Genomic DNA, 121,068 nt, shown 5'->3' with positions numbered 1-121,068 from the left:
ATTAGATTTCTATTTTAATTTGTGGATACGTTATTGATAATTAACATTATATATTACGGTCTTGTTAAAGATCTAATAAAATGTTTACAATTTACATCTTTTAAATATTGGATTAAAAAATATTTTACAAATTGAATACAGTTGTCAGAAGTCGTACCGGTTATAATTGGCTCTACCATTTGTTTATAACTCTTTTACTTAATTACGCTATATTTTTACTTACAATATGAACGTATTTATTTAGATGAGTGTATTTCTAAACGGTACTAAATAAAATTTGTCAGGTACTTTGATGGGACCTTAAAGATTTTAGGGTCAAAAGGGTTGAGGGATTATGAGTAGTGGAGTACGATATCGGCACAACACGATTTCTGATAAAGGCGAATACATTGGATTATTCGTTCAGAGATGTGATTTTACTTTAGTTTTTTTTTAAATAAACCAACTTACCGGCTCTTCGTACGGTCAATTTAGACATGCAAGGTACCATAATTTGCATAGACCTAAAAGTTGGTATGAATGTTCGGAAATCCATTATAAATGAATACTGAAAATTCCCCATCCCCATCGACATCTACCTGTATTTATTTTTTTTCAAGGCCAAATGTCTAAAAATGGGTATTTCGCGTTTTTCGGCAAAATGGCAAGTAAAAATGTCGATCGATCAATGGGGACTATTCAGCATTCATTTATAATGGCGTTTCGAACATTTATACCAATTTTTAAGTCGATGCGAATTATTCTATCTTCTCTACTATTTTATGGGTTAATTTTGCCGGCCTATTTTCTTTATAGCATTTTTAAAAGGGATGTTTTGTGCTTGAGTGCGACTTAAATCTGCGACGATTTAGCAGCAACGAGAGAGGCGTTATTTTTTATATTTCCCGCCTATTTTCTTCCGTGTTGTAAGTTGTGTATTTGTGTTTTGGCTGGAACGTACACGTTCTAGCTTTGTGTCGAATGTGATAAGGTAGCTGTTGCATTTATTTTTGCAATTACGCAATTCCTATATTTAATAAATAATTAAGGCGCATCACTACAATCGACAGAACTTGTAACCATAAAGTTGTCGCCGAAAAATACTATGTAGCAATCGTTTTGTCGAATTGTACTACCCTCATTATTTTCTACGTCAATAATCTAAGGAACATTACTAATTTTATATGTATCATAAAATAACAGGTTATATAAACTAAAGCTGTAAAAAATATTTTTAATATTGTAGAATATAGTTCAGTCAGTGGCGAGACGTGATTCGCAATCTTGAATAGATGGTGCTAAAAAGTTTTCACTGAATAACTGTTGGTACTTTTAGTTATTGGATAAAAATGTATTTCTTTTTAAAGGCTTTCAAAATCATTGATCATCCCACCTGTTGTAAATCAAATTCTTCCACTGACTGGACAAATAGCACTTTTAGCAGACATTAGACATAAATCAAGCATTGTGATACTTTATAATCAGTTTTAAGTCGGATTGCTTTCTTTGGAAATGTGATAATGTTCGTTGTAAACGTACATACAGATATCAATTTTAAAACTGAATGTGCTACACTAAGCGTGTTCAGTATGAACGATGTTTTTAAATCTATGAATAATTCATTATTATTTTTGCATTAATGATCACTTGCAGATATTGTATCATATTAAATAATTAAAGTTAATGGAAATCATGTGAATCAAGCAATAATCAAATTATATTATATAATTAATACAAAGTAAACCTCGGAAGTTTTTTACAAGATGGTGTGAATGACTGTAATGTTTTTTTTGCTGGATTGAGCGTGGTAAAATATAAGTTAATTTCTGTGCGGCCACTTTATTTACTTTGGCAAGATCATCACGAACACTTAATTTTAACGTTGGGTTAAACTGTTATGCGAAAAACATTGGCAACAATTCTTGTGATACTATTCTAAGGGTGTGTGCGGTTTGCTTGGTGTTTAACTATATTTATGTATCATTGATTTCGACTTCTGTTTTTTTCTTATATGGTCTATGTATAGAATGCACTTTCCAATGTACCTATTTTGTGAAAAGTAAAGACAAAAATACGTTTCGAAGCACTGACTATTATGTTTGCGTGAGTACCGTTTCGTCAAGAAATATTCGTATTGCATCTCAAAAGCACGCAGCGCATAATTCGTGATACAATTTACCAACTCCCAATCCATTAATTCGCATTACCTTAAAACTAACTATATTCTCCTGGTACAATTCACAAAGTCAGGGTATCCGTGGTTTATGAGTCTAATCGCGGGAATTCAAACATTACCTACTTTTCGTGTTTCACTACTCCTGGTCTTATCACTTTGATACCTCCCCTGTCTATTGCTGGACCTTAACAGTAATTTGCCTGCAGTGGTGAGAGCGATCTGAGAAGTATAAAGCGTGCTCAGCTCAATCTCATGACTTAGGAAGAATTAAAACTAGACAAAGTATGGTCCTTGACATGAGTCTGTCTTGTTTTAACAGTAATTCTTTGTAAATCGTGATCTCGGCGGATATACTTTGAGAAACTGTTCGCTTATTACGGATACTTTACGAAGCCTGAGGTCTACTCCTAGAGAGTACTTTGATTATAATAAAGTAAAGTTAGAAACGAGACAGATTTATGTCAGCTACGTAAATTTGTCTCATTTTTATTCTTCCTATTTTTCTATCGACATATATATACATACACGTGCAAATTTTATGGATCTCAACCTGATTAGAGTCGATTGTTACTTCTCGCACGAAGGCATGCCGCTCGACCCTCTTCTACAAAAATAAATGTGTAAATAATGTAACAACTATCAACTGATAGAATTATTAAGAGCCGGAACTGCTTTATCTCGGTTTCTGTACTCTCTTAAAATTATATATAATTAATAAATATATTATATATATTCTTTTCAATTGATGTATACTGAAATGTATGGACGATCATTTAGCAAAAAAATACTGCTAAACGAAATGATATAAAAAGTCCCTTTTTAATATTAAATTAGTTCTTGTAACAACTCTCATTCCGTACGCAATGTCTGCAATAAATAAATAAAAAAATACAACGTTAGCCTATGAAAACGCCCAGATTGTTAACTATCCAGTTTTGAATCCCCATTTGCTTTTAAGTTGTCATCTGAAATGATTTTATTTTCCGCATAGTTACATAATATTTGTGAATATGAAGTTACTGCATATCTTGGAAGGACGACGATGCTCTGGTGGACATACCGAGATAGCACAAAAGTGCTCTCGCATGAGTTTTTAAATGTTTCCAAACAATAAAAACTAGAGTGCAGCACCATTAACAGTTATAACAATAGTTATAGTTCTTATTCTATTTTTCTATATATATCTGAAAGTTCCGGCTCTTATAATTGTATAATTAGGGTGAAAATCAAATTGCCTTTTTAGTGACTTATACAAGTACCCATTTTAGATATATCCAGTGTTTTATCGAATGTCCTGGTAATAAATATTTACATAATAAAAAATACAACATGTTTTTAATTAAAATTTATTTTCATTTATTTACACAATCACAATATTCTGGACGGATTTGTTCCGATAGCAATAGTTAAGCTATCTATTACTTAACTAACATATCTCGAATCGATCGAAGAAAGTTCGTTGAGACGCGACTATTACGCGCGCTAAGGCAAACGTATGATTTGTGAATTTCTCTTGTCTTCCACCGTAGAGTGCGATGGGAGTAGGGACAAATGCAAGTCAGTCGCTCTGATTTTACCCATAAAAATTTGACGAGATTGACTTTTCGTATTTCCGTGTATTCTCATCCAAAATTTGTTGAAAGATTACGGCTAGGTTTCTTTTACTTTCTTTCAAGTTTTTTCTTTTCATAATTGTCTTTGAGTCCTCTCGACAGAAAAGATGAATATTGCTCTAGAAGCATTATCCACGGAGAAAACGGGGGAAATACATTTGCATGGAGAATCCCGTTATTTGCTATTAAATTGAGCGAAATATCCAAAGAAAGTTTTTAATGACGTAAATCGTTCGTTAAAAGGGTTACATACTTTTAATTATTTCCAACAAACAGTTCGCCGCAAAGCAGAGGAACCTGCAAATCCTAAAATCGGTAGTGCGGGTGGAAAATCCTTTCGCAGGACATTTTAAGGACTCACGCTGTCCCCACTTTAGGCCCCCGAACCTTTCGCTTAGATCTAGTAGACCAAATTAATCTAGGTCACCAATAAATCTCTTTATTTGTTGACAAGTCCTGGAGTATTTGACTGGTTAATAACCTGTAACGAAAATTGAAATGTTTAATACGTTTGAAATGTGTACTAGAAATTAAGCGAACAAAACACATGGAGCGCCTTCGCTCACTAAGCTAGGTACTCTAACAGTTAAACTCTTAACTTTCTATTTAACAACGTTGCGAACTAATCGCTCGCGCGGCATCCATGGACAACTAATCGCTCGCACGGCATCCACGAACAACGTGTCGTTAACCAGCACGGTTGTCATAAACAGGAGATAAAAACTGCATCCTCGATTATATCCACTTACAAGGGATAACATTTACTTGTTCAATTGCGCCGTTAGACATAGTGTATAACTTGGATGTTATTTCTTCCCGGGCGCCTATGTTCTGAGAGTGGATAAAACTTTGAGAGGTGATAAACATTTAATCTTTTCCCCGTGTAGAAAAAAATAAAAGATAAAAGACATTGCAAAAAATGCAACTGATGCGTAAATTATGATAAAGTAGTGAGTTGATAGCGATAACTAAATTCATCAACTTAAAACTAAAGCTACGAGAGTTCCAAACGCGCACTTGTCTAAAAAGCCCACAACTACATAGATCTAGCCCGATATTTTTTTTTATGACCATTTCACATTGTCATTTAAAACTATTTAAGATATAGTTTTAATTGATCTCATGCGGTACCAGACCAGGCCAGAGAAAATTCTGAAATTAAATTACCGAATTTAAGATACTTCCGAACATCATAGGGCAGTTATTCAAAATTAGTCATCGTGCCTAATGTCAAATAACTTTACCTCATTGTATGCGTTGGTACGGTGGGCGCATACAGTGCACAACATAGTAGATTTCCGGCTCTCTGAGCGTGACATTTATGGTATTCCGAGCACCAGTATGTCTCACTGACAGCGGCATCTGTTTCTGCGGAAAAATCACCAATGAAACCAACCAATATCACCGAGTAACCGTTTAATGTACCTATGTTCTAGTCTGATCTGATGTTGCTTTGTCCGTGGCTGGTTACCACCATACCGACAAATTCGCGGCTAGTTTCACTACCCTGTTTAAGTGATTTTCTACGATATTGCGAAGATACCGATTAGGGGTATGTGTTTTATCAATATAGACTGCATCATCACTTACCACCGGGTGAGATTGCAGTCAAGGGCTAATTTGTGGTGATAACAGTAAACTTCAAAACAGTACAAACACGATTAAAAATAAGTAATTCATCTAGATGTTAAAAATATTTACAGCGATAACCGACAAATAATCATGCATGCTATTGATCTTGACGATTCGTTTTACTAGTTAATTCTGTTAAAATGGACTTTTCCCAAAGAGTCGTCAATATATCTCTAGCTTTTATTGAGAAAAAAGGCTTTGCAATACGTGAAGGAGGAAGGGAAATAAACTGATCCTATAATGATGACAGATTCCCTTTAAACTATTACTGGGATTCGGCACCGTAAATAATGGGTTTATCTGAATTACCTTTTTCATCCCCTTCCGCAAGTTTCAACTCCGGTGCCAAATCTTTCGCGGTGGTCACGTAGAACGTTCTAAGAATATCAATTCTGTGCACGCCGGACATGGCTCTGCTTTTCTGGTTGGAGTGGAGGTGCCGCGAAAACACGCAGCGTCTTTTACTGACATTTATCACGAGTAATCTGGGAATGTTTTATTCACGTTTAAACTCAATACAAGCTTAATAGAAACAACAAAACATAAAACAACCTCCATAATATGAGGGAAAGAGCGGAGTTTATAGTTGACCATTAAGCTGATCATTAATAATATTATTATTAACGTGGGATACTTTTTAAACCTTAGATACAGGACGATTAAAATAGTAACACAATTTTTTTATCACTTTCTGTCATTTTTGTGACAAAAAGTAAGTTTTATAGAACAACTAACCCCAATAAAGCTGTATCAAAATTTACGCTCAAGGGAAAGTTCCTTGGGTAAACCAGTTTAGCTTCCTTTATAACCTGTGCATAGCCCTCCCAGACTTGCAGAACTAACTCGTCTATCTGTGACAAAGCAGGTGTTGCTCCGCAAATCACCAAAACATAAACATCTGCCAATAACTTGCATGTTACTGCTCTGAATGCTACCTGAAAGGAAAGATACATGAAAAATTTCAATGGTAGACATTGTCTATCACAGCAAAAAAAAGTGTTATGTGTTCATTACCGTTCAACAAAAGGACATGGGTTGCCTCTCAGAATAAATAAATAAATATATTACGACAAAAATTCGTCGCCATCTAGCCCGAAATTAAGCGTAGCTTGGGTACTAAAATAACTGACGAATATATTGTTATGAATACAATATTTTCATTTATTTGCTTTCATTAATGGTCGTTTAAAGGAGATCGCTTATAGCGATAAGACTGCCTTGCGCATTTTTATTTTTGTTCTTTTACTGTCCAATATTTATTACCTTTATCCCTAAATTGTGTGCAATAAAGAATTTATCTATACACATATATAAAAATTTGTGTACTATTCGAAATCTCTAAAAGTTCTGCACCGATCAAGCTGAAATTATAGCATGATATAATATCCGTATCAAGGATTTTTTTTTTAATCTATTTTTCGCATCAGTCACATATCCGCGAGTCTTTATATCTACGCAGAAGGAAAAATAAAAAATATTGTATATCCACAAATATTGCAAAATTAAACTTATATGTAATGTATTCTTTGTTTTGTTTCTCATTTTTCAACCATTCCATAAAAATGTGCCACAGCGAAGCGTGGCAGGGTACAACTAGTATAATATATAGATAAACACCCAGACACCGAAAAACATTCATGTTCATCACTCAAACATTTTCCAGTTGCGGGAACTAAACCCACTGCTTGTGCTTCTGAGTCCAAGAAAGCATGGTCACTGCCAATCTGCCTGATTACCAGTTACAAGTTTTAGGATGAATACCATTAAGCTAACCAAGTGCAGACAGGTGCCCTTCACATGGCTTTCAGAATATCATGTAGAACTCTCAGGCGTGCAGCTTCCTTCACAATGTTCTCCTTCACTGTGTAAACACAAAACTTCTAAAACTTATGAGGGGCATGCTGGTTAAAGTCCTAACCACTAAAAAGTTACAAGATAATATGAACATTAACTACTTACATTAGGACTCATGTGCTGCAAATATACTAATGTATCCCTCAATGGGGCCCCATCTTGTGCTGCAGCAAGTAATAACAGTAACCTTGTTTCTCTTGGATCCAGTTCACAGAAATCGGAACTTGTAGCTACTAAGTGTCCATGTATTGTCAGGCATGCCCATCTTCCAGTCACACTTTGTGCATAATTGTCTAATACTTGCTGTTTGCAACAAAATACATCAAAATACTTTATTAAGCAGTGAATATTTCCAGTTATGTAAAAATGTACAAAAGTAAAACATAGTCAGTCTATGGTAATTTCAACTAACTGTCCCATTACAAATTAGTCTACTTAGTGAGTTCTATAACCTGGGAAGCACTTAGGAACATCCCTTAATTTGCTATTTACTTTTTTTTGTAATCGAGCAACCAAGCAAATTGCTTACCTATATAAACAGCAACACTTCACAGAACATGCAAGGAACACATCCAACCAAGTTCATATCACAATACATAATTTAAGAATAAGAATTTGAAGCTGCAAATTCTACAAGAATCAAAACTTTTGAACTGTGTGAGATGAAATGTCAAAGTTTGCAAAATAATGTACATAGATGTCAGCCCAAGAGTTTTCTGTGATGAAAAAACATGAATTACAAAAATACAGTACCTGTAATTGTTGTGCCTGGGGACACAAGATGCTCTGAATAAAATCCAGAACAATTGTTGATCGAGGTACCAAATTTGGATCTAAAGACTCCAATAAATAATCCAATATTGGATAACATTGTCTCAGATCCCTCTTTATTTGGTCTAAATTCTTCAAGTTTTCCAATTCTTTCTTACCAATGCAAAAAACCATGACATCGTGAATGCAAGATAGAAGGAGTTCTAAATCACACTCAAGCCCCCCAGTCGCAATTCCAATTAATGTGACACTGTGGATGTAAGATTATAATAGTTACTACTTACTCATTAAATTCAGAAGTAAGAATTAATACCTTATCAAGCAAATATTAATGTAAGAAATCGACTGAATAGATTAGAATAGAATATATTTATTGAAATAAATAACACAAAGACTTACATGGTAACTTATGATTTAATACTTGATTATCAATAGTTTAATTTTAATTTAATAGCTGAATGTTGTGCAAATAAAAAGGTTCTGACTCAGCTAATGGATACTAATATGCCCACAATTATGGTTTCTGTCAGTACAGCTTTGAGGGAAGTACAATTTTTTAAAAATTAGTGAAAAATCAAAAGAAAGGAACTCTGGAGTCATATAAAAGATTCACAGTAATGACATGAACGATTGTCACCACCATTAAGACTTAAAAATAAAGAATGAAATATACTTGTGATGTTACCTTTTACAATATTCTTTCCACAGTATTGTTCCATTATCAACTAGAGTATTGATCATTTGCAGGTTGTGACATTTTGTAAACATGTTAATCCCATGTAGGGAAGCTATTGTAGAAAACTGGATCTAATTTGAAAAATTTAAATGAAGAACTGGTAGCAATTCATCATGGTAATTTACATTTCTATTTACATGTCTACAATAAGACACTTCTGTTTACATGTCTTTATTTAGAGGTTTTGATGACTGTTAGTCATACATTTAGTATGAAGACAAGCTTTGAGAGGCTTTATCATTTTATTGGGTTTAACTAAATGGTAGAAATATTAGAAGAAGCAAGATTTTACTGCATTCAATTTCGATAGAATTGCTAATTATTTTTATTCTCTTTGATACAGACTTTGTTAATTTCTCTGTTTAAGTAAATAACTAATAAACTTTTAAATTGATATTCTTTATTATAATATCATTTAATTTTTTAGTTCCTAAGAAAATAAGATGTTTTAGTACATAACTTAGGACAAAATATATGTCATGCAATTCTTACATTTTCATTGTTGCCAGCTTTCTTAGAAAAAATAGGTACGCCACTTTCCGATGCTATTGCTATAACTATAACAGACATTTTATGTTAAACTAAATTAGAATAAAATTGATACTTTTGCGAAAGTTTCAATTTGTTTTGTAAACACCACTCCACAAATGTCAATCATAGAATATTGATATTATGATAATTATGATACAACGTTATGTCAATTACTATCAACCACAGATAATATGAAAAACAGGCGTCGCAGGTGTAATAATATTTCACTATAAATTCATAAAGTATTACAAAAAATAATTTTATTTATCAATATCCAAGAAAGCACGCAAATCAAATTCTTCTAATCAGCGATGGTGAAGACAAAGATAGATTATTTAATGAATGGTCAAATTCTGTATTAAAGTTTTTGGTTTTTTAAACTAAATATATCTAGATTGAGTTAAAAATAGTTAAAAATAAATTTACGGTAGTAATAACGATAAAATAAAAAAAATCAAAACATTATTCCTAAGTACAATATCGGAAACTCTGACTTAAAAATTGATGTGTAACGTCATTATGCACTATTACTGTCCGTTGCATTGTGAATAACATCCGCTGCATCATTTGCTGCAAAGAAATAATATTTTATTAAATATTTATCATTGCGAAGCGAATAAAAAAAACATAAACTTAAGACTCACAGTCACGACTAAGTAGTCGAGGTCCTGTTAAAGCAATTAGGATAGCTCCTAAAGGTGCTGAAATGACCACGCTTAGTACACTCACAGCGAGAATCGCTTTAGCGTACGACTCTTCTTCTGTAGGTCCGCCTGTACCAGCTGTTTGTCCGTTGTTAATCAAATCCAACGCTGCCGGTCCTAATGCGGCCTAAAATATATGTCATAAATGTAGCAAAAGTGTCCGGTTTTTGTTTAAGTTTGATCTCTTGTATAATATATAATACATACCTATTAAAAAAGGTTATAATGTTAGTTTGATTAATTTTTCAGATATATGCACGAGCCTATACGTTTTTCACTTAAAAATTGAAATTGAAAACTGTAATATCATAACATGCTCCAATACATTATTTTATGTGGTTGATTATATTTAGAAACTTAATCAAAGAAACAACACATGCATCTCAATATTTTTAAATACACACCTGAACAGTAGCTTTAGCCAACCAAGTGAGACCAATGAAGATTTTCTCTTTACTATTAAGACCACATTTAAAGCTGACTAAAAAGGTTGCTATGGCGCGTAACAATAAACATGAAACAAGGCACGTTGCCCCCATGGCTATAACGTGCGGATCCAAGGCACTTAGCTAAAAAAAAAAAAAAAATCGAACTTAAAGTATATCAAACCCTCATGGTACAATAAGTAGGTATTTAAAATACTAAATTTAAGTAGCAGTTGAGAGGTCACCTTAGGCCAGGCCATCATAGAATAAATATATCTTTATAAATTGCATACATAGTTTATTAACCAAATTTGGTTTTGAAATAAATAGAAAATAAATTAACAAATAGAAAATCTTTTAAAGCTATGGCCAAACCAATGCGTGCGACCCACGTCCGCAATTGCGTTCAAACTTACGACCAATGACAAGACGCAATGATTTGTGTAAATGGTCGCAAGTAAGACGCCACTGAGGGTGCGGGTATTGCCTAAATATCTTAACGTACCGTGATTTGAGCTCCGGTAAAAGCAAATAGAATTGGTTCGAAGAATATCCATAGTATCCTGAAAAGATTGCTGACTGGATTTTTGTTTACAGGCCAACCCTCTTTTTCCCAATAAAAGGCTGCGATAAAACCAGAAGATACTATTGCTAATGGACCTATAGAAAATAGCAACAAAAATGTATTATATGTATTTAAGTACCACAATATTCTCAATTAAAGAAATATATATAAAATGTTTACCCGCGCCACTCCACCCAATTAGATTTGAAATGAATAATGAAAAAAGACCACCCAAGAATAATATTAAAAATCTTAGTGGAACAGCATAAGTATCTCCTCTTTCGGGTATAAAAGATGCCAAAGCACCCCATAGAGATCCAAGTACTACACCGGCAATGATTGATAGCGGACCCTGAAAAATAGATTTATAGAAAAAAAAAGATAAAACCGATGAATTAAATAAGAGATTCATAATATCATAATGTGAGCTACATACGAACCTTTATTATATTAAATGTGGCGGAGCCAGTTGAAAACATTGCATTTAGAATTATGGCAAATACGGCAACGCTGACGGAATCATCTATGGCAGCCGCTGCTAACAGCAGTGTTGGTATACCTTTAGCAACTCCGTAACCTTCATCCCTTAGTCTAAATAAACAGGGAACTACCACAGCAGGTGAGACTGATGCGATCATAGAACCTAAAAGAAATCCTGAAACAAAATACTAATGTAATACTTTTTGTTATTAGTAACTAAATAATTTTTAGGATTATTTTTATCAAATGTAACCTGTTCATAAATAATAATTGCTATGCTTACCCCAAATCCATGGCAAATTTAGCAAATAATGTGAGCTTACACTGATAGCTATGCACTCAACCAACCATGGGAGAATACCCAGTTGTAATACAGCTACGTAGTGCTTTTTCAGGACACCTGCGTTAAGACCTAGTCCAGCTCTCATTAATATAATGACTAAGGCCACTTTTCTACAAAATAAGTAGATAGGTAGTTAGACATATTATATGAATGGCAGGCAATGTATAAGAAAAAAAGAAGTTTACCTTAGGTCTTGGTTCAGTTTTCGATAAGTATCAGACATATGCACCAATTGTAAATTTTGGAACAGTATGCCAGTAAGTAGCATGCCTATTAATGCTGGCAATGTGGTTATTTTGAGCCAGATCCAGCCGATTAAGTACGCAGAGATGACTAGAATCGTCATACTCAATAGTTCTCCATTTAAACTCATAGGTTCTCCTAGTTCAGCGTATAATATGCCCCAGACGAGAAGAACTGTAACAAGTCATAACATAATATTGGTATCCGTAGCTTAAGTGCTTGCATGAGTAGCCGGCACTACTAAGGCCAAGCTACAGCGCTGAATCCAATCTGCGTTAAATTCTGCGTCCAGCGTGCGACTATAAGGAGCAATGCAAAGTTGAACGCAGGTGAGACGACATGGCCCTCGCTTTAACGCCGCTTATAGGTACTATTCTTCGATACAGACACGCGAGCTTGTTATGGAAACACTTTTGGTTTATACTACATTTGCACGCTTGCAAAAGAAGAGTAATTTTTAAGTATCGATAAAATGTCAGAGTAAGAAAGATCTAATTAACATTGCATAGTTTAATTAAGTCCATAAATCTATTGATTTTTATTTTTATTACGTTTACGCTAACGTTAGCGTTGTAATTTGAGCAGCAACGTTTAGCTTAGGTAGTTCATTCAAATACTTGTTTATCCACAAAATTATCGTTAAAACGAATCGCTAAAGATGAATGTTAACTTACAAAAGATAATAATACAAAGTTGTTGAGCAGACTGCCTGAAAGTCGGAAATAAAGGAAAAGGGAAAACCTTTCCCCACCATGTCGGCTCACGTGATAGCGTATTATCGGCTTGATGAAATCGTAAACATAATTTGTGCCACCATCTAGAAAAAAAAATATATTTAGTCGCCTGGAATTTTTTTAATATACTAGGAATATGAATGTTTTAGGTACTTACGGACGAGATCCATTTTTGTTTTGATGATGTTCATCTGTAAAACATTTATTTATTCATTTTAATAATTTGTATTAATTTAATATATTATACTTTACAATAAATTGATACAACAATAATGAAGTAACAATAAATGTGAGAATAATTTTTCTAAGGAAATTAAAATATTATTTATTCATATAAAGACTTTATTTGTTTAGTTTTTTACATTGCTTGTAGCGAAATGATGATTATAAGTACAAATGCGCTGTAAAGTTTGATAAAATTTAATTGTACGGATCAGGGGTAATCAAATTTCAATCGATAGTATTATTAGCTAGTCTGCGAAATATGAAGTTGTGACAGACAGGTAAAGTCGCACGGTCATTCGCACCACGAGGTTTAATACAAAAATGGTAAGAGATATTTCAATAAGGATATCTAAAAGATATCTAAAGTCGTAAATGTTCCAGTTAGTTTAGGTTAGTAAGTATATAAAAAAATATAATTTACCTACAAACGTATACACACGAACACCTATAAACATAAAAATGAGTATGAACAATGGTAGTGAAATTAGCGGCCACACAGTCAAACAAAAAGCATACAAACAATGCGGTAAGCAGTTTTATAGCAGACTTAAAGAACATTTTTACCTGTTGAATCACAATTTGGGTCCATGATTAGGTTCAATCATGTTCTTTTCCTGAAGCAATTATAATATGAAGTTAATATTTTTAATATTAATATGTTTAAAATAAAATAACACAATTTGCATCACATTTTAAACCCACATACAACCCGGTTTCCCGGACCGATTGCAGCCACGTTGGTCAATTTCCAAAAAAAAATCACAACTACGAGCGAGATATTGGCAGGTCTGATGTCTGCGACAAATCTCTCTAGTCCGATGGGGTCAGCTCTGACACAATTGGAAGAGATCAGGCGCGGAACCGACAGCCTAACATGCTCTCCGAGGCACGGGGTGAACGACCGCGCATTTCCGAACTTCGGCTGGTGCGAAGAAATGCTTGATAGAAATCCCAATAATACTATTTCATTGGCCTTAGACGGGGAGCGTCCCTGGACTTTGTGATCTTAAGTCGAATATGTTAACCACTAGACCAACGATGCAGTCAAAAACTCTAGCCTCTAAATGATATTGTATTCGGTTAAAATAGAAGCGCTCAATGCAGACGATCATTGCCTCAGCCGCATCCAGCGTGTAAAAATCTCTACATATTGCTAAAAGTAGATACCTATATATATTTTCAAAGTCAAAGTCAAAAATATCTTTATTCAAGTAGGCCCACAGGTGGCACTTTTGATGCGTACATAAGAATTACACGGTAGTGAGATGATGGCGATAACCACATTCGTAAACTTAAAACTAAAGCTACGAGGGTTCCAAACGCGTCCCGGTCTAAGAAGAAGCCCACAACAAACTTAGCCGGGTGTTTTTTTTTTTTTTTTGTTATCGCCATCTCACAATGTCATTTTAAATTATTAGAAGAGCAACCTGGTTAGAGCAATAATTTACACCCAAGCTTTTTTATCGTTGACGTAGTCCTTTATACTATAATAGGACTTTTCTATAAGCTTACGTTTAATACAAACTTTGAACTTTTTAAGAGACATCTCCAAGATGTCAATTGGTAGTTTATTGTAAAATTGTATGCAATTTCCTTTAAACGAATTATGAATTTTATGTAACCTAGTATATTGCACTGTAAGTTTATTCTTACTTCTAATGTTTAAATTATTGCAGTCACATTTTTTCTTAAATTTAGAAATGTTTTTATGGACGTACATTAAATTTTCAAATATGTACTGACTATACACTGTCATTATTTTAAAATCTTTAAATTTATCTCTCAATGACTCTCTCGGACCCATTTTGTAGATAGAACGAACAGCCCTCTTCTGCAGCACGAAAATAGTGCTAATATCAGCAGCATTACCCCAAAGTAAAATTCCATATGACATAATGCTGTGAAAGTAACTAAAATATACCAGTCTAGCAGTTTCTACGTCGGTCATATGGCGTATCTTCTTTACCGCATAGGCAGCAGAACTAAGCCTGTTCGATAAATTATTTACATGAGGGCCCCATTGAAGTTTAGAATCTAACGTTATTCCTAGAAAAACTGTCGTATCCTCCAGTTTCAGTTCCTCATTATTAAGTAGTACAGTGGTTTTCACGTGTTTAACATTAGGTAAAGTGAATTTTATACACTTGGTTTTTTTTCCGTTAAGAACCAAATTATTAGCTTCAAACCACTGTACCACTTTAGCGAGAGAGTTGTTTACGTCGTCAAAAGCTAGTTCACGTCGATTTATTTTAAAAGTCAGTGATGTATCATCGGCAAACAGAACTATCCCGTGTTTATCCTTGGCAAGGTAAGGAAGGTCATTAATGTAAATAAGGAACAGAAATGGTCCTAATATAGACCCCTGTGGGACACCTATTTTCATAACTGATCCATTAGACCGTTTTCCATTCACGTCGACTTTCTGAATTCTATCGCGTAGATAGTTACTCATTAAGTCTAGAGCTACACCCTGAATTCCATAGTGGTGTAGTTTCCTAACTAACGTTTCGTGTTGAACACAATCAAACGCCTTAGATAAGTCACAGAACACACCAAGTGCATCACGTGACTCCTCCCAGGCTTCAAATATGTTTTGTATTAGCTCAACACCTGCGTCGATTGTTGAGCGACCCCGTGTGAAACCAAATTGCTTAATATGAAGTAAATTATACTTATGAAAATGGTAAAGTAATTGATTTAAAATGAGTTTTTCAAAGATTTTACTGAAAGTGGGTAGTACGGATACTGGTCTAAAGTTAGTGGGGTCAGAAGTACTACCCGATTTAAACAATGGAACTATTTTACTAAGTTTCATTAAGTCAGGAAACACACCACAATCTATACAATTATTAAATATTAAGGCTAAGTCGGGTGCAACAATATCAATTAATGATTTGACAACGTTTACGGAAATGCCCCACAGATCATTTGTTTTTTTATTAATTAATAATTTAAAGGCTTTAATAACGTCAGAGCCACTAACATGCGTGAATTTAAAAGAATGGTTACACTCAGGCACATTTTCCTTTAATAGAGAGAGAGCCATATCTGGTGAAGAGTTTAATGATTCTGTTGTGGAGACGGGAATGTTGGTAAAGAAGGTTTCAAAAGCAGTAGCCACCTCGAAATCTGTTGTTAAGGCTTTATTATCTACATTAAGTTTAAAGTTAATATTTCGTGGTGTTACTCTTCCCGTTTTTCTATTTTTGGACGTTATAAAATTTAAAGATACCTTTAACGATTTTATGGATATAAATGTCAATATTATGTTTGTCGATAACTTTTGACATCCCTATGATCGGCACTACCGCGATCCCACAGATCATGTTCTTTTGGAAGGGTGACAGCAGAAACACACCAATCGAACGTCGAGAGACGCCATTAAATAACAAAGACGCACGAAAGATACACGTGACTTAGCAACGCCATCTATATTAATTTGTGTAAACCCCGAGCCTAAAAATGCATTTGTGATAATCCGACTGTACATTTAATTTATACAGATTGCTAAAAATTATACTTCAGTTGATCAAAAAATGAAAAACTTATAGAACTTACTAAAAGTAACCTCAAAATCGTATTCTTCTCAAATTCACTTTGAAGCACTTTTCACGTGAAACACGGAACTCAACTGAAACAAATCAATTCCTAATCAAATAATAAGGGGCCTTTGTCACATGGGGCGTTTATCACTTTGACAAACATAAACATCCTAAACCAATATGCAAATAATAAAATATAGGTAGGTATGTTAATAGATCGCGTCAAAGTAACTACTACGTCAAGTAATCAGATGATGTTTATTTTATTCAGTCACCCACAAGGTGGCGTATGTTTGTAGTTGTTATTTTATTCTAAGCAATGAGTTAGCGGAATTATTAATATGTGTGCGTTCGGATCGGTACGGTTATTTTGTCTCTATTTCCGGCGTATATGCCTATATGAGTGCTGGTATGGTATTTTCCATGGGGGTGTGTTTAGTGTTATATCTAATTACTGGACTTATACCAATAAAAATATTGTAGGTATAACTATTTTGACACATTACAAAACTTTAGTACATACATACATCTTCATAACTATATTATGATATCTATATAATCGAAAAATATAATCTATCTATCTATATATAGTAACAATTAAGAGTTATTTTGCTTGTTTGCTTGAACGCGCTAATCTCTGGAGCTACCGGTTAGTCGGTTTTTTTTTTAAAGTATTGGTAGGGAGCCAAATTTTTGAGTAAAATCAAGCTAGTCATTGATGACATTCCTGAACAATTACGTAGGTAGGCAAGTTGTCAATCTCATCAATTCGTATTAGGTACAAGTACGGAGTACCTAGCATGTTTAGAGATTTCGCGGCTTTATTAACTTATTTTTTTTTCTTATAAAGACAAACGCATCCTGCGATCTCATCGGTTTGTAACTACTGGATATGAAGCTGTTTGACTGTTTGTTTGTTTTGAGATAGATGCCTATGTCCTAGACAAAATACAACTAATAACAGCTACGTAGGAACATCACATCAAATCCTCAAATAGATACTTATCACGGTAAGTTCCTGAGCTTGCTCTCTATTCTCTATACTCTAACTTTGGATCCCAGCAGATACCTCTGTCTTTCCAGAATTATGTGAGAAAATTTGCATGCCTGAGAGTTCACTACAAAGTTCTTAAAGGCATGTGAAGTCTACCAATGGAGTTAATGGGTTGATTATGAAGCTGTTGAAAAGGAAATGAAAGACTGCGGCAAAGACATAAAAACCTATTTAAAATATTCCTTCATATATGAAGTCCCACTTGACCTAGTTAGTATCTAAACTTTAAAATTTTCCATTTTTGACATTAAATTCAACATTTGCATTTTTTCTTCACTTGTACTAAAAAACTTAACTTCGTGCCAAATTAAAAAATTTCAGGCCACAGAGAAATAATTTAAAGTTTAAGTAATTACAGTCAGTTTCTGCGACATTTATTATGAAACACGTTTTGAATGGCTGTGTTTATTTTAACCTTACATCGACACCAAGAAGTGTCTTTATTATTTAGTTGATTGTATATTTGTCTTTCTAAGAAAATGCGTTTTGCAATCTAACGGGCGAACGGAAAAGGAACCTATATAATTTTTTTTCCTACTTCACGTTCGAAGGCCTAAAAAATAGATGATTTTTAATTACTACCAACGGCCAAATATTCACAAAATTTTTATGAATTTGACTGTACCGTTATTCTAAGCTTATACGAGTATATATTTCAGAAGGGATATCAACAGCATCTTCAATTGGCCTCGTTAGGGCTAATCATTGTTCTGCCGACCTGCATAGTTAGGTTTCATGAAGCAGAATTTTTCTAGGTCCACCTAGGTCTGTCTAAGCACGACTTCAAATAAGGTAAGTACTTAAAATAATAATCGTTATTAGTAGGTAAAACGGTTTTATTTGGTTAACTTTTGGCCTTTGCCAGAATACTTAAGTCACTGGAATGACACTTGATAGTTAATATTTGGACGCAAAGTAAAAGAATTTTGTAATATTTCGATTATTGCAGTAGCTGATTAGAAATATCATGATGATGAAAATTATAAATAATACCTATTTTTTGTACCTTTGTCAACCACTGACCACTTTAAAATTTTGCGCTCTTCTGAAAAGCTGATGTTTGCTTCTTTAATAGTTTTAAGAGACGGTGTGAGATGGTGATAACAAAAAAAAAACAACCGGCTAAGTTTGTTGTGGGCTACTTCTAAGACCAGGGCGCGTTTGGAACCCTCGTAGCTTTAGTTTTAAGTTGAAGAATTTAGTTATCACCATCAACTCACTTCTAGGTATGTTATATTTTACATGTAATGAACGCATCAAAAGTGCCATATATGTGCCTATTTGAATAAAGAAATATTTGAATTGAATATTTTGTATTATTTATGTAACTCATTTCAATTTGCTTGATTTGACGGTAAAAAAAAAACAGTAACATCTTTGCTAACACCGATACGTAGTGGTGTTTCTACGTAAAGTGAATGTGAAAAGTCCATACACCTTTCTCAAACCCCGCCAATAAACGCCATGAGGTTATAGCAGTACAGGCAGTGTCGGAAAGTGGTTCAACGGAAAATGTCTCGAATTCTTTTAGATTGTATCAAAAAAATTGTGAACACGGTGTTTTTATAGCGTACAATTCTTTAATAAAAAAAATAGTTTAATGTACAAAAGTTACCTGTGATAAAAGCAAAGGTGTGAGAATCTGCATGCAAGATGATTTCTGTTCATTTTAAGTTGTTAAGTTTACTTTTAGTGTTGATAAAGTCCGGTAAGTTTGGTTTATATTTGAATTTAACTGTAAATGAAATAGGTAGGTATTAATTTTATAATTGTACCTATATCTTAATATCATAGCTAATCAATAAAGTAGATATAATAGATACTTATAATAAAAGATAACAAGTTTGTTTTCAACAGATTTGTTTAAAGCTCATTGGATACCTATGAACAAACAATTCATGTTTGTTCATAGGTATCCAATGTTGTGAGGTTTTGTCATAGTATAATGATTTATTGTTGTTCAACGAGAGTATCAAAAGCACACTAGCTTAGCAAAAAATTTTTATAACATTAACTGTCTATCTGTAGGTACTAGCTTGCCCTAAAAAAATATAATGCTATTTACTAGTTTCCTTTAGGGTAGACAATGCTTTTATGCATATATGCGATTAATGCGTAAAATAAATATACACAGTGATGAATTATTTATATTGAAGGAAATGCCTCAAAAAGAAAGATTTTTAAAAACCTGTTGATACCGAGTCAGAGTCGCAAACTTGGAGGGTTTCGTAAATTGGAATTAAAAGTAGGTATAAATTTTAATTCCCATTCATATCTGCGAATCTTGTAAAACGAAATATGATAATACTAACCTTTTTTGTTGTAGTCATATTAACACTACAATAGTATAATCAGCTATATATTCAATATTTTAGGTATGGTATGGTACTATGGTGCTAATTGTACGTACAGAAATTCCAAATAGGTAGTTTAACACGCTTTGTTTTTACGTAGACCCCGGAAAAAACGTCTAAAACTAAAGACAATAAACGGCAAGTGTTAGTCAGACTCTCATAAATGGACCCGTTCAAAACGGAATTCTATTTCGGTAAAGCTGACCTAATTTTTGATAGGTGTCAACACTGATTAGACATTTTTTGCTTTCCTTTTTCTCTTGATAATACGAAAACTATGCGGTTTAAAAATAAAAAGAAACTTGTTTTACATATTATGCGCAAATGAGGTCAATTCAAAATAAGAGTATGAAATCTCGACGCTCAGATTTTTTCATAGCAATGTCATTTATCCTACTGACAAGCGACCTCAAGCGATTTAGAGTTCTAGATCTATTTTGGCGTAGAAATCAATCAGGGTTTTAGATTTAATATAACTGCCATTCTTAACCCTAATAGGTTAGGCCGCTACAATCTTAAACTGCATTATCACTTACCACAAGCAAGGAAGAAAGTGCCTCAGAAATAAATATTATCTACACTAAATTGCATATGTTGTCACAAGTCCTTCTTATTATCCTATCTATTATCATTTCGAATATTATACCGGTGTATAAACAGAAAGTGTTTCGAACGGGTTTTCATAATATAATGAATCTCTACATGTAAAACTCTATACGATAACTGTTTGGTGTATCTTATTAATTATATTTTTATTATATTAGCATTTCTAGAGACCTACTTTAAACTAAACATTATAATATTAAAGTGAACCGGTTCAACTCAATAAGAAAACCGGCCGTTGCGTTCAAAAATATTCCACTGTTTGAAAATGCGCTGCAACTTATTGTGTATTCATGGATTACCTAATAATTTAACGAGCTTTATCGATTGATATAAGTTACTAAAAAGTTAATAAATTGTTCGAAATTTACCGAAATCAATAAGTTTCCAATAAAAAATTTAGACAATTTACATGAAGAACTACGTACAAACTTATTGGATTTGGGTTCCATTATGTGCGATGTGCGTGTTTTTACCCGACTAGATATGGAAGGCCAACATTTTAGTTTTACCTGATGTAATTTCCAAGATAATCATTAGATTTTGTTGAATAATGAAAATAAAATGTTGTAATATTGTCGTAAAGATGTTTGCTTAGCCTTAACGCAGCTACTACGAAATTATGATAGAACAAGTAAGTAGGTAGGTATAAGGATTTCGTAATTTTTGAAAAAAGTTACCTCTTTGGAAATTGGAGATTAGCTAAATTTATTCATTTGAATAAGTAAATTGTGCACTCGAATACCTAAAATAATCAGTTTTGTTTATAAACGTAGTTTCATACAGCTGTTTAAGTGTTTCAGAATAAATAAATGATGACTGTCGTATGTCGGAAACATACAAAAGCCATAATTATATTGGACTTAATCTGGAAAATGTGAATAAAAATCTCGTTCCCATCCACCATCAGCCTATTTCTTTAGGGAGTAGACCTACAACGTTCGTTGCTTAAATGCGGGCTATTGGGCTTTAAATAAATCACAAGCTAGTGATAATAACCGGGCGTGCACGACTTTACTGTATTTATTATTTGGATTTAAAGATTTCGTATTGATTTATCATTATTGATTTAAGTGACCCAAGTTCCCTTTAAAGTGTAAATAAAAGAGAAATTAAAATATAAATGCAATGAAAGCCGAGGAAAAGTGACAATAAACAAAGAATACCATACTCTCATGGCATGACAATGCCTCGTATAAATAAAAGCTATCGCAGGCGAATTAGATATGCTCTACGAGTATAAAACAATTATTTTTACCCATACTTTTTCTCTTTCCTTGTATTGTAATATTTGACTGAGCGAAGCAAGCTCCTATATATTTTTGCTCTTTGTTCGTACTACAATAAGCAAGAAATATGCTACAATAGCGGTCGAAACTACCTTAATTCTTGATTTACTTGGGTGAATTTACACGCCTTATAACTTTTGAATGCAGAAAAGTAGACACTTTAGATGCTTAAGCTCAAAGTCGAAAATCCTACTGATATTATAAATGCGAAAGGTAGTAAGGATTGATGGATGTTTGTTACTCTTTTATGCAAAAACTACTAAATCAATATTGATAGAACTTTACATAAATATACATCAGATTAAAATACAGGTATAATTTATAAAAATACTAGCTGTTGCCCGCGACTTCGTCAGCGTTTGATTTTGTTTTTAAAGTATTCAGTATCGCTAAGCTTTAAATGAGTATAGTAGTATATATATATATAACATGTGACTGCCAATTAATTATAGACAAATAACTTGAAATAAAATAAAATTGCGACTATAATTAAAGATCTAAGCTATCCTATCTCTTAAGTTGGACCAGACTGCTCACGGTGTACCAATTTAATTTTAAATCGGTTAAGTAGTTTAGGAGTCCATCGCGGACAAACATCGTGACAGGAGATTTATATATATTATAAAAATATTGTGTAAATTAGCTTAAGTATAACATTAGCTTTCGGAAAAATGTGCCATCTGAGAGCTATTTTGGTGTGCGCCGCATAAACCGTTGGAGCAAGAAGAAAATAATTATTAAAAAAAAAAAGTCTTTTAAAGTTGACTCTATAGCCCTTTGTATGGTAATCAAACTTGTTTTAAAGTAATGCATTATTTGCCAAGGTGTTTTTATAAACATTATTCGAATTCTAGTCCTAATAAATACGTATTTAATTTTGAACGAAATTGCTCTTGACATTATTTGATTTTAATGAATATGTTAGGAGAAGTCATAGTTTTAAAATCGCATAGCACCACCATTGCATTTATGATCTGCAAGGCGGACATGAAGTATCTACCTACTATAATTTTACTTTTACTGATCATATTCTGATAATGTGATTTACCTCCTGTTTTGTACAGGCTGTTTTAACAGCTTTGTTACATATAGCAGGCAATCGAGTATTAACTCTTGAAAATTTAAATATGTTAAAGAAGAGTTTTAGATGTTTTTCTTGTGAAATAATAAGTGCCGCATGAAATTACTCTTCACAATGTTGTTACATTACATTCTGTTTTTTTTTTTTACAAAATTTACGGATGCCACTGCCACTAATATGCGTAAAAAAAAAGTTAAGGAGCATCCTATGTCTAGTGTCAGCGACGTGGTGCGGGGGCTGTTTCATCAGCGTGGAGAATACAGCTATTATCATCATCATATCACTCCTTTACCGGCCACTACAGGGCACGGGTCTCCTCCCACAATGAGAAGGGGTTAAGGCTGTAGTCCACTGCGCTGGACCAGTGCGGATTGGTGGGGACTCACGATATTTTCCGTCACCATTCAAGCATGATTTAATTGCCTAAATTAAATAAAAACGCACACAAATCCGAAAAGTTAGAGGTGCGTGACTGGTTTCGAACTCAGTCCCCCGAAAAGAAAGCCGCAGCCGTACCGATTCACTATCTTCGGCTATCACTGATTCTGGTATAAATAAACACTCACAAATAATAAACTAAGTTATGCGGTTGTTTTCGGAGCGGTTGAGCCATTATTATTTATTACCTATTATACCCAAATAAACGATGATAGCGCATTGTGTAGGAGCTCGATTTCAATTTCAGGGGGCCGAGTTCGAATCCCGGCACCTCTGACTTTGCTAAGTAATGTGCGTTTTAGGTTATTAATAAATCACTTGCTTCGAGAAAACCTGCATGCCTGAGAGTTCAACATAATGTGTGGAGCTCATAGGTGTGCGGAGTCCACCAATCCACACTGTGCAAGCGTAGTGGACTACGGCCCTAACCCTGTCTAATTATGGGACCCGTTCTCTGTTAGATTGATTAGATTTGGCCGGCAGTGGGTTGATGTGATGATGATAACCGAATAACTTTTCGTTTCGATTTTTTTACTTTCCCAAGATCCTTAACAGCTTGATGGGGTTTTGCGAAAACACCAGAAACCATAACGGACGGCGATACTAATCTAAATTTTCACTTTTCATCAAGCGTGATCGAGGTTAATCGTAAACCTTTGTTTAAAAAACAAGAACGCCGGCTAAATGAATGCTTCTATAATGCGTAAGGATTCACTTTCGTTTTGGCGATTTCTCTATTGTTGCCGTGCAACTTGACAGCAAAACTGCCTTACAATTAAAAGGCACCGGTTCGATTCCCAGCTCATTGCCCGCTGCTAAATACGTACATATTAAAAAAATGGTTCGACTATACCATTTAAATAAAAACCCCTCACTCTCCTTCCCAAAGTAGTACAAGCTACACACAAACTCCCATTTAACCTCCATTACTTTTCCGTAAACCCTTAGTTTATATATATATTTGTTGTACCACCTACCAAGCTTCGATAGTATTTTCTTCTACGCCTTTGGTCGCCTGGAAGAGATCGCTATATAGCTATTAGTACCGCCAAATTGTACCTCCTACCTTAACGTTCTATTAAATTTGTATTTTGAGAATTTTTCTGTGTGTGATGTACAATACAAGTGGATTCATTGATATAAACTTGATGTATTTTGGAGAACGTAATCTTGTTTTTTATTGTTCATAGTATTTAACTGCTATAATAAGATTTGTATCTTAAACACTCACAATGTATTTGTCAAAGATCGTAGGTACAGTCAGTAGCGTGCACTTTATATATGCACAAAAGCACTGCCTACCGAAATTATTTTATATAACTTGTATTTCCAGGGAATTTTACCATTGAATTGTTTCCATGTGTCCTGTCTTATGCATACCCTGGTCGTAGACTCTGTGCACGCCGATGATTCATTCGTACTTAGCTGATATAGAATCCTAGGAGGAATGTAACTACAAAGTTCCAAGTTTGTAGGCAATAGTAGTCGTAGTTAGTAGGATAAAAAAGGATAGTTCCTGGGTTTTTCTGGTGGGAGGCTTCGGCCGTGGCTATTTACCAATTCCGGTACGGTGTAAGAGAAGAGAGTAAAAACCGATTAGGTGGTATGGGTTAAATATAACTGCCATATCCCTGTTGGTTAGGTTACCATCTTAGACTGCATTATCGTCAACAAAAACATCGTCAACACATAAAATAATAATCGTACAGATAAAAATCATTCATAAAACATTACAATAAAAATCTAAACATTAAAGCACACTTAAAACTAACATATAAATATTATCGTAATCATAGTGTGTGTACGTATGTATAATATCATTTAAGCGAATAATTGTATAGTAAAAATAATGAGCATATCTGATATCACTAACCAGCAGGTGAGATTGCAGTCAAGGGCTAACTTGAAGTGGAATAAAAAAAAAAGGATTTTGGGGTTAGTCAGTCAGTCAAGTAATATAGCCAGGGTTGCCAGATCGATTCTTCCTGTTATCCGGATCAATAACCGATTTTTCGGGATTTTAGGGAGAAATAAAAAAATAAGTTAATAATATTAATTATACATAATATATTAAGTAAACAAAAATATTTTTGAATTGCACTGTAGACATAAGAAAAAAAAACATATTAGGTATTTATGACACATATGATAAGAACCGAATGAGCATGGTTATTGTTTCTTGCCATGAGTATTTATCTTTTTTTTGTGTGTGTTGTTTGCAAGTTTCGTTTGACGAAAATGTGAACTTAAAATTATCGAACTTGTTTTTCGGGACAAAAAAACACACTTTTGCATTTCTTATATTATATCAATGGTTTTTTTTTTAAATCTAAGGTTGTTGATATGATAACATTCATTGATTAACGATTGAGCGTGTGTAGGCAGGTGGTGAAAGTGAGAATCCAACTACTGCATTGGATCCTCTGTTACAATATATATAGGTATAAACAGACTTTCGTTTGCGTTTTCTATTACCTATTACCTATTATAAAGCAAGCAGGTATTGTAAAAAATCAACACCTGTGACACTAGCTATTGTTACTTTATATTGACCATCTTTTGTGAAGAAGTATTTCGGTACTAAAATGGTTTTCTACGTAATAAATTAAACTGTAATTTTGACTGGTGGTATGTGACGATGCTGTCAAAGATGGCAGCAGGCTAACCTATTAGGGGTTTATAGCCCTAGTCAGTTTCTACGAGGCAGTGTAACGGAATTTCGGAATGCTTAATCGTTTGCTGGCACGGCTTTGTCGGTTTGTCGGCTCCCACCAGACCAGATCAGAAAAAAACCGTAACTTTAAAGTCGGAAACTGCTTCGCCCGGGGAATAAATCCTGGACCTTAAACTAATAAGTCAACAGCGCTGTGATCTTAAAGCGATATAGCGCCGGGTTCGATATCCGGTAGGAGCAATTAAGGAATTTATAATTTCTGAATTTTCTCTGGTTTAGCCGGTTGGAGGCATCAACCTTTTCAAATTACCACCAAAGCGACTCAGTAACTGATTAAAATTTCCGGCACGTTGAAACCGATCCGTAGTATGAGTGGAATATTACTGCCAAGTCCGTAGCACTGCTACCATCTTGGACTGCGCCATCACAATATATTATATATTGAAATTGGAGTTGAATAATTAGAATTTAAATTTAATCACCCTTTAAGTTAACTTTTAAGAAGTTTCAATTATAAGTTTATGTTTTTTCAGCACCTCAAACCGATGGAAATAGCATAATGCCTATGATAGACTTCCGATACTTCAGATGCGTGATGAAGCGAGAGTGGACATGTCCGGACAGTGAAATCAATTTCTATCTCTACACGCCGTAAGTATTAATTTTTTCATTAAATATATTCGTAGCTGCAGCTTTAACTGCCTTGGTTAGTTTTTAGATGTTATACTATACTAATACTGTTATACTAATAGTATATTAGACAATGTTATACTAATAGTATATTAGTCAATGTATATCATACTTTTATCATGAATAAATGAAATCGACAGTGAGTAGATGGAATACTCAGTGTACGCAAGTTACCGTAACAGTTTATCGGATTGCCGTGAACTTGTTCTTAGGTACTGTTACTTTCTTTAGTTTCCAGTTCTGAAAACTACTGTGTTTTATGCAATACTACTCAGACAAATAGGAGTAATACCGAGTGATATCCATACATGGTTATCTACTTTTTATCGTCTTAACATCTGCGGCCCTATCTACGCTGTCTCAAGGCAAAATTCTAGTGCCCGGTTTCAACAAGACACTGCCTAATTAAGTAACGCAATATCAAAGAAGATTCCTACCCATATATTTACTGTTCACCAACCGATTTTCACTAGGCAACTCATATAGCCTAACGTGTCTATGATTATTGCCACATGGTGTGGTATTTTGTGTTTCCATTATCACATTTTTCATTATGTATGGATTTAAGGTTATTGAAAAACCAAATTTATATTATTTTTCACCTGTCATGTGTCAGGTCCGAGTTCACTACGCACCGCCGAATCTCGTAAAACATCATCTAAGGTTTGGTGATACGTTTATTTTGCTTTGCGCATGACCCAAATCCTTAGGCATACGATGTAAGGGATTCCTATGTTTATCGAAAACGGGAATTAATGTTCTAAATAAGGTATTATTCAACATCTTAATATAAGACACGTGGCTTTGTGTCAAAGCCGAGTTTTGATAAATAACTGTAAGTCCTTTATCTGGGAACTGTCCAAAATTACCTATGTATTAATATAAAATTGAATAAAATCTGATACTGAAGGTCTTGCCCCTTTGAATGACCAAACAAATTATTTGTGTTTGAACTTATTTGCATTCATGCACATATATTAAAATAGTCACGAGGTCCTGAGAACCGTTAAAACCGAAATTTCGAACGAATATTTCTTCGGTTTATGTCGTCCCTTCTAAAATCTTCAAGTATCGGGGACACATTAGGCCTATTTCGAAGACTTGGTCTGACCCAATATCTTCGTTTGATTTTGCGGTTCTTTTTATGAATAATGACATACAACACTACACTTGCGATACACGCAACTATATCATAGTCCAACATCTTTCGATTCTACGTACACGACTAATTTCAACGAAAGTCACAACACTACTGCGTAAATTGCAACCGCGACTGCAGGCCGCCGGTAAAGCCGGCGGCAAAGTCAGCGGCAAGGCGGTCTGAAAGTCGGCGGCAAACCCGGCGGCATAAGCCGGCGGCATGTGTGGATGCGCCATAATAGTTACAATTCAAATTATTTCAGGTTTAGGATTGTAATGAATGTAATATTAATTAATAAGTACGATATCAAAAGATTCTAATCTTCGATTTCAAGCATGTCCGGATCTCTAATCACTATTAAAAGCTTGCGAAGTTAATAAGCCCTAATTTATTATAATATAGATAAATACTTAGTAAATAATTGCTCGGTCAGTTGGTATAATCAATAAAGTTATCTTCAAGATTAATAAATATATGTATAAAATTAATGCAACAATTTTATTTTATTTGACACAAACCTTTTCACGCCACTTTCAGCCCTCCTGAATGTCAGTTAGATAACATTGTTTTTTTTTGTTACAATGATTAACACCATCCACCGCTGCAGCGAATCAATAATTTTATTTTATACTATCTTTGGCCGGCCCCGCTTTGCACTACACAGTCTGGGGTAATATCCCGTTCCCGTAGGACAAAAAGTAGTACTTACCCTATAATATGATAAATTCATGCATTCGTTGTATACGAATCTATAGATATAGCTAAACCGGACGTGGAATTTCTGTAAACAAACCAAAAATTTCCGAGTTAAACATTTAAATATTAGTTTAACACTGTATTCTGAAAATAATTTAACCGCCCAGTGTTTAATACGTAGTTTTAAATTACTGCTACATGTCTAAAAACCCTATATTATAGCACTCATCATATATATCAATCGTCAAATTGGCTACAGATGGTAGGTTATGATGATATTTTCTGGCCAGCGCAGCGGCGCGGCGTCTCGCTAATGTGATTACCATCTTGGGTCAACGTTTCTTAACCAGCCGTGACGACTGATTAGTGTTGCCATAACTAGGCCACAATACGCTTTTTGGAGTTCCTCGTGGACCTACTAATTATGTCGAAACTTTTATGAAACTATCGTTATTTATCGTTCATCATCATCATATCAACCCATTACCGACACAGTAGACGGGTCTCCCCCCACAATGAAAAGGGACCGTTAAGTCCACCACGCTGGCCCAGTGCGGATTGGTGGACAATAATAATAATAATAAAGTTAAGCCGACCTTTATGTTTCCGATTGTCCAACATCTAAAGAAACCTTCGCGTGGTTGTTGGATCAAGGGTCGGATACAGAAAGCAGTCCTTAAAATGGCGCGTATGGTGTGTAGGTTCATCACGCTGGAGCCCTGATCACCGGTTGCTTGGGCATTCAAAAGCCCCGCAAGCGGAGGGTGGATGTTTTTTCTTATAAATTTTTAAAAGTGGATTTTATTTTTTTAAGCATTGTTAAGAATTAAAAACAACAATAATAAATGATAGAGATATTATAATAATAAATATACTACGACAATATACACATCGCCATCTGGTACCAAAGAAACGCGTAGCTTGTGTTATGTGTACTAAAATAGTTGATGAATATTTTTATAAATATAATACACATTAATACTTATAATATACAAATAAACACCGAAAAACATTCATGTTCATCACACAGACATTTTCTAGTTGTGGGAATCGAACCCACGGCCTTGGACTTAGGAAGCAGGGTCTCTGCCCACTGCGCCAGTCGGCCTTAACTATTATATTGTAGTAGTGGTATTTGTCGTTACTTCCACAGAATTAAGAAAATTGTTCAAAAACAGAAAACGCCCCGAGCATGTCTCACTTCGCTCCCGCGGAATATTGCTAGCTTACAAACTTGTCCCATTTACCCCAAAAAGTTTAGAAAGTTAGAGGTTAATTACTGTCAACTGCAAAAGGAATGAAGTGACTAACCGCCTTTTCGAAAAATACTACTAAAGTGGAGTGGTTTTTGATGCTTTCTTGACGGTTTCTGTATGTTCTAAATTCTGCGGTTACTTTATATGTACATTTTAATAACCTTTTCACGTACATTAGTATCCCGTGAGCAGGGAACACCCGTACAAGCAGTGGGTTGACGTCCGCCATACTAAGAAGTTGCCTGCCTATGGGTGGAAGCTGTCAAGGAAGAACGTGCTTATTGTGCACGGATTCAATGGGACCCATTCGAAAACACCAATGACATTCCTTCGCGATGGTATGTACCTAAACAGGACAATTTTCATGGGGTTTTTATGGTTAATAATGTGTGTTATTTAATCCTAAGACTCCTTCTTATCTTAAAGAGAAGTTTCTTGTAGTGCAGAGCGAACTTAGATCGTGTCGTGCGAACGTTGAGCATGCCGTTTCACAAAACGAAGTTTTACAAGCATTTGTTCCTTCAAAGTCAAAGCTATTGAATTGTGGAATGCACTCCCAAGTCCCAATGAACATAAGACAGTCGAAGTCACCATATTTAAAAATGCTGTTAAGGCAAATTATCTCGCTCAATAAAGATGACTATTATTATTTACTCTAACTCCCATGGTTTTTTATTTTTTATATTTATCAATAGTATTGTTGCATGTATGTAGGTTTGATATAAGATTTAAACAGTGTACCCTATTTGATAACTTTTTTGTTTCCTAATCATAGGTTGCCTAGCACAGATCGCTACTTAGCGATAAGGCCGCCTTTTTTTATCCTACTATGTACTTGAAGAGTCTGTTCTTTTTTTTTGTGTTTCTGAACTTGATTTGGTGTACGAATAAAGATTATAAATAAATTATAATTGATGGATCAAGCAGATGGATTTCTCAGATCAACACTTTTAGATAAAAAAAAATACAAGTCTCGCATGGGCAAGAGATATGTTTTACAGGGTACGGACGAAATTTTCATCTTCTCCCAAAGTTTTGTCCTTGGTTTTGGTGGCTTGATATTCTAGTGGTTAGGACTTCGGTTTAACTTCCAGGGGACCGGGTTCGAGTCCCGGCACCACTAACTATTCTAAGTTATGTGCAATAAAATATCACTTGCTTTAATGGTTAAGGAAAACAAAAATTCAAAATTCAAAATTCATTTATTTTAAGTAGGCCTAATATAAGCACTTTTGAAACGTCAAGTCTGTCTGTGTGTAGTGACTCTACCACCGGTTCGGAAGGCAGCTTCTACCGAGAAGAAGCCGGCCAGAAACTCCGCAGTTGCTCTTTTCCAACAGTAACAATTTAAATTTTACAATTTAAAATTCATTTTTCTATCTTGTGAGAGATGAAAGCGGAGCCGGATGCTTCCAAGCAACCTTGTCATTAAGAAATTCATCAATTGTATAATAACCTCGCTGTAATAAATGTGTTTTAACACATTCTTTAAACTTATGCATTGGTAGGTCCAAAATTACCTCAGACATCACACTCTGAAAGTACGCAAAGTAAACAAGTCTTGCTGTTTCTACGTCAGTAATCTGTCTAATTTTCCTGACGGCGTAGGCAGCCGAGCTTAGTTTACCTGCTAGTGTATCTATATGGGTACCCCACTGAAGCTTACAATCTAAGGTCATGCCCAGAAAAACTGGAATCTTCAATTTTTAGTGATTCTCCATTTATTATTATATTTTTATTAACTTTCTTTACATTTGGTAAAATAAATTCCACACATTTAGTCTTTTTTGCATTTAAAAGTAAATTATTGACAGTAAACCAGTGCGACACATGCGACATAGCACGGCTTACATCGTCAGAGTTATCTCTACCTCTATCAGTTTTAAAAATTAGAGATGTATCATCTGCAAACAGTACAATGTCACAGGTTTCACTGACATGGTGTGGTAGATCATTTATATACACCAAAAATAGGAAAGGACCCAAAATTGAACCCTGTGGGACACCCATTGACGTAGCCGACCCCTGCGACTTAATGTCTTTTATGCAAACCCTTTGGGTTCTGTCACTAAGATAAAACATAGTGAGGAAACCTGCATGCCTGAGAGTTCTCCACATCTAATGTTAAAGAGTGGACCAAACTGTCATCGTCATCTTAACCACCCATTAGCAACCCACTATGGGACACGGGTCTTCCAGACAGAGAAGGGGTTAGCCACTATGGCCAAGTGCGGATTGGTGGACTTCACACGCCACAGAAAATGATAGCAATGCTTTCTGACTGGCTGAAACTATTCTAATTTTGACTAAAATACACATTTGGAGTACCTAATAGTAAAAAAAATAAAAGTAAAAAGATATAAAAGGAAATAGAAAAATAAGGTCCTGGATTGGTGTACCTAACGTTAAATCTACAAGTTTTGTACAAACAGTAAAGTCAGCTGGGATCTTGGTTCAGATGACTTGCTTAGATGTTGTCGCAAAAGAGGGGACTGAGAAGTACTCTTAAATAAACAGAGAACCATTAGAATGGGTAGGTAGGTGCATGTAATTTACTTAATTTCAAAACCTCTAGTTTTATGGACGGTTTGCGGTTTCTTAGCAAAGTGTTTGTTGTGTTTGTAGATTGCTTGGTCTATTAAAAAAGGAATTCTACCAAGCACACTTTTAGTCTATGGATTGTGTTTTAAGTTTTTAATATCTATGTGTTCTATTGTATTGCAGCATATCTATCGCGCAAAGACTACAACGTATTTATGGTGGACTGGTCGCCTCTCACAAGATTTCCATGCTATCTATCTGCTCTATCTAATACAAAGTGAGTACTTATATTAACTAGAAAACTCTAAGGAGGCAGTAAACCATGAACTATGGAGAAAAGAGGTTGCTATGTACCTATAAATAGTGTTGCCAAAGACACTAGCTTTGGAGCTCTAGAGTCCATTTTCGAAAGGGGCGGTCGAAATATAAATTCAGAGTTGGACATTTAAATCAGTTTTTAACCTTTTCAAAACTTTAATAACAAACTTCATTATGAAAACTAAGCTCAATGTGCTATACTCTGCGAAAAAAATCTTGCTTTCTTTTCGTATCTCTTAGCGGATTATAGCAAATTAAGCAGAAAAGTAACGCCTGCTTCTATCCATAACTTATCTTTAGTAACTTTTGTAATAGGATGCATTTAGTCTTCGATTACTAAAGTAAAAAGAGGGTGGATTGCAAAATAAGTGATACTGATGTATATAGGTTTAATCGAACACACCTTTACCTAAACAAGTAATTTAGAAACAAAGCAATCATGTGATTTATATATAAAGTAATCACTACCATTTGAAAAAATGACTAGTAAGACTAACTACTATAAGCCTTTAAATTAAAATAGTATTTCAATAGAATTCGAATTTCAGAACCAGAACCAAATCTATTGAATTGAACTTTGCTCGAGGGCTAAAAATCTTTTTAAACTTATATCTAGGTATCGAGAATGAACACTTCTTGGAGTCTTAAAAAAGGGCTACAAGAATTGAGTTTTTTAGAACACGTACATTTTGGTCTAAAGCCTCCTTCTTTTGTATTAATGTGCAAAAGTATTGGACTTTGAAAGTGTGCCAAGAAAGTTAGTACGTAGTTTTTTTATTGGTAACGGTTCAGCGCTCGAGTCCGATCTCTCCATCGCCAATTTAGTCTTCTTTAGATAAAAACGCGTTATTATTTTTTAATTTACTTTTTTTTTTCTATCGTTTAATTGACCAAGCAGATGGCTCACCTGATGGTAAGTGGAAAACCATCGCCTATGAACAGAGCAATACATCACAGGGCATGCAAGGAGCGCGTCATGTGTTGCCGATCTGTATCCATTAAGCGTAGGTGTAACTACACCGGCAGGGTGATTACGTATCTCGCGACACAGCAATGCGACAGGCCTTAATCTTGCAATCACTGCTGTCAAACGTCACTTTTCCATACAATAAATAAAAAAGTGACGTTTGACAGCAGTGATTGCAAGATTAACGCCTGTCGCATTGCTGTACCGAGATACGTAATCACCCTACGGAACGCACCATCGCAACAATGCTGTTTAGCGGCTGAAATAAGCATGGCTATAGTACTTTACTGGACAAGTTCTGCCAAAATACGCTACTACTAAAATATATGATACTAGCTGTTGCCCGCGACATTGTCTGCGCTTGATTTTGTTTTTTGTTACCTCTATAGTACAAAAATAATTATTTGAATCGGTTATAATTTGTCGGAGTTATAGTGTAAAATTGTCAAACACTTTCATCCCCTCCCCCAAAGGATTCGAGTTTAATGTCGGGATAAAAAGTATCCTATATTACTTGTAACATTGACATTTATAATATTAGTAGGGAAGTAGCGATAGGGATAACTCTCATACTTGTTTACGGTAGTGGCTTCACATAGATATTTCTTGACAATTATTTCTCGCGAAAGTTGCCAATTGTATGATGAAATAAAAACACCGATTTAAAAATGTTGTAGAAAATATTTATTTCTTGCTTTTTTGCTGCCACATAATCGGTTCATTTTTGTCAAAAAAAAATTCACGTTTTAAAGCAGGTAGATTGTGGTTAAAGACGTTTATTTTCTCAAAAGAAATTACAATTTCAGACTCAATGAGAATATTTACAACTTATTTTATGTAGGTAATATAAAAACTACAAATAACGGCACGTACAAAACAATCAGAAATTTAAAAAAAAATTGAGGGTAAATTTATAAATACTTCATACTGCCATACATAGCCAGGACCGCACACAGATTTTGTCAATTACAAAGGTTTTAAGTTTTTTTTTTTAATATTGAAATGTCGTAAGGTAATTTATTATACATTAATAATCCTTCAAAGCTTATGTTTTTCTTACCGTAACTTGTTCGAGTTTTTTTTTAAAGTAAATGTTATTAGCACAACGAAGTTGTGAGGTTTGCAATCATATCAGACCATTTATTTCGGATTTCAGACTAGCAGCACAATGCACAGCCCAGTTATACTCCCGGATCACACAGTCTGGTGCTCTGGCTAGGAAGATCACATGTGTGGGCCATTCCCTCGGTGCTCACGTATGCGGTATGATGTCTAATCACCTCACCGAGAAGCAGTACAAGATTATAGGTATGTAAATTTGTATTACTCCAATTGAACAACGAGGCCCCCAAAATATGTTATTAGAATAATCGAATTTCAGTGGTCGATCAATGATTAAAATAATAATAAAAAAAAATGTTAATAGGAATATAATATAACACAATTTTTTTTTTACTCCACTATAGTTAGTTATGTTATATGTTACAGTCATTTTATAAAGTGGGTAATTTATTAAACTTTGGATAACTATAATTTGATTAACGCGAGATATTTTAGTAAATTAATTAGCATTTTAAAAACTGTGCTGATAATTCTTATTTAATTAATAAATTGTTTTCAAGAAATAATTGAAATTATTTTTGCCAATGTTCTTAACATTGTGCTAAATTCGTTCATTTTCGATACACTTCAGTCTTTCCCCGTTGACGTAGCTACCCCTCAGGTGGTTATCGGCAAGCGTCCATCCGAAAATTTATGCATTCAGTCTTATGTGGGCTCGAACGATGCAAATATCGATGTCTTAGTCGTTATCATAAGTGATGGCATTATATTAAACTCACGCCCCAATAGGTTTCTACGCTAAATCGTACCGGAACGCTAGATAGCAGCATATCTTTATCGGTAGGTTGGTAACCAGCCACGACCTAGGCCATAACAGAGAAAATTTAGAAACTATAAATTCCCAAACTGCACCTACCGGAGATCAAACCCGGGGCCTCCCACTTAAAACATGCACTGCGACGCTCACTGGTGCGCCAGGGGCCGTTAGAATTAGTTCCGTAAGTTTTTTCAAGATATATATAATAAATAAATATACCTACTACGTCAATACACACATCGCCATCTAGCCCAAGTAAGCTTAGCTTGTGTTATGGGAACTAAGATGACTGATGAATATTATTATGTATAATAATACATAAATACTTAGAATATACATATAAACACCCAGGCATTGAAAAATATTCATCACAAATATTTTCCAGTTTTGGGAATCGAACCCACGGCCTTGGACTCAGAAAGCAGGGTCGCTGAAAACTGCGCTAATCGGCCGTCGAGATGAATTATTTAAGAAAAACGTGTGCACTGCTTGATTGGAAACTGGCTGATAACAAATTTCTTTGAATATTTCTTGCACATACCTAATATTTAAAAAATAAACTTAAGAACAAATAATAAAAAATAAACGTTGTTAATTTCTTTTTCATTCGTTTTTTATGTCATTGACCGACCACTGAGACCTCAGAAAATGGTACTTTGTCTAAAACACACTTGCAATAGCAGTCTTATAGGCCCTGCACTTAAAGAAGCTTTTTCCATATCTGTTACACAGATTATTAACAGAAGGCTATTTCCATCACCCCAGCAGGGCTAGCACGGGCGGGAGACAAAAATTATATCCCCTGACAGGCTGAAACGGGATTTAATAAACGTGTCCAAAGCACAGGAATATGGAATAGGAGAAGTTTACCCCCGTTTATTATTACACATATATTATTTGGATATTATTTCCACTTGCGCGTCAGTGCTCTGAGAGTTAATAAAGCTGTGGCAGAAGATCATTTTTTATCCTTTCCCCGGCGATATAATTGTCTCCTGCCCATCCTAGCCGTGCTGGGCGTACGTTTAGGCTGCCAGTCCACCGGAGCGGAGCGAGGCAACGGAGCCGAGAAACGGAGAAATATTAACCAATAGGATTGCACAAAATCTCCGCTGCTCTTAAGTGAACCAGACACAGTAGGCAACTGCGCTCCGCATTAGTCCGTTTCTCGGCTCCGCTGCCTCGCTTCGCTCCGGTGGACGGGCAGCCTAATAGAGTGATGAGTTTCACTGGGGAACTCGATAAAACGTCGCGTCGATGTGAGTATTTTGACAAGCAATTTTTGTACTGTGTTCGTTGTTATAGACAAGTATACTGGAAAACGTATTTGTCATTACGGCGATTACTCGTAGAAAAGGATATTAATTAAAAAAATTAAAATGTAGACATTTTAAGTATATTTATTAAAAAATATAAAATATGTTATATTTAGACATATCGCACTTATAGTAATATATAAAGCTGAAGAGTTTGTTTTTTTACTTGAACGCGATGATCTCAGGAACTACTGGTCCGATTTGAAAAATTCTATCAGTTTTGTATAGTCCACTTATCATCCCGCTAAATTCAATTGGATCATAAAAGAATAGCACTAATGAAGAATGTTTCAAAATCGGGGGTTTCTTTCCCTGAGAGCTTCTGCTGCTTGCGGAGCGTAAACGGTTAAAGTTTTTATAAAATCATGTTTCACAAAGTTGGAAACAACTTTAAAGGTTCCTAAAAAAAGTTTGCGAAAGCATATGTCTATCTTTTAAGGTTTGCTTATACGCGGAAGAAGTCGCGAGGGACCGCTAGTTTTTTATAAGTTCTAAAGTGTTACCATGGATACATACACGTAATTATAGTTGAGGAATCTTAGGAAGAGCTAAAGTTACAGTCTTGGTCTCAAGATACTGGTTAATTCCGTCTTCTCCCCTGAAACAAATTATTGTGAATTAATTACTGAACTCTATGTACAATGCTTACATTAAAACATGAATTCCGCTTTTAAATGACATATTTTTAAGCCATCGTGCATCTATTTGGTTAACACAAAAACTTGGTTATAAACGTATATTATATTTTTGGATACATTCTATATCCCCTTTTTTTATTAAACAGGATGAGTTTTTCTAGTTTCTTGAATCACGTTTTAAATAAGCAAGCGACAACGTGATTTTAAGTATAGTTACTTGAAAGGAAGGAGAGTACTTTATATCCCAGCAAAAATAACTGTTTCTAGAGGATTTGTATAAAACCGTAATAAACGCGAGCGAAGAACGTATGTTAGTTTATTAACCTTTCTCTGCCGCCCTAAATAACTAATCGACTTGGGAGGTTTTTAATATGCGTACATTCCATATGAAATTATCACTTCAAAAACAACCGAAATGATAACTTAATGTTTTGAAGGTTGTCTGTTATAAATAAAAATCAGACTGAGGTTTACTTACAACTCTCTGCCGATGCCGGAGTCCTTAAAACCGCCGAACGGAGTTTGGCTCGCGACGTGGTCGTATGTGTTTATCCTATAAAATTGTTGTCAAAAAATGAATGCGAATTAGAAGTATAAAATAACTTTACCGTTGCACAATAGAAAGTCAAACTTTATGAATAGAGATCGGATATTCGGAAGCATAAATATTTATATTCATTATTCATATTTGCCTCCGGTGCTAAGTTAGGCTTATCCGAATTCAATAGCCCAGAACCCGTTAGTTTTTAAATAAAATAACTTTGAGAAGTCTCTTCCATTATATCCCTGGCACCCAGAGATTTATTTTTCAATAAAAATTATTTAAAAAAACCGCTTTTATAATTCCAAAGCTAAATTAATACAAATATTTGATTTCTAGTAATCATACCTCCTGGAAAACAATATTTATTAAGATCTTAATTGTATAATTAGAATAGAAGATTCACTACCATCGCTTAAATCAGTATTATTATGATATTGTACACGTTTTGTTACAGAATTAAAATCCCCAAAAAAAAAGTCAAATACTGTCATCAAAGGTAATATCGGTTTTAGCGATGGTAGTAAGACCCCTAAAGTATCGGTCAATATGGGAGAGAACTCGAACCTCTCTTAAGCGTTACGGACAGGTAAGACCGAGATAAAGCGGTATTTTAACTGGATTAAAACAAAAGGTTCAATGACACCAACATTTTTTGATGACTTACCATACTGAGCCAGCCCGAACATGTTTGGCAAAGCTCAAAGCCAAGGTGATATCATTGGTGATGACTCCAGCGCCAAGCCCGTAGTTGGTATCGTTTGCGCGGTCAATCACTTCCTCGAACGTTTCAAACTTTAGAATACTCTGCACTGGCCCAAATATCTGTAACACATAACATTAAAGAAGTTGATTCAGTTTTAAGTTCCTAAGCAGGCGTTATATTAATTCCAAATAAATTTATTTTACTTATTCAGTAAATAATATGATTCATCATCAATATCAGCCTTTAATAGGCTGTGCTCGGCAACATACGGGACGGCCGACTGGCGCAGTGGGCAGCGACCCTGCTGTCTGTGTCCAAGGCCGTGGGTTCGATTCCCACAACTAGAACAAGTTTGTGTGATGAACATTAATGTTTTTCAGTGTCTTGGTGTTCTGTATATTATTATTTATATGTATTTATGTATATTATTCATAAAAATATTCAGCAGTCATTTTAGTACCCATAACACAAGCTACGCTTACTTTGGGGCTAGATGGCGATCTGTGCATACTCGTAGTATATTTATTTTATTTTATTTATACTATTGTGTACAAACCTCCTCTGTCATAGGAGAAAGGTAAACAAAACACGTCCTATGAGACCGAACACCCCAAACCCAGAACCTTGTGATCAATAGTTGAACATGCTAACCATTAGACCAACGAGGTAAACAAATCGTTGTTTTGAGGGAACGCAGTATATGGGAGATTGTTTCACAATTTACTGGTACGAAGCAGATATAACGGATCTTGAACACCCGTAAAAACGTATGGTAGAATACAGAGCATCCAAAATGCTGATAATTTTGGGATTAGTTGTACGGCTTTGCGTGTAGTAGGTACAGTCACAGAATAGGCATAGTGGTAAAATGCAAATAAATATTATGAAAATTAAGCTTAATTTAAATTTTTAGTTTAATTTAATTATTAAAAACACACCGAAAACTTATCGGTTAGTTGAATTTTTTGTTAAATTAAGTTTACATGACGCTTTGTCAATGCCATGTACACTTGTAATTGACGTGCATATCAGTCTACGTTTTTGTGTGTGTGCTATATTTAAAAACGTGTAATATACATATTGTTAGTGCTCTGAATAAATAAATAAATAAAAGTCATCATCTCCTGAGGATGCGCCGGTTTCGGAGCGAAACGTGCGTAGATTGACCATTGCAAGATCTGTTTAGTTTGGAGTATAAAGATTGTAGAAATTATAAATTACAGCATACTCCTGCTTTTAGCTTAGATAATTAGGCTTAATTTTCATAATATATCATAGAATTCCAAAAGTAACGCCTGCTTCTATCCAATATGCAAAATATTCAGTACATATTACTTAAAAGCCATCTACAGGTATTAGATACTATATACCTCTTCCCTAGCAATCTTCATGTCGTCATTCACACCCGCAAAGACGGTTGGCTTAATGTAATACCCCTTGTCTCCCATCTTGTCTCCACCAGCTACGCATCTCGCACCGGCAGACTTTCCTGCCTCGATGTAACCCAGAACTTTAGAGTACATGTCCCGATCGATCTGCAAACAATCAAAATAAATACTCTTTTTTTGTTATTCCACTACAAGTTAGCCCTTGACTGCACTGACGTGCTAACCTGTTAGGGTTTAGAATGGTAGTCATACCCCTAATCGGTTTCTACGCGACATCGCACCGGAACACTAAATCGATAGTTATAGATAGATAGGGTAGTAGAATTGTCAGTAGGATAGGGTATTGGAGCGACTAGATGTTATGCGGCGGTACAAAATCAACAGATTCGACGTGGGTGCTCTAACGAGCCTTCTCTCTCAACCGACCACAGAAGGTTTCAGGTCTGTTGTTGAGATATTTGTGCATAGGCAGCAATAACAGATTTTATCTGTTACATTTCCCTTATATTAATATAATTATTAGGTTTTTTGTTTACTAGTTACTTAAGGGATGATGGGGCTGGCATATCCGTGTTGGATAAAAGTCCCAAATAAATAAAGATTAAAAAAAAAAAAGGATAGGGTAGTATGGTAGTAGTAGATCAGAGAAAATTCAGAAATAATAAATTCACATTCTGCCCCTGCCGGGAATCGAACCCCGGACTTCCTACTTCGAGAACTAGGAGTTAAAGAAGCTGTGACAAGTATCGGTCAATCAGTGTAACACCGAATTGAGAACCCTTTTTTAGTCTGATGTTGGTTTAATAGTGGTTCGACTATAATTTGAACTGTTGAGTTCCTTTATTACCTTCAAGGTAACGTTTATCTGAGCATCATACCTGATACCCTTTATCTACCGAACTGCAGCGCTCACCACTGTACCAGTAATCGACAAGAAAGCTTCTTTTTATGAAAATTAAGCTTAATTTGCTATGATCCGCGAAAAACAGGAGAATCTGTATGGTGTAATTTATAATTTCTTCAATATTTATACTTCACACCAAGCCAACTAGAGGTTGACTTTACAATGAATGATAATTGAGGATGTTCCGGTTTAGATTAAACGTGCGTAGAGGGTACATTGCCGAAGATCTGTTTTTCGCGGAGTGTAAAAAATTAAGCTTAATTTTCATAATATATCATGGAATTCCGCAATCTATCATAATATAGATTGATAAAGATATATTGAAATTCAAATACAAAATTCATTTATTACAAGTAGGCCTAATATACTTTTGAAACGTCAATTATGGCCTTTTGTAGTGACTCTACCACCGGCTTCTTTTCGGCGGAATCTGCCTTCAGAACGGAAGGCAGATTCTACTGAAAGGAAGCCTCTTTTCCAACATCATTTTACTCTTAAACAATCATTTTATCTTGTGTGAGATGAAAGCGGAGTGGCTTTCTTCCAGGCAACCTTGTGATTAAGAAATTCATCACATACCTGTGGTCCCTGTTGCACGTCATCGAAGGGGTTCCCGACGGACCTCTTTTGCGCGATCTCGGCGGCCTTGGTCACGAACTGGTCGTACACCCCGGCCTGCACGTATGTCCGCGTGCCTGCACAGCAACATTGCCCGCCATTCGCGAAGGCCGCTGCGTGTGCTATTTGAGCCGCTTGCTCGACTGGACAGAACAATGTAGCCTTATTTTACCTGTCTTTCGGTACTTTATTGAATACGTCCAATAGAATAAATGAATGAGTGAACACACTTTTATTGTACACCATTGAAATATATATAACTAATTTGTAGTTTTCATATATCTTAAAATACATAAATCTCCTGTCACGATGTTTGTCCGCGATGGACTCCTAAACTACTTAACCGATTTTGAATTAAATGGGCACACCGTGAGCAGTCTGGTCCAACTTAAGAGATAGGATAGCTTAGATCTTTAATTATAGTCGCGATTTTATTTTATTGCAAATTATTTGTCTATAATTAATTGACAGTCACATGTTATATATATATGTATATATGTATATATATACTACTATAATCATTTAAGGCTTAGCGATACTGAATACTTTAAAAACAAAATCAAACGCAGACGAAGTCGCGGGCAACAGCTAGTCTAAATATATAAAGGGAAGTTGTGTTAGTTACACCATTTATAACTCAAGAATGGCTGGACCAATTTTTATGATATCTGATTTTATGGATTTCTCTTAGTACGGAATAGGATAAAAAATATTAAAATATAAGCTAGTAGTTAATATTTAATCATATTATACTTACTATCAGCGTCATTAAAAACAACCAAGGGGCTCTTGCCTCCTAATTCCAAGGTCACTCGTTTGAGATTTGCTGCTGGTGCCGCACCAAGGATAAGTCTTCCCACCTAATTTAAATATAATACAAAATAAGTTATCAGTACTATTGGTTTGTGTTTATACTACAAAATAATAATAACACCTTATGTATGAATTTAGAACAAATTCCACAAATAACAGTATTTTTAAAAGCAATATTGTACAGGTATTTTTAACATATACTCTCTATTCGGCGTGATTGTAATCAGGTGTGAACCTAAATCTTGCGGTTAAAGTACAAAATAACGTACCTCAGTGGAACCGGTAAAGGCTACTTTATCGACATTCGGGTGGTGTGTTAGCGCAGCCCCAGCCGTAGGGCCGTATCCTGGAATGATGTTCACAACGCCAGGAGGGAATCCCGCCTCCTTGACAAGAGCAGCCACGGCGAGAGCCGTGAGTGGAGTCTGTTCCGCTGGCTTAACAATTATTGTGCAGCCTTCAAGTAAAAAGATAAATTGGGATATTGAACACACACACACACGTGAACAGATTTGAATCACGGAAACAGACACGCAATCTACAGAGGACCATCTCACTCAGTGAAACTATATAATACTATTCGTATAATACTATTTTCTACCAGAAATCTTTCTCCGTCCACGCTTCACACCTTTGGAACACACTATCGTCTATCAGTACATATTAGATACCGCCGATCGGTGCAATCTTTTAAACTGGATGCATGGAGCATAATCCATCACTTATTATTGATAGTATGTAGTAGTATGTAAAATTTTGTTAATATTTAGATATATTGCATATCCTTAGTAGTTATTATATAGTATATTGTACCTTTATTTGATTTTACCACAATTCAATCATCTTACACACATCCTGGGGTAGCTGGAAGAGATCTCTTATAGAGATAAGCTTTCCTTTGTACATTTCATGTATCATATGTTCACAATCATAATTTATTGTACATAAATAATGAATAAATAAATAAACTGAAAACATCCAACCAGAAAACTTGCAGCTAGTATTTTACGTCTTTTTTGATGACATGTCAGTTGACAAAAACAGTATGTTAACAAGTTTTATCCATAAACCTTTTATTGAAGGTAGTTACCAAATTTCCTAAGCAAGGACATTTTAATGGAACCTATTCGAGTACATTTGCTAACGAATTAAAATTAAATCACTAAGAAATAATCTTGCAACAGAAAAAGCAAGAATTCAGTAAAACACATCCAAGACAACAACATACGGACAGAAAAACACCCACCTGTTTCGTTAGGTTAAAATAGTCGTAGATTTTGGTCAGTAAAATAAATTGCTAAATTCAGAAATACTTCAAAATTACATACCCGCTGCTAACGCCGGTGCTATCTTCCAAGACAACATGGGAATAGGATAGTTCCATGGTATAATTTGCGCACAAACTCCCACCGGCTCCTTTAGAGTCATAGACAAAACTTCGCCATCTGAAAATATTAAATATAGATTACATCGTTGCGTAACAACATGACTTTCAAATCTGGAGACAGCGTGACGATTTACGTCATTTTAAATAGATAAGGGTTAAGAAAGATGATACTACGAACTTTGAGATCATTATTACATTTTCGTGAAATGCTTATACTAGTTTTATAAAGATAACTGCTACTTTTTGAACTTATGTAGCCTCAATATCAGCATCTATCCATAAACGAGCGAAGTAACATACATTTAAACATACATAGGTTTTAAAAAACCCATTCGTTTTGATAAGTTATAAAGTTTAAATGTTTTTCAAATTTTTTATCAATACGATTCTGTTGGTTTAAGTATTATCGATTATCTTTCTTTTTCCGTATTTTTATTGTTTAAACTGGTCATCTATCAAAATTACAAAGCACAATATCTTAATGTAAATTGGTTCAGTGATCACTGATCCTTTCAGGTGACAAAAAACAAAGTGATAAAGCGTCATAATTACTAGTACTCTGAGGCAAATTTATCGACGCCTCTCAACTATTACACGGAAATAGTTGAAAGCAGCAAACTGTTTGAATTTCTAGGTGAGACTACACCAGGATTGACCTTGGGTCATAGGACTGTAGGGCCAATCGACAGGATTTCTTTGCGAGAAGTGTTGATTAAATATAACCCAAAGTTTTTAAGTTTAATTTATTTCCCGTGTATACTCTTACGAAGACAATTGAAGTTAATGAACGAGAGTCCTCACCAGCAGGAATGGTGTTTCCTAAAATTTTGTCAGCTTTTCCCGCATAGTATCTTATCACGCTGGCGGAATAATACACTTCTTCTTCAGCCGTTTTGACTGGTTTCCCACAATCCAGAGTTTCAAGTTCCGCAAGATACCTCGCTTGGGACTCTATGAGGTCAGCTAGTTTAAGCATCAATAGCCCTCTTTTGGAAGCGTCCATGGTACGCCACGGTGAATAACGGTGAAATGCCTTCTTAGCAGCTGCCACTGCTATATCAACATCAGCCTAAAACATATTATGGAATTGATGTATATAATGCTTGTCATTCGTGTCAGTTGGCAGTAGTAAACTAGCTACGGAGCGATACGGTAGTTACATTCTCACTAACCGACATACTCGAACCATCTGGCGACGAGGCGCGTTCAGTCTAAGAGTATGCAAAAGGTTTTCATTTGTGCAAGGGCGTATCCAGCTAATGGTGTTTTTTTTATGGACAATATTTGTATTTGTTTCATTTATGTCAGTCTGTATACATCCTGGCCGCCATGTATATCTCAGAGAGTTCATACATTTTCTGCGAGATTTCCAAAGGGGCAGCTGATTATATTATTACAAAACGTAAACACCCATGTTTCACTGATACAGTTTTGATTCGAGTCTAATACGATGCTTATGTTATTTGGAACAAACATTAATCTAATTTTAAGTGCGATATATTTTATTCAACTAAGTCGTAATTAAATAGCAGTTTCAAGTTTCTATGGAAGAATCTGAATGCGTGAAATTGCACACCAGTATTTAAACAAAATCTTCACCTACGAATTACAGACTACCCTACTTGTAAAAATATACAAGACACGAGTTGTACGGAATTGAATCAGTCGGTAAGGGATCTGAACAGAGAACATGTTAGTTACATTCATTAATTTTATCTTTGCTCAATCTGATGTTTTGCTTTATGATTAAACTTGGGTAGTTGACATACATTGCATGGACACGTATCTTCGTTCCTAGTACAAACATCTGGAATGTACAAATACCTACGGCAGATGCAATTAATAGCAGCAAACACATTTTTGCATACCCATTAGAAACGGGTGCCTTGTAATGCCCGTGATTTAAGTATTCGAACGCGTCATTAACAACATAAAATGTTCAAGCTCCAATCCATAAAAAAATTGATTTTCCAACTAGTGCCGGAAAGGAAAAAGAATACTTAACTATTTTCGTTCTTATTTCTTATACAGACATGTTATATACCAAAAATAGGCCCATCATTTTTAAGCGCCGTTTGTGATAGATACCTTGTCTCCCTCTGCGACCTCAGCAATAACGGTCTCATCTTGTGGGTTTATAGTTTTGAAAGTCTTCTTGCTAACAGCGTCCACCCATTCATTGTTGATGAACAACTAAAATGCAAATACCGTTTAAGTAATGATCCTTACTAATATTAATGCCGAATAATGCGAAATTGCCATCCCTCCGACTACCGGAGCAATGCACGGTTCCTTTGTTAAAATTATATTATGAACTTAAGGGATGTTGATAACCTTAACACAAATATTTGTGTTAAAGTAGGTCTCGAACAATTTAAATCCCGAAAAACCTTACATTTGAACCTTCTGTACATTACCTTTGGGTCTCATAAGAAGGATCAGAATCACTCAGCGGGCGATGGAGAGAGAGATATTGGGATTGTCTCCACGTGATCAAATGAGTAGATCCGTAGAAGAACCAGAGTTACTGAAATAGCTCAGCGAGTCGCAAAGCTGAAGTGGAAATAGGCGGGGCACATAGTTCGGAGAACCGATGGACGTTGGGGTTTCAAGGTGCTGGAATGGCGACCTCGCACAGGCAAACGCAGCGTTGGTCGGCCCCAACGAGGTGGATGGACGACATCAAACGAGTCGCTGAGAGCTGCTGGAAGCAAGCGGCCCAGCACCGTGGATTTTAGAACTCCCTACAAAAGACCTATGTCCAGCAGTGGACTTCAATCGTTTCAAGTGATGATGATGATGATATATTACCTTGTTGGCGGGTGAAGTAGGATACCTACCCGAAAATAATATACGACAATAATACGTACTCGGTCATATATATAGATATTAATTTCTTACCTATCGAGAGTAAAATATGTTTTAAAAATATAACAAAATAATCGAACATAACTTATTCTACATAAGAAAAACTGTTACTTGAGTAGTTTGAGTTCTTTTGTTTTACTATTCATATAAATGAAAAAGTAGAGTCATTATCATCTTCATCAATTTATTACCGACCCACTACAGAGTGCAGAATGAGAACGATTTTGGCCGTAAACTACCATATTATCAAAATTAAGCTTAATTTTCATAATATTTAATGGAATTCCGCAAAGTAATGCCTGCTTCTATCAAATAGGACCACCAAGTTGGCCATGTGCAGATTGGTAGAAGAATAGAAAAATACAGATCGAACGTTCTTTATTTATGTAGGTAAATACAGTGATCATATACAAAATTTCCACAACGCATTTGTTATCTACAGTTTATTTATTTTTAGTGGAATAATTTTCTTACAAGTGCTACATTTTGTAATCTCTAACTAGGGTTGCCACTACACTAGTTCCTACTGTTATTTATTCTGTACTACTTTGAAAATAGCTACAGAAACATTCAACATCTACATAAGTGGATCGGTTTTTGAACTAAGAACATAAGAAAGGCAATGGATATAATTGACGATATCAATTTCTAGTTTATTACGCATGATAAACAATCTTTCGGGTAAAAGAAATTCGAGATGGAACTGGTTTCATTGTATCTGTAGATCGCATTTTGGAAGGCAAATAAATATAATTATTTATTGTGTTAATACAGTGGCTAAAATCATCAAAGTGGAATCAATCTTTTTCTTTTTAAGATCGTCCAGCCGGCCGGTGTTCATTTTGTTATTGTCTTCATAATGTTCACGGCTTCATGAAGTTTAACATAATTCAAATACTTACCGGCCATGCCATAATACAAGCGAATATATTTCATTTTATTTCACTATCGTAAATCGGACGCGCAATATTAAAATTTTAATTAAAATAACTAAAATCCAACTTGCTAGGTATTTCTCAGTTATATTTTTGAATTTTTTACTACTGCTTTTTTTTCTTGACTGTTCAGTAGGTAGAAATGTATCGTATTCGATTGATACCTATATCGCCAAAAAATCTCGACATATCAATCGTAAATATCAATATCATATTTTTTTCTGCAAGCTTATCTTCATACAAAAATGATATAATAGAAATATTGATACAACCATTATTATCAAATTACGCGTTCTAACTTCGTATCAACACAACCGGTTGTCAACCTGTTAGGAAAGTTCTGTGAAAATATACCTACTGTCTATTCATAATACTCCCCGTACTATGCATATTCAGGTAGAACAAAAAGTAAATTTAAAACACGAAAATTATTAATTACTTATCACCAACCACAATCTACAAATAGCAAAAGCTACGTACCTATCGATTCGCAAAATGTTTGCTCTTGAAATATTTAAACTAGACTTGTTAACAAACTTTACAGTCTACGATATCGTAGCTACAATTTGCTTTTCATTTGTTTTCCAAGAATCTAAATATCTAATAACACCAAAAACTTTACTAACCTTTGTGTATTTGACGTCCACTTTAACCATATTTGTATTTATAAAATCTGCGGGTCCAGTATAAACCAGAACACGTCCTTCCACGACCGATAAGAATCAATGAACTGAATATGAATGGTGAATGGTTCTGTGTTAATGGGACAGTTGGCCCGGCTTGACAGGATAAGATGCGTGGCGCCACCGCCGGTGCCCTGGTTAATACAGGATGTTTGGTGCATCGTGTGCCAAATCGAATCTGATGATTGGAGGGGTCTTTGGCTATCTCTTCAGCCCTCGTAAAAAAATCTTGCTCAAACGGTTTTTTTTATACTGATTTTAAATTGTTTTTTTAAAAATTGTAAAAATTCTACATTTAAATTTTAATAAAAAATAAAGTTGTTAAGTATTAATTAATTTTCTTTTTAATCTTTAATTTGTAACGTTTTACGCTTCTTTTGAAACTAGAATTACACGCCAGCAACATCTAGTTTTTGTTTTACAGCCCCGCAAAGTTTTTTTTACGTAAAAAAATAAGCTTGAACGTCAACTTTCGGTTTTAATAAAAAAAAAACTAAAAGTGATCATGTTCTTCCAATTTTTTTAAAACATCTCTGGACTGTCCCCTTTCTAATGGTGTGCAATATGCCATGAAAAGTAATTAGTAACATCACTAATTTTCAAATTTTCTAAACTTGGTCGCAATTTTCTAATATTCAACAGGTGAAAGAAAAACAAGGGTTTGCGTAAATAACACTCACAATTCACAAGGCAGATGACATTTTCTGTCTCTTTCATAAAGTTATACGCCCGTTGTTCGTTTAAACAGGCAAAAATAGTTTTTTCACTCTAGTGAAGCGAAATCTATCTTCTATTCCTTTCTTGCATAGTGCAAACCTGTTTGAACCAATCGCGAACGGGCCCCGCGTCGCGTCGACACGGCGGCCATCTTATTTTTTAGTCGAGACATCACTGCCTCTGCTGCCTAACGTGTGTGCTAGCTTACTGTACTCCACGATTCTTTTATTTAGTTTTCGTTAAGTTTTGTTGTTTTTTGTTACGTTTTATTTACTTTTGGTGTTATTGTTAAACTTTGTTGACTTTTTTGTTGTTGCAATGACGACATACTCTAACGAGGAATATGCGGACATCATAATGGTTTATGGTGCAGCCCGTGGTGTCGCTCGTGCAGCGCAACGACTTTACCAGGAACGCTTTCCTGGTCGACGATTACCTGGCCGCAGAGTCTTCCAAGACACATACCGACGTTTACGCGAGACTGGGAGTGTCAATTTTCATGAACCAAGGGGACATGTTGTGCGACATAATGTTGAAGTGGACGAGAGAATACTGGCACTTTTTGAGGAAGACGACACAAGAAGCATTAGATATGTGGCGGCACAACTTGATATTTCAATATGGAAAGTGTGGAAAGTCCTTCGACAAAACGAAAAATATCCATTCCACGAGACTCCGGTTCAAGGTACGTAATTTAAAACCTTTGTTTGACGTTGCCTTTGTTTAGCAGGTATCCATAATCTTCTAGTGCAATTAATTACTGCTCAAGGGGAATTAAAAAGATTTTTGGTTGTTGCAGGTCTTGAGGGTGGCGACTTTGACAGACGAATGCACTTTTGTCGGTTTTTGTTACACACAGATGTGGATAATCCTGATTTTTTAAAAAGAATACTGTGGACTGACGAATCCAAATTTACCAGAGAAGGGATTCTTAACTTGCACAATTTACACCATTGGGCACCGAAACGGCAAAACCCACATGCCAAAAGACAGCAATCTTTTCAAAGACGGTTTAGTGTGAACGTTTGGGCAGGAGTGATTGGGAATCAGGTAATTGGACCGCACTACCTGCCTGATAACTTAAATGGCGATAATTATTTAGAGTTCCTGCAAAATGATCTGCCGGAATTATTGGCCGAGGTGCCCGTGTTTAATGAAGATGTGCCCATAGTATTTCAAAATGACGGCTGTCCCGCGCATTGGCGTTTAACTGTGAGGGAATACCTCGATAATGTGTTCCCCAATTCGTGGATTGGGCGCGATGGGCCTATTGCATGGCCTCCACGTTCCCCAGACTTAACTCCGTTAGATTTTTATGTCTGGGGACGTGCCAAAGAGCTAGTATACGCCACAGAAGTCCCAACGAGGGAGGTACTAATACAACGCATAGAAGCGGCCTTCGGTACAATTAAGAACGAAATACGGCTTCGGACTACAACTGTAACAATACGTCAAAGATGTCGGGCCTGCATTCGAAACAGGGGTGAACAATTTGAGCAGAATTTGTAAAAATTATGAAATAAATGTTTCAAATGCAATGTATTATTTTTATTTCAAGTAAAACCTACGAAATTTAAAAATTTTACCTGCTTGTGAGTTTTATTTACGCAAAAACTTGTTTTTCTTTCATCTGTTGAATATTAGAAAATTGTGACTAAGTTTAGAAAATTTGAAAATTAGTGATGTTACTAATTACTTTTCATGGCATATTGCACACCATTAGAAAGGGGACAGTCCAGAGATGTTTTAAAAAAATTGGAAGAACATGATCACTTTTAGTTTTTTTTTTATTAAAACCGAAAGTTGACGTTCAAGCTTATTTTTTTACGTAAAAAAAACTTTGCGGGGCTGTAAAACAAAAACTAGATGTTGCTGGCGTGTAATTCTAGTTTCAAAAGAAGCGTAAAACGTTACAAATTAAAGATTAAAAAGAAAATTAATTAATACTTAACAACTTTATTTTTTATTAAAATTTAAATGTAGAATTTTTACAATTTTTAAAAAAACAATTTAAAATCAGTATAAAAAAAACCGTTTGAGCAAGATTTTTTTACGAGGGCTGAAGAGATAGCCAAAGACCCCTCCAATCATCAGATTCGATTTGGCACACGATGCACCAAACATCCGGTATATTAAAATTATTTATAGGAATGGATTGTTCGCGAGCGAATGAACGAAATTAACGTTTTATTTTACACAATATTCTTTGTACATAAAAGTCAAATATTGTTCTTAACTCTACTTGATTTAGCTCTTTTGGTTATCGCAATAGTTATACCTATGAATAAAAAAGCGCCACCTAGTGAGCAGGTATGTTTTTATATTTACAACAAAGATGAAGGAAAATAAAGTGTGAAGTGCGTTGTGGTAACTTCACACAGGATGTCCCATTGTTCTGATTACTGAAATATGATCTAAGAACAGTGTGTATCTATTTGTTGTTCTTAGCACCTGACACAGATAACAAAAGTAGATGTTAATGAAAAAATAGAATACTGTCGTCGGTAACCAATAAGAAAAATGACTACAATATTGAATTTAGAACCCAAGCCTCTTTCGTTTATCGAATCTAAATTAAACTTGTGGACTGACTAGTATTAAATGCTTTTATGATTCATTTACATTGGTAGCCATGTAATGCGTTAAAATAATATGGAACGATAAAGTGTTAGGCATGACGGCCGGCTGGTGCAATGGGCAGCGACCCTCCTTTTTGAGTCCAAGGCCGTGGGTTCGATTCCCACAGTGATGTCCATGATTGTTTTTCAGTATCTGGGCGTTATCTGTATATATAATAAGTATTTATGTGTAAAATATTCATAAAAATATTCAACAGCTATCTTAGTACCAATAACACAAGCTACGCTCACTTTGGGGCTAGATGGCGATATGTGTATTTTCGTAGTATTTTTTTATTTATTTATTTATTATGTTATTATAAAGCCAATATAGTCTAATAATAATGCATTTTTTTCCAATATTGCTGGTAGTTCCTGAGATATCATGCTATTGTACAAAACAAACTATAGGTGGTAGGTCATCACCATCACCATCACCAATGTCCTGTCAATATTCTGGGCACAAACTTCCTTTTACTTCCTATTAGGAACCTACAGAAACCGTGTGCACGTAAATGAAGCATGAAAAGCGACTTCACTTTAGAATGATTTCTCGAACAAACGATTAGTAGGTTCATACTGTTTAGCAGTTGACAGTAATATTTTACCTCTAATGTTCTAAACGTTCACGATAAAATGGGAAAATGGGAAAAAGTTTTTGAGCGGGCAACTTTTCGCGGTTGTAAAGCAAGAAGTGCGTGGGCGTTTTCACTGTTTTTGGACACAATACACTGCAAACAATAATGGCTGAATGAGGATTCTGAATGTTAGTAATTCAATAGGCCTACATCCGTAATGCAACAGCGCAGTAAAACAAGTTTTATACCTCTTGTTACACTGACGTTATTTAATGTTTTGTCACATTGGAATGGTTTTTTGAACAACCAATTTTTCATTTAGGATCATGGTACCCTTCACGTCATAATACGTAAACGAATATGAGTATGAGAGAGTATTTGATTTTAAAATATTATATTTCAGTACCATTAAAAAGCAGTTATCTTATTCGTACTTTCAAATCATCAAACAGTTTTATAAACAGCTTGAAAAGTGTAAAGATATCTTATAAGATTTAAAAAAAAGTCTATTAAATAGGAAAACTGGCCCTCATACAAACATAATATTACATTTGCTGTCACTTTTTGGTTATTCTTATGATTAAGTTTATTAGCGTCTACTTGATTGGTCTATATGCTATTTTCTTTGTCTTAATTCTTAGATTAAAATAAACTGTTTGGGCCTTAATAAATAGTTTAAAATAACACCTCGCTTTGCTTGGTAAATAAAAGGTTCATTCAAATAATAAAAGTAAAAGTAATGAATTTATTTATTAGGAAAATTAATTTTATTTTAATATATATTTAACAATACAATAAACACATTAAAAATCTATGCATTTGTTGCAATTTATTACAATGGTTTTTTCTTTTTATATTCTTTACAACCGTGGCTTCTTGGGCAGGCTCAACGAAACAGTTTTATTCTCCAAATACTGTAGAATGCCATCTTCACCCCTGAAAATTATACAAAATCATATCATTTAATACCAAAGAGATAGGGCTCCTATACATTGATATACGGAGAAATAATGTCGTCTGAGTAAAGTTCATTTATTTTATGTCATATATATCTGGATACAATCTACTCTAACGCTTTATGAGCATTTTTAAACGTAAAGTCTGTCTGTTTTAGTGACTCTACCTCTGGTTTGAAAGGCTGTCTCTACTGAGAAGAAGCCGGCAAGAAACTCAGCCGTTGCTCTTTTCTAATATCAACAATTTACAACTATTTAACATTCATTCTTCTGTCTTGTGAGAGATGATAGCGTAGCCATCTTCAAATCAACGTCGTCATTATAATAATATATTGTTTGTACTACTCAATGCGAATCTTTATGTAATAAATATTTTTAACATATTGTTTAAACTTATGCACTGGTAGGGCAAATATTTGTCTAGAAATCCTTTTATAGAAGCATGATACTAAATCCTAAAATGATCTTTGTTAAAACCTATAATCGCTTGCTCAATAAATCTCAGAAGGTCTTCCGGTGTAAGTAGTAACTTCAGTATGGTTAAGATATGCGCCACGAGAAAATTGTTTACCCATTTTCTCGGATTATTATCTCTATAGAAGAACGTATAACATATAGGACGAGAAAGTGGTAGATTTGGCTACCCCGTTGCGCGCATGTTACTCCTACAGGAATATGTGTGAAATCAGGCTTTGTTTCATATTGCTTGACCATCGGTGTAAGCACAGATTCCCTTTGACATGAGGGTAGGTGCGTATTACAGAATAAGTAAATTTCAGCTCTTCAGGTTTAATCAAGACGAATGAATAAATGGACGGGTAATAACTACTATAATTGTTTCTAGTTGGACTAAAAACTCTCCTAAACCCTAAAAGGAATACTTACATTTCCCGGCCGATGCCTGATTCTCTGAATCCTCCAAATGGAGTCTGCGGTGTTACGATCTCGTAAGTGTTTACCCTGTAAATTATAAATGTTATCTTTGAAGCAAGATATGCAATTCCAATGCATCATGCATCTCTATTTTTTTTTAATTCCATTACAAGTTAGCTCTTGACTGAGATGCTACCTTACCTGGTAAGTGATGATGCCGTCCAAGATGGTAACGGACTAATCTGTTAAAATCATAGCAATTGTATTAAACTCTCCCCTGATCGCATCAATGCAACTTCGTACCGGAACGCTAAGTCGCTTAGCACTACGTCATAGGGTGGCGTCTAACCACGGCAGTCGTCAACAATATTTGATGTCTAACATGAACCTGGTGTAACAACGTAATATTTATAGCATACTAGGGGCCCCTCTCTGCTTTGTCCGTGTATGACTCCGGATAAATTTCTTGCACGAGCTTTCTTCTAGTCTCTTTCACAGTGCACGTTGACCCACTGCGTCAACTCGCCCTCCTGCCTTCCTTAAGGAACTGGGCAAAAGTTTTTTAAGGAGAATAAGGGGCAAATATAGAAAAAGGTTTTGTTCCGTTTCAAAAATCAGTGTTACATATTTTTATTTTTTCAATGATAATTTGATTGAGATAAAAAAGTTACTTTCAATATTATCAGATGCTCTTATTAGAAACCCTGATTATTATTACCTATTTGAGCTTATAGCATTATTGTATACAGTATATTTAAACATATTATGGTATAAAAAAGAGCGGGTAGTAGCGTTCTCTGAGCTACTACTATGATCTATTGCGATCACGAACCTGTCTGCTCAGCGTGGTCATTACTGCAAAACCTCCCGTTGGAGAGGCTTTTAGTCCAGCAGTGGATTTTAAAGGCTATTGATGATGGTAGAGAATAAAATATTAATTACCAGACAGAACCAGCACGAATATGTTTCATGAAAGCCAAAGCAGTTGCGATATCCTTAGTGATTACGCCAGCAGCTAACCCGTAGTTGGAGTCATTGGCGCGGTCAATCACTTCATCGAACGTCTCGAATTTGAGGATACTTTGTACTGGTCCAAAGATCTAAAAAAGGAAAATTTACGGCCGAATTAGTGTAACCGAGAAATAAAAAAGAAGCTATTTTACATGTATGACGATTTGTAAAAAAAATCGTGTGTGGAAAAAATCGTGTGTGTAATATTTGTATATATAAATATACATAAAAATATTTTGTATCACTCATGCGGGGAAAGTAGTATCTTGACGGTCTATATGCTATTTTGTCGCTGTTGCGGTTGAAAAATAACCGTTTGCCCATATTTAAATTTGAGTGCGACAAGAATCACTCAAGCGAGTGACCGCACTCGCTTCTCTCGTGCGTTCAACTTCGCTTTCGTGGGCAATCGACAACTTGTCGCACTAGTTGCACAATATACTATTCTAAATTTGTTACTTCTTTTCTAAAATTGTTTATTTGTTGGATATGCTAATTCTGTAGCAAAGGCTCGATATATTCTAAGACCAAAATATAGGAAGTGTTGCTAACATTTAAGCTAAAGGTTGCGATAGATGTTCAAATAAATCAACGGACATCGATTGCTGGATTAAGTATTAAGTATCTTGAGGGATTTTCATATCGATCGTGCTAGATGCGCCCAAAAGTGAGGTACCTACACATAATACATCCAAAGAATATTATATGTTACGTATGTGCGAACGGTAAAATCTTCGCTTTTTAAGACTTTTGGTAAATATGGTACCATAGCTTTTCCAGTAGTAGTAGAACTTTTGGTGACAGAGCTTGCCTGGGGATGTACTATCGCCGTGCCTACTGCTGCTGCAAAGCAGCATTAAGGAAACAGAATTGAAGTGTTTCCGTCTGAATGGCGTGGTTGCCGGTGCGGTCTAATGTACATGAGGCATGAACCTACGCCTTAGATTGATAACTGCACTGTACCTGACGAAGTATTGCTCTGTTTAAAGGCTATGGGTTTCAACTAACCTTCAGGTGGGCACTGGCGTGCAATCTGTTTCTTACCAGGGTATGCATACAGCAGGAAAATTGCATAAAAGGGCAAAAATTCTCCTTCTATCCGAGTTATACATAAACTTTAGGGAAGACAGTGCTTTTGTGCATTTATGAAGTGCACGCCACTGTGGGTTGGCCATTTGTTGGTCCGTCAATTGTTAATAAATAAAAAAAAAAACTCACTTCTTCTCTTGCAATTTTCATATTGTCCTTGACGTCAGCGAACACCGTTGGCTGGATGAAGAATCCTTTGGTGCCCAGTCGGTCACCTCCGGCGATACATTTCGCACCCTCCTTCTTCCCTGCGTTGATGTAGCCCATCACCTTGTTGAACATCTCTGCATCGATCTAAAATACATTAAATATCAATATTGGACAGAAGCAGGCGTTACTTTGTGGAACTCCATTATAATACAGAACATTAAACTTTATTTTGTTATGCTGTGCGAAAGGCAGGAGAATTTCTATAATCTTTATACTCCACACCTTAATATCTTCTGCAATGTAGGTACTCAAGGGATAGGAATAGCCTTAATCGTAGACTTAGTGATTTAGGTGATTCCTAGAAAAACGGTTCACGAGCTCACATGTGATATCTAACGACGTTAGACGCCACCTAAAGTTACAAAACCGACTCGGCGGATTCGATTCTTTTTAATAACCTTAAATCCATCCGATAAGTGAAAAATATTATAATACAAACCCAAAATACCAAACCTTGTTGAACCATAGACAATTAAGGTTATAGTCGTATGAGTTGTCTAGTGAAAATCAATTGGTGAAAGTAAACGTATGCCTAGGTATCTACTTTGATTAGGCGTTACTTATTTACGCATTGTCTTGTCCACCGTTAGTGAAAACTGTCATAAGACTAATTCGCAGAGAAGGTACATATTCTTGCATTAAGCCCATGGTAACGATAATACCTAAAGTAGTTTAAAGAGAAATAAACCTTTTATGTTTCCAAATATCCTTAAGACTTAATGGAAATGTTAATATATAGGTAAAAAATAAAGATATTAGATATTAGATCAAATATTTTTTAGCACCTGTGGTCCTTGTTGTACATTTTCCCACGGATTGCCGACAGTCCGCTTCTTAGCAATTTCAGCAGCCTTTGCAACGAATCTGTCGTAGATGCCGGACTGAACGAATGTCCTAGTGCCAGCAGCACAGCACTGACCGGCATTGGCAAAGCAAGCACGGTGAGCGATATCAGCCGCTTGCTCAACTGCAAAACCATTTTTTTTTATTAGTTATCTTCTTCACCATCCCCTTACAATTAAGTACACATATATGTATGAACGCTTCATAAGGCCTACTTGCAGTGGCACAGAGGGTATGCACAGGGTATGCAGATGATATAAAATGTAGAAAATCTCCAGTAAGAGATAAAAACTGAAGGGTAGGCTTTTTATGTCACTTACAATGCCTATCCTAAAGTTTTTTATAACTCGTACTGGATATTTTGATCATTTCAAATCGTCTGCATACCCCGTGCATACCATCGATTCCCGCCACTGCCTGCATGAATAAAGAAATTTTGAATTTGAACTTGTATTAGTTGATATGGGCGTTTTCATCAACTAATACAAAAGAAAAGAAAAAAAAAGCCTATATTTCTTATATAACTTTATAATCTTATTTCTATAAAATTTATATGTAAGCTTAATTTCTAATTTTAAATATTTTTCTATGTTGTGTGATAGATTTCCTCCCCACGATTTTGCCATTTATTTCTACCGGTAATGTCGGTGTGTCTAATCAATGAAATTTTGATATATATTATTTTGATTTAGTTAAGTACTACTGAAGGTTGATCAGTTTTCAAATATCGATTCGTATGTATATTGAATAAAAAAAAGTGATATCATAGTGGCCACGACTTAGCTTCTCTTGCAGGGAGTCGAGTTTGAATTCCAGCACGCACCTCTAAGTTATGTGTTTTCTAAGAAATTAAAATATAACTTCCTTCAACGGTGACGGAAAACATCGTGAGGAAATCTGCATGATTGGGAGATCTCCTTAATGTTTTCAAAGGCGACCAATTCGCATTGGGCCAGCATGGTGGACTACGGACCTAACCCTTCTCATTGTGGAAGGAGACCCGTGCCATGTAGTGCACTGGTATTGGGTTGATATGATGACGTATATTTAATTTATATTCTACATCATATCAAGTCAAATCCGTAAGAAGAAGTTAATTAAATGGTAGATTAAAAAAAGTAACTCAAACAAACAAATAAATTGAAACGATACGTAAAACGACTGTAAATGAGATATTTATTTAACGCACAATGATGAGTAATAATATGTAAGTTTAACGTACCGTCAGCATCATTGAAAACGACTAATGGACTCTTGCCGCCAAGCTCAAGAGTAACACGTTTAAGATTTACATCCGAAGCGCCTTTCATGATGATGCGCCCAACCTGATAAGAAAAGCAAATTATCCTTTTGATAGGCGCTTTAAATTTTATATTTAAGCTATTAAAATATCACTTGCTTTAACGCGAAGGAAACATCGGAAGAAAACCTGCAAACCTAAGTGTTTTCCATAATGTTTTCAAAGGGGCGTGGAGTCCACCAATCTGCACTGGGCCAGCCTGATGGACTACGACATTAACCCCTTCTCATTGTAGGAGGAGACCCGTGCCCTTTAGTTGGCCGGTAATGGGTTGATAAGATTAGATGATATGATTACCTATTACTGTTTTTTGTACGCCACATCATGAATATACAAAGACAAGAAGAAAGAAGTAGAATACAAAAGGCGACCTACTTGTTTAATAGCGATTTCTGCTAGGCAAGAATAATAAAAAAGGGGAGTATGTATATAAATATATATATCTTTACATATATATTTCTTGTGTGCGTGTGTATGTCATTGAACTCCTCCTAAACGGCTGGACCGATTTGAATGAATTTTTCGCTATGCGTTTCGGTGGTACCCTGGATGGTTTAGATTAATAAAACACCCCGACAGATGGCGCTGGGGTCCGCTAGTATATTTATATAAGTGTAGGAAGAGTTGTATGTTCTAAAAATTGAATAAAATTCCTCTGCACCAGAATACGTAGTAGTTACATAAGGGAAGCTACCTCAGTTGATCCAGTGAAGGCAATTTTGTCAACTTTTGGGTGACTTGTGAGTGCGGCACCGGCTGTTGGTCCATAACCAGGTACTACGTTGACAACGCCAGCTGGAAAACCTGCCTCCTTTATCAAAGCTGCCATTGCGAGAGCCGTTAGCGGAGTTTGTTCCGCGGGCTTGATGACCAATGTGCAACCTGGTGATATAATTTTTATCTTAAAGAGTAGTCTTTTATATTTAGTAGGTGTTGCCCGCATTAATTGTTTTTTTTACAAATTCCGGCGGTACCGTTTGTTTTTCTCGAATAAATAGCTTATGTTACTCTCCATCTAATCCTATCCATAAAAAAATGATAGTCATTATCTCACATGTACCTTGTACTTCATATATCCATGCACTACCCACACACACATACACATTCTTTGCCTCACGTTTACGCACGCAACACCCACACGCACGCACATACGTTCACACACACACCCATCCACACACACACATACACTCATGCACACACTCATACAACCCGTACGCACATACATCCACATACATCCACTTACTGCATTACCCTGTTAAATCATTTAAATCACCATTTAATTACCCAATCTCCAAAAATAAACATTTTATTAGACAATCAAGTCGATTGTTTGCTACGTTAGGACGTGAAGTCAGGAAAAACCAACAAACAAACTTTATATTTATTTTGATAATATAAAACTTAAAAATTTGGAGTATCATAGCAAGGTAATTTATCTAACGGTATTCTACAATATATTAATCTGAGAGTGTGGTCGGGAACTACTAGATCCTTTCACGTCTTTATAACATTGAACTGCGATGTTAACGTAATAATCTGTGCCACTGTATTTACTTATATATAATATACTAGCTGTTGCCCGCGACTATTCAGTATCGCTAAGCCTTAAATGAGGGGTTTGCTGATGTCCGATGAGGAGTTCTGCTCCTCTATCTCCAACCACATTCATCAGATCTACACAAAGTTTGGGCAAAATTAAATACATATTATAACCTCTATAGTACAAAAATAATTATTTAAATCTGTTATAATTTGTCGGAGTTATGGTGTGAAATCGTCAAACACTTTCATCCCCTCTCCCAAAGGAACCGAGCTTAATGTTGGGATAAAAAATATCCTATATTACTTCTAACACTTCCAAGAATATGTGTACAAAGTTTCATGAGGATCGGTTAAAAACTTACATTGACATTTATAATATTAGTAGGGTAGCATAGGATAGGATAGGGATTTTCGCCCAATAGGAACTCTCAATAGAAACGTCCTTTAATTTGTTCTAACATCTATAGTGTGTACATTCAAATAAAACAGGCGTGTTCTAGAACAGTATTTTCTATCATTTATACTTAACATGGTGTGATTTAAGTTAAGAGGAATTCTATCCATTAAAAATATACATACCAGCTGCAAGAGCAGGAGCTATCTTCCACACGAACATAGGGATTGGATAGTTCCAAGGTAAAATCTGTCCACAGACGCCTACTGGCTCCTTCAGCGTCATTGTAAGCACCTCACCGTCTGAAACCATTTGAAATATTGCTAGCAAACCACCGTTATCATAGATAGTGTCTAGTGAAAAATTATGCGACTATTTTGGTATCCAAATCTTATAAACCTTCAACTTACGTATAAAATAATATGCGGTGATAGTCTAGTGGTTACGACTTCGGACAGACTTTTGGGGGACCGAAAAACCAACCACCAATCCGCACTTTGCCGGGGTGGCGAACTATAACGATACACAACGTTATAAGACGTTAATAAAAAATAACCCTTCTCATTTGGAGACCCTTGTAGTAAGATGATTAAAACTAAGGGCCAAATACCGTCATTCTTTTGTGATTAATATAAATGGTCCACTGTACAGTAAAACCGAACGGACTGAAAGATTTTAAGCGATGCACTGTGTGTCTTTGTGAATATTTATTTCATCATTAACCTAAGATTACGATACTAATACTTAAAAAGGAAGTAACACCTGACCATGCCTCAGAAGGTATAAAATAAATGTTTTTCAAAGTTATTCCAAACAGGATATGAGTCTCTCACATTCCCATACGTTTGCTGGTGAATATTATAAATCATTCGATTCATTATGTTATCCAATAACGGAATCTAAATACCAATACGTACCAGCTGGAATAGTGTTTCCCAGGATTTTGTCAGCTTTTCCGGCGTAATATCTGATAATTTGAGCAGACCACGTTGCTTCACCTGTCGCCTGGGCGACTGGTTTGCCGTTGTCCAAGGTCTCTAGTTCACCAAGATATTTGGCATCCCTTTCCATGAGGTCTGCCAATTTGAGGAGAAGCCTGCCTCTCTGGGAGGCATCTAGTGATCGCCAGTCTGAATAACGGTGGAAGGCTTTTACTGCGGCTTCGACAGCTTTGTTGATGTCCGCCTGGATAAAAAAAATATTTGAATTAGACACAAATATTTGAATAAAATATTTTACTTCTTTTTTTTATTTCACTACAAGTAAGCCCTTGACTGCAATCTCACATGGTGGTAATTGATAAAGCAGTCTAAGATAGTAGCGGGTTAACCTGTTAGGGTGTATGGCAGTTATATTAAACCCATACCTCTAATCGTTTTCTACTCGACATGGTACCGGAACGGTAAACCGCTGGTGGTAACTAGCCTTGCCGAACGCAGACAAAAATCTTAATTGTTTTGAATCATGCTATTACCTGCCTTGACGTTTCTGTTAGGAATAGATTATACAAAATCTTAATATTTAGCTTTCTTAATCTAACAGGTTTTATGCAAGGAAAACTTATGGTCAACCGGCAGACATTACGTTAACCGTCAGTCTGTCAGTGCGATAAAAGATTAAGATTAATGTTTTTCTCTTAATTAGGCTAATTATCCAACGCCTAAGTTATTTTTTGGAATGGAATTTTAAGACAATTTTCATTCGCATTTCAGCATTTGAGCGTTATTATTCTGGTAAAGAGCATTTGTTGCGCCACCCGAAAAAGTGTGGGGACTCGTACAATAAGGATTCCGTATCTTGGAAAGAAATACCCCAAAAACCCAAGAACTATGTAAAACAAGTAATAATCTATTTTGAGTAGAGGTAACATTATATTAGATTATCGTAAAGCCAATAGATAGTACCAATGCTTGCAATTTATAAAACATGCATGCCAATGCTTGGGGACAAAATAAAAGGAACTGGACTTAAATCTCCCAACCATCTATAATCCTTTAATAAGAGTGAATATTAAAGGATTATAAGCCCTATCCAATGCAAGCGCAATCCACCTTAGTCTGTATATAGCATGAATATAGGCTGTATTCCACCACGTTGGCCAAGTGCGGAGTGGTAGACTTTAGAGGCCCTTGAGAACTCACAGGCATGTAGGTTTCCACACGATGTTTTCTTTCACCGTTGATGAAGGTGATATTGATGGCTTAAATTAAAATCGCACATAATTTCGAAAAGTTAGGCGGGGATTCAAAATGGCCGAACATACCTTGTCACCTTCAGCAACTTTGGCTATGACTGTTTCATCTTGGGGGTTTATAGTTGGAAATGTCTTCTTGCTGACTGCGTCCACCCACTCGTTGTTGATGAACAACTACAAAGATTTTGCAAAAAAATGAATCGCCGTCTGCATATATTTGATGTTTTATGATGTTAAGAACTTTTCACGCCTTTCCCTCAAGTTTGGCTGTTTTTCGAGTTGTTACAAAAAACCATATCATTTAACGTTCTTCGTTACAAATTTCGACTTCAACACCACCATGTACAGCGTCCGTTTTATCTTTGAAGATGGAGGAGTCAAGTCCTTATTCTATCAATGCTTCGATATATTATTTAAACACTTGGTAGTAAATAAATAAATATACTACGACAATACACATACGTATATTGCATTATGGGTACTAAGATAGCTGATGAATACTTTTATGAATAATATACATAAATACTTATAATGTACAGATAAACACACCCAGACACTGAAAAACATTAATGTTCATCACACAAACATTTTCCAGTTGTGGGAATCGAACCCACGGCCTTGGATTCAAATAATATAACTGAAACCATTATGGCGTAGTGAATTATAGTGCAACATTTTCTTCTCTGAAGCACATGGGGGATTTTTTCCCTTTTTATGCCAATTACGTAGGTAGTTATGAAAGAAAAATGGTGGTCTAATTTTATGTAAATTAGTATATGAATATGTACCTACTGACTATTGGTAATGACATAATAGATGTTGCGGTATACTGGCATCCAGTAAGTGGTTAGCAAACACTTTTTTGGTATTGTATTCTGGTGACAAAGGATCGTTTGTGCAATTTATCGGAATTACGAGAAGTCCGCATCAAAAGACAGTATTGATGTATGTTCCAATTCTCAAACAATTCCAATACAATGAGTAAGGTTGAACATATTTTCGTTTTAATTTTATTTATGAAAACGGAAATGTGTATACCTACTATAAATTATCATTATTTTTATAACAGATTAATTATGAGTAATACTGTATATTAACTTGTCCAAACCGCCCCTTTTTTGCCTACACCATCGTCAAAATATGTTTATGAAACAATTCTTTCGACAAACGTTCGTGAAACAAACTAAGGTGTATCTGAGATACCTACTTACACTTTATTTTTAAATCTTTGTATCCTAAACTTAAAGCTGTTAAAAGTGCAAAATGAATTTTGATGAACGATAAAAGTCGTGTAAAATTTTAATGATTACCTTACCTTAGTATATTTGATATCAACTTTCCCCATTGTTAATGTTTAGCACGAGTGTTGGGTTACGTGGTCTGGCTCAGTGTGTTATAAAATCTAAACAGCGCTGAAATACTTGATAACACACGACTTACGGTGGAAGCAGACCAAACACTTTAGTTAGTCCTAGAAGTGTGTTAGTTAACTTACTTATACTTGTATACCTACTTCTCAGTGTTAAGTGCGACTGTGAAGTCTATATATGATCACATTTTGCTATCTACTCGTATTAGGTATTTATCGAATAGAAGCACCTTAATATGACGGCCGATTCGCGCAGTGGGCCGTTTAGCGTTCCTAAACTGCATTTTAGTAGTAGTAGAGTTAAATGGTAGAGCTCGTCAGGGAATATTACCGCCCCGCTTACTTCGCAAAGTAGCATTGCTGTGTTGCCGCGGTAATTATAGGCACAAGGATCTTAACACCTCAGGTTGATGAACACAGGGCGGCACTTCTTAGAAGGTGCTCCTTACATGCCCTGCGAAGTTATGTTAAGTTCATATAAATATACTACGACAATACACACATCGTCATATAGCCCCAAAGTAAGCGTAGCTTGTGTTATGGGTACTAAGAAGACTGATGAATAATTTTTATTTTATTTTATTGTACAGGTAAACTTACAGCTAATAACAGAAAAAAAAAAAGTAAAGTAATCAAGTATAGCCATAAAACCAATTACAAGTTTTCACAGATAGAATATTTAGAAGATAGAATTTTAAGAATAATATTCAAAAATAATTATAAAATACAGATAAACATCCAGTCACTGAAAAACATTCATGTTCATAACACAAACATTTTACAGTAGTGGGAATCGAACACACGGCCTTGGACTCAGAAAGCAGTACGCGACCTTCCTAACTTTTCCTGTTGGCTATTTTATGTAAAAACAAACCTATTATAGTAATTGCAGATAAATGAACGAAACTGTGCGTCAATTTGGTGTTCTATACCACTAACTTAAGGTCTAATTTTGCATAAATAGAACCTCATACACGTTTGATAAATATGTTGTATCTACGTACTCAATAGTGTTTGTTTAGTACTCGTATTTTCTGCTATACAATAATCTTCCTGTTGTTTTAACGATTTCGGGTCTACGGGTATGATATGCATATTGCACCATATTGCACGGTAACAAACACGTCATGTAATGAATACTTAGGATTTGTGATTACAACCAAGGGTATTGCTATAAATTTAACAAGCTATTCAGCGCAGTTTCACCATGATAAAAAAAAGACGGGTTGCACTCCGGGAGTGCCGGCAGAAGTGAAAACTTGATTATTAATTAACGTTGAGCATGTTTGATATTTTGGAATGGTTAGGGAATAATTTTGCACCAATTGCTTTATCAGTATAAAAGTACTATCATTTATGTGGTAGAATACAATATTCATTTATTGCGCTATCGTACACAAACATGACAATTTATATTACATTCAAAATTTAACACTTTAAAACTATTACAATTATTTTACATTAAAAAGTTTATCTCTCCGAAAAATCAACTTTCATCCATAATTTCAACGACTTTTTCACCATCATCATTACCAGAACTATCATCGCCAATCTCTAAAACTGATACGATAGGTTTATGGTAGCTGAAGTAAGAAACGAACAGTTTTGATTCGAACCTATTTAAATGTCTAATAAAGACCGCATCAATAGTAGTTTTGACAAATCCGTCTTACGCTTTTTCGATCAGGTCACGTGTCCTGACGCGAGTTTAAGATTTTATACCCATTACAGAAAAAGTGCTCAACGCCGCTAAAGAAGTTTTCACTTCAATAAAAAAAAATGTTACCTAAGTACGGCATAAAAGCTAAGTCGATATTGATGAAATCTAGCGTAGTGATAGCTTGAGTCCTGGTAACCGATTTAGGATCAACAAACGTAGGCGAAGTCACGAGAAAAAAGGAATAATCTCGTTTTAATTAATCTGATATATAAAAATCTCGTGTCGCAGGGTTTGATGCCGTACTTTTTCGAAACAGCTCTACCGATTTTAATATAATAATTTGAAAGTAAGAAGCAAAAAGTTTTTTACTGGGCCAATTACTAAATACTTATTTTAATATATTATTAAGCACAACGAAACTGATCGAATAATAATTTATGTGTATTTGGTTGGTATGGAAATAGGTTGTAAAGTATATTTCATACCGCTAGGTGATTATATGTAACTACGTATATGAAGTAAGTATATTTAATTTAATTTATTATTATTTATCTATTTTTGAAATTTCTTATATAGATAATAATTACTTTGTGTTTACCCTAACCCTTCTTCTTTAACTTCATGTCATGTCGGTAGGTTTCGTGGTAGAGATCGCTTTTAAGCGAATAAACCGCCTATTGTACTTTCTTTCATTAAATTGTATTTTTTTATTGCTTTGTTTATAACAATAAAGTGAGATTTGATTAGAGCGTCCCAAGCCAGATTTTTTTTGCTCTCAGTAAATAATACGACCTCGAATATCAGATCCGGTAGGTTGCGCTGCTGTTGGTATGTTACCAAATTGGATTAAAGTATAATATTTAATATGACGCAGCTTTTCCGGGCCCGAGGACGGGCCCACTACAAACTTAACATGAGGAATAAAAAATATTTTTAGCAGCATACATTTATTTTATTGGGTACATTGTATAGTAAAATATACAAATTCAGAGTTCACTGGAACTTAAAATAAATAACATTGATGTCAGTTCGATTTTGCTTCTTTTATTAAACGCGTGGCTTCTTCGGCAGGCTAAGGGTGACAGTTTTATTCTCCAAATATTGCAGGATTCCATCTTCTCCCCTGAAAAACAAAAACAATTTGTTTATTCTTCGATTTTCTCAATACTAAGAGGGCTTTGATCAGGTAGTAGACTCTTGTGACTCTTTCGGAGAATTACTACCGCCATTCTATTTTTGCCGCCTAGCATTGTTGTATTCTGATCCAAAGGGTTGCCGTTGTAATTACAGGTACATAAAACTTAACACCTATACGCCTCAGATTGTGCCCTTTTAAGATGTGTTCCTTGCAGGCACTGTGAAATGTTGCTATGGTAACAGGCGATGGTAAATGGTAAACCATTTAAAAACCATATAAAAAAGATTTACAAACAAATTATGCTTTGGTGTTTTATTTTTAGGAATACTGAAAAGTAAATTAAATATCACCCAAATGTATTAATCAAGTATACTTGAAATTGTAAAATTACATGTAAATTTATTTAATTTTTGTTTTTATTCAGGTTTGGACGATGGAGTAGTTATGATAATATTTATGAATTTTAATTTACTAGGTTTCTTAATCCAAAAGTAATATATCTCTTCCAGATACTCGTAGTTATATGCATGAGATGGGCACAGTAGGTACTAATTCACCATAATAAATTTAGATAAACTTACAATTCACGGCCGATGCCAGATTCTCTGAATCCTCCGAACGGAGTTTGTGGTGTAACAACCTCGTATGTGTTGACCCTGAAAATTACAATTTTAGTTTAAATAAAACTGTATAGGTGTATTATTTTTGTAGAATATCCAGAGGCTGCGCTGAGGAAAACGCGTAGCATTGTTCTGAGTGGACATAAAAGCAAATTTTTCGGCAAATTCAAAATAATAATAATGAATATTAAGCTTAATTTCTTATAATTCACACAAACCAGGCATATCTGCACGGTGAAATTTCTCATTTCCTTAATTTATAACACTTATTCTTAGCAATTGTGCACTGTAGAGTCTTATTGTATTTCTTGAGAATGCTCCGGTGGTCGGAGCGGAACGGAAGATTGAAGAAATTATTCATTTCATTGCACCGTGTAGATTTGACTGGTTGAGAGCTGGACTTCCGTACAGTAACACCTGCTTCTATACAATATTTTAAAACATGAGATTGTGCAACTAGTGTGCTTGCTTAAAAGGAACTTACGGGCTAAACAACTTTCTAGCTCTAGTGGTTTAAGGTGTGCGTTGATCAGTACAAGTTTTTTGATTTGTAGGCATATAGAATAACGTATGTGTTTATTGATAAATTTCTATAAAATTCATATCTTTTTTTCTTTTTTTTCTCTTTCCTATTTAATACAGGTCAGTGACTTTGGGAGGGTTATCATAAATAAAGAATGATATAGGTACAGGAAGAGCGGTGATAGCCCAGTTGTTAAGACTAAGGCTTTATTATCGGGGGGCCGAGTTCGGGTCGCACCAATATCTTTTCTAAGTTATTTTCGTTTAAAATATCACTTGCTACAACGGTGAAGGAAAACTACGTGCGGAAACCGGCAGGCCTGAAAGTTCTCCATAATGTTCTCAAAAGGCGTATGGAGTAAACGCGTTTCAATGCGGAAGGAGACCTGTAGGGTGATTACGTATCTCGCTAAAAGCTTGCGATAGGCGTAAATCTTGTGATCATTGTGCATTTATTATATGAAAAAAGTGACATTTGACATCACGTAATCACCCTGACGTGCCTATCACACGTGATATGATGATAGGTATCTACAGATTATGGCAATGGGTAAGAAAATAAATTACCAAACGGAGCCAGCACGAATGTGTCTAATGAACGCCAAAGCAGTGGCGACGTCGTTGGTGATAACACCAGCACCTAACCCGTAGTTGGAGTCGTTGGCGCGGTCAATGACCTCCTCGAAGGTCTCGAACTTGAGGATGCTCTGTACAGGCCCGAAGATCTGAAAGTAAAAAAAATATTTAGTAATTTTAAGCTTCCGACTGACTTGACAACGGCTCACTAGTACTTATCACCTAAAACGTGTAAAAGAAAACAGAAATAATATTTAGAGGCTTTAGAGGTAGGTACATTATTTAATGTCTTTGAGACTTAACTGTGAAACCGAAAACCTATTAGTTTTTGAGTAAACCACTGCTATAGTTTTTACTGAAAGAAATGACATATCACATGCAAGAGTGAAATCAAGTTACTCCTGTCACTTTATTAGGTAGGTACGAGTCGTGTAGTGTAGGTACTATGCACTTATCGATATCGGTCTTTTATCTCTATAATAGGGCTGTCTAATAAGTAAACACTTGAATGTTTTGAATTAGTTTGTATGGAAAATTAAATTTGCTTCCTTGGATTTAATATTTTTACAGGGAGATTCCTTATGAATTATATTTAGGCATCATTCAACAGTATTGCCTAATTACGTTACATGTTGTAAGTATAATTAAATAAACATTTTTCTATTTAAACGGATGATTCCAAAATAGCTCCTTTATTAAAAAGGAAATTCGAAAAGTTACAATAAAAAAAACATTTATTTCAAGTAGCCCTACTTTAAAAGCAATTTATAAAAATCAAGTCAGTCTGTTTGGTATAAATCTACCACCGTTACGGAAGGCAGATTCTACGAAGAAGAAAGAAGAAACTCAGCAGATTACTCTCTCCAACATTATTTTACAGTGTAACACTCATTTTTCTATCTTGTGAAAGATAAAAGCGCGGCCTGCTTCATTAATTGTGTAGTCACCACGATGTAGTAAACGTGTTGGAATACATTTTTTAGATTTAGGCTAAGGTGAATTTAAAGAGACAAGAAAACGCTAGGACACTAACAGAAAATTCTATGCAGACTGCATAGAATTTTCTGTTAATATGACAAAATTAATTTCTCACATTTTAATGCTGGTGTCGATTAACATTAGAGTAATTCTCACAGCTGGGAATAAGCCTTCTCTCGCATTGGATTGAAGGATAATAGAAAGTTTAGACCCAATACACTAGTTAATTTGTTGTTTGGCGATCTTCCAGTTACATACTGGACAGAGTATTTTTAGAAATTGCGTATTTCACGTCTCTCGCTACATTTCACCATTACGAATCGACATCTTCCTACAAAACATCCTCTCTCACTCTTATTTATTAAAATATTGTCGGTATATTTAGTAAAAGGACATTAATGTCCTACTGGGCGCAAGTCATAAGTGAGAGAGATTTTTTTACAGTATGGACCGTTGCTGATCCAATGTGGGTTGACTGAGTTTTATCATTATCAATATAAGGCTGTCAATACCAATACCTATAGCTTGACGCTATCCATGGCACAAGATTGAAGAATTGCAGAAAAGTATCGATATACTGCGATTTTTTTTATTTCAAGAACGATATATTTTCACTAACTAAAAAACAAACTCAGTAAAATTTTAAAAAGTAAAAGTATTATGATTTAGAAAATTTTACCAATTTTATATTTCGGTTTTTTATTATATCATACTCGATTTAAATATACAATATAAATCGCTACTTTTCGGCGCTTTTTGTATTCTGAATTGAGACATTAATTCAAATGAAATTTGCGGTGAGAGCTCGAGGTTGGTGCTGTAAAATTACCAGAAAAACTTAATAATAGGCAATACCTAAAAATTTCTCCAATCTAACATGCTGAAAACCGCCAAGCAATCTAAATAAGTATAGCAAATTAATCAATCTCACTTCTTCTCTTGCTATTTTCATATTTTCCTTGACATCAGCGAACACTGTTGGCTGGACGTAGAATCCTTTGGTGCCCAGTCGGTCACCTCCAGCGATACATTTCGCACCCTCCTTCTTCCCTGCGTTGATGTAGCCCATCACCTTGTTGAACATGTCTGAGTCGATCTAAAAATAATGCAAGTCCAATTATTAAGCATAATACTTGAATGGTATCTGCGATGAGTTATGAAATACTCACAGCTCATTGCGGTTTACTAATAAGTAGTGATATTTGTAATAACACTCTTATTATTAAAGCGAATGTTTGTACTCGTATGTAAGTGTGTATGTTCGTAAGTCCTTCACGCAAACACTACAGAACCAATTTTACTGCAAATTAAGAAAGGTCGCACGTCGTATGGTGCTTACCTGGGGTCCCTGTTGTACGTCTTCCCAAGAATTTCCAACGGTTCTCTTCTTGGCAATTTCAGCAGCTTTGGCAATGAACTTGTCATAAATGCCGGATTGTACGTATGTCCTTGTACCGGCAACACAGCACTGTCCAGCGTTGGCAAAGCAAGCACGGTGGGCGATTTCAGCAGCTTCGTCAACTATAATAAGAAATTAAATTAGATACTATTTCGTTTGATTTCATTTTAAATAATTTTGTCTCTAGGCACATATGCCTATTTTTAAGACATATTTGACTCGTTCATATACAAGGTGATTATTTAAATATCTCACTATTATTTAACAATTTGAAATGCTATTTGTTCACAATTTGAAACGGTTGAATGTATTTATTCGAATAATGTTACACGACTAGTCTCTTGATCTTTGTTTTCCATGGTGATGTCATGGCGTGGTTTATTATTTATTAATTCCGAAATAATATTTTAAAAATATCAAATATACAACGCAATTGTCATATAACCACCTAAGCAAACTTAGAACTATTATAAAGTTATCGTTATAATATTATATATATAATAAGTAAAATCTTTACATATATATTTCTTGTGTGAGTGGTATGTCACTGAACTCCTCGCAAACGGCTGGACCGACTTGAATGAATTTTTTGGTATGCGTTTGGGTGGCACCCTGGATGGTTTAGATTCAAAAATCAGCCCGACAGATGGCGCTGGGGTCCGCTAGTCATATTATAAAAATCAAACTATAGCATCTAGTAGTTAAAATGTTAGTGTATAAGGTTATCATACCATTAGCATCATTAAAAACGACCAATGGACTCTTTCCTCCAAGCTCAAGAGTAACGCGTTTCAGGTTGACATCCGATGCACCTTTCATGATAATGCGTCCCACCTGAAACAAATACAAAAAAAAAAATCCTGGCGTTTATCTAAGACTCATCCAAATTCCCTCGGTATAAAGAAGTATATCTTTGCGAATTTCTTTTAAATAAAGTTTCTTTTTAGCCTTTATCTAGGTAAAAGGTAGTATTTAATATAAAAGGACATTGTGTTTCGATTATGTTGTCATGAGAGTTTAATAAGAGGCAAACAAACAGTTCAATTTCATTTATCTTTATGGTCATAGCTTGACTTTAGGCTTGATGAATGAAAAAGCAACAGATTAGGAAATTGACATCATAGAATTATCTCTTTTTTTTTTCTCTTTTTTTCTCTCTTTGTTTATTTTTATATATATATTTATACTTGATGCGCCTCGTTGTATGATATTAAAAATTAAATTAATAAATACATATAGTCTTGATTTTCATACAACACATACACTGATGTTATACATTTTTATATGACACACACAGTGCTATGTTAAATAAACTTTGAGTTAAATACATACAATACAATACATAAACATGGCGTGATGTTTTTGAATAGGAACTGCTTATGACAAGAAATATAATTTTTCCGGCAAACAAAGAAGTATGACTATAATTTTATGTAAAAGACTATAACAGAATATCTACCTCAGTAGATCCAGTGAAAGCAATTTTGTCAACTTTTGGGTGATTTGTAAGCGCAGCACCGGCTGTTGGGCCATAACCGGGTACAACATTGACAACGCCGGCTGGAAAACCTGCTTCCTTGACCAGGGCTGCTACGGCAAGAGCTGTGAGGGGAGTCTGTTCTGCTGGCTTGACGACCACCGTGCAGCCTGATGATTGTAATGCAAAACACTTGCTCAATATGATAAATATTTTTTTTTTTGCTGCTTTTATTTTTTAGCTCTTGTTGATACTAGATTGGTGTATAGCTTTTATGCATAAAAATTTTTAGAGGTAGATAACAAAAGTCCAATCGCAATAAACAAATACAAATTGTATAGAATTTCAATATATTCAAGTAACATTTTCCATAAACATTAAACTTATTGATTTAATTTGTTATTGGTTAGGTTAAAGAATAATTGGTAAAATAAAAATGAAATTAACTAGTCATAGACATTTAGTTGAAAAATCGTAGGGAAAATAAGACTGTAAAATTGGGTAATAAAACCCATTTTATCGTAGACTTAAATATCTTTGACTTTGGCATGGGTAGATAAACATCTGGTATGTAATGGCTTGTTTTATGCACTTGTTGTACAATCTAGTATTATGTAACACTGTTAATACATACCAGCGGCAAGAGCAGGTGCGATCTTCCATACGAACATGGGAATTGGATAGTTCCAAGGTAGGATCTGACCACAAATGCCAACTGGCTCCTTAAGGGTCATTGTAAGCACCTCACCATCTGAAACAAATAGATAATCCATACAAAATTTAAAAAAAACATCATAACCTAGTGGTTAGGACTACAACCTCCCTTTCAGTGATACCGAGTACGGTCATGTTTAACTACTCGAAGTTACTTTTATAGTTCGCGTTTAAAGCAATTAAATACTTCCGCGGCCAAGGAAAACACTCTCAATATGGGTATCAAATGAAATTGCTTGACTAGTAGAATAATGTACACTGTATTGAAAGTCTTTTAATATTTATATTATATAGTGCAGGTTACTTCAAACATAACTTCAAACATAACCATCAAAGGAAACGGGTAATCTGAACCAATTGAATAATGATTGTTATCTAAATGGATTCAACCCGGAGAAGTTAGGTAAGGACTACATTTGGAAAGTTTCTTTCTGATATGCTTTTTACGGTTCGTACCCGATAGGTGCTGTCTGTCCGTCTTTGTGTTTGGCAGCGAGCTGCATCTAATGAATCGAAGAAGGTAGAGAGTAAAAATTTTCATAGAATATCTAAGTATTTATATTGTCGCTATAAAGATGAGTAGGTACTCATTATTATTTTACGGCAGATTGGCGCAGTGGGCAGCGACTCTGCTTTCTGAGTCCATGGTCGTGGGTTCGATTCCCACTACTGGAAAATGTTTGTGTAATGAACAGGAATGTTGTTCAGGTTCTAGGTGTTGTATTTTATAACTATTTATGTATATAGGACTTTAAAAAAATAATTCATCAGTCATCTTACGAGTAGCACCCATAATACTTTGAGGCTAGATGGCGATATGTGTAGTATATTCATTTATTTATATTGATTTATTTATTATCATTATTATCAACCCATTATCGGCCTGCTATTGGGAATTGGTCTACTCTCCGAATGAGAAGGGTTAAGGCCGTGGTCCACCATGCTACGCCAAGTGTGGATTGGTAGAATTCAAATGCCTTTGAAAACGTTGTGTACAATGCTCAGGCATGCAGGGTTCCTTGCCATGCTTTTCTGAAAAGTAAGAGGTGTATTCGGGGATCGAATTGAAACCACCCGAAAGAGAGATCGAAGCCGTAACCGCTAGTCCATCTCGTTAGAATCCGAGAAAGAGATTTAGGTCAGAATCTCAGATCATTATGCCCATCAGTGAGAAATCAATGGTCAAAGTTATAGAAAAACTCATACGCATGATTTATTTAGAAGTACGTACCAGCTGGAATAGTGCTTCCTAAGATTTTATCAGCTTTGCCGGCGTAATATCTGATAATTTGCGCAGACCACATCGCTTCGCCGGTGGCTTGGGCGACAGGTTTGCCGTTGTCCAAGGTTTCTAGCTGTCCAAGATATTTAGCATCCCTCTCAATAAGATCTGCCAGCTTGAGGAGGAGTCTGCCCCTCTGAGATGCGTCTAGAAGCCGCCATTCGGAGTAGCGGTAGAAAGCTTTCACTGCAGCCTCCACAGCTATATCAATGTCGGCCTGGACAACGAAACAAATTAAACGTTTATTTCCTACAAGTCTTACTTAGTTCTTAGTATTTATGAAAGATTATACTAAATAAATAGCATAAATTAATTATGTTTATTGTTATTTATTTGGTATTTCAATTTCGTATTCGATTATCGAAAGCAAGAAATAATTGGCGTCTGTTTAGGTATCGTAATTTTTCATGGGACTCAACCGTTGATTTAACTCAAATTTAATAGAAAGAAGGCTCTTCAACCAGTTTTTTTGGCTTATTATTGTTTGCCATGTCAAACTTGTCGAGGCAAACAATACCCCATAATCAAAACTAATGAATATTTTGGAATTTACGAAGATAAAGATAAATATACCTAAGACTAGAATTTTAAAATTATAAATAGTAAAAAAAGACAAAGAAAATACAATCAGACATCATATCATCATACGTCTGTTACACATATTCTGATTATGTTAAGTTTGAAGGTCAGCGAACAAAGCTAGTGCCGTGTTAATCACATTTGTCAGATGCATAATGAAAGTATAATGACCTCTACTAGTAACCAATGGGCCGAGTGTGGTTCAATTTGTTGTCTCAAATTAATTAACGCCATTTTGGCGCTGTAAGTTGTGAAGTTTTAATACCAGTGCCCAAGGAACTAAAATTGGAATAACTAAAATATTAGTTCCAGAGACACTCGTGTGTCACTTTTATCACTTTATGGACATAATATATGCTTTCTTTTATAAAGAGAAAATCAGTCTATGCGCATCTAAAACTCTAATTATTCCATCTATATAGGAAATTTCACTGTTACAATATGACTTCTATTCCCCTTTTTTAAATTCAAATAAAACAGTACTTTTGCTTGGAGTGGGTATGATAATAGTCTAACGAGTGAGATTTGAACTTACGACCTTTTGAATTCAGTCCTCCCCAGTACCTACACATTTTAGAGTCGATGCACACAAGGTGTTTTCTACGCGAGGCAACGCGGGACGCGTAAATTTTTGCAGACGTCTACTAATTTTGGGAGCTGTATGTTAGCATGCGTTCTTAAAATGTGCTACGTAGAAAATAGGATGTACCTTTAAAATTTCTAAAACCAGAGCAGTGGTCATTTCTATAAATATTGCGTGTGATTGAGTATGATTATAATACTCGTTCATTGATATAAGTTATTATTTAATGTGACAAGAAGTTAAATTCCATATAATATGAAAGACTATATTTTTTTTCTGAATGGGTAATTAATGTCACTCGTCCTTATAGTAATGAGACTCTTACTACGTGATACGAATAGTGCGGTCGTCAAACGCGCGTAGAAAATACACCATGTGCATAACCTCTTACTGTTTGCGAGCTATGGAGTCTATTATAATATTATCATTTCTGTAGTGATATTGTTCTCAAGTAAGTCAGTAACCACAATGGCAGCTTGTGGTGACGGATATCCTGTTACTGTTGAACTACATTTCTAAGACTAGGATGTTACTTGTCGTTGCTATCAACGATAAGTACAGGGTGCTATCATAAAATTTAAATGCATATGTTGAGATGTATGTGTGGTGTGATAAGAATGGATAAAAAAGAAAAGGATTTAGCAGTAGCGTTATATTGGATATATTGTCGTACCACATGGCTAAATATATATTTATATATATTTTTATAATACTACGTAAACACACTTTGTTCTATGTCTTCACTAGGGTCAGTAAACAAATTTGTAGTTAATAAAGAATTTTAAACGAATTGGTGGTTAGGGTCAATCATCAGCGATTTTACCTTGTCTCCTTCAGCCACTTTGGTGATGACGGTTTCATCTTGAGGGTTAATAGTTGCGAAGGTCTTCTTGCTGACTGCGTCGACCCACTCGTTGTTGATGAACAACTGATAAAAAATTTATAGGATGATAATTGTAATTTTTTAGAGTCTTTTACCAAACAACGCATTTATGAAAGTTCCTATTACAATTTAAAAAACCCATTACCCCTTATTATCGTAGTACCTATGTACTCTACCAGTCGTAACCAGAGTGGTAACAAGATACAACCGAAATCTATGAAGTCAATTAAAGAAATATATTTATGTCATTATCAATAGTCAAAACAGTCCACTGCTGGACTAAAGACCAACGGGGCAATCACCACGCTGGGCAAAGTTGGTGATAGGAGTGGTGGTTACCACTTTATTCTGACCTGCCGACACCACTCTGCATTAAAAATTATTAGTCTCTAATAATGGTCCGCCGGTAAACAAAATTGGGACCTTCTATTTAGAAAACCACAGCATTAACCGGCTCCTCATAGATGGAGGAAGGTCGTCAAAATATTACTTAGGTACTCGGCATGTATTTTGATAAACAAGAATTTTCAAAATTCTCATAATTATAAGTAGTATTGGAAATAAAGAAACAGAAGCTGTTTAATGCAATTGTTTTTATATTTATTAATATTGCTCACATGTTGCAGAGTCGAATAATTTTTGCGATATCGTCGTAATGAACTCTTTATCACATAATATACCAACACTAAGATAATATTAAAAATTATTTATTATATCACCAGTCGTTTCATTATCAAGGGCACTAACACTAAATCATATCATTATTTTTATATTAGGTACTTGATGGCAATATATTCTAAATGTCTTTTATCACATTAATTTACTTGGTCCCGTAAAAACTGATGAAGCATATATAGGAAAACATATATATTTTTTCAAAATAAACAAATCAAGAGAAAATATGGCAGCAATCTTCGCGAATAGCATAAATCCCATTAAAATAACCTTAATAAAACTCCAATGCAATGGCGAAATATTTTGCTGATAAAAGGACACTAATGAAACTTAATAATGTAGGTACTTATGACGAACTAAAATAAATAAATAGGGTCGACTTTGGAAAATCAAACTTAAATTAAAAATCTCAAAACTTACCTTGGTATATTTAATATCGACTTTCGCCATGGTTGATGTTTTTTGTGATCCGGATCGCACGACTATGCAGCAGCGCGGTCTTGCGAGATGTGTTTTTAAAATTTAAAATAGCGCCGAAATAGCCAGCTCTATTGATAACACTCCGGTTAGGCATACCAACAACAGAATAAACAATATGAACTGTAGATAAGTAAAATTACTTGTGCAGTACTATTAAAGCGGTGATAGCCCAGTGCCTAGGACTTTGGCTTAATGTTCGGGGGCCCGAGTTTGAACACACACAAACACACTCCTACACACACACACACGCGCGATAACACACACGCGCACGCACACACAAATATAAACACACCATACACACCAAGACACATTACTCAATCGTTTTATTTTTTTATTTTATCTTTTTTTGCTGTGGATGAGTGAGGCCTCCTGACGCAGGTATTTTAATGCATACTAGGAGGTATCCACAACATGTATCATTTATAATGCAAGAAACAAAATAAACGATTTTTATTACTCTATAGAGACATAATAATATTTTTCTGTAAAAATAATAATTACATCTTTCTAATAGAATTGAATTCTTCGTCTGCTTCTATCTAATATAAACCAACTTATCTTACTAACTTTAGCTAAGTGTGCAAATTAAGTTTACAATGTAAGTTAAGTTTTTTTAAATAAAGACTATTTGTTAGGTAAAATATTAAGTAAATAATAATATTATCTTCATTTTACGTATAATATTATCTTCATTTTACGTAATATTGTAATATGTTTTATTGCATAAAAAAACTTCTCAGTGTAATAAAGAATATTCTCGATACAGCGGTGTTGTCTAATCTTCATTTGACTGTAACCAATTGACTCCAATATCTTATATTGGATGCAGTTAGTGGGATTGTAGTTATCCTACTATGCTTACTTTCGATCATAGATCGAGTAAGTAAGCGACAAAATAATTATATTCAAGGTTAGAGATTGAAGACAAAAAAAAAACTTTTTTTGTCTATAATACTCATTTCAAAAAATCAAGTTGATCGGTTACTTAGTACTAAGTACAAACAAACACACTTTCGCATGTATATTATTGGAAAGGATAGCATTACATAATTTCACCTAAACATAAACTGTAGGCGAAAGAGTATCTAGAGGATTTTAATATAAAGAAAATTTCAAAAATTCCTTTGTCACCGTAACTCCATTCTTCGGAAACTCCGCAGGTTTTTTGCTAAAAGATTGTATCTATTATTTACATACGGCCAGTTTATGACCATAAATTCTAACGCATTACAAATGCATAATGTCAATTTTGCATGTCTTTAAATTTCGCGTCTTGTTCCCAGGTTTAGACCCCGCTCGTCCTTTGGTGTCTATGTACGGATCGCGGCTGTTCCGACTTGGGAGAGACGACGCTTACTTTGTTCAAGTCGTGCATTCGAACGCCGGTTTCCTTGGAGAGAGCGGCCAAATAGGACATGCGGATTTTTGTGTCAACGGTGGAAGACTGCAACCAGGCTGTAAGGGACATGTGATGCGTAAGTTAAACTTTAAATATTCGTTATTTTTTACCTATACCCGCAACTATGATACTTATTTCTGAACTGTTACACGCGTTTTTCGGCCGCATGACGGTTTTGTAAACCCCGTTAGAACTGTTTGTTTTAATGGGATACAAAGTACATAAGATACTCTTCGTCCTTTCAACTTACTGAATGGCAAAAATCAAGTTTATGGGTTAATTAGTTAGGGTGTAAATAAAGGACAAACAAAAACACGTTTGCATGTAGATTATAAGTAAGATTGTATATACCATATGAGTGAAGAGTCAGAGAAAATTGCGATCGATAAAGGTTTATGGAAGAAAGTACATGATATTGTCTGGCTAGTCGTTAGGACTTCCTTCAGCCTCTTTTGCAGGGGGGCTGAGTTTAACCCCACTCACCTATATCTTTTCGGAGTAATGAGTGTTTCAACTTAAGAAGAAGAAGAAGATGAAACACTTTATTGCACGTATAACAAACAGGAAAAGAAACAGTAAGGAGTATACAGTACACAATGTAGACATGCAAAGGCGGCCTTATTGCTGCAAGCAATCTCTTACAACTTACTGAATTTCCATATCACTTGCTGTAGCGGTGAAGGAAATAGTGATTCCTTACGATGTTCTCCTTCACCTTTCTATCTGTCATTCCTGACAGTTACCCCATAAACTTTGTGGGGCGTATTCTTTGCGTGCTATGCAAGTTTAGTTTTGTTTATAGGCGATGGTATTTGGCTTACCATCAGGTGGGCTATATTCTGGTTCCGTCAATTAAACTATGAAAAAAAAAACATATGTCATACATATGTTCATACAATAACGAAAGATATTTACAATTTCTAAATAGGTTTACCCACTATTTACTTTTTATTGTCATAATGATTATTATCTTTGATGAGTTTTTCAACTCATCACCGACAAACCTAGCTGTTTGATAACAATTTAATAATTTATATAATCGTATATCATCGTAACATAAGCAGATAAATTAACAACTTCTCAATATCAGTTATCGACAATACGATAAGTAAAACTGTGTCGATATGCCATGCTAATTATATAATTTAGGAAATAGAGGTATTGAAATTTATGTCAATTTTTTCTTACCTATTTTATGATCTAAACCACATCATTTTGTTACATTTTGCCTACTCCCATAAAGAAAATCACTTTATTTTGTTTTATTTATTTAATCCAAATTTTTTATTTAATATTTTTCAAACACACTTTAAACTAATAAGTAATGAAAAGTCTGTTTACATAATAAGACCACTTAGAAATAGTAGAGTATAGATAGGTAGGAAATGCATTTCGCAATGGTGTCTAATTCTATAACAGCTTTACCCCAAAAGCTGGTAGTGTCTTTTGAAATAAAGTTTACTTCTTTTTTAATTTTAATATTATCTATAATTGTAATAATACACCTGCTGATAAGTGTCATATGATTAGAAACAGCAGTAGCATTTGTAGCTTTAAGTAAGTATTATAAGGAAAGTTGATTCTCCCAATTGTGATTTATGTGGTGAGGTAGATGATGTTTTACACCTACTAATGGCGTGTGTTCGGAATCACAGCTTGAGAGAAACACTAACCTACGAACTGAATATTAATTTTATGAACATTGTCATTTTTAATTCTATTATTAGCGAACCGTTGAGCACTTCGGCAATGAAACTTTATAGATTCGTTGGTGATTCTCTCAAATTGTTGTAGTTTAAGATTTATGTTTATTTAGGATTCATATTGTGTGTAACGATGGGGCTGACGTATAGGTAACCTATAAAAGTCCCTTAAAAAAATAGATTAAAAAAAAAAAAAAAAAAAAAAAAGTATTATAAGTAGTTATTATTTCGCAGGGTTAATTTTGAGACTAAATATTTATTCCTTTACGTTGTACCTACCTATACATGGATAATAATTTAACAAGATTCACAGTATATCTCACCGTAAGCCTTAGTACAAGTTTCTCTGGCTCGCAATCGAGAAGTCTTTCCGGAGTCTTAAACTCTGTATCTTCAAAGTAAAATTGACCTAATATCTCTCGTTTTAGAGTCGTTAAACCTGTACTTCTGATTTTTGTTTTACAAACGGCAAAAAGTCCGAGCTAAAGAATTGTAGGCAAATTTGAGCTATAAAGCAGTACTCATAAGATCCATTATACTCCGATGTTTAAGAATTTCCATAATCGAAAACGATTCCTCAATTATGAGCGAACAAATGTACTAAGATTGTTTATCCGTGAACTTGGTCGTTATAAACGTTATCATTATTATGTTTCGTCTTTGTTTTATTAATATAACTCAGCTCTCACTGTGTTATCAACTAAATTCATAACATTTTGCGAAGATAGCATTTAATTAATTGACCTTATCCAGTGCACAACATGTGAAAGTCACCTACACTACAAGTTAGCCCTTGACTGCAATCTCACTTCGCGATAATTGTTGATGAATGTTGATGAGTCTAAGATGGTAGCGGGCTAACCTGTATGGCGTGTGGCAGTTATATAAGAGTCACACCCCTAATCGGTTTCGATTCAAAACATAATAGAGGTATTTAATATAAGAGGTCTCAGTTTTCTGTGGTATCTATACCTATTGTTTGTACTTTCGGGCATTATTTAAAGGATGGGTGGGGGGCCATGTGTTCAAAACGTAGATACTTGTACAGAATTTACCTAAGCTGTTTTCGGAGGTTGTAAATATCTTTGAGACGGAAATACAGTCAAAACATACAACGTGTTTTGACGTCCTGCCTGGTGCAGTGGCGAACGCTGTGTGTTTCTTATAAGTAGAGGTACCGGGTTCGATTCCCGGCGGTTGAAATTTGGGAATTTATAACTTATTAATTAGTAGCTAGTTATCACTCATGCCTTTGTCTATATGCCTCCAAGCGATTTAACGTTCTGGTCCGATGTCGTGTAGAATCCAATTAGGGCTAAGGGTTAAATATCATCCCTACAGGTTAGCCCGTTACCATCTTAGACTGCATCTTCACTTAGTTGAGATTGCAGTTAAGGGCTAGCTTCTAGTGGAATCAAAAAAGAAAGAAATTATTATTATAATATACCAACGATATCTACGAGTGGAGTAATCTTTAATTCAATGCGGATTGTTCTAGAGTTGCCAAGTGCTTTTAACGATAACATGGTTTTATGTATTACATACCTCGATGAAAGGTTACTGAAAACAATGTAGTTTTATCATCAATAGACTGATACGGTGTCGGATGATAAATAAAGCATTTTTAATTGGTGTTTATTTATATCGGTAGCATAAACTTACCTGCAAACATGACGCATCCTGAGTCTAATATAATTTTGCCATTACTGGGCTGAGACCTTCTCTCTCATGGAAAACTTTTTTAGGTTAATGCCAGTGGCGTGCATAGAGGGTATGAACAGGGTATGCAGATGACGTAGAATGACGAAAATCACCAATTACAATGCCTAACCTTCCTCTTTATTATCCTTTTTATTATAAGTCTTACTGGAGATTTTTTTCATTTTATATCATATGCATACCCTGTGTACGCCACTGGTTAATTAAAGCACTTTGATACAATACCGATGGGTTTGCGAACTTAAATTTTGAGTTCAGAACAGAGTGACCTCCTCACAATACGCGCCGTTTCAAGGACTACTGCCGTCTGTATCCGACCCTTGATCCAACAACCAAGCGAAAGCTTCTTAAGATGTTGGTCGAAGCTTTTCGCGAAAAGACCATTAACTGAAACGACGATCGGAACAATAACGGTCGACTCAACATTCCACATGGCGGTAATCTCGTGAGCAACGTCCAAGTATTTAGATACTTTTTCCTTTTCAGCTTTCACCAGATTATCGTCATGTGGAATAGTAATGTCATCAATTATTGCACTGATCGATCGACTAGCACTATATCAGGTCTATTAGCTGTAATATACCTGTCAGTGATAATCGTTCGATCCCAGTAGAGCAATGCACTGCTATTTTCAAGAACTGACGCCGGGTCGTACCTATAGTAAGGCATCTCAAAATCGATAAGGCCAAACCGAAGAGCAAGTTGTTGATGAACTATCCTGGCTACTTGATTATGTCTGTGCAAGTATTCGCCGTTAGCAAGATGAGAACACCCGGAAACTATATGCCTGAGGGACTCCCCAGGACGATGACATTCTCTACATATGTCTAGAGTGCCTACTTTCATAATGTGTTTCCAGTAGATTCTAGTCTTGATGACTTCGTCCATAATTGCACAGACAAAACCCTCGGTTTCCCCAAATAGGTCACCGAACTGTAACCAGGATACAGATGCGATTTGATCAACATCTGGTCCCGACAGCGCCTTGTAGAATCTGCCATGCAACTCCTTACTCTTCCATACCGCCACACGATCTGAGTTGCTAAGTACTTTTGGCTTGCGCCAGTTTTCTTTGCCAAGGAATAGTGGAGTAAGACCCTTATCTACTGCAACGTTTTCTTTGCCAAGGAATAGTGGAGACCCTTATCTACTGCAACGACATCCTTACACATACCCACATTCATTCTAAGAAAATGATCTCTAAGATTGCACACCTCACGATTATGAAGGTTCTTGGCATTCAGAAGACCACGTCCTCCACACTTGCGTGGGATGTACAACCTCATTACAGAGGAACGTGGGTGATGCATACGGTAAGACGTCAACAGTTTGCGAACTTTACAGTCCAGGGTGCCCAGTTCAGTTTGAGTCCACTTTAGAATGCCAAGTGTATATGAGTAAGGGCATGACCCAGCTATTAAAGGCACGTACCTTATTACCAATAACACTCTTTATTACTTTTTTCAGGCGGCTCCTTTAACATTATTATTAATTGTTATAATTGTTGCAAAGTAACTTTTCATATATAACACCTTAAAAATTTGCATATGAAAATTCTTAAATTACGCGTGGTCCATCGTTTACTGTAATCATCCTACTTCAAAATACTATTACAAATATTTTTTTCGATTTCGATCGAGCTATAGGTACTTTTTGAATCAGTTTTATGAAAAATTAATATAATTTGCATGGAAAATCTCAATTTTTTTATAACATAGACGGTTAAGAATTCTTTTATACAACTGATTTGAAATTTTGTCATATACCTATTTTAAATTTGTTTTCGCGTCGAATAATAAAAACTTAGGTTATGCCATAGATATGGTATGTATGTTTGGATCTATGCTAACAACCCAAATACTGTACCAATACCACTTATCTACGATACTTTGGCTACAGAAAATGAATCAATGAGTCAATGAATGAATGAATGAATGAACCACATAAAAATACAGGAAAAATTATATATATAACTAGTTTACACGTAGTATATAATTTGAAACATGATGGCGTAAAACACGCTCAAAATATATAAAATAAAATCAAATAAATAAGTTTTTATTCTTAACCGTCGATATCATTACAACTATACGAGAGGCCTGTAGAGGCTATCAATTTCCACGGTCCTTTGCTGCTAATGTCAGAGGCTCCCTGCGACTCGTATGATGTTTTCTTGTGTACCTAAAGTAAGGGTTTACCAAAACTGCGTTTAATGGTACGGGATCGCCACTTCAGGACTTAACAACTATAAGTTTTCCAAGCTACGAGTATGTGTGCCGCTCGTTGTTTGTCCAGCTTTGCAACTCGTTGAGCTATGTTGGGAAAACTTGTTCTTCTCTGGTTCTGACTTGAATACGCCGATACTCCAATTTAGCTCTGTCCATTACCAGCTGAGTGTTTATGAATTTTCTTATTTTTCATTTTATCATTTTATCAGACTAACTAAAGGAAACGGGTCTCATCGTACAAAGAGAAGGGTCCTTGTCCTGAGTCCAGCACGCTTTCCAAGTGCGGATTGGTAGACTTTACATGACTTTGAGAACGTTATGGAGACCGGTTTCCTTACGATATCCTTCACCGCTAAACCGCTAAGCCGTTAAATATTAAATTGCTTAAAACACACATAACATGGGAAAGTTACAGGTGCGTGCCGGGGTTTGAACTCGGTCCCCCCGAAAGAGAGAGCCGAAGCCCATGCCACTAGGCTATCACCGCGTCATAGTTACATGTTTCAAATTAATAGAAATTTATATGTTTAGGAATAGCCCGCTGCAGTCATTTTATGAGCTCCTGTTACTTCGCTGCAGCGGTGAGAAGGCGTATAAAGATGATAGGCGTGCCTTGTGACTCTACGTGCCCTAAACAGGGCCACTGGAGTTTTCGGTACGATCGCAAAGTGGTCAAAGTTGATGAAGATATTCCTGAGACGTAAGTATTATTTATAGAAAATATTTATTTAATCAAAAAAAAAAAAACTGGGTGGCGTAGTGATTTGTTCGGTGCGATGCTGCATTGACATTGATTGAGATTACTTTTTGCGGTTTGCGGTTTTATGCAAAGCAGTGATAGCCCAGTGGGTAGGACTACAGCTTCATTTTCGAGGGGCCGAGTTCTTATTCCAGCAGACCTCTAAGTTTATGTGCGTTTAAGGAAGGGGTGAGGAAACCTGCATGCCTGAGGGTTCTCCGTAATGTTCTCAAAGTCGTGTGGAGTCCACTTATCCGGACTGGACCAGCGTAGAGGTATGCTCTACAACTCTCTCTCGCTCTCTCCTACAGAAAGTAGGCCAAAGATGTATGGGAATGGGATGTTTATAGGCTGATGATGTTGATGTTGAAGATATATTAAATAATATTAAACTTTATTTTTGCAGATCACGAGGGATGTACTGCGTTAGAGTAGACCATGAAGAAAGTTGTCCGTTCGATTAACAGAATAGTTTTGTTAGTAAATAAAATATAATAATTTATTTAACAGTAGACCTATTTATTGTTTAAGTAGTTAGTTATAATTGTAATGACCGTTCAAATGTAAGATGTAATGATTCCTGAAGGGATAGATTCCATACATGAGGCGTTATAAATAGCGTCCACCGTAAAATAACAGGATCTTCTGAAGTATATATATGCATATTGCGCTATTCTTAGGAGATATTGACTTCGCAATGTAGATTGTACGTGAAAATACGTGAAAAAAGGACAAAGGACTCGCTTTTCATATCATGCAATTATCAAAAGTAAGGCCTGCTTCTATCAGATATCTAAAAACTTTATTATTAACGTGGGGCATCAAAAGTTCTGTAATATATGATAAAATACAAAGTTTTAAAAAAGTTTATTTCATACATATATTAATAGGAAAACTGATTTATAAAAAAGTTAAAACTTTTTATAAATCTATATTGTGTTTATAATTTAAAAAATAATGTTTCTGCCATTCCTCTTGTTGTCCTTTACTTTTTGCGATGTACAAATGAAGAGTATAAGTATGGGAGGTTTCGCTGGATTTTACCTGTAATACTTAGTGATTATTGAGTGTTCTCAAAGGTATGTCAATGTTCTCAAAGGTGTGTTCATGTTCTCAAAGGTGTGTTAATGTTCTCAAAGGTGTGTGGAGTCAACCAATCCGTAATGGACCAGCGTGGTGGACTACGGCCTTAACCGCTTCTCATTGTGCGAGGAGACCCGTGTTCTGTAGTGGCCGGTAATGGTTTGATATTATGACGATGATGACTTAGTGATTGTTGTATTTTATGGATAAACTGTTAAGTGGACAATAAAGAAAGAACATACGTAAATTCATATACCTAAATCACCAGTTATTGTATGAAAAGACATTAAATTAATAATTTATTGAAAAAAATTGTTTTATTCATGCACGCAGGTATACCAAACTGCATTCCCTACTTTATTCACATTCTTAACAAAAGCGGCGTTATACAAAAACAAGAAAACTAAAACTAAAACTAAAAAAAGTCTAGTCCCTTATTTAGACTTTTTTGGAGAAAACGTGACTTCTAGAGTAACACAAGAAAAGTTGCATTGGTCGTTATAAAAAACTGATTTGAACGTATAGGTACCGTATATGAACATTCCGCCATAGTATCTCTGCGCTACATCCTCAATATTAATACTCAAATTGTAATGACCCTGAAAATTAAGAATAATGTAATTGATTGATACTGACTATACTAGTACACCAATGTTGTCGAAAGATGAACTAAAGGTTATTGTAATGTTATAAAATCCAAAATCTGAAACCTGCCTGCGGAGAAAATGTGAATTCTTTTTGAATGCTTAAAAAAATGTAAAACTGAGCTACATAAAAGCTTAAAACAAGTACTATCTTATATTAAAGAACAAAAAAAACGTGTTTATCGTACGATGGCTAGAAAGCCATTGTACAATCAAATACATCAAATCAAAGATCTGAATAATTTTGACAACATTTTATTGCAAAATTAGTGGTTAATTAGGTTTACTTATTAGGTTAGTTATCAAACTTGGGTAGTTATTATTGTAAGCTCAGTTAGATTAACGTTCAATATTGACGTCAGACAAAAATATAAACAATTTTAATTTCACTGACGATCAGGGCTCAGGATTACGATTCCATAGTACCTAACTCAAAAAAGTCTTCTTTAATCAAGAGCTTTTTAGAACAAAACCGCATTATAGCTGCGTTGTTGGTCTTAATCCAATTTCAATTCTTAAAAATTGTTAAACGTGTACCAAGATGATATTTTGAGATTTGTCGATATGTAGCAAACGTCGAATTCGTGAAATACCAACAACAAAGAACACGAAAGCGGGTAGTTTGATTCTGCCCGAGACATTGTGACATCCAGCTTGCCGTCACGCACTTTCGCAGTCCCGTCGGGACCACGATCAACTGGGTGGAAATATCGACAAATCTCGAAATATCATCGGGTTATGTACCCGTTTAACTATTTTTAATAATTTGGTAATAAATTATTATATGTATTACCTTTTTGAATTGGCAGTTAGTAACATTGTATATTCTTTGGAATAGTGGCTTCATGAAAAGGTGGTCGCAGGGGTTTTTCATCTGCAATCTTAACAACGGCTTATTGTTCAGCATCGCCTCGACCTTACCCTATACCATAAAAAAAGTTAGTTACTATTTTATTACTAGCCACCCACATAGAATTTCCTCATAATCGGTCCAGTTGCTTAGAAGGTGACAAGGACACATACAAAAGGATTTTAGTTGTTTCCCCACAGCTTAAACCATCCTTAGACTCCCACGAATAATTAAAAACCTAAATTAGTTAAATCAGTCCAGCCGTTCTGGAGTTTTAGGGAGAATAACGACCTGCAATTCATTTTTATATATTTAGATTTACAGACGGTAATATTTTCGTAATAAATATTAAATTCTCAGTTCCCAAGTAACACGCAAAGTATCAAAGTCCGCACTTTGCGGGTTGCCAAAAAACCAACTAACGCTGCACGGACGAAATACAAATGAGTTCCTTACAAGAGTTGCAGCAGTGGACATCGATTTTCATGATTCATTACTTCAATACAAAAAAAATATTTAAATGTATGGTTAGCTAGTGATGTTACGTGCCAACTATGTAGAACTAAATTAATTTGATATATCTAAAGATAAAAAATTAAAACCCCCTGACTTTCAATATAGTATACTTTATTCTACTAATAAAACCCCTTTCGATTTTGGATTTGACATCCATATATGGGGAGGGAGCTGTGAAAAAAAATGAATGCGCCAAATGGTGGTTGCGGCCATTTTGGATTCGAAATTTGCAATAGTGTAAGGTATTCTACTAGTCAAGCCTTTCTTTTGGTACCCATATTGAAGGAGTGATGAAAAAGTTTGTAATCCGCCATTTTGTGACGGCGGCCATTAGGACCGATCATCATCAAACATAGCTAAGAACAGTCCCGACTCTCGACCTTTCGATCCAAAATTCAAAATAAAAATTGGTTCAGCTGCTTGGGAGCTACCATGGGCCATTTGTTTATTTTTGAGATTAGTGTTCAAAAGATCAACCCTTTACCAGCCCACTACAGGGCACGGGTCACCTCGCATAATGAAAAGTGTTTAAGGCCACCAAGTTGGGCTAGTGTGGATTGGTGGGCTGTGCGGATTGGTGGGCTGTCAAAAGAAAGCATCACAAAATAAAGGATCAATATTAACTACTACGGTACCCGGTTCGGAATAACATCCTCCTTGACGTGCACGTTTAACAACAGGGTTGTGCCATTCTCTAATCTAGCAGACATATCGTTGCAGTCAGTTTGTTTTGGACCCTTGCAGACTTCAAGATTCGTTATTTTTAGTATGAATTCACCCTGCGAGGAAAATATATAAAATATTTAATGAGAAGGTATTCCATAAATTAGTTTACAAAATACTACTAGCTGTTTACCCGTGGCTGCGTTTATTTTAGGTTTTAGAAATTTGTTTTAATATTAGATAACTCCAGCGCCATTTGTCCGACTGATTTGTAAATCTAAAACACTCAGGGTGCCACCCAAACGCATACCGAAAAATTCATTGAAATCGGTCCGTCTAGGAGGAGTTCAGTGACATACACACGCACACAAGAAATATATATATGAAGATAAAATATCCTATTATGATAAATATGATATAAAATTTATCCTATATCTATCACCAACATAAGTTGGGATGTCAAGCTTTGCATAGGTAACAAAATTCTATTTTTTTACACCCGCAGGTTAATTCACCAGCTTTTCCACGGTAAATATTCTATGTCACTCTCCAGATAATGAACTATATAAGTACCCAATTTCACCCTTAACTAAAAAACGATACTGCTTAAAACATAATGAAGTGGTTTTGTTTTATCAAAATAACCCCAGCAGGGCTAGCACAGGCAGGAGACAAAGATAATATCCCCTGACAGGGGATATAATTAAAGTGTCCACTTGAACATGGAATAAGAGAAGTTTACCGCCGTTTATTATTTATTACACATATATTATTCGGATATTATTTCCATTTGTGCGCCAGTGCTCTGAGAGTTGATAAAGCTGTGGGAGAAGATACATTTATATCCCTTCCTCCCATGCTGGCCGTGCTGCAGGCCTAGCACGGGCAGGAGACAAAAAATATATCCCCCGATTATGCCCCCTTACGAGGGATATAATTAACATGTACACCTGCTAAAGCACGGGAACAGGGAATAGGAGAAGTTTACCCCAGTTTATTATTACATTCATTCATTGATTCACTGCCGCGTGCGGCAACAGCGACTAGTTCTGTTTTTTTTTATTATTATTTTAGATTACATGTAAGGGCTTCGCTCATGCGTAGACAAAGCATGCCAGAAATTTGGTTTAAATATTAACATCAAGAAAACAGAAGTTATGGAAATTAACACCTTAAACACAAGCTGAGCAATGTGCCACGGGTATTATTTGATTGAAAGTTGGAGTTTTTCACGAAAGTCTCGTAACTTCGCTTACACAAATCTACAATCGTCATATGGAATCAAATGTAAGTAAAGACAGATGTAACAACTTAATTGTCAAAGTCATCGTTGATCTTGATATCAAGAACTTGAAAAATACAGACGAAGTTACTCAACTCCTTAGTAGTACTTACATAATTTTGTGGAGTGTTAGACCGGCATACGTAAATAATATGAAAAATAGAAAGAACAGTACATATAACTGCATTCCTCAACATTTTTTTTGTAATAAAGACGACTATTTCATGTTGGTATGACTGTACGAATGTAATATAACTCTGTGTGACAATTAAGTAGAAAATATATTAAAAGTATATCTACTTATCATGTTCAATTTACCGTGAATTCAATTGCGTCGTTATTTAATTGAAGCCTCTTTATACATAATTTAGGTAATAGGCAGGTCTATTTGTTCTGTCACAAAATCGGTGGGGAAATACTACTGCCATCGATATTTCTGCTGCCAAACAGCATTGCTGTGTTCGGGTCTTAAGGGTATGGTTGGCCTTAATTCCAGGCAAATCAGGCATAACACCTACATCTCCGGCCGATTGGCGCAGTGGGCAGCGACCCTGCTTTCTGAGTCCAAGGCCGTGGGTTCGATTCCCACAACTGGACAATATTTGCGTGATGAACATGAATTTTTTTCAGTGTCTGGGTGTTTATATATTTTAAGTTTTTATGTATATTATTCATAAAAATTATTCATCAGTTATCTTAGTACGCATAACACAAGCTGCGCTTACTTTGGGACTAGATTGCGATGTGTGTATTGTCGTAGTAGTATATTTATTATTTTATTTATTATTTATTTTAGGCTGGTGGTAATTAGTTGACACAGGACGGCAATTTTTAAGACGTGTTCCTCGCATGCCCTGCGTACTGTTGCTCTAGTTACTGGCGTCTATCATGCTTTTTTCTGCCGCTCAGCAGCAATGCTGTGTTGCGGTCTGAAGGGCGTGGTTGCTGGTGGAATTACTGGCTCATGAGGCTTAACACCTACGCCTCAGGTTGATAGCACAAGGTTGCACTTAGCAGGATGTGTTCCTAGCATGCCCTACAAAGTGTTGTTCTTTTTATAGGCGATGTTTTTCCACATACCATCAGGTGGCCCATGTGCTTGATCTAATAAAATAATAAATAAATATACTACGACAATACACACAGAATAATATACATGAATATATATGAATAATATATGTAAATACTTATAAACACCCAGGAACTGAAAAACATTGATGTTCGTCACACAAAGATTTTTACAGTTGTGGGAATCGAACCCACGGCCTTGGATTCAGGAAGCAGGCTCGCTGCCCACAGCGCCAATGGGCCGTCATATCCGTCAATTATATCTACTTAAATAAAAAAAAAACTGTTGTCACCCTACTTTGTAATTAATTCTACACAGCTCTAGAGTATAAGCAGGTTTAGCATAATACCACAGATTTTTTTATATCCATAATTGACGGACTACTTTTTAAAAAATAGTCTTCCGTTTCCTCGAAATCCAAACTATCTAGGGTTTACATAGGAGCACTTTTTTATCATAATCAGTCCAGCAGTTGAGGTGGGGTTCAGAGACACATCACCATCATCATCATCAGCATGAGAACCAATGGACGCCCACTGGCTTTTGCAGGAAATTCTAAGTACTACGGCCGCTCGCTTTCAGAGCCTCCCAACGACTCCTTTGATGTCGGGTATCGATCAAGTTGGGGTCCACAAAAACCGGGGTTATCGATGAGGGTGCGCCATTCCAGCAACTTGGAACCCCAACGTCCATCATAATAATATAATATATAATATGTGGGGTGTAAGGGGGAGGCTAGTACCAGTCAGCCTCCCAAAATGCCAACCTCACCTGCACGTGGTGCACCCTGCCGTCTAACCGACGAGGCTCTGGCGACCGACAAGTGGCGGTATAACTACTTCAAATTGGCTAGACTGAATAAATGGCACAGACCGGTGTCGGGCAGCAGCGACGCCGGTGCGATCAGTCTAGCCCTGCGATGACCAACCCGCCTGCCCAGCGTGGTCATTACCGGGCAAATCTTTGTATGAATGGAGAAAAGAAAGCCACAGCCCCTAGTCCCCGGCAGCCCCGCTATTCCTGGCTCTGGCAGCGGTTATGGTAACGGCGGGGCAAGGGGTGTCAAGAATCTCCGGAAGAGATTCCGCTGCCAAACCCGACGACTGGACCTGGCAACGTATAACGCACGCACGTTGAGGACCGATGAGAAGTTAGTCGAGCTGGAAGAAGCAGTGAGCAAGTTGCGCTGGAGTATCATGGGTTTATCTGAAATCCGTAGAGAGGGGGAGGATACGATAATCCTAAAATCCGGCAACTTGTTCTACTACCGGGAGGGCGAACAACAGTCCCAAGGTGGTGTCGGATTCATCGTCCACAAATCCCTTGTCAACAACATTGTTCGAGTCGAAAGCGTGTCGAGCAGGGTAGCGTACCTTGTACTCAGAATAACCAAACGGTATTCCCTGAAGGTTATACAGGTCTACGCACCCACAACTGCGCACTCCGACGAGGAAGTAGAGGCATTGTATGAGGATATTTCGAAAGCCATACATGCCTCGAAAACCTACTACAGTGTTGTGATGGGGGATTTCAACGCGAGGCTGGGCAAGCGAAGCGGTGCAGAGCTGAGAGTGGGGCAATTTGGATATGGGCAACGGAACGAACGGGGCCAAATGCTGGCCGACTTTATGGAGAAGGAGGGCCTCTTTATGATGAACTCCTTTTTCGAAAAGCGGCCGCACAGGAAATGGACCTGGCTGAGCCCCGATGGTTCGACGAGAAATGAGATCGACTTTATCATGTCGACCAAACGGCATATATTCAATGATGTCTCTGTGATCAACAGGGTGAAAACCGGGAGCGATCACCGTATGGTAAGAGGCACATTGAATATAAATGTAAAGCTGGAAAGGGTCAGACTGGTAAAGTCTACGCTCCGGCCTACTCGTGCTCATATCCAAAACCCCGAGAGCTTTCAACTGGAGCTGCAAAACCGGTTTGATTGCCTGGACTGCGATTCTGTGAACGATCTTAACAACAGGCTTGTGGAAACTGTCCATACGGTTGGGTCCAAGTTCTTTAAGACCCACCGTAAACATAGAACCAAAAAGTTCTCAGCCCATACACTCGGGCTTATGGAGAAGAGACAAGAAATGAGACTACAGTCTTCAAAAGATGCGTCTGAATATCGGCGTATTAATAGACAGATCTCGAAGTTGCAGACGAAAGACTTGCGACACTTTAACACTGAGAAAATTAAAGTCGCCATTGAGCGCAACAAAGGCTCGAAAGTGTTCGCAAGAGATCTGTCTATCGGACAGAGCCTGTTGACTCGCCTGAAGACTGACAATGGTAGTCTCATATCTTCTAAACCAGAGATCCTGAGTGAGGTTGAGAAATTCTATGGACAGTTATACACCTCAACACAAAAGCCTGTTGAAAGTTTGGCTAAAGACCCTAGAGCCAAATTGACCCGACACTTCACTGAAGATATCCCGGACGTCAGCCTTTACGAGATTAGTATGGCTCTCAAACAACTTAAGAACAACAAGGCACCGGGTGATGACGGAATCACAGCAGAACTCCTGAAAGCGGGTGAAAAACCGATACTTAAAGTCCTTCAGCGGTTGTTCAATTCCGTCATTCATCAAGGCACAACGCCAGAGGCATGGCACAGGAGCGTGGTTGTTCTGTTCTTCAAAAAAGGTGATAATACCTTGCTGAAGAACTACAGACCTATCTCGCTGTTGAGCCATGTCTACAAGTTGTTCTCAAGAGTCATTACGAATCGTCTCGCGAATAGGTTCGACGACTTCCAGCCTCCTGAACAAGCCGGTTTCCGAAAGGGCTTCAGTACCATAGACCACATACATACGCTGCGGCAGGTTATACAGAAGACTCAAGAGTATAACCGGCCACTTTGCTTAGCGTTTGTGGACTATGAGAAAGCCTTTGATTCGGTAGAAACCTGGGCTGTGTTAAGGTCACTGCAGAGATGCCGAATTGACTACCGGTACATCGAAGTTTTGAAGTGTTTGTACAAAAACGCCACTATGTCAGTCCGTATACAGGACCAGACTACGAAACCGATCCAACTGCAGCGAGGAGTGCGACAGGGAGATGTTATCTCCCCGAAGCTGTTTACCGCTGCGTTGGAGGACGTTTTTAAGCTTCTGGATTGGAACGGGCTTGGCATCAACATTAACGGCGAGTACATCACTCAACTTCGGTTTGCCGACGATGTAGTCATAATGGCAGAGACTCTGGAAGACCTTAATGCGATGCTCAATGACCTCAGCAGAGTTTCTCAACAGGTGGGCCTTCGTATGAACATGAGCAAGACGAAAATTATGTCTAACGCTCATGTTGCGCTCCACCCAATAATTGTTGGGAACTCTGCACTCGAAATTGTAGACGAGTATATATACCTAGGACACACGATCCAGTTAGGTAGGTCCAATTTCGAGAAAGAGGTAAATCGCCGAATCCAACTCGGATGGGCAGCGTTCGGGAAACTTCGTGACATCTTCTCGTCCAAAATCCCCCAGTGCCTGAAGACTAAAGTCTTCGAACAGTGCGTGTTGCCAGTGATGACTTACGGATCAGAGACATGGTCGCTAACTATGGGCCTCATAAGAAGGCTCAGAGTCACTCAGCGGGCGATGGAGAGAGCTATGTTAGGAGTATCTCTACGTGATCAAATCAGAAATGAGGAGATCCGTAGAAGAACTAGAGTTACCGACATAGCTCAGCGAGTTGCGAAGCTGAAGTGGCAATGGGCGGGGCACATAGCTCGGAGAACCGATGGACGTTGGGGTCTTAAGGTGCTGGAATGGCGACCCCGCACCGGTAAACGCAGCGTAGGTCGGCCCCAAACGAGGTGGACAGATGACATCAGGCGAGTAGCTGGGAGCCGTTGGAGGCAAGCGGCCCAGGACCGTGCATTGTGGAACTCCCTACAAAAGACCTATGTCCAGCAGTGGACGTCAATTGGTTGAGATGATGATGATGATGATGATATAATATGTGTACATGCTGCTGTTTTATGCTGAACACATCATTTCATACTTTAAAATTAAAAATAAGTGGACCTTCTTTCAGACTTCTATCTCCAATTTCCACCACTTAATTAAGTGTGATAATAATGTAAGTTAGTAGATAAAGAAACTATATAATAAATAGATTTAATAGAGGATTATGTTAATGGAATAGAAGAAATAAAACAAATTTTCAACGAGCACAGGTTTTACATATTTTATTGGCAGTAATCATGTACAATCAAACTTAGGATAGGGTTTTGAAGACAGTGGAATAGGATATGTTATTTTTTACATTATTTCGGCTTTGTAATATTCTTTGGGGACAAAATAACTTTCTCTACAATACAAAAGAAGTTGCATTCATTGTTGTACAGCAAGGATTTAAATGTGAGGTTTCCATAATAAAACATTCCACCGTAGTACTTCTGGACAAGGCTTTCGAGATCCAAGTTTAAGTTGTAAATACCCTTAAACAATAAAATGTTTTACACTTTGAAGTTTGTTGATAAACAATTTTATCACATTAAAATGATATCAGAAGTTCGCATTGCGCAAATTGTATTGCGTTGCGAATTTCCATCATTCAAAATCTACATATAGATTTGTTCGTCCAGATCGTCTTTAGTACGTATTATTACTGATTTTAATTTATTTGAAAGACACTGAAGCAAATAAAAATATGCGAAGTCATGTCATTGAATCACAGATTAATTACTATAGATAGGATACAAACTACTCTTAAGTCCTACAATTTATTATGCTATAAATATTTTTACAACTGTAATATTCGTTTTGATAATCCAAACTTTAGTACTCAGCGTCGTTATTTGACACTGTAAGATTAATAATGCCATCTCTCATCGGAATTTGGTATTTAGGCTGGTAAAAGTACAAAATAATACCTAGTGTCTTTGTGATAGACTGCTGTCTTGATATCTGCGCAAGCGCCGCGAAAGATAAATACCAACCTATTTATTTATTTAAACAACTTTATTGCATAATAAAAGAAACACACACAGGAACACTTATATTAACATAAATTATATGCAAAAGGCGGCCTTATCACTAACAGTGATCTCTTCCAGGCTACCTTAACTATTGGAATAAGGCAATGAGAGACGGGAAATCGCAATTATATATATAAATATATATATATATATATATATATATATATATTTATTTTATATATATCATACATATTTATATAAATAATAATAATATATATTAATAAATATGCATAAATACACACACATATACATATAATATTAACATGTTTATAGTGACAAATAGTGCCTCCTTACACGACTTTTAAAAATCTCAAGGGATTTAGAGCGTCGAATGTCATCAGGGAGTTCATTCCACAGCGTTGCCGCTTTTATTGTAAATGACTCTGAATAACTGCAAGAGTTACACTTCACCATTCTAAGCACATTTTCCCGGGTGGATCGCTGAGAGCCTTGGGATGTGACGGGCCAAGAAAATTGAATCGTTCTTTAAGGTAGGGTGGTGTCCAAGGAAGAAAAAGAGTAGAGTATAGATAATACAGGATAGATAATACATGCAGATTCCGCCGATGCCTTATAGGAAGCCATTTCAGTTTGTTCCGATACTCTGAGATGTGATCAAATTTCCGGAGGCCAAAAATAAATCTAATACATAAATTTTGCAGTCGCTCCAGTTTATCAAGAAGGTCCTCGGTCAAGTCTAGATAACATAATCTAAGATAGGAAGAATATAGGAAGAAGAAGGGTATTAGCAAGCACAACCTTGGTCTTGATAGGTAAGAAATTTTCCACCTTTTCAGGGATCCAAAAGCACCGAAAACCTTCTGACTAATATGAGCTATTTGCGGCCCCCAAGAAAAGGCTATCCATTAAAATAACTTACTAAAACTTACTAAAAGCGATTTTTATTTTTTTTTACAAAATAGAAAATGATATTTATTTAAAGATAAAAGAGATTTGATGTTAGTTAAGTTAATTTCGACATCTTTGAATGAAACTTGCCGCTACAGGATCACATGTTCTGTATGAAATAGTTCGTTTCAACCCCGGACTGATCTATTTCCGCCACTAACAAGCCTTCTTTGTGAGTGTTTAAAAGAAACCGCAAATATTTTAAAGGGTTTCGCACAACTTACCTTTGCAAATTCACAATACTGAGTAACGTTTAACAGTTTCTGGAATACGGGTTTCAAGAACACGTGATCGCAAGGTTTCTTCATCTGCAGTCTCACAAGAGTTTGTCCATTGAGCAATACTAAAACTTTACCCTAAATTAGGGGCAAAAAATAATTAGTATGAGGTAGATACACATTGAATGCGCCTTCGATAAAGATTAATAGGGCTCTTCGATAAAGATTTATAGGGCTCTCTATACACGGGATGATCCGTTGCTTTAATCAATCGATTCAAATTTATCGAAAGACGGATTGATACTACTATTTACTTAGTACAAGACTACATCAGATATCACAACGATCTTGAATATCGTAATGATTAATCGATAGTGGCTTCCTGCAATTAACGATACGATTTTTGTCTCATTCTGATTTGGTATCCAAATTTTTTGGTTCTAATATTATAGATGTGAGAATGTGTTTGTACGCTTGCTTGTTTGTTACCCATGTTAGTCTTTACCAATGCACCGATTTTAATCAAATTCAGCACGTAATAAGTTCGCACCCCTAAGATTATTATTTACTAATAATTAATATTAATATTTATTACCCCTAATTATTCCTATAGGATTATTAAGTCTTTGACATTTTTGCTACTATGATATTGTCTTTTTTTGTTTCTTGCCTACGATCAGCTCAAGTTGGTACAGAAAAAATTTTGATGAGATTTGAAACTTAACTTGCTTCCTTCAGTTGGAAATTCTTATACGGAACAAATGTTATCTCTGAAAAGCTTCTGGAGAATTGTAAAAAAACATTTATTACAATTTTCATTCAACTTTACAGCTTAACTAATCTAGGTGATATTGTGCAAGGCTGGATGTAAATCATGTAGATGGGGATATTTTTTAAAACCGGTAAAAACCGCGTATGAAATATTCGTCGTGCAGGGTAATTAACCATATACTGAATATGACATATAAGGAATCTTGCATACAAATAATCTTAATAAAGAACACAATTATTTTAATCTAATAACTAAAGAAATGAGTGTAGAGAATAAAATATTATGATAAGTAGATAATATTACCCGGGTGGGTATAACATTTTTCTGAACGTCCATATTTATTAGCATATGTGACCTGTTCTCTATTCTTGCATTATTGTTGGAGCATTCGCTTCGCTTCGGACCCTTACACATTGATATTTCAGATAGCTGTAGCGTGAATTTACCCTGTAAGATAGATTAGGAATAATTTAATATCTACTTATAATACGTGGGTAAGTGTCTCAAATTCAACAAGCACGAATACCAACCAGTAACTAGTATATATAACAAGTAACTAGTATAAGTAACTAGTATAACAAGTAAGTAGTACTCGTATAAGCAACTAATCAACTTGATTATTGGCATGTAGTTACTTGAAAGTTTGAAGAGTAATACGCTAATTTTTATCCCAGGAAAATAAACGGATCAGTAAAAAGCCGAAATAAACGCGGACGAAGATCGCGTTCAACAGATAGTAACTGTATAAGAACGCTTATACTCGTATGACTAAATAATAAACCAATATATAATATATATATATATATATATTATGATAAGTCATAAATTCTAGACAAGACAAAAATAAGTATAAATTTTTTATTGATATATATATTTTCGCGTGGGATTTTTTACTTATTCTTTAAAATAATTGTTTTATAAATATAACCTAAAATAAACTATTTAAAACTAAATCAAATCTTAAACGTCCTCGAAACCACCGCAGCGAGGCACAGTTCCTAAGATGCTGGCAGCATTGCCCCTTTGGATGGCTAAATTAATTCGTTGGCCAAGGTAACTGCCCGCTCTAGAATTACCGGAAGACTCGATAACCCTTTTCGATAATTCTTTGAAAAGGGCTCTTGCCTCCGGACCCCACGGTCCCAAAGTCTCTACTCCAAAAGGCACAGAATTGAAGCTGCTATCCAGGTTTTCATATTTACGCCTCTTGGCCTGCTCGGCACTGGTAGCAGCCGCACCTACCATTGAGGAGGTGGCCTGGATGTTAAATTATATATATATATATATATATATATATATATATATATAATTTAAAGGAAAAAGAACCTGTCCTCTTTTTGCGCAAGATAATAAGATATAACTCTATGTTGACGGCTCTGGTTCTTTCAGACCCAGATCTGACAGATCTTTCCATTTCCTTTGAGCCCCATAGATATAGGCTTCACCATTACACATTCCGTGACTGGCAACAATCACTCTTCGAAGAGTTTGCTCTTTATGTACTGAAGGAGTTCTAATGCTCATTTAATAACCGAGAGAGATACATCGAACTGCTGATAGCTCGAGGTTCTCAAGTATCGGTCAATCTATGCTTAAGATAAATCCTAAAATTGCTGTTTTTATAATGATAGTTTATTAATGCGGCCTTGGTTGCATTTATATGTAATGTTGATGTACCGGTGAACTACGTACAAAGAGTTATTTACGATTTAACAGTTGAAAAAAATGTATGCCGTTTAGTAACGGCAGACCAAAATTAAATTGTCCCTATCCCTGTTCTGCCAGCGGCGTCGTACTGCGTCCTTTGTTCTACTACTAGTATCTATTGCGATCACAACCCTTCTGCCCAGCGTGGTGATTATAGGCAAACCCTTCCGTTGGAATAGGCCTTTAGTCCAGCAGTGGAATGCTATAGGCTTTTTTTATTCCACTTCAAGTTAGCCCTTGACTGCAATCACACCTGGTGGTAAATGATGATACAGTCTTAGATAGTAACGAGCTAACCTGTTAGGCACTGAATCGCTTAGCGGCACGTCTTCGTCGGTTGGGTGGTAACTAGCCACGGCCAAACCGACCCACCGGACCAGACTAGAGACTCAGAAATTATAAATTCCCATACTGCCCCTGCCGGGAATCGAACCAGGGACTGCCTACTTAAAATTACAGCGTTCACCGTTGCGCTGGGGAGGTCAAGGCGATAATGATATATTCATTTTAAATATTATTCCTTGTATAATAGTATATTGGGCAACTAGTGCGACAAGTTGTCGATTGCCCACGAAAGCGAAGTTGAACGCACGAGAGAAGCGAGTGCGGTCACTCGCTTGAGTGGGTAATCGATGTCGCACTTGTTGCACATACTATTTTGTATTACTCATGCGGGGAAAGTAGTATCTTGACGCTCGCTGTTGCGGTTGAAAAAGAACCGTTTGCCCATTTTAAAATTTGAGTGCGACAAGAATAATTTGAGTGCGACAAGTTTGCTTGTCGCACTGACAATACAAAATAATTATTTATAGATAATGTGTGTTCAACTTCCAATCACTTTGTTAACGCTTCGCTGTTATTTCAGGGTTTAATTTCACTCATTGAATCGCAATTACTTACATAGTTTTGTTCATTGTTTGAACTACAAAGATATAAAATATTAACGATAAATAAAATGTAAAAAGACAAGATAGGTTTTAACATTGCAATTTACTTATTAGTTAATGTGTTAATGTAGTAACAGTTAACAATAAACGTATCGACTACTGCCACATACTTCACGTGAAATAAGGTTTATGGGATTCCAAAAAATGGGTAATACGAAAATATAAGCTCAATTCACGTTACAGGGATAAATTAAAGTTAATTACTTTAATGTAGTCTCATTAAATATAATTTGTGTTATTTACTACGCTGGACTCTATTAATTTTATGTTAACGCTCTGGTTGGCATAAACAGGCAATGTATGTATTGAAAACATTAAATTTCCGAGTTTTCTCTTAATTTAGACTATCTTTGTGGATTTTGAAATTAATCCACTTTCGTGTATCAGGATTTTTATTGCAAGTTAGCCCTCGACTGCAATCTTACCTGCTGGTGATCGATGAAGCAGTCTAAGATGATAACGGGCTAACCTACTAGGGGTATGGCAGTTATATTAAACCCTTAACCCCTATTGGATTCTATACGACGTCGTACCGGAAGGCTTAATTGCTTAACGGCACGTCTTTGTAGGTGGTGTGGTTACTAGCCGCGGCCGAAGCTCCCATCAGACTAGCACAAAGAAAATTTAGAAAATGTATATTACCAAATGGCCGGCGACCGAACCCGGGACTTTTCATTTAAAACCCACTGCACTATTAAAGAAACGAGTGATGTATCACCATTTGTATATTTCGGTCGAGCATTGATAGGATTTAACACTGTTATGTTTTGTATTGTATGTTTGAGGATCTTCGTCTATGTTATATATATATTGTTAGAACTGTATTTATATGTTTTGGTATATTTTTCTTAATACGCCTTCAGTTGCCTGGAAGAGCTGTACTACTGTGGCGTGCATAGAGGGTATGCAAAGGGTATGCAGATGATATAAAACGAAGGAAAGCTCCAGTAAGATTTCTACAAAACTTAAGGATAGGCATTGTAAGAGTTATAAAAAGCCTACCCTTAAGTATTTACAACTGGTACTTGAGATTTTCTTCGTTTTATATCATCTGCATACCCTGTGCATACCCTCTATGTACGCCACTGTCCTTTGTGGCACTTTTTTGTCATACTAATCAGAAGTCGTACGTGGACGAAGTTTATAAAAAATACGTTGTTTGAACTACTCTTCCACCGGTTTCTGCTCGGTTACTCTAACTTTTTTAAAATGAACTGTCTTTTCAGAAAAAAGTTTATTTTTTAAATTTCACTATAACTTTGCCCATGACAACAAGATTAAGTGGACACGTGGACCGAGGAGTGACTCTATAGTATAGGTATACAGTGTCACAGCTACCCAGTGTTGTGCATACACTGTATGCACAGGGTATGCACAGGGTATGCACAGGGTAAGCGAAGGGTATGCACTAAGCGAGCAGATGATATAAAATGGAAAAAAACCTCTATTAAGTATGACTTATAAGAACTTAAAGTTATAAACAGCCTATCCTGAAGTTTTTATTACTCGTACTGGAGACTTTCTCTATTTTATAGCATCTACCTGCTTAGTGCATACCCTGAATGCACGCCCATCCAGCTACCGTAGGGAATGTACCGTGGTAAATTCCCTTTGCAAGTTATATAATAATAATAATAAATATACTACGACAATACACACAGCGCCCCCTAGCCCCAAAGTAAGCGTAGCTTGTGTTATGGGTACTAAGATGACTGATGAATATTTTTATGAATTATAAATACTTAGAAAATACATATAAACACCCAGACACTGAAAAACACTTATGCTCATCACACAAACGTTTTCCAGTTGTGGGAATCGAACCCACGGCCTAGAATATAGTCCTAGAATGCAGTTTTACCTGGTGGTGAGTGATCTAAGATGGTAGCAGTTAAACCCATGAGCATGGGCGTGCTCTTAATATGGGCATTTTATGGCCGATTGGCGCAGTTTGCAGCCACTCTGCTTTCTGAGCCCAAGGCCGTGGGTTCGATTCCCACTATTGGATAATGTTTGTGTGATGAGCATGCATTTTTTCACTGTCTGGGTGTTTAAAATTATAAGTTAAGTATTTATGTACCAATATTATTCATAAAAATATTCATCAGTCATCTTAGTACCCATAACCCAAGCTACGCTTACTTTGGAGCTAGATGGCGATGTGTGTATTGTCGTAGTATATTTATTTATTTATAATATTAACGTTTGCACAACGCCAAATCATATAAATATATCTATACTTTTACTTACTTTTATTTACTACACCAAACTGCACAGGTAAATAAGCATTATTTATAAACTAGTTAAAGATAACTTCTTGTGTTAATCTTGGGAACTTCAGTAATACCTATTCCCTTCTGATTGTTTGGGGATTGACAATATTGTACCTTTGTATGTACCTATTATTAATAAATTGCAAATATATGCAAATATATTGATATGCAATATATTTATATATAATATATATATGAATATATTTATATGCACCACGTAACTCACTTATTTGTAGGTTATTGGCGGAAGGTGGTGCATAACAATAGTAGAAAGGAGGATAAAAAGAATACGAACGAAAATTCACATAAATTCATTATTACACTCGTGTCATGGACTCTTTTTTGGAGATATAATAGATTCTACAAGAATGCACATAAAATTGCAATTGTCATTGTGCAGCACGGTTTTGAAACTGAGTTCACCATAGAAAAACATCCCACCATAAAACTCCTGCGCCAATTTCTCAACGTCGAAGTTTAGTTTGTATAGTCCCTAAAAATGAATATCAGATTATTGTCAATAGTTCTCAGATCCGCTTCATAAAGTGTCCTAAAAATTAAATTACACATTAATTATAAATATACTAGCTCCTGCCCGCGAATTCGTCTGCGTTGACTTCAGAATTGGGTCCAAAACGAAATGAAAAATGTGAAAGTAATAAAAAATGGAATAAAATTTACATCCGTGTTATCGCTACAGCGAATAGAGAAAATAGCTGCAATTTTGCATTTCAGCTTTTATATTAAATACATAATAGCTGTAATGCAAAACTATAGGTAGAGTCACATATTTTATATTTTTGTTTGACGCACATAATTTAAATTAATCCGCTTGTAATTCACGCTCTAAACGTGTTTTCCCGTAGGAAGCAGAAAAGTGGCAAAAGGCTTCTTTTAATCCCGGAAAAACATCTTTTTCCTACGAGAAAACGCGTTTACGCGTCGCGGGCGAAAAGCTGGAACGTTATAAAAGAACATTATTAACAAATCATTGGAGTGCAGCAATTATTTATGCTTCTCCAACAAGAACAATTTGAGAGATCGAAATTGAAAGTACCTATTAGTAGTCGCTTGCTTATGCCCCGACTTCGTCTGCGTTCAAAATTGGGTCTAAAGCTTCGCCCGTCAACAATTTTTAATCTTACCACGGGAACTATCGAAAGAGATGCGTATAGAAAGTACATGTCCTTTTCCATAGCATAGATGACATGCATACCAAGTTTCAAAGCAGTCTGTCCGCGGCTTGGCTTTTAACCAATTTTCAATTTTCCCTCAGAAACCACTTAAGGAATCGGAATAAAAGGTAGCCTATTTTCTTTTCCATGTCAATCGCTACATGCATGCCAAATTTCAGCCAATTAAAAAATCCGTTCAGCCGTTTTTGCGTGATTGAGTAACAAACATCCACACTTTCACATTTATAAAATGAAGTAAAGTAAGTTATAATTATATATATAAATAAATAAATCTATGTATATTATATCATCAGCCTTGTGATGTGATGGCTAGATTTTGCTTTATTTTATTTAAACAATAAACTTACATAATTAAATTTTTAATTTAAGTCTCATAATATATTAAATCATTTATTTCTCTCCGTATTCATTCTCTTCCATTATCTTCTCGAGCGGGTGAAGATCATTATCTACACCCATGTACACCCAACTATAGATTATCATCATAGTAAATAAAAGCTGTAATTGACAGTTTGACAGTTCAAAAATAGGAGGGCACCGATCGTCACCAAACTTATCTAATCCTGTAGAATACTCGCCAGGTCAATCCGGAGATTCCCTGAAAGTTTCATTGGAATTGGTCCAGCCGTTTCGGAGCCTATACGGTTACGTTTTAACCCACACACTTTCTCTTTTATATATATAGAAGATAGATATATTTTAAAAACCAATTTGGTAATTTTTTTTTATTTTAATGGACATACTTTCAGATTAGTCCCATCGAATATTAAGTCAATTTTGGTGACCCATGTGACTGCTGAACAAACCAACTACGCTAAAAATGGTGGTACGTTACGCTAAAAAGTAACAATTTTTTTTTTCATATTCTAAGACTATGGTTTTCTTTTGATACTTTTATGCACTTTTACACACTTACCTTTTTGAATTCACATTCCTCAGTTACATTTAAATATTTCTGCGCTATCGGCTTCAGGAAAACATGATCACAGGGTTTCTTCATCTGCAGTCTAAGTAGCAGTTGCCCGTTGATCGATATTATTATTTTACCCTGAATCATATATATTATATTAAATATTAATTACTCATGTGTGCTTAGGGTATGTGTTTGCGATTATTGCATTTTTATTTTCATTTTACTACAGGTTAGCCCACAATGCCTGGTGGTATTATTTGATTGTTAGGTATTATTTAATTGTGTTGCACCTATTTTCTCTTTGATAAATAATAATTATAGGTGAAAAAAAACCAAAAAAATATATAATATTCGTTATATAAGGGTAAAACTAGGTAACACGCCACTTTTTTATAAAACGACAAATGTTGGAAATACGAATAAATTCTTGTTTATGGTCCTATATTTCTTTTTGTTTTTTTTCTGTAATTATTATTGTTACGCAACTAGTTAACCTGACACTCCAACGGGGTTTTCATGTTAATGGAATCAATCATAAATAGTATCATTATCAACACATTAACCCGTTAGCGGCCCACTACGAGCCCGGGTCACCTCGTGCAATGAGGAGGGGTTAAGGCCGTAGTCCACCACGCTGGCCCAGTGCGAATTGGAGGACTCCACACACCTTGGCAGTTAAATTAAACCCTAATCAGTTTCTACGTTACATCGCACCAAACCGCTAAAATACTTGGCAGCACGTCTGTGTTAGTAGAGAGGTAACAAGCCACTACAAAAGCCTCCCACCAGACAAAATGTTTGTGATTGTTACATGTGATTTCCAGCTATATCTACAAATTTTTACCCTCTGTCAATTTTTGTTTTATTTTTTTGTTTAACCGCTCTGGGCTACAGATTAACTACAGTTACTATTTTCAGTCAATGTCAGGTTCGGGAAAAGAAACATTTTAGAAAAGGTTATGAGCAGTGGATATTAAAACATATATAATTGCAAATCTAGCCACTAAAATGCGTCAACAATTTTTGTTTTACAAAAAGAAAAATTACTGGTACTTTCCTTGCTGCTATTTAAAAGGGAATTCGATGTATATGATCTATACGTAGTAATTTTCAAGATTTTTTTGATAAAAAAGGTACATTACCCGGTTAGGTATCACGTTTCTCTGTATGTCCATATTCAACAGCAATGTCTTTTCGTTTTCCAACTTTATTGTATTATTACTGCAGTCAGTTCGTTTCGGACCCTTACATATAGTGATTTTAGACACCTTGGAAGTAAACGCGCCCTGTGTAGCAAATTGTATCATTAATTCACAGGTAATCCGTCGCAGCGATTGATTGAAACGCTACAGATTGCAAGCGAATTCCGAGATCGACGGCGATCCCCATTTGCGAAATCTCTACGACGGATTGCCAAGTGAAGGATGATGGACGGATAGACCAACAATCGTATATTTAATAAAATTGCATGTTAGTATGTTGAACAACGAAATTACATTGTTTTACTCGTCTTAAAATGAAAAATTTGAACATAAAGTACCAGTTTAAAGAAATATATAAATAAGTTAAAAAAAATATATATATATTTGTAAAAGATATTAGAAATAAGATTATTAATTATTAAAATTAAGATTTTTTAAATTTGTAAAACTAATATTAGTTTTATTAGCAAGTGTTAACCCGAAAAACTGTTGTTCTCTCTCCAAATATCTATTTTACCACTTACATGATCTCTTTAATTGGATATTTGCGAGATAAAATAAAATATACGTCTAGAGTTCGAATATTCGGCACATGCTCAAATAAAAGGTTACCTGAATTTGTAGATTGATTAAAGATATCTTGCAAGTTTACATTGCACAAAAAAGTAAGAAACGATTTTTAATTAGACGTCTGAAGAATCCTCTGATTTATGCGTTATTTATAAATTTGGGATCTATGTAAAATCTTACTTACAAAATCTGGTTGAATGTTCGAATGACATAAATTAACAACTTGAAGAATAATAAAAACATTTTTCAACATTGTCTTCTCAACATCTATTGCAACATTGTCACGTGATATTTCGTTATTAAATGATGTATTTTTCACTAATAGAACTCCTAACAATAGGTTCAGTTCACCATGAAAAAATACATTATTTTTAGGGTCCAGTACCTACTAACCTACTTAATGGTAGTGACTATAGTTTACTAGCTGTTGCCCGCGACTTCGTCTGCTGTTGATTTTGTTTTTTGATGTGGCATTCAATTTAGTCAAAGTTCTAAAAAAATTTTAAGTATTCAGTATCGCTAAGCCTTAAATGAGGGGTTTGCTGCTGTCCGCTAGGGAGTTCTGCCCTCTATCCCCAACCACATTCATCAGGTTAACAAAAAGTTTGGGCAAAAATTAAACACATATTATAACCTCTATAGCACAAAAATAATTAATTAAATCGGTTATAATTTGTCGGAGTTATGGTGTAAAATCGTCAAACACTTTCATCCCCTCTCCCAATGGAACCGAGCTTAATGTCGGGATAAAAAGTATCCTATATTACTTCTAACACTACCAAGAATATGTGTACAAAGTTTCATGAGGACCGGTCAAGTAGTTTTTGCGTGAAAGCGTGACAAACAAACTCACATTGACATTTATAATATTAGTAGGGATAGGGATAGGGATAAGTTGAAAAAAAACTTAAAGAATATGAATATGCATTGTAAGAGTTATAAAAAGCCTGCCCTTAACTATTTATAGCTCGTACTGGAGATTTTCTTCATTTTATATCATCTGCATACCCTGTGCATACCCTTTATGCACGCCACTGGTGATGATGCAATCTAAGACGGGAGTAGGCTAGCCTGTTATGGGTAGGTATGGCAATTATAATAAATCCGTACCCCATAACCAGTCTCTGCGCGGCATCGTAGAACACTACATTACTTGGCGACACGTTTTGGTCTTTTCGGCGTTCGAATAAATAATTAGCCAAACAGTTGACTATTTATACGTTCATTCTGAGATACGGACCTCTCGAACCGTGACTCTGAGTCGCACTTTGCCGGTTTTTGTTAAGTCCCATTATTTATCGATTTATCATTGACATGTAAATCATCATCATAATCAACCCCCTCCTATTATCTCCTAATGCGGGTTGGCAGGCAAGTATTTATAATGAACGGGATCGACATTTTAGCGTGCTTTACTAAGCACAGGTAGTACACCAGATATTGCGAATTTCTTGACAGATCTAATTCTTGAGATACTCTTTATTTATTGGTTGGTGTTGGTGTTGGTCTGACCCGACAATTAAATAACAGACCTGGTTATCTGATATGCTAGCCAACCTTTCATGCAATGCTTTCTGATTGGCTGGTAGGTACTGTTCCACTATTGGCTAAAAAAGGCAGTTTGAGCAAGAGTATATTTTTTTCTAATTCATTCTATAACAACAATAGCAATAATCGAGATGTGATGATCACAAGTATCGCAACTTATGATTATTAACAAATACTTTATAAAATAGATACTGACAGATTGAGTCCCCTTGCCAAAGACGATACAAACACTCCTCATCTTGTATCTTCTGGGAATCTCTGAGTTTTTGTTTTTTTGACGTAGAGTACACAGACATATTCTGTGGTCCAGTGCCCAACGGCAAGAGTATGTAAACACAACGCTAGATCGCTCGTTGTTGTTATTTCTTCTTTGGTCCAATCAATGGAGGGTCAGTCGATCGAGGGTGATGGAAGCCGGATTATAAATCTGTGTGTTTGTTTCTTAGCTTGCTTAGATTAATTGGCTGCAAGGCTCTTAACTTATTAAGTTATTGCCTCTATTACATTAGTGATGCAATGTTCTTAGACTAAGACAATCGACCTTTGCTTTTGTCATGCCAGTAGCTACTATAGTAGCTCCTTCATCTGAAATCTAAAGGGATGGATCTAAAAAATATCAATCAATTAATGTCACCACAGCAAGTCACGTCCTAAGTGTCAGCTTAAGCAGGGAAATTCGTCACATGAAATTACTTTAATGCAAATCTAAATAGATCTTTCTTATACAAAATATTAAAATATTATGTACATAATGCATTACAAAGTGAATATACAGTTGTAGCAATATAGTTATTATGAATATAACAAGTCTTGTCTTAAAGTTGTGCAGTTTCATCATCATCATCATCATCACATCAACCGATAGACGTCCACTGCTGGATATAGGCCTTTTGTAGGGAGTTCCAAGTTCCACGATTCTGAGCCGCTTGGATCCAGCGGCTACCTGCGACGCGCTTAATGTCGTCTGTCCACCTCGTTGGGGGTCGACCAACGCTGCGCTTACCAGTACGAGGCTGCCATTCCAGCACCTTGGGACCCCAACGTCCATCCTTTCTCCGAACTATGTGCCCGGCCCATTGCCACTTTAGCTTCGCGACTCGTTGAGCTATGTCGGTAACTTTGGTTCTTCTACGAATCTCAGCGCAGCGGGGCTTTGGGCTGGCGCTGGAGTCGACACCAGGTCGAAGAGTCGAGACGAGCAGACGTTGGTGGGAGGCGCTATATGGACGCAAACTTTAATACCAATTGGATTAATAATATCTGCTACCGTAGATGAGAGATTGGATTCATTTGTGCACGGATATTACTTATTGGCTGGGGGGCTGCTTTTGGGCGTGACTGGTGTTTTGCTGGTATGTACGTTATCAGGTATTCGAATACCTACATATTGTTTTATTCCATAATAAGTTAGTCCTTGTGATTTGTACTCTAAGGTGGGAGTTGGCAAGCCTGTAATAGGCGCGCGCCGGAGGACCTTTCAATAACGTTAGATGCTAAACTTCAATGGGGCCCTCATGTAAATAATTTATCGAACAGGCTTAGTTCTGCTGCCTATGCAGTAAAGAAGATACGCCACCTGACAGACATAGAAACTGCTAGGCTAGTCTATTTTAGTTACTTTCACAGCATTATGTCATATGGAATTTTACTATGGGGTAATGCTGCTGATATTGGCACTATTTTCGTGCTGCAGAAGAAGGCTGTTCGTGCGATCTATAAAATGGGTCCGAGAGAGTCATTGAAAGATAAATTTAAAGATGTTAAAATAATGACACTCTATAGCCAAGACATATTTGAAAATTTAATGTATGTTCACAAAAATATATTAAAATTTAAAAGAAAATGTGACTGCAATAATTTGAACGTTAGAAGCAAAAATAAACTTGCAGTGCAGTTCACTAGACTACACAAAATAAGCAATTCATTTAAAGGAAATTGTATACAATTTTAATATAAATTACCGGTTGATATCTTGGGGATGTCACTAAAGAAGTTCAAAGTTTGCATTAAGCGAAAGCTTATAGAAAAGTCCTATTATAGTAGTATAAAGGATTACGTAAACGATAAAAAAGCTTGGGTGTAAACAATTGCTCTAACCAGGTTGCTTCTTAAATATTTTCTAATGACAATGTGAGATGGTGATAACAAAAAGAACACCCGGCTAAGTTTGTTGTGGGCTTCTTCTTAGACCAGGGCGCGATTGGAACCCTCGTAGCTTTAGTTTTAAGTTTACGATTGTAGTTATCGCTATCACTACTCACTGCTATGTACGCATTTTGTATATAATAACGCATCAAAAGTGCCATCTATGTGCCTATTTGAATAAAGAAATATTTGACTTTGACTTTGACTTTGACTTTGACCGAACTCAGTCCCCTCATCGAGTCAGAGGGAGAATGAGATCAGATTTCGAAGTAGATTTTGACGAGAAGAAGTTTTTTTCGACTTATTTTTGGCAGCAACACACTTATCAACGGCTATTTTCAAAAACTCTCAATTCAGTATAGGATTATGGTTGGCGTTTAGTAATGCTTGGGCGTCGGTGGTTACAAAACTGCTACTTTGGGCTAGTCGATAACAAGGCTACGGATAACAAGGACTGAGGATCAAATTTCGCACACCTCGAGTTAGATAATTTAAAAGCCCACTCTCGTGCCTCTGAGAGCACTTAAGTCAGCCTTTATAACTACAAAAAATTATTAGTTAAAAGCCCACCACCATGCATTGGACTAGCGTGGGGGGTCATTGCTCTTATTCCCCCTTTCTATGAAATGAATGGCCCGATAGACGATGAATGTACGTATGTTTAAGGTACGATACTTAACTACTTAGGTACGTAGCTGCGAGTGCTACTTTATGGAAAATTTGTTTTAGGTTGTCGACGAAAGCAGAAAAATTGATAAACAAAGGCCATCAAAATTGAATATAGCTATAACCTCCGAACCAACGCAACTGCGTAAATCTTTTGACAAAATATATTTTGGAATCGGAGTGCTTATGACGGTAGCATCAAGCATTACGTTTGCCGATTTTATCACAAATGTTATCTTTGAGTAATCTTCAATTATGTTTGAACAGTTATTTTATTCAAATCAAAATAATATATATGCAATTACTCAAGTGTTATTCAAATAATAAATAAATTTTTAAAGTGTTTACTTTAAACGGATTTTTAGTAAATAACGTTTTCTACATAACTTGTATGAAATTTTTTTACAAAAACGTTTCCTATTTCCACTGTCCCCTTTTTTTTCTTCTTTTCTATGCTACCGAAGTCGTTGCTAAAGTCTAGTGCATAAATAGGCATAGGTACTTATTTATTTTAATGACGCTGTTCTGTTTGTTATATCGACAGTTGATTTGTTCATTAAATATGGAATATTGTTAAAAGCAATCTAAGGCTTCTTAACACTCAATGCAATAATGAGATTTTATTTGGTACCATTTAATTTCTACCTGAATACCGAGCATATCGAATTCCCACTGCTGGGTACAGGTCTCTCATAGGAGAATGATTATGAGTGCAGATGCACCTCAATGTTTCGATGCGGATTGTTAGGTTTTTTATTTATGAGACCCTGGTGTGTTGCAATATCATTTAGAATAGAGGATAGCCTCAGAAATGGCTTGAAAGTGCGCAAATATATACAACGTTTAAATGTACCTAGCTTAATAATACCTGGAGCTCGGACTGAAGTATCTTCAACAGAAGAAAAAAGTGCTCTGGAACCTCAGATAAAGGATCTCTTTGTGCATTCGACTCCTGGTCGCGTTGTTACGCGAAGCATTTGATATGTGGGCATTCAGACGTATGTCCTATTAGTTGAACTCATAAAGTATTCAATATGGAAGTTCTGCGACGCTACGACTACGACAAACCGCAATTTATTGCATTATTTTTTTTGCTAACTTCCCACTGTATGGCATACCCTGGTAAGAAACCTAGTGCACGCAACTGGCGATTCCTAAAAGATGCCTATTCCGAACTGTGAATGTCTGTCGGTAAAATTATCAAGTAAAGTCGTCTAGTGTCATTACTATCGCAACTAATATCAATCTTAATGTGATGTAGTATTAGTTTTATTTCTATCTTTCATATAAAAGGCTTCATTCTTAGTGTTAAAAAGTTAATACGCCATTGTCAGTTGAAGAATTGCTTTATTTTCTCACTCATTTAAATGTTTTATTTTTCTGTATGTTTATGTGGTGTACAATAAAAGTGTGAATACACTTTTATTGTACACCACCATTGTTCATTCATTGAAGCGGTGATAGCCCAGTAGGTCGGAGCTCGATTTCACTTTCGGGGGCCGGGTTCGAGTCCCAGCACGCACCGCAACACACGCAGGGCAAGGGTCTCCTCGCACAATAAGAAGAGTTTAGCCAGTAGTATACCACGCTGGCACAGTGATTGTTGGACTCAACACACTTTTGAGAACTGTATGAAAAACTCCGTTTTCCTCATGTTTTCCTTCACCGTTGAAGCAAGTGATATTATAATTACTTCGAACGCACATAACTTAGAAAAGTTAAACGTGTGCGCTGGGACTAAACTAGCCACACGAAACTGAAGCCGAAGTCCGAACCACTAAGCTAATACCGAAATCTTAATAATTATTACATAGCCTAATTACGCGTTTTCTTGTTTCGAGCGTAATAGTTACAGGGCTTTCGGTGCTTATTGGACAACGAAATATTTGCTAAACCTATCCGGAACAGGAACAGATGCCACGTTAAGCTTACTAACAAACTTCACCGACCAACCCTCGACGTAGTGGACGTCTTAGGCTATAACGACTACTACGCCTATCACGACTACAACTCCTGCCACGACTACAAAAGCTACCAAAAGAAGTCGCAGACATTCCAAATAACATGGAAGGAAAACAAAATCAACAACACCAACTATAACAACAACAACAACAACCACAACCACAACAACAACAACTACTACTCCAGATTATAAAGACTACATCTTTTTAACAACAACAAATAAAAACGCTGTCAAGATAGTGAGCCTCGTAAGAGAGGAAGCTACGTTAGCGGCAGATGGAGAGATGTCATAGAATACCAAGATCCTAACACTAATTATTACTAAGTAGATCATATATAATTTGTCAGAATTATATATGATCTACTTCGAGAATCATATTTCGAAATAACAATATTAATTTAGTTTTTATCACGCGATATGAAACTGCTCTGACGTCTTGTACTGTACACAAAAAAACGCACGCCCGTGCATTCTAATGCTGAGAGCATTAGAATGCACGGGCGTGCGTTTTTCACAATTCAGTGTGAAATCGGTCATGATGCGGTTAATCAACCCAGTCAACACTCATGGAAAATGCTCATTACTCGGTAAATGAATTAAATTCCCTGGGTACTGATAACGTAACCTGAAAGATTTTCTTTGAATACAAGATACCGAAATTAAAGGGTCAGCTTTAATTTTTTTTCCTTTTTAAATTATGTATGATGTCTTATTTCGACATAATACATTTTTATACTAATTTCAATTATATCTCTTCTTTGCCAAATTTATCTTCTATTTTTGTATGATGAGGAAGTTATTTTCTATATTTTTACATTGTATTTTCTTTAATTGACATTAAAATTATGAAAATAGTCTAAGTCTAATAAGTCGTTCTTATCTAGAAAAAGTAATCAGATAAAAATAAGTGCCAAAAGAATTTACTTAAGTGTTATTAAAATGAAAACTTAAGACAGTTTTCATCTGAAACTAATACACCTGGAGTTGTGACATATCTTCATAAAATAGTGGTATTGCTAATACATTCCTTTTATGAAGATCAAAATTAATTTCACGCACTTTATAGTTCACCCTTACTTATATTTATTTTTATTGTAGTAAACAGTTTGTATTGAGTTGTGCTAGCCCTAACTAATTTACGAAAGCTGGGCATAGTTCAGAACTTGTACTTATGTTAACTTAACTTGTATTGAAGTTTTAAATGCTGTAGCGAATAAAGACAAATCATTTGAAATTGATAGTAGGTGTCCTAAAACCTGTGTAAACCTGTGTCCTGGATACACTTCCTCAACTAAAGTAATTTCCGCCATATTCTAGCTCTTGAATGGTTTTAAGTATCAGATTTTTTAAGTCTGATTACTTGATGTTGAATGCCATCTAGGTGGAGTTGAAGAAAATGTATTAATTTAGAGGCATTAAGCTGCGAGCCGTCAGGGGAAAATAAAATTCTGGATTTGTATTATAGTATTTTTATTCAGAGTTTCTGTCACAATATATAAGCGATAGTGTATAATAAAATAAGCCTACTGTGCGAAAGAGAACTAGAGGGAGAGGGATAAGTTAAATAGTAGTGTGTGTAAGTATTTTTAAGCTGGCAAATACGATTTCCTGAGGTTGGGTTCAGGTAAGTTCACTGATGATAGCTTCAACTATTCACACTCTGACCTCTGGATAATATTTTCAATATTTTTAAATCAAAACTTCAAGCCCATATGTCAGCATAATAACTAGGTACGTTAAAATACAGCCGCTTAACTGAAAAGAACAAAGAAACCATTTATTACGTATAAGAAGAATAATACGAACATAAGAAGATATCTTCTAAAAAATACTTATCCTATACAAAAGCGTATGGATCTAAGCTGTATTAGTGGGGTTTCGTACGCAAAATAAACAAAGACTAAAACTGGCCAATAGGCGACCTATTAATGTCACTGCATGCCTTTCTGTCCGTCAACATGATACGGAGGTCTGTTTGGTTGACCCAGTAAGGATCAACAAACGCTATGCTTTACAGTGTTGAGTAGGCATGGGTTATTGGCCTTCCAAAGACAAATTGCTACCACCATTAGCAAAATTTCACATAAGCCACTTTCAGGACGATTAATATTGACTAAAAGTGTCCCATTTAGCATAATAACATTAAGGTATAGGTCATAAGAACAAACCAACCCGTTGCTAAACGCCTAGTCGTCCCTCTGCAGCGTTTGAGAAAGTACATCAACACATGCATTTTGAACAACTGTGGGGGAAAATCGTTGCTGACCTCGAGGGTCGATACGGCCGATGTCTGCAACAGCTGCACATGAACCTCCGCAGAACATGTCCAACTCATTGCTGATCGCCTTGTCCGGGATCCCATCTCCAGCGTGATAAAAAAGTGTGCTCTGATAATCTGTAGGGTTAAATCGTTGCTGCCCGCCACAAAGGTCTATCTATCTTTGTTCGAGACAACTTACTCGTAAAAGAATTGAACTTTTTAGCGTGATTGAGCGGTAACAAGGTCAGATTTCGCAGCATCATCAGCCGCTCCAAAATGTCCAGCTCATCGGTAACTGCCTATTCTCCTATATCCGGGGTTTGAGAAATTTAATCAACACGTGTATTCTGAACGTTTGAAGGTTAAAATCGTTGATACCCTCCTCAAAGTTCCGTGTGCTACTGTTGAAAGCAACTTACTTGAATCAGAAATGATCTTTCTAGCGTGATCATATTGAGCGGTGAATAGGTTGGATTTCGCAGCATCAATAGCCGTACAAACGTCTCCAGCTCGTTGCTGATAGCCTGGTCATCCCATCTCTGACATTTGAGATAGTTGATGAGAACGTGTGTTCTAAACATCTGTAAAATCGGATCTCAGTTTCATAGGGTTCCATTATTTAAGGATTCCAACGGTAAGGTTCTGCTGTCTGTCTGGCTGTCAGCGAGTTGTATCTCAAGAACCGTAATAGCGAGAGAGTTAAAATCAAAGAGGATGTTTTTTTGTTATTGGTCGATATTTATTGATAGTGTTAATAATAGGTAGTGTTTATAACTGCCCGTTGGTACGGAACCCCTCATGTGCGAGTCCAACTAGCAGTTAGCCGATTTCTTTCATTCTCTACAAGCTAGTCCTTGTCTATTAATTCATCAGGTTGCAAGTGAGGATGCAATCTAAGATAGTGCTGGCTAACATATTAGGTGTATGTTAGATGAATACCCCTAATAGGTTTTTACACGGCATTATATCGCCTTTACGCCTTTTTCGGAAGGGCGGTGGCTAGCCATAGCATAGCCCACCGGACAACTTGTGAAAAAAACTTATGGCTTTACTGCGCCTTAAAGCAAAAGCCCCACTAAGGTATATATTGTGAGATTGGTCGTACGCAGATGCCTTGGTTTGGGGCTTAGCAAAAGTAATCTATCAAAACTTAGTAAGTACCTGTGCATGAGTGCGGTGGAATGGTTCCACGATAGAAATCAACTTCATTGATAGCATGATGCACCACAGAAATTGCCAGAAGAACTGCATATCATCTTGCGGTGATAAAGATATAAAAAAAAATTAGGTATAGTATTTTTATTTGGTTAGGTATTATAGGTTATATTGGTTATATAGGTTTGGTTTTATAGGTTAGGTTGGTTAAAGAATGTGTCTTTTGTACATAATGTCCGCCCCAAATTAAGACCCCCTTAATACTTACTAACGTTGTAAGGCGGCTTCATAATTACCAAATTTTTCTCTTCTAATTCTTCGTCTTCATAGAATTTCAAATAACTGATGACGTATAGAGAGAAAACATCGTTTAAATAATCACCACCTATACAATCTATATATAAGGACATTAATGTATTAAGAGGTCTATACACTTAATCCGCTGGCCGACCATTGATGCCGGCGACTTTATTTATTTATTTAGCACCAAAAGAAGAGACTTAGTCAAAAACAAGTTAAGACACAAGTGTCCACAACAGACAAGGAAACAATTATTTTAAGAGTTACTTTAGGCACATGTACGCCTGTTTTATGTAGCCTTATTACAAGTTTTGCTCATTCCCAGTCGAGGAGTCGTATTGTAAATTATGTTGTGAATTTTGGAGGGGGTTATTGATTACTTATTAAAAACATACATGGCTGATTGGACCACTGTATCAATACGATTGTGTATAGATACTTCTCCATCTGCAGTGCATTGGTGGCCAGCAGTAAAATGATCAGGAATCCGTCATTGGAGTTAAATCCTACGATAACGTTGCACACACTCATGTAACTTCCGGCCAGCCGCCGTATTGTGTGAAGAACTGTTTGCTCCCGTGTTGCTGCTAAAGTGTCTGTGAAGATAAATAAACTTTTATCAAACACGCTTGAAAATTAGAACATTGTTTACGATCTGAGGACGGCAAAAGGTTTAGCGGCCAAATAAATTACATAGTAAACTCACATCGTGTGATTTAAAAATGGGACGATCTTTTACTGCGATAAATGGCAATCAAGGACGGTAAGGTAGCAAAGGTTTTATTTGAATTTCGAAATGGCTTGCAAATATAATGTTGCTCGGTCTTTTTACACGTTCGTCCATCAATGCCTCTTATGGTGGCCTCTGCAGAAACGTACTATAAGGGGCCCAGCGACAGCAATATGGCCGTTTGCGTGCACAGGGTCTTTTACCAGGGTATTTATATAGCTAGCAATTAATATACGAAAAATACTTTAAAAAAAATCATTTATTTCAAGTAGAGTAAGTAGTAGAAAAGCAATTTTGAAACGTCTGTGTATTTGTAGTGACTCCCCCACCGGTTCGGAAAGCAGATTCTACTCATAAGAAGTCGGCAAGAAACTAACCAGTTGTTCTTTTCCAACATTAAATAAATACATTTTAAATTTTAACGTTCCAAAATCTTGCGTGTCAATTCATCAATACTTCTCCAATACTAGTAATAAAATAAAGGTAGCCAGTGCTGTTATGTGTGTTTAATACGCTAAGTGCACCATGCATATTAGGCTACGTTTTAAATCTTATATCTTTAAACGAGCAATTCTTGTATATATATAATTGGAATCTCGGAATCGGCTCCAACGATTTCATGAAATTTAGTATACAGGGGGTTTCGGGGGCGATGAATCGATCAAGCTAGGATTCATTTTTAGAAAATGTCATTTTATTTGTGTTTTCCGGTAATAACCGATTTGGTGCAACGAAGTTGCACGGGCCAGCTAGTTTATATAATAATCTAAATACCTACGTTGGTATTGATCAATGCACTCAAGCACTCATGCGAACGTCATTCGATACATAGTTCGATTAACAAGGGCAGGTGAACTAATGCCCCGTCTCAGGTAAAACCTGATGGCATTTGACTTGTGCATGGACTATATCTCTATTCCCCTTTTTTATATTGCTTTTTACTTAATCATTAATTAATTATCTATCATAGCTATTAAATTTAGTTTTATTCTTACCACAGTTTACTTTATAAGAAAATGCATGAGCAATATTTTTATTACTTCGGTTAATCACAATGTCAACATTAGGGTCTGTTGCAATCTGCTTTACAGACTCTACATCTTCCCATGCCGGTCTTGGCATATGTCTGGAAGATATCTTGTCATTCTCAGATGTTCCTAAATATCCCTTTTCAAATTTACGATATTTTTCTGCTAGTGGTGGAGCTGGTGTCTCTACAAAGCACGAGAAAAAAAAGCACTTTGAAACACTTTATATCTTCTACCTTTTAGATATTATTTGTATATGTATATATATTGAAATCACATATTTTTTCTATCCTTGGCCTTTAAAAATAGAAGTAAGTAGATGTTACTGATGGAAGAAAAAACAATGTATTCTACGGTGGAAGGATAAAGTGCCTGGACCTGAGGAAAGCGTGGTCGACTTTTGATCACAAGGTCTAGAGTTTGGCTACGGTCTCGATCCAATTTTATTAAAGTTAGTAAATTGATAGTATCTCTCCATTCAGTATCTACTCATTTTCAAACAACTACTTTAAAAATACTTTTCTGAGTATGTGTAGTTATTTAGCATTTCCTTTTATTTTAATTTGACTTTTCATGTTGTTTTTATTTTTCAGCTTGTTTTTAAACAGTCTCATTTATTTCTTTTCCGGCTTTTTTATGACATTTAATTAAGAAAAAATATATTGTTCACAAAACTTTATATTGTGTATATTATAAGGTAAGCCGCCAAATCCAATTCGGATGGGCAGCATTCGGGAAACTTCGAGACAACTTTTCGTCGAAAATCCCTCAGTGTCTGAAGACCAAAGTCAACAGTGCGTGTTGCCAGTGATGACTTATGGATCGGAAACGTGGTCGCTTACTATGGGTTTCATAAGAAGGCTCAGAGTCACACAGCGGGCAATGGAGAGTTGGCAATGTTGGGAGTATCCTTACGTGATCAAATCAGGAATGAGGAACCAGAAGAAGAACCGTAGAAGAACTAGAGTTACCGACATAGCTCAGCCAGTCGCAAAGATGAAGTGGAAATGGGCGCGGTACATATCTCGGAGAACCGATGGACGTTGGGGTTCAAAGGTGCTGGAATGGCGGCCCGGTGGCGGTAAGCGCAGCGTTCCGGTGGACAGACGACATCAAACGAGTCACTGGGAGCCGCTGGAAAAAAGCGGCCCTGCTGGGCCGTGGATTTTGGAACTCCCTACAAAAGACCTATATCCAGCAATGGACCACAATCGGTTGAAGTGATGATGATGATGATATTATAAGTATTTTGTATATTTTTTAAATTTTATATGTACGTATATGAAGTAAGTATATTTTATTTGTCTATTTTTTAATTTATGTTTATTATTTCGATATTATTTTGTGTATACCCTAACCGTTCTTCTTAACTTCATTTACTATGGCAGGTTACCTGGTAGAGATCGCTCTTAAGCGAAAAGGCTATTTATTTTCCCTTTCTTTCTTTCTTTCAATTGTGTTTTTTTACTGCTTTGTAATGTGTACAATAAAGTGTATGTGATTTGATTGATTTAGACCCCCTAGTAGCACTAACATATAATAATAATCGTTAATGATTGCCAACGTTATGCAAATGCATGTTGCACTTTTTTCACCTTCAAAAATCATCTTTCCTTTGAGGAATAAGGTCAGTATTGGCACGTTAATAGGCTGATGATGATCTAGAAAGCATTAAAATAATAAAAAAAAACTTCTTACCAACAAAATGTTGATCAGGGATCATCTTCTGTAATGTGTAGTTTACATTTTCCAAAGTTGATAAAACTATATTCGCAAACAGAACAATCTGCATAATTAATAAGTCCTCCGCGTGATTTACTAAAATGGATACTAAAAGAAATACCATTCCCAGCCCTGAAATAAATATATTCAACATGGTTCAGATAGATATTTAAAGACAGTGAGAAAGGCAAATATCATTTGTCACAACTTTATTAAAAATGTCTCTGGAAAAGTAAAGGCGTTCCGGGACTCTTATGCTCGGTTTCTGAAGGTCCCAGTTAACTTCCCGCTAGCTATTGATTCAATTAAGTGAACTAAAGGATAAACGTCAGTTATTTGTGATTGCGTTTCTGAACACCCAATGAACCGTT

The 121,068-nt window shown here is 35.8% G+C and overlaps 8 protein-coding genes across 16 annotated transcripts; 1 reads left to right on the top strand and 7 right to left on the bottom strand.

The window, feature by feature from the left end:
* Nucleotides 1-3,485: 3,485 nt before the first annotated feature.
* On the bottom strand, nt 3,486-9,451 carry LOC120627669 (protein fuzzy homolog). 3 transcript variants are annotated; one of them, XM_039895690.1, is made up of 8 exons: nt 9,254-9,451; nt 8,711-8,832; nt 8,008-8,275; nt 7,360-7,557; nt 6,136-6,335; nt 5,710-5,885; nt 5,013-5,136; nt 3,486-4,249 (listed from the first exon to the last, which is right to left on the bottom strand). In XM_039895690.1, exons 1-8 carry the CDS (start codon nt 9,329-9,331, stop codon nt 4,192-4,194), a joined length of 1,224 nt encoding a protein of 407 aa, XP_039751624.1. In that variant the 5' UTR covers nt 9,332-9,451; the 3' UTR covers nt 3,486-4,191. The 3 variants fall into 3 exon arrangements, with proteins under 3 accessions (XP_039751624.1, XP_039751625.1, XP_039751626.1); XM_039895691.1 differs by having other exon boundaries at nt 5,013-5,130; XM_039895692.1 differs by lacking the exon at nt 8,711-8,832 and having other exon boundaries at nt 9,254-9,318.
* An 84-nt stretch (nt 9,452-9,535) lies between these two features.
* LOC120627664 (sodium/hydrogen exchanger 9B2-like) lies at nt 9,536-16,778 on the bottom strand. 5 transcript variants are annotated; one of them, XM_039895682.1, is made up of 13 exons: nt 16,570-16,778; nt 13,576-13,625; nt 13,433-13,456; nt 12,944-12,977; nt 12,727-12,869; nt 11,995-12,226; nt 11,750-11,919; nt 11,427-11,641; nt 11,167-11,338; nt 10,927-11,081; nt 10,401-10,565; nt 9,937-10,123; nt 9,536-9,862 (listed from the first exon to the last, which is right to left on the bottom strand). In XM_039895682.1, the coding sequence occupies exons 2-13, from the start codon at nt 13,598-13,600 to the stop codon at nt 9,810-9,812; spliced, it is 1,575 nt and encodes a 524-aa protein (XP_039751616.1). In that variant the 5' UTR covers nt 13,601-13,625; nt 16,570-16,778; the 3' UTR covers nt 9,536-9,809. The 5 variants fall into 5 exon arrangements, with proteins under 5 accessions (XP_039751616.1, XP_039751618.1, XP_039751617.1 ...); XM_039895684.1 differs by lacking the exon at nt 16,570-16,778 and adding an exon at nt 16,244-16,333; XM_039895683.1 differs by lacking the exon at nt 16,570-16,778 and adding an exon at nt 13,714-14,150.
* Nucleotides 16,779-17,445: 667 nt separating this feature from the next.
* Nucleotides 17,446-86,286, top strand: LOC120627670 (pancreatic lipase-related protein 2). Of its 3 annotated transcripts, none has more exons than XM_039895695.1 (8): nt 17,446-17,817; nt 26,580-26,697; nt 30,022-30,167; nt 32,554-32,647; nt 34,791-34,963; nt 78,875-79,066; nt 85,172-85,340; nt 85,786-86,286. In XM_039895695.1, exons 2-8 carry the CDS (start codon nt 26,606-26,608, stop codon nt 85,841-85,843), a joined length of 924 nt encoding a protein of 307 aa, XP_039751629.1. In that variant the 5' UTR covers nt 17,446-17,817; nt 26,580-26,605; the 3' UTR covers nt 85,844-86,286. The 3 variants fall into 3 exon arrangements, with proteins under 3 accessions (XP_039751629.1, XP_039751627.1, XP_039751628.1); XM_039895693.1 differs by lacking the exon at nt 17,446-17,817 and adding an exon at nt 19,143-19,315; XM_039895694.1 differs by lacking the exon at nt 17,446-17,817 and adding an exon at nt 19,145-19,315 and having other exon boundaries at nt 34,812-34,963.
* Nucleotides 36,983-48,394, bottom strand: LOC120627667 (aldehyde dehydrogenase X, mitochondrial-like). The gene is made up of 11 exons (XM_039895688.1): nt 48,275-48,394; nt 45,934-46,038; nt 44,647-44,914; nt 43,787-43,903; nt 42,728-42,915; nt 42,403-42,505; nt 41,607-41,788; nt 40,106-40,270; nt 38,697-38,854; nt 37,967-38,041; nt 36,983-37,448 (listed from the first exon to the last, which is right to left on the bottom strand). The coding sequence occupies exons 1-11, from the start codon at nt 48,302-48,304 to the stop codon at nt 37,373-37,375; spliced, it is 1,467 nt and encodes a 488-aa protein (XP_039751622.1). The 5' UTR covers nt 48,305-48,394; the 3' UTR covers nt 36,983-37,372.
* On the bottom strand, nt 53,019-64,139 carry LOC120627666 (aldehyde dehydrogenase X, mitochondrial-like). Its single transcript, XM_039895687.1, has 11 exons — nt 63,972-64,139; nt 62,726-62,830; nt 61,380-61,647; nt 60,648-60,764; nt 59,221-59,408; nt 58,449-58,551; nt 57,169-57,350; nt 56,303-56,467; nt 55,016-55,173; nt 54,086-54,160; nt 53,019-53,180 (listed from the first exon to the last, which is right to left on the bottom strand). The coding sequence occupies exons 1-11, from the start codon at nt 63,999-64,001 to the stop codon at nt 53,105-53,107; spliced, it is 1,467 nt and encodes a 488-aa protein (XP_039751621.1). The 5' UTR covers nt 64,002-64,139; the 3' UTR covers nt 53,019-53,104.
* Nucleotides 66,633-77,690, bottom strand: LOC120627668 (aldehyde dehydrogenase X, mitochondrial-like). Its single transcript, XM_039895689.1, has 11 exons — nt 77,532-77,690; nt 76,377-76,481; nt 74,341-74,608; nt 73,030-73,146; nt 72,378-72,565; nt 71,650-71,752; nt 70,859-71,040; nt 70,451-70,615; nt 68,533-68,690; nt 67,405-67,479; nt 66,633-66,808 (listed from the first exon to the last, which is right to left on the bottom strand). Exons 1-11 carry the CDS (start codon nt 77,559-77,561, stop codon nt 66,733-66,735), a joined length of 1,467 nt encoding a protein of 488 aa, XP_039751623.1. The 5' UTR covers nt 77,562-77,690; the 3' UTR covers nt 66,633-66,732.
* A 610-nt stretch (nt 86,287-86,896) lies between the features above and the next one.
* On the bottom strand, nt 86,897-91,512 carry LOC120627427. The gene is made up of 4 exons (XM_039895428.1): nt 91,498-91,512; nt 89,108-89,251; nt 87,900-88,028; nt 86,897-87,061 (listed from the first exon to the last, which is right to left on the bottom strand). The coding sequence occupies exons 1-4, from the start codon at nt 91,510-91,512 to the stop codon at nt 86,897-86,899; spliced, it is 453 nt and encodes a 150-aa protein (XP_039751362.1).
* A 23,486-nt stretch (nt 91,513-114,998) lies between these two features.
* On the bottom strand, nt 114,999-117,759 carry LOC120627593. The gene is made up of 4 exons (XM_039895603.1): nt 117,613-117,759; nt 116,924-117,018; nt 116,182-116,343; nt 114,999-115,257 (listed from the first exon to the last, which is right to left on the bottom strand). The coding sequence occupies exons 1-4, from the start codon at nt 117,746-117,748 to the stop codon at nt 115,192-115,194; spliced, it is 459 nt and encodes a 152-aa protein (XP_039751537.1). The 5' UTR covers nt 117,749-117,759; the 3' UTR covers nt 114,999-115,191.
* Nucleotides 117,760-121,068: the final 3,309 nt, after the last annotated feature.

Source organism: Pararge aegeria, chromosome 11 (assembly GCF_905163445.1).
Source record: "Pararge aegeria chromosome 11, ilParAegt1.1, whole genome shotgun sequence".
NCBI classification, from domain to species: domain Eukaryota; kingdom Metazoa; phylum Arthropoda; class Insecta; order Lepidoptera; family Nymphalidae; genus Pararge; species Pararge aegeria.
This window is presented reverse-complemented; position numbering and strand designations above follow the sequence as displayed.

Bases quoted from the DNA above. Each gene is read 5' to 3' on its own strand.
- LOC120627669 (XM_039895690.1), bottom strand. From the start codon at position 9,331: ATGTCTGTTATAGTTATAGCAATAGCATCGGAAAGTGGCGTACCTATT. The intron at 7,558-8,007 runs GTACTGTATTTT...TGTTGCAAACAG, and splicing joins CCCAGGCACAACAATTACAG to CAAGTATTAGACAATTATGC. The intron at 5,137-5,709 runs GTAATTCAGATA...ATTTTTCCGCAG, and splicing joins TGCGGAAGGGGATGAAAAAG to AAACAGATGCCGCTGTCAGT.
- LOC120627664 (XM_039895682.1), bottom strand. From the start codon at position 13,600: ATGGACCCAAATTGTGATTCAACAG. The intron at 12,227-12,726 runs GTAAGTTAACAT...GACTTGTTACAG, and splicing joins ACTTTGTATTATTATCTTTT to TTCTTCTCGTCTGGGGCATA. The intron at 9,863-9,936 runs GTGAGTCTTAAG...ATTTCTTTGCAG, and splicing joins TCGACTACTTAGTCGTGACT to CAAATGATGCAGCGGATGTT.
- LOC120627670 (XM_039895693.1), top strand. From the start codon at position 19,261: ATGATTTCTGTTCATTTTAAGTTGTTAAGTTTACTTTTAGTGTTGATA. The intron at 19,316-26,579 runs GTAAGTTTGGTT...ATGTTTTTTCAG, and splicing joins TTTAGTGTTGATAAAGTCCG to CACCTCAAACCGATGGAAAT. The intron at 85,341-85,785 runs GTAAGTATTATT...TTATTTTTGCAG, and splicing joins GATGAAGATATTCCTGAGAC to ATCACGAGGGATGTACTGCG.
- LOC120627667 (XM_039895688.1), bottom strand. From the start codon at position 48,304: ATGGTTAAAGTGGACGTCAAATACACAAAG. The intron at 42,506-42,727 runs GTACGTTATTTT...TATTTAAATTAG, and splicing joins CCTTTACCGGTTCCACTGAG to GTGGGAAGACTTATCCTTGG. The intron at 37,449-37,966 runs GTAAGTAAACCT...AATTTGTTTCAG, and splicing joins TCCGGCATCGGCAGAGAGTT to GGGAGAAGACGGAATTAACC.
- LOC120627666 (XM_039895687.1), bottom strand. From the start codon at position 64,001: ATGGGGAAAGTTGATATCAAATATACTAAG. The intron at 56,468-57,168 runs GTGCTAAAAAAT...AATGTATTTTAG, and splicing joins ATGTACAACAAGGACCACAG to ATCGATGCAGAGATGTTCAA. The intron at 55,174-56,302 runs GTGAGTTTTTTT...TTCCTTTTTTAG, and splicing joins TGAAAATTGCAAGAGAAGAA to ATCTTTGGACCAGTACAAAG.
- LOC120627668 (XM_039895689.1), bottom strand. From the start codon at position 77,561: ATGGCGAAAGTCGATATTAAATATACCAAG. The intron at 74,609-76,376 runs GTAAAATCGCTG...TTCGTTGTCCAG, and splicing joins AAGTGGCTGAAGGAGACAAG to GCCGACATTGATATAGCTGT. The intron at 71,753-72,377 runs GTAGATATTCTG...TATTTGTTTCAG, and splicing joins CTTTCACTGGATCTACTGAG to GTGGGACGCATTATCATGAA.
- LOC120627427 (XM_039895428.1), bottom strand. The intron at 88,029-89,107 runs GTACCGTAGTAG...TTTATGGTATAG, and splicing joins AGGATGTTATTCCGAACCGG to GGTAAGGTCGAGGCGATGCT. The intron at 87,062-87,899 runs GTAATACATATA...CTTAATTTTCAG, and splicing joins CTAACTGCCAATTCAAAAAG to GGTCATTACAATTTGAGTAT.
- LOC120627593 (XM_039895603.1), bottom strand. From the start codon at position 117,748: ATGAGTGTGTGCAACGTTATCGTAGGATTTAACTCCAATGACGGATTC. The intron at 116,344-116,923 runs GTACTTACTAAG...CCGATTTTACAG, and splicing joins TCCACCGCACTCATGCACAG to ATGTTTAGAACACACGTTCT. The intron at 115,258-116,181 runs GTAAGTTGCTTT...TGTTCTTTTCAG, and splicing joins AAAGATCATTTCTGATTCAA to TTAAGCGGCTGTATTTTAAC.